We start from the raw sequence: 144,179 nt of genomic DNA, 5'->3' as shown, positions 1-144,179 counted from the left end.
CAAACCATTTAGATATTGCAAGGAGCAAAACAGACCCAGAGCTCTTTCAGAGGCTCAATTCCAAAGAGGAGTCATTATTTGATGTCTCATTGTTCCTGGTAAGGCCCTACTGGAAAGGCTTGTCATTATCAACAATCAAGAGGGAAATGACCCATCACATACAAGGATTCTCAGTAACATTAATTGCTAATTCCCTATCAGAAACCATGGAGGCCAGAAGGCAGTGGGATAATGTATTCAAAGTGCTGTAAAATTAAACCATCTCAACAAAGAATTCTATATCCAGCAAAACTAACCCTCAAAAAATGAAGGAGTACTTAAGATACTCCCAGATATTATAAAAACTAAGATAGCTCTTCTCTAGCAGATCTGCCCTACAATTAATACTAATGGAAGGTTTTCAAACTGAAATAAAAGGATACTAGGCAATAATAAAATAAAGAACACCAATAAATATAATTACATAGGTAAATGTAAAAGGTAGTATAAATATATTTTTTGTTTATAACTTATTTTCTATCTAATTTAAATGACAAATGCATAATTCAATAATTATACATCTTAATTGGTGGGCAAATTAAATTACAAAAATGTAATCTGTGACAATAACAGCATAAGAGGATTAGGGGATTGGATCTATTAGGAGTAGAGTTTTTGTATACTACTGAATTAAGTTGGTATTAACTGAAATCAAATTGCTATAAATTAAGATGTTAATGGTAACCCCAAAACAACCAATAATGAAAATACTTTAAGACATATAGTAAAAGAACTGACAACTGGTATTTTTTGTAATAGAAAATATCTATTTAAGGGCAGCCCCGGTGGCAGCAGCAGTTTAGTACCGCCTGCAGCCTGGGGTGTGATCCTGGAGACCCTGGATCGAGTCCCACGTCAGGCTCTCTGCATGAAGCCTGCTTCTCCCTCTGCCTGTGTCTTTCCCTCTCATTCTCTCTGTGTGTCTCTATGAATAAATAAATAAAATCTTTAAAAAAAAAAAAAGAAAATATCTATTTAACACAATAGAAAGTAGTAGGGAGGATTGGATGAACAAAAAAAAAAGATATAAGATATATTTAAAAAGCAAAATGGAATGTGTAATTCCTAACTTATTAGTAATTATATTAAATGCGAAGAAATTAAACTCTCCAATTAAAAGGCAAAAATTGCTAAAATGAACAAAGAAACATGATCCAGTTATATGCTTTATACAATCGACATACTTCAGATTCAAAAACACAAATAGGTTGAAAGAGAATGGAAAAAGATACACCAGGAGATCCCTGGGTGGCTCAGCAGTTTAGCACCTTCCACCCAGGGCATGATCCTGGAGTCCTGGGATCGAGTCCCACATCAGGCTCCCTGCATGGAGTCTGCTTCTCCTTCTGCCTGTGTCTCTGCCTCTCTGCCTCTCTGTGTCTCTCATGAATAAATAAATTAAAAAAAAAAAAAGAAAAAAAGAAAAAGATACACCATGCAAAAGTAATGAAAAGAGCTAGAATAACCATAGTAACATCAGACAAAATAGAATTTAAGACAAAAACTGTTACTAGATGGGGGATCCCTGGGTGGCTCAGCAGTTTAGCGCCTGCCTTCCACCCAGGGTGGATCCTGGAGTCCCGGGATAGAGTCCCACATTGGGCTCCCTGCATGGAGCCTGCTTCTCCCTCTGCCTGTGTCTCTGCCTCTCTCTCTCTCTCTCTCTCTCTGTCTCTCATGAATAAATAAATAAAATCTTTTAAAAAAAAAAAACTGTTACTAGAGACAAAGAATGACATTTTATAATGATAAAAAGTGTCAACCAAGAAGATATAACATTTATATATACATAGGCATCTAACAACAGAGCCCACAAATGCAAGAATAAAAAACGGAAATAATTAAAGAAAGAAACAGATAATTCAACAGCAATAGTTGGAAATTTCAATACCTTCATTTTCAATAATGGACAGAACAACTAGACAGAAAATCGGTAAGGAAATAGAAGCCTTAAACAACACTATAAGCCAACTAGACCTAATGGGCATCTATAGAATGCTCCACTCTATAACAGAAAAATACATATTACATTCAAGTACACATGGAATATTCTCTAAAATAGACCATATGTTAGGCCATAAAACAATTCTCATTAATTTAAGGAATTGAAATCATACAAAGTATATTCTCTGATGACAACAGAATGAAACTAAAATCAATAAAAGAAGGAAATTGGGGAAATTAAATAACACACTCCAAGATAACCAATGGGTTAAAAAAAATCAGAAAGGAAATTAGAAAATACTGTGAGATTAATAATAAAAACAAAAGTACAACTTATAAAACTGTGGAACTGAGTCAAAGCAAGACTTCAGAGGGAAATTTATAGCTGAAGATGCCTACCTTAAAAAAGAAGGTTGGCATATTTCTACACACACACCCCCTTCAATAACTACACTCTGATAATATTAAAATAGCATTTGAAACATTGAAAAGCCTTCTATAATACATGGCCATTTTCTGACTACTGTATTTCCATGTAAAGAGTATATATTTTCATCATTTACATATAAGACAGGCCTGGAAATCCTGTCTCTTTCCTACTTTTGTTCCACCTCATCTTCACCAGAAGGGTGGAAGAGGATTCTCTCTCCCCTTTATCTCTTTCATCCAACCCCCTGCTCACACCAAGTGAAAAGGAAATAATTTACCATAATAATTAACTACACCTGGAAGGTTTGTTTGTTTGCTAGGTCTCCATGAACATCCGGGACAAGCCAGGAGCCTGGTAGGGGGAAGAGTAGAATGGGAAGAAGACAGGAGAACAAGGGGAAAACAGACTTCCTAGTCCCCCAGGTAGTGAATTCTCAATTGTCTGAAGGTGACCTGAGAAAAGAAGAAAGAGAAGTTCACAGAAATCATTCAATTCCAAATTTATCCTTGATTCTGTCTAATGAATGCTTTCTGGTATCTGAGACTGAGCCCTTTTGTTTTTCTAACTATGGCAGTTAATGTATTATAAAATACATTGCAGTCTGTGGAGAATGAATGATTCTGTTCTTAATTCCATTTTTCTTTTCATTTCTTTAACCCTCACTAAGCCCTCACTCACAAGCTAATCCTACTCTGCCACCTGGCCAACTCCTCTTAGTGGCATCACTGTTTCACTGTTCTTTATGTGCCTTTTACAAAGCCCTTCAACTCTGAATGATCCAATAAGCATCTCAACTCAGGAATAGGTCAAGAATAAAGAAATACAAACATAAGTTAACTATTTAAAATAAAAATTTTTTACAGTTTATACAGTATCACTATTTTTAACAATATCCTTGTTCTGAGAGTATTGATCTCAACTCTGGGCTAATGACTGCCAAATTTAATTTTTCCATGCTATTCTAACTCACACTCCATAACGTAATTCCAGTTGCCTATTGAACTTTCATTTTGATGTCTCATTGTCACAGCACCAAACTACATAAATAGCACTTGATTCCCACAGAGTTCCCAGTGCCAAACCCTCTCATGGGCATTCTGTGTCTCACTTGTCGCTGAGAATTAGAACAGCTTTGCTGGTGCCTTTATTTCAATAAGCCCATCATTAAAGCAACAACTTCAGCCTCTGCCTGAAGTTCCTCTCTTCACAGGGCTCGGCCTCAAATCCAAAGTGTCACACTCTCCTCCCCACTTTCAGGCACATATGACCACAATCCTTATGCAATTAAACTCCCAGACAGTTTATCCCACAGGCCTACATATAAACCTATTTAGGCTTGTAGTAATATCCCAAGGAAAATCATATCCATGAAGTCAGAAATCCCTCACTACCATTCAACTGTGTTCCTCCTCATTGCAAGTAAATGGGATAACTACCATTTGTGATATCAAGCAAGGTCTGCAAGATTTTCTATGTCCATTCTCAGAAGACAAGCAATATTTTTGCAACAAAGGAAAAAAAACCTGTAATTTCTTCTATGCCTTGTTAAAGCCTTTATTTGTTTATAATCAGATCTTGCTAGTTTTTTATATTGCTATAAGGAACAGGGAGACTTTGGATTTCAGTGATGGTGGCCAAAGTAATTCAGATCATCCTACCTACAAAGGAAAACTGGAAAGAAGAGATAAGAGATAACATACATACATCATTCACCTAGATGGGTCAGGAGAATTAAGAAGATTAAAGAATAACTTATCTGAGATATTGGAGAAGTCAGAGATTCAGAGAAGTTAGCCAAACATTGGCCTCTTTTGCCTGTAGAGCATTTATCAATTTTAAGTGAGGTGACTGAGACACTAAACAACACTTTTTAACAAGCTTAGCAACAAGCATGGCAAAATTGATTCCAGGCTTCCCAATGATATGAGCCCCAGTAAGCCATCCATCTTTGTTTTGGCACTCCCAAAGAGCTGTACCCTGTGATTTAGGAAAACCACAATAAAACCCCAGCTTCAAGTCATCTGAGTGGTTCAGAAAATATAAATTGGATTAAGGTAATCCCAAAGGTAGGTGTTTGTAGATACTTGGAAGAAGGGAGGGAAATCCCCTATGGAAGACAATAACATCTCTTAAGTTCCAAGTAATTTCTACAGATAATTTTTCAAACAAAATATCCAGCAGATAATCAAGTATAAGCAAACATGAGAAGTCAAGACAACACAAACAAGAGTAAGTATAATCAACAAATAGCTCCAGATTTGAATTGATCAGCTATAAAGTTAAAATAGCTATGCTTTTGTTTCATTGAAAAGACTAAAAATTTTGTCAGTGAACTAGAAACTATATCCAGTGACCAGAAAGTTTATACTGTGCCAAATAGAAATTCTAGAATTGAAAAAGAACCAAACTTCAGAATTCATTTGATATGTTTCACTGCATATTAAACTCAGCTAATAAGAGAATCTGTAAACTGAAAGCTCAGAAAAAAATACTTAAGAATAAAACACAGAGGGATCCCTGGGTGGCGCAGCGGTTTAGCGCCTGCCTTTGGCCCAGGGCGTGATCCTGGAGACCCGGGATTGAATCCCACGTCAGGCTCCCGGTGCATGGAGCCTGCTTCTCCCTCTGCCTATGTCTCTGCCTCTCTCTCTCTCTCTCTCTCTCTATCATAAATAAATAAAAATTAAAAAAAAAAAAAGAATAAAACACAGAAATAGAAAAGAATGGACAAAATAGAATTCAGGGTTTGGTGAGGGGTTTTTTGTTTGTTTTTTCTTTCAAGATGTACTTTATTTTTTTTTATTTTTTTATTGGAGTCCAATTTGCCAATATATAGCATAACACCCAGTGCTCATCCCACCAAGCGCCCCCCTCAGTGCCCATCACCCAGTCACCCCAACCCCCTACCCACCTTCCCTTCCACTACCCCTTGTTCATTTCCCAGAGTTAGGTGTCTCTCATGTTTTGTCATGAGACAAAACTGATATTTTCTTTTTTTTTTTTTTTTTTAATTTTTATGTACTTATGATAGTCACACAGAGAGAGAGAGAGGCAGAGACACAGGCAGAGGGAGAAGCAGGCTCCATGCACTGGGAGCCCGACGTGGGATTCGATCCCGGGTCTCCAGGATCGCGCCCTGGGCCAAAGGCAGGCGCCAAACCGCTGCGCCACCCAGGGATCCCCAAAACTGATATTTTCACTCATCCTCTCTCCTTTCCCTTTATTCCCTTTCATTAATTTTTATATTCCCCAAATGAATGAGACCATATAATGTTTGTCCTTCTCCGATTGACTTATTTCACTCAGCAAAATACCTTCCAGGTCTCTCCACGTCGAAGCAAATAGTGGGTATTTGTCATTTCTAATGGCTGAGTAATATTCCATTGTATACATAGACCATATCTTCTTTATCCATTCATCTTTCTTTTTAAAAAAAAAGATTTATTTATTTATGACAGACATAGAGAGAAAAAGAGGCAGAGACACAGGCAGAGGGAGAAGCAGGCTCCATGCCAGGAGCCCGACGCGGGACTCCATCCCGGGACTCCAGGATCGCGCCCTGGGCCAAAGGCAGGTGCTAAACTGCTGAGCCACCCAGGGATCCCCTCCATTCATCTTTCAATGGACACCGAGGCTCTTTCCACAGTTTGGCTATTGTGGACATTGCTGCTATAAGCATCGGGGTACAGCATCCCGGCGTTTCACTGCATCTGTATCTTTGGGGTAAACCCCCGGCAGTTAAATTGCTGGGTCGTAGGGCAGATCTATTTTTAACTCTTTGAGGAACCTCCACACAGTTTTCCAGAATGGCTGTACCAGTTCACATTCCCACCAACAGTGCAAGAGGGTTCCCCTTTCTCCACATCCTCTCCAACATTTGTTGTTTCCTGTCTTGTTGATTTTCCCCATTCTCACTGGTGCGAGATGGTATCTCATTGTGGTTTTGATTTGTATTTCCTTGATGGCCAGTGATGCAGTGCATTTTCTCACGTGCTTCTTGGCCATGTCTATGTCTTCCTCTGTGAAATTTCTGTTCATATCTTTTGCCCATTTCATGATTGGATTGTTTCTTTGCTGTTGAATTTAATAAGTTCTTTATAGATCTTGGATACTAGCCCTTTATCTGATATGTCATTTGCAAATCTCTTCTCCCATTCTGTAGGTTGTCTTTTAGTTCTGTTGACTGTTTCTTTTGCTGTGCAGAAGCTTTTTATCTTGATGAGGTCCCAATAATTCATTTTTGCTTTTGTTTCTCTTGACTTCATGGATGTATCTTGCAAGAAGTTGCTGACGCCAAGTTCAAAAAGGGTGTTGCCTGTGTTCTCCTCTAGGATTTTGATGGAATCTTGTCTCACATTTAGATCTTTCATCCATTTTGAGTTTATCTTTGGGTATGGTGTAAGGGTCTAGTTTCATTCCTTTGCATGTGGATGTCCAATTTTCCCAGCACCATTCATTGAAGAGACTGTCTTTTTTCCAGTGGATAGTCTTTCCTGCTTTGTCAAATATTAGTTGACCATAAAGTTGAGGGTCCACTTTGGATTCTCTATTCTGTTCCATTGATCTATATGTCTGTTTTTGTGCCAGTACCACGCTGTCTTGATGACCACAGCTTTGTAGTACAACCTGAAATTGTTCCCCCCCGCCTTTTTTTTTCTTTTTTTTCTCTCTTTTTCTCCCTTTTCCAGTACAACTTGTTTTTGGCCACTCTGCACTGAGCAAAATGACTAGAAGGAAAAACTCACCACAAAAGAAAGAATCAGAAACAGTCCTATCTCCCACAGAGTTACAAAATTTGGATTACAATTCCTTGTCAGAAAGCCAATTCAGAAGCAAATTATAAAGCTACTGGTGGCTCTAGAAAAAAGCATAAAGGATTCAAGAGACTTCATGACTGCAGAATTTATATCTAATCAGGCTGAAATTAAAAATCAGTTAAATGAGATGCAATCCAAACTAGAAGTCCTAACGATGAGGGTTAACAAGGTAGAAGAACGAGTGAGTGACAAAGAAGATAAGTTGATGGCAAGGAAGGAAACTGAGGAAAAAGAGAAAAGCAATTAAAAGATCATGAGGATAGGTTAAGGGAAATAAATGACAGCCTCAGAAGGAAAAATCTATGTTTAATTGGGGTTCCCAAGGGCGTCGAAAGGGACAGAGGTCCAGAAACTGTATTTGAACAAATCATAGCTGAGAACTTCCCTAACTTGGGAAGGGAAACAGGCATTCAGATCCGAGAGAGAGAGAGAGAGAGAGAGAGAGAGAGAGACACCCCTAAAATCAATAAAAAACACTCAACACCTTGACATTTAATAGTGAAACTTGCAAATTCCAAAGATAAAGAGAAGATCCTTAAAACAGCAAGAGACAAGAAATCCATAACCTTATGGGGAGAAGTATCAGAATAACAGCAGACCTCTCCACAGAGACCTGGCAGGCCAGAAAGGGCTGATAAGATATATTCAGGGTCCTAAATGAGAAGAACATGCAGCCAAGAATACTTTATCCAGCAAGGCTCTCATTCAGAATATAAGGAGAGATAAAGAGTTTCCAAGATAGGCAGAAACTGAAAGAATATGTGACTACCAAACCGGCTCTGCAAGAAATATTAAGGGGGACCCTGTAAAAGAAAGAGGAAGTCCAAGGAAACAATCCACAAAAACAGGGACTGAATAGGTATCATGATGACACTAAATTCATATCTTTCAATAGTAACTCTGAACGTGAATGGGCTTAATGACCCCATCAAAAGGCGCAGGGTTTCAGACTGGATAAAAAAGCAAGACCCATCTATTTGCTGTCTACAAGAGACTCATTTTAGACATAAGGACACCTACAGCCTGAAAATAAAAGGTTGGAGAACCATTTATCATTCAAATGGTCCTCAAAAGAAAGCAGGGGTAGCCATCCTTATATCAGATAAACTAAAGTTTATCCCAAAGACTGTAGTAAGAGATAAAGAGGGAAACTACATCATACTTAAAGGATCTATCCAACAAGAAGACCTAACAATCATGAATATTTATGCCCTGAATGTGGGAGTTGCCAAGTATATCAATCAATTAATAACCAAAGTTAAGACATACTTAGATAATAATACACTTATTCTTGGTGACTTGAATATAGCACTTTCTACAATCAACAGGTCTTCTAAGCACAACATCTTCAAAGAAACAAGAGCTTTAAATGATACACTGGACCAGATGGATTTCACAGATATTTACAGAACTTTACATCCAAACGCAACTGAATACACATTCTTCTCAAGTGCACATGGAACTTTCTCCAGAATAGACCACATATTGGGTCACAAATCAGGTCTTAACTGATACCAAAAAATTGGGATCATCCCCTGCATATTTTCAGACCATAATGCTTTGAAACTAGAACTAAATCAGAAGAAGAAGTCTGGAAGGATTTCAAACACATGGAGGTTAAGGACCATCCTGCTAAAAGATGAAAGGGTCAACCAGGAAATTAGGGAAAAATTAAAAAGATTCATGGAAACTAATGAGAATGAAGGTACAACCATTCAAAATCTTTGGGATACACCAAAAGCAGTCCTGAGGGGGAAATACATCACAATACAAGCATCCATCCAAAAACTGGAAAGAACCCAAATACAAAAGCTAACCTTGCACCTAAAGGAGCTGGAGAAAAAACAGCAAATAGATCCTACACCCAGCAGAAGAAGAGAATTAATCAAGATGTACTTTAAATTTACGTTAGTTAATATGTAGTGTAGTATTAGTATCAGGGGTGGAATTTAGTGATTCATCACTTGCATTTAACACCCAGTGCTCATTACAAGTGCCCTCCTTACAGAATGTGGTGGTTTTAAAATATATCCAAAAATTATTTGGCATTTCTCCTCTCAAAAGGTAGAATCTAATTCCTCTCCTCTTGGTCGTGGGCTGAATTTAATAATTCATTTCTAACAAATGGAATGTGGTGGAAGTAACAGTGTGGAACTTCCAAAATTAGGTCACAGAAGGCATTACAGTCTCTTCCTTGCATTCTCTATCTTGTTTCACTTAATCTGGGGATAGCCAGATGTCATATCAAAGACACTCAAGCAGTCTTATGAAATATATCATCCATGTGTAAGGAAATGAGACCTCCTTTCAAGAGCCATCTGAGTAAGCATCTTGAAAGAGTTCCCTTTAGCCACATAAAACCTTTAGATGACTAGGGCTCTGGCCAACAACTCAATTGCAATCTCATGACAGAGCTTGAACCAGAATGATGGTTGTTCTGTAATTTCTGATCTAAGGAAACTGTGTAGTAACTAATGTTTGTTGCTTTAAGCTATAAATTTTGGGATGATTTAATTAGTCATAGATAACAAATTCACGGAGTAAAAAAAAGCAGATACAGTAAGAAGTCTTTACATGCATCTTACTAAGGTTTCAGAAAAACATTAAACAGAGTAAAAATAATACCTAAAAAAATATGATTGAGAAATTTTCAAACTGAAAACAAAAATCCATAGGTTCATGAAGAAAAACTATCCCCAAGAAATACAGATTTTAAAAAATCCATATCGAGGTATGTTATAAATTGCTGGGAAAAAGATTAAAACTTAAAAAGCACATCCCCTCCCAAAATGACAGAAGTACAAAATTATACTGAGACCTTTCTTCTCACCAGAATACAATGAGAGCCAGAGACAATGAAATGGTCTATTTAAAGTGATAGAAGAAATGAACTATTCTACAATTATATAGTGAATATATCCTTTAATAAATAAAACAAAATATATTTCCAACCAAACAAAAACTGGAGGTCACCAACAGGCCAGCAATAAAGAAATACTAAAAGTATTTTTTTAGGTGAAGGAATATGATCATAGGAAGAGGCATGGAAATGAAGAAAAGAAAAACAGAAAAATAAAGAATATAGATGATAATTATATGGGTAAATCTTAGTGTATGTTAACTGTATAAAATAAAAATAAAGTTTTCAGTATTTAAAATACATGTATAATTAAAATAACAACAAAAACACAAAAGACAGGAAGGGAAAATCTCTTAGGAGATGGCATAAGTATTAATGTATATTAGATTCTAGTAAGTTGAAGATCCATGCTGTACTATTAAGAGTAGCCACCACAAGAATTGTAAAAGAGTATAACCAACAAGTAAAGGAGGAGCAGAAATGGAATTTTTAAAAAAGATTTTATTTATTTGAGAGACAGACAGCATGGGCACAAGTGGGGAGGAGGGGATGGGTAGAGGGAGAAGGAGAAGCAGACCCCCCACTGAGCAGTGAGCCAGATGCAGGGCATAATCCCAAGACTCTGAGATCATGACCTTAGCCGAAGGCAGATGCTTAACTGACTGAGCTACCCAGGTACTCCATAAATGGAATTAAAAAAAAAAAAAAAAAAAAAAAACACTTAACTAACCAAAAAGAAGATGATAAAGGAACACTGTAGCTAAATTCTCTACTCAGGGTCCACAAGGCTGAAACCAAGGTATTAACCCTGGCTGCAATCTCATCAGAGGCTTGGGGGCCACTTCCCAACTCAGTAAAGTTGTTGGCAGAATTGAGTTCTTGGAGGTGAAGTACGAAAGCCCCATTTTCTTACTGGCTGTCAGCTCCTATAGGTTGTTCTCAGCTCCCAAAAACCACCTTCAGGTCCTAACCACAGGGCTTTTGAAACGTGACAACTTACTTTATCAAAGCAAGCATGAGAATCTCACTCTGGTCCACTATGACAGTTTCTTACATAAAGTAACATAACCACAGGAACGACTAATCACCTTTGCCATATTACCTAATCTAATTCAGGGGCAATGAGCCCACCGTGTCCACAGGTTGAGCCCACACCCATGGGGATAAAATCACAGAGCAGGTGAACACCAGTGCCTGGGCATCTTGGGAACTTAGAATTTGACTTACCACAGTGTGGACTGCAGGGAGACAGAGATTATAAATGAACAGGAACACCCTGAATGGACAGATAGTAACTGGAAAAGAGGAATAAAGTAGAATCCCCAGAATGGTAGCAAGAGGAAAAAGAGCTCAGCAAACAGCACTGGGGGGAACTGGGAGAGCTAAGAGCTTTGTCTGGCAATGGATTTTGTGTGAGGCAGACAGTAAGGAAAAGCTACTATAAAAAAAAAAAGAACTTAAGGAAAATCTTAATAGAAGAAGGGAAGTTCTTAATATTAAGAACTTAGTCCCTCTTCAAATATTTTCTTCCAGAGATTGCCATAAATGTCTTCATTTCTTTCAACAAATTGTATGTGTAGCTATTTTTGTTTCTTATTTTTATGTTTTGCTCCACTATTGTTCATATCAGTACAACGGACTCAAGATAAAACCACATGCGCCAACATAACTTTGATTACACTGGAAAGATCAGGCTTAGGACTCAAATAGACCTTAAATCAAATCTTTAGTCCTTCACTTACTGGCTAAGTTAGCTTTTTAACCACCACTTATTACTCACTATGTGTCTATGCTAATTGATGTTGCTTATTTAGTGGGTGATCAAGATACTGCCTCTGGTAGACTGGTTTATCTCCTATAATCTGGTTAAGTGACAGCTGTGATCACCAGCCAATCCAAATTGACAATAAAATAACTAAACACAGTTTATTTCTTCATTAAATTCCTAAAGGATAAATTTCCCACTGTCCCTATGGTTGTACATATTAAAGAGGATATCTATAACTGCCTAAAGTATATATTAAATGTCAGCTTCAAGTATTATAATTTTTATTATTTCTTCCACCATAGGAAACCAAGTAGCAAATATCAACTCATAATCTGAAAAACAGAAAAGTACAGTTGAGAAATGTTAGAAGGGGAGCTCATATTAAGATCATGCTTCCCAGCAGAGACTGCAAAAGCACCTCTGGGGCTGAGGCTGCCATTTATCTTGTCCACAGATGTTTTCTCAGAGCTCTGCATATAATAAGTGCTCAATGAATACAATATTTAATAAATGAAAACAATATGCTATGTCTAAATATCAGTTGTATTTTGGTGTACAATGGCCTTATTAAGGGGTCCAGCTTCAGAGTAGAGGTGGGAAACCTACCTGTCAGGAAGTCAAGGGCTGGAAGAGCTTGGAAAGGTTGAGAAATAAATTACGTTCCTGCTGGAAGATACTGTAACTGATTCATTCATTTCATAAACATCCTTTAGCTACTTCCTATGTTCAGATATTATAATTGATAGATGTTAAGTATAGGAGACATGATTACAACTGTCAAGAATCTTCAGTTCAGTAGAAAAAATACTTGTATACCAATAATTTCTATACAAGGCTAGATGTGGTAAGTGGCATGTGTAACACAAAATTGTACAGGAGTTCAGAGAAAGGAGAAATCGCTTTAGACTGTGGATTAGCTAACTAAGGCCCATGAGCCAAATTCATCCTGTGACTTGTTTTTGTCAAGGTCCATGAGCTAAAGATAGTTTTCACATTTTGATAAAACAAAGAATAAATAGACTATATGTGTCCTACAGAGCCTAATTTTAATATCTGTTCCTTTACATAAAGTTGTGGACACCTGTTCACAATGAACAAAGAAGAATAAACAAAGATGGCTTTACAGAAGGCACATTTGATCTGGGCCTTTAACTAAAGGACAGAGATGGGATGGGAAAAGGGCACTTGGAATAGAGAGAATGAGTGAAAGCCTTGAGTGAAAGCCCAGGGCAGTGAGCTTCAGGGACATCTGGAGAATGATGGTGACAAATCCTATTTGGCAGGACTATGAAGCTTACAAAGGGAGAAGTAGAAGAGTCTAGAATGGCTGCCTGTGTTGGGTGGGCTAAGGAAGTTGACTTTGCAGTAACCAAGGATATCACACTCCATATCATGGAGTTTTTGCAATCGTCTCTATTCAAGGACTCTAATGATAAGAGTGAAGATGATTTTTCACAAAAAGAGCACCACAGTAATGAGATTTTTATGACAATTAGCCAAGAACGAACTCTGTGTTTCATTCTGGCCACCAAATAATTTATGATGACAACATGTATTCTCTTAACTGCAGCCTAAGTCAAACTGAAACTCCCAAACGGGTGCCTAAAGATACCTTGTTTTATTACATCGCATCTCCTCCATCATCTACCTCCCTGAAAATGTGATTTAAAATGGGACTTCAGACAGACCCTCCAGTGTAGCTTTGTTTCACATGACACTATGTTATTAATGCATGACACTATATTATTAATAATATTCACCAACAAGTCTCAGACCCACTATTTCACCCTCATTTAGTGGCAATCTTCTGCAATCAAATAATTGTGCTTGTCTGTCTGGCCCAAGCACAAGGTGCACTTTCACAGACTGTTCTGCTGGTCAGTTCCATTTGCTGACAGCTCAGCAGGGAGGGCTTGATTTAGTCAGTGCATAAAGCTGCTATATACAAGTGGAACCCTGGCTAGAGAAGGGGGAAAAAGAACTGAGAAACACAACAGAAAAAGACATGCAAAGATGAAATAAAACGGAGGGTTGACTGGAAAATCTCCATTGGAAAAAAGGCGCTAGAAGCTACCCCAACTTCCAAGTCCCCCGAATCCCAAGCACCTCAATTTTCCTTCCTTACAGACTGAAAGCAGAGCCTTCTCCACAAAGACATGCCTCCTAAATGCTGTCCCTCTTGTCAGACATACTTCAGTTCTCTGACTGGCCCTCTACTCATACTCCAGACTAATAAGGACAAGGGTTCTTGTAATTAAAAATCCAAGTGGGAAGTCAGATTACAACAGATACAGTGAGGAAAAAAATGAAACAACTTGAGAAAAGGGGAGAGAAAAATCACAGAAGAAATAGTTATAAACTAAAAAAAAAAAAAAAAAAAGAAAAGAAAAGAAAGAAAGGAAAGAAATAGTTGTAAATTATTTTATAATAGCCCGAGGCAGGGTGGGCTCAGCTGAGGTTGACTGCAGCCTTCCCTCTACTTCCTCACTGTCCTAGGTCTTCATAGGATTCCTGCCTGGGCCTGTCCTTGGTCCCTCTTGCTCCAAATCTCTTTTTTCTGTACCCCATTAAAGTATTCCTTTTATTACTTATAACCCCAAAAGAATCTGTTAAAACACTTCACAGAGAAGCTGTTCAGTATGATCATCTACCAAGAACATTCATATCCAAACAGGGGACAACAGTATGAATTCCCAATGGTAGACTGTAAGGTCATGGCAGGATCACTGGAGGAAAGGAGGGAAGGAATAGGATAAACAGAGGTGGAATGAAGGAGGAAAGGAAGAAAATATTTACTGAGTGCCATTTAGTTTTACATATTTCATTATGTGAGCTGCCCACACAAGACCCCTTAGACTAAATGGTTGCTAGTCGGGAAGTTCAACTCCATTAATCCAGATCTGAGACAATTCCTAAAAGCAATGGTCAGGAACTACAGAGAAAGGCAATTCTGTGACCCTCTCATCACTCATCTTATTGCCCTAACATTATACACATCCGGAAAGCAGACAAGAAGTGTGGGCAGGTACTGACTCTGTCAGGGCTTTAGAAGTCAGTCAACCAACCACTCTGAGGCCCTGTGTTTTCACTAATAAAGCAAAGCTATTGGGGAAAAAAATGGTCTCTACACTTTCTTCTCATTCTTAAGTTATATACTGTATTAATAGTATTTAATTAATATTAAAAATTATTAATTTAAATCATTAATATTAACTATACGATTAAAGATTAAATTATGTGATTCAATGAATTTTGTCAAATTTTCCCCTCTATAAGGTCATTCATTTAGCAGATAAACATGCTTTTATTTCTTCCATTTAAAAAGAAAGAGGGACAAAAAAAAAAAAAAAAAAAAAAGAAAGAGGGGCACCTGGGTGGCTCAGTGGTTGGGTGTCTGCCTTTGGCTCAGGTCATGATCCTATGGGGGTTCTGGGATCGAGTCCCACAGCAGGCTCCCTAAGGAAAGCTTCTCCCTCTGTCTGTGTCTCTGCCTCTCTCTCTGTGTGTCTCTCATGAATAAATAAATAAAATCTTTAAAAACAAACAAACAAACAAAAAACAAAACAGAATCATAGCCACTCAAAGAAACCCAGAACTTCTCTAGCTCAGGGTAAAATCCACAGAGGATATGACAGGAAATTGATGGAATAAAGATTTCTGTTAATGGCTCCTTTTTCTCCTCTTCGCCCTGGAATACCTTTTTTCCATCTTTTGCTATCTCTGCTGCTAGCTGCTTCCTCCTTTCCTTCTTTTCCTTCTCCTTTGACTTTCTTTGTTTCTTTCTCTTTTTTTTTTTTTTTAATTTTTATTTATTTATGATAGTCACACAGAGAGAGAGAGAGAGAGAGAGGCAGAGACATAGGCAGAGGGAGAAGCAGGCTCCATGCACCGGGAGCCCGACGTGGGATTCGATCCCGGGTCTCCAGGATCACGCCCTGGGCCAAAGGCAGGCGCCAAACCGCTGCGCCACGCAGGGATCCCTGTTTCTTTCTCTTTTATATCAATCTCAGAATCTTAGATTTGACACTTGAGAAATGGAAACATTTTATGTACATGTCTTTGATTTCATAGGAAGCTACATCATGATCTTCTTACTTTTTTTTTCTCTTCTTTTTAAAAAATATTTTATTTATTTATTAGAGTGAGCATGAGCAAGGGGGAGGGGTAGAGGGAGAAGGAGAAGCAGACTCCCCACTAAACAGGAAGCCCTAGTTCTGCTCTATATCCCAGAGGAACATATAAGGTTAGGAGGCTCTCTAATCTTCTGGCTTGGGGTTGATTTATGTCCATGATCAGAAGATCAGAAGGTAGAACAGTGAGTTAAATCTGTTCATTTCTCCATCTTCATTCCTGGAGGTTGCCACAGGCAGATTGAGTTTGTACACTGAAAAATACAGGTTCTGTTTCATGTGTGTGTTCAGGTAATTAGTCCCATTCCTTGCTCCTTCAGGTCTAAGAAAAGTAATGACTCCTTTGGCCCCAGCGGCCTTACTATACTCAGGACATGTGGCCATCATTTGTGAATTTCTCTTAATCTTGTGTGTACCTTTGTAAACAGTTCCTTTATTAAATTCTCCTCAGTTACTCCATTTGGGTATAGTTTCCATTGGTTTCCAGCATGGATAATGACTATTATAAGAAGCTACTGCTATAATTCAACTAGGAGTTGATGATAACAGTGGAAATGGAAAGAAGTGCTGGACTCCTGCTATATGTTGAAGGAAGAATTGATAGAATTTGCTGATGGAGGAAATGTAATGTGTGAGTAAAAGAAAGGATTCAAAAGTGACTCACTCCAAAGCTATAGGCTTGAGCAGCTGGAAGGATGGAGTTGCCACTTGCTGGGACTGGAAAGACTTCAGGAAGAACAAGCCAGGGAACATTCATCATGTTAAATTTGAACTTAGATATCATCTAGGTATCTAAGGAGTGTTTCAGATAGGCATTTGGAAGTACAAGTCTAACGTCAAGAGAGAGGTCTGGGAATCATCAGTCTAAAGATAGTCTTCAAGGCTATGGAACAAATGAAATCATCCATTGCCTGAGTGGAGGTGGGCGGGGAATAAGGAATGTCTTAGGGTGAGAGAGATCACAGTGGGAGAAGGAGAAGCAGATTCCTCAATCCTCAGACTCCTGATGCTAGGCTCCAACCCAAGACCTCAAGATCATGACTAGAGCTGAAGGCAGACACGTAACTGACTGAGCCACACAGGTGCCACTGTTTTTGTTTCTTTTTATTTTTTTAAAAGATTTGATTTACTTATTCATGAGAGACACAGAGAAAGACGCAGAGACATAGGCAGAGGGAGAAGCAGGCTGCATGCAGGGAGCCCGACATGGGACTCTATCCCGGGTCTCCATGATCACGCCCTGGACTGAAGGCGGCGCTAAACCGCTGAGCCACCGGGGCTGCCTGATTCTGGTTTTTTGTATCATTGTGAGTTCCCCACATATGACAAGAGCAGTGATATCACAGAGAAGAAAGATGAACATTCTGATTCTCTTCTTGAAGATACAGAGGATAATCTCATCCAAACTATCACATTTGGCATTAACCAATATTGATGTTTGGTGGAATGCAAAATGGAAAATTTTGAGTCTATATCAAAAGTCAGAATAATCCTTCATTGACAAATATAGTAGACTACTGGCACTTAAATATGCTTGACAATAATTATGGATAGATTAAACACAACTATCCTAGCTTTGATGACCATTTCTTGGTGACTACTGGAATAGGCATTAATATTTTTGTTTTCACTACTTTTTCTGAATTTGAACCAAATTGAAGCCATCAACGTTAAAGTGCTGTCTTCCAGGTTGGGAACTGAAGCCAATTCCAGAAAATATGGAAGATCCCAAAGCCTAAAGTACTGAGAATGTCAGAAGAAAAAGACAACATGACAAGTTAATGAAAGAAGTGAAGGAATAAAGGCTGGGAAGAGAGAACAGCTCAAAGCTTTAAGGAATAAATTTTGGAAACTCCTACAAATGAATGACAAATTGCCAAAGCATATGCAGTTTAAACAAACAGATCTTGATCTAGATTCCCAAATTCAAGCTGAGATTATCAGAAAAACAGCTTAGAAAATTCAACAAGTGGAAAAGGAATGAGTTTGGAAAGAAGAAAATATCAACTTGGCCTCATGAAGCTACAGAGTGATTTGTTAGAAAATGATATTGTTGTGGTTCATGCCATCCAAACTAACCACAAGATATCAAGTTTGTAAAGTAACCAAAGTAACCACAAGATATCCTCAAGTTTGTGAAGCCCTCTAAGTGCTCCAAGTCAAAATGAGCAAGTTAGAGAGAAGAACAAGCAATTTGGAGAGATTTGAAAAAGAGACAGGAGTAGCAGTATGCCAGAAGAATCAATTACAGAAAAAGGGAAAAATTTTCTACCTAAAACCCTGAGTGAAATTATGGTGGAAAATCAAATTAAGAAAAGGAAGAAACAGGGCAGCCCCAGTGGCACAGCGGATTAGTGCCGCCTGCAGCCTAGGGTGTGATCCTGGAGACCCTGGATCAAGTCCCACGTCGGGCTCTCTGCATGGTGCCTGCTCCTCCCTGCCTGTGCTTCTGCCTCTCTCTCTGTGTGTCTCTATGAATAAATAAATAATCTTTTAAAAAAAAAAAAGGAAGAAACATATTAAAAGCTGAAATGGGCCCAATTTAAGATTCAACAGTGAAAAAAATAAAGGAAGAAACTGTGTAAGAATAAGTCTGAGGGGATCCCTGGGTGGCGCAGCGGTTTGGCGCCTGCCTTTGGCCCAGGGCGCGATCCTGGAGACCCGGAATTGAATCCCACATTGGGCTCCCGGTGCATGGAGTCTGCTTCTCTCTCTGCCTCTCTCTCTCTCTCTCTCTGTGACTATCATAAATAAATAAAAATTAAAAAAAAAAGAATAAGTCTGATGATGACTATGACGATCTCAAAGATAGCTGGAGCCATCAAAGAGGCCCAGTTGTATATAGGAGACTTCAATATGAGTACAGCCTCAGACTATAAGATACCTCAACATATGAGAATAAATACCACCAAGAAGAAAGAGAAACTGGGACACCTAGACTCCATAGCCCATTCAAAGGAAATGCACACAAACAGGTGCATCCTCTCTCTTCAAGACCCAACAGTGGCTGGTAATACATCAAGGTAATATAATCAAGGTAATACAGTGACTGGTACAAGAACTGAAGAGCATTCAGTCAATTCTTAACATGTCCAGGCATACGCCTATTACCCAAATCTCCCTGATATACCCAGGAGAAGTTCCAGAAAAGAGATCTCAGTATGATGAGGAAACTCTCCTTGTTTTAAGCAACAGCAGATAGAGTCAGGATGAAAAGGCAGGGTCTTGTAGGCTCAGATGCAGGAGTCCTCAGACTCTCTTCTGGAAAGAACACTGATCTGACAACATGAGATTCATTGTCAGGTCATCAAAGACATTAACACTCAGCCTAGATCTCCAAAGTTAATGGAATTTGCAAAAGCAAATCCAACTGATGTGAACCTGGAGATCACAAAAAGGGATGAGATTAAATACTTATACGTTCAACAGTATTTGACCAGCAGGATCAAAGAACTAACTGTCACTTTTGATGCAGAACTCTATCTCCCAAGGAATCAGAAAATGAATCTAGATACTCAGATAAAATTATCTTACCTGCACCATGTCACATTATTTCAAGAAATGCTTCTCCTCAAGAATTTTGAAAAACAGGAGAACATACTTCAAAAGTATGTTAATTCATTAGACAGAAAGGAATTAGACATGCAATGGAAAATGAATGAAACTCTTAAAGAGAAGGAAGATAAAAAGAATGAAATTGCCAAACTCCAGGACCCCCCCCCCCCCAAAGGCACCCTATACGGGCTTCCAAGCTGCCACTGGAGAAAACAATACATTTGGTAATTTCCTCAAGAAGGTCTTATAGAGGATTAAGTGGAGGAAGAACAAAGGAGGTTGAAGGAGATACTGATGAAGTTGTGGAAAGTGATGAATCACATGAAGATCCAGCTAGGAGAGTGATAAGGAAGAATATGAATCTCATGATGAGGTTTTTGATGATTCTATTTGCCCAACAAATTGTGATATGGGTCTTTCAGAACTGGCCCTTCAACTTTGAGAGAAAAGACTGGACATAGAGAAGGGCTTAGTTGAAGAAAATAAAATTATAATAACCTCAAAAAAGAATACGATACACTATCCAAAAAAGTAAAAATTAAAAAAAATAAAAATTTAAAAAAGTAAAAATTGTGGCAACTATCCTGAACACAGTGAAGGAGGCCCTAGGCTTTTACAATGAGAGATGCACCAGTGGTTAAATGACCTGCTGGTTGTGAATCCACTCAAGCTCCACTTGAGAGAGCACATAGAATTAGGAGAAATACTCAATGATCTTCCTGGAACCTTGTTTTTTTCTAACCATTCCTTGGGTTGGATGCAAGAACAAATCGTATGACTCCATGAGGAAAATTCCAAGCAACAAAAATTTAACAAAGAATGTTGGAAGAGATGCAAACAGCTTATCAAAGAAGAGAGATGGTAAAAAAGGTAAGCAAAATGGAAGAAACAGTTTGTCAACTAATGATCAGTAAGTCTGGCTGTGTGATGGACTTAGAAGCCTTTCAGACATGAATACAACCTTGAAGAGCTAAAGATCAAGAAACTATGAAAGAAATTATTGAACGCAAAGGAAGATATGGTAGGAAAAGTTTGTTGAGGTGCAATGGGAGCTGACAACAAAGATAAAGGAACACACCAAAAAGCTTCATCGATGAATGATTTATGTATCAAAAGGAGGTAATTGATTGTGTTGGATACACTACAAAACTACCAGGGCAATGGCTTCCAGGGGCCTAGGAAAGCAGATATTGTGGCAAGAGAGAAGGTCATAGAACTGATCCAAGTCCAGGCAGAAAAGATGAAGAGGGTGCACTTATGTATTAGAAAGGTGGTCTTATCCTCTCCACCCATTCAGCCTCTGCAAGAGAAAAAGATGAAATCCATGCATGGGCCTTTAAGTTTGCTTTTTTCTCAAATCCATCCAAGATTTCTGACATATATACAAGAAAATCTGTTTCCTTGCCACCTACAACAATCCTGTTACTTTAAAGTGAACTTACCTAAAAGTCTAAGACCAGATTCAGTTAAATAGTTTTAATAGGGATCCCTGGGTGGCGCAGCGGTTTGGCACCTGCCTTTGGCCCAGGGCGCGATCCTAGAGACTCGGGATTGAATCCCACGTCGGGCTCCTGGTGCTTGGAGCCTGCTTCTCCCTCTGCCTGTGTGTGTCTCTGCCTCTCTCTCTCTCTCTCTCTCTCTGTGTGTGACTATCATAAATAAATAAAAAATTAAAAAAAAAAAGAAAAAAATAGTTTTAATAATTTTTCTCCAATTGGGTTATCTTGGAACTGACTGTAGTACCCAACATCTATTTCTTATTGAACTGAACCATTTTAGATCCGTTTGGAACCCACTGGATTGAATGTGGAGTCTTAGAAGGATGTCTATCAAAACTGCAAGAAAGCATCTGTAATAGATCATATTTTAGGAAATTTGTCCCTTGGTTATCTGACTGTTTAGCCACTGGCAAGACAAACTAAATTGCTAAATCATTTAGCAATCTGTGAGAAAACTTGCATTTTTTTAATCCTTGGAAAATAAACTCTGATGTTAAGTATTCTCTGAAAGGACAAAAAAGGAAAGCACAATCCCAAGGGAGAGGAAGTAAGTAAAAACTCAAACAAATCAGCCATCAAAAGAGAAAGGGACAAACCAGGGGTGGAGGCCAAGCAGCCCTAATCCTTGGAGTTGGTTATTTGTGGCTGAAGATGGATTTAGGTCCATTAGAGAGATATATTGAATACCTACAAAACAATGCAACAGAACTCATCTTTGTGAGAAGTAAGACACAGAGGAATACATTTTCTTTGTATCTGTTGGGTTGACAGAATAATTTATATAATAATAATAATAATAATAATAATAATAAATTTTAGGCTCCTCTCATTGGAGCCTAAAAATTGAAATCAATAATGAGACTCTGGAATTGTGGGGACTGGTTTGAGAATTATAACCTGAGCTAGAAAGGGCTAAATTAGAGAAGATGGGGTTGAAGAGATAAGCTGAAATAAAAATAATACGCTCTCTGGGCAGTTATGCAGTTATGTTATTTATATACTATCTGCTTCCCATATATTATCTAATTTAATTCTTAAAACAATGCAATGAAGTACTAGTATTATGTTGACTTTACAGAGGAGGAAACAAATTATGTAAACTATTCTTTTATTGAACATTTATTTCCTGTTTCTTTCTATGCTGAATTAAACATTCATTTCATATTCTTGAAAAACACAAATTATTCTATCAACAATATCTTAGAACAAGAAACGCAAATTAGAATCCTGACATTGTTAATTTTGTGCAGAGTAGTTATTTGAGAGTTAAGGATGCAGGACATGCACACAGCAGAGTGGTTTGCTTTGGACTGGCAGATAGGAGGAGACTACCCAGTTTCCTACTCTGGTTTCAGCAAACTCCTCAGCTCTGAATGGAGCAGAGGAGTGTGTTTCAACAAATTGGCTAATAAGGAGGCTTTTCTCTGAAGATGTTTGCACCTCTACCAGTATTCTAAGTATTCCCTAGTTTCTCATGTCCTACATCACTTTTTTTTCAGGTTCTCGTCAAGTCATTTGTTGTTTTTAATATAGATCTATGGGATGCCTGGGTAGCTCAGGGGTTGAGCATTTGCCTTCAGCTCAGGGCATGATCCTGGAATCCTGGTATCGAGTCCCACATTGGGCTCCCTGCATGGAGCCTGCTTCTCCTTCTGCCTGTGTCTCTGCCTCTCTCTCTCTGTCTCTCATGAATAAATAAACAAAATCTTAAAAAAAATAATAATATAGATCTAGAAGTAAAAGTAGGTTACATCACTCTGAGAGATCATCTCTAACAATCATTTTTGATTGTGCATAACATTTTAAACTAGTTTGAAAGTGTCGTTTTCATTTGGGGGTAAGTGGTCATGGGAATTCATGGCTATATCCACCTAAGAATGATATCACTGATACTTGGATTCCTATTAGTAATAGAACATAGCACATTAGATTGAGAGCTCTATGGGTCCATATTAACAAGCTACTCCACTGAGCTGCCCCAGAATATAAGTTGTCCCAGAAGGAAAGGTGAAGACAGGCAATAGAACATCAATGTAGAAAGTGACTCAGCAATGTCAAGTCTTCCTAACCTGATGAGGTTGCTGATCTGTCCCCCAAATTATATAAGACTTGTTTCCTTCAAAGATTCTTGTATATTCCTATTAACAGGTCTGAACAGTTTGTACCTATTACTGTAAACCTCTGGTATAGTAACTTCTCTATTGGAGAGTCTTTGCCACTTTTTCTGCTACATGCCCTAAAGCCCTACCTAAACTATGTTTACCCTTCAGGGCACCTGAGTGGCTCAGTGGGGTTGAGCATCTGCCTTTGGCTCAGGTTGTGATCCCACGCTCCTGGGATTGAGTCTCACATCGGGTTCCTGCAGGGAGCCTGCTTCTCTCTCTGCCTGTGTCTCTGCCTCTCTGTGTCTCTCATGAATAAATAAATAAATACATCTTAAAAAGAAACAACAACAACTATGTTTGGCTTTTAAGCACTTAAAAAATGTGCTAATCATAAAAAATAATAATAAATTAAAAATACACATTAAATTCAATGTGTATTTGTGTGTGCATGTACGGGTACTTCTGTGTGTTAAGTATGTATTTGTTCTCAGGGTCACAATGTAAAATGTATTTTTTACGAATAGTTATGTTCAAAATGTATTTGAAAGGCACAGTGCAAGAACACTTGTCTCTACTCTCACTCTCAAGAAGTGACTTACCTTCTGGCAAATTTGGGAGAAGAAATTGAGCAGAGTCCTTTCTCATTCTCTTGTCCCTATTGTCTTCTCTTACTCTCTATAATAAATAATGGCCCCCAAGGATATCAGGTCCTAAAGCCAGGAACCTGTAAATAATAATTTATGTGGCAAAGTCTTTGCAGATATGATTAAGCTAAGGATTTTGAGATGGGGAGATTATCCCAGATTATAGGATTGGGCCCTAAATACAATCATATAAAAGGGAGGAAAAAGAGATTCTACACACAAAGAAAGCCAATGTGAAGACAGAGTAGAAAGTGATTTCAAGATACTGACCTTCCTTGAAGATTGAAGTGATGCAGTCACAAGTCAAGGAATGCTAGCAGTCATCAGAAGCTAGAAGAAGCAAGGAATAATTATCCATTCATCACTGGATAGAAATTTCAAAAACTTACTTTTAAAGGTTCTTTCCATGTCCTTAGCGGGAATGGAAAAGATTACCAGGCTTACATCCATGAGTGAGATATCATGAGAATCGGGAAGGCCTCTGCACACCAATTTGTACTTCAACATGCCTCATTATGATAATGGCCAACACATTAAGTGATAATTACATGCAGAGCATATTATGTACATAATTCTTTACCCTCACAAAAATTTGGTGAGGTAGTCATCATTACCCTTGTTTTACAAATGAGAAGACTCAGAAACAACTTATCCAAAGTCATACAACTAGTGACAGAACTGGGTTGTACATCTATTTTGATTTGCCTCCAAAAACAAGAGCCCTGTCCACTTCAAGTGTCTCTGTGTTACTTATCCTTGGCTTCCTGAGGCTGGGCTACCTCATGTTAACCTGCTCCTCAAGCAAGCTGTATGGTGTAGTTTGTATATACCAAAAAATATACAGAATAAAAGAATCTTTATGTGACACGTAATTCTTTACAGAATACATTTATTGGTTGACAATAGATTACATCACAAAAATCGCAGGGCTAGAAGAATTCTTAAAGATCCAAATGCAGAACCTTTTTAAAGATGGGGAAAACAAGACCAACAAATTTGCATACATCTCTAACATGCAACCAATTCATCGAAGCAGAATTTCATTGCTACGTAAACTGATTTCTAATACTTCAGTAAGTTCTAACTGGAAAGTAACTCCAAATTTACTTGATCATCCAAACACTGTAAAACTTCCTTTCTTTCCTCTTCTCAAGCATTGATTATTACTTAGGGGATCTATGAGACTGATGCTAGTTTTCGAGGAAAGGGAGAGAAATTTGAAATAGCCCTTTTCGGTTGTGCGGATTTGGGGACCCCGTGTTCAGAATATTAACTGTCTCTGAAGTGAACATTTCCGTTCTACAAAACAAAACCCCAGATATTTATTTACACGAGGTCAAGTCACAAATTAAAAATCCTTTTTAAATAAGAAAACGCTACTGAGCAGCCCTGAAACACAATGTGGTTTGTTGTTTTGGTTTTGGGGCGGGGGGACATATTCTCGTTTGCTATCCCGGCTTGCCACATATTTATTTGGCTTCGAGGTGGAACTGTCACGGCATATTTGAGGATGTTCATTACCCTTGACAATTAAAAACAAAATGAAAGGCGAATGCACGTGCTGCAAAGGGGGGTGGGGGAGCGTTCTGAGTGAGGCTACTCGGTAGTCGTCGTCGCCCTTCGGCATCAATACCTTCCCCGACAGGAGTTTCCAAATACCTTCCGCCTGGTAGCCAAGGGCAAAACGGAGAAGCCCCAGCTCCGAGCCCGAGGAAGGAGGCGGCCCGCCCGCCGCCAGCCAATCTCCAGGTGCCTTCTGCACCTGCCCACTGCTCCAGCGACCTTTCCCCTCTGGCCCTCCGCGGGCCCCGTTTACGACAGTTTTCCGGCCCGTTGGCCGCCCGGCTGCCGTGTTTCCTGACGCGCCGCTGGCGGGGCGGTTTGCGTCCGCCGCCGGCGGGGGCCGCTTGGCCGTCGGGTAGAAGCGTGCGAGCTGGCTGCGGCCTTTGGGCTGGGATGAGCCGCGCTCTCGGTGGAGGCCGCGGAGCCGAGCCGGAGCCATGGTGAGTGCGGCCTGCCGGTCTCCCGAGCCGTCTCGGGCCCAGGCCTCGCGACCTCGGAGGAAAAGAGCCGAGGTTTTCTTCCCCCTTGCGACTCTAGGCTGGAGACGTAGGGCCCCGGACAGCCACACCTTCTGGGACACAACCCCTCTAGGGCCTTTATGGTCTTCCATGGCCCTTCCGCCAGGGGCTCCGGTCTCTGGCCCATCGGCCCCGAGATTAGTGGAAACGCGTTTGATTGTCGCTGCTCTTCGCCCGGTGCAGCCTCGCGACCTTCCTTAGTGTGTCCTTCCCCTGGACTCCGGCCGACGCGTCTCTTCTCGGGCCCAGAACACATGGGGGATTCTGCGCGGGGACCGGGAGACGCCACAGGGTGGAAGGCGCTTCGGCCCACGTTTTGACGTGGAAGCGTGTTGTCCGAATTCTGCGGGGACCTCACATCGTGCTTTCTCCAGCAGAAATGTTACTTCCTTCGTTCTTGATTGAACATCAGTGTGGTTTCGTTTGCCCAGAGATGAGAGGTGTTCAGTTCCACTGTCGTAAAAGTAAATAAGCAAATCCACTCGCCCTTCCCTTTCACAGTTGAAAATCCCACAGCTTTACAATGAATTAGAGTCAAAAAGCTGCAGTCCTCCTGAGAGATCATGGGCAGGCGATTTTCTTCCTCAAAGTTGTTTTCCCCTTTGAAGTAAAACTTGTAATGAGTTTAGGATGGGACGATAGGTACGCATAGGGAAAGGTGAGAATTCCAGAAGTAAATGATTCACTCTGCTTCCCCTTACCAGGCCAGTACCGTGGTAGCTGTTGGACTGACCATTGCTGCTGCGGGATTTGCAGGTTTGTTTATGGTTTGGGAGTCGAAGTGAAGTGTAGGGGAGGTTGGAGATTTTTTTAATTATTCTGTTGCTTTTGTTTGTAGGCCGTTATGTTTTGCAAGCCATGAAACATGTGGAACCTCAAGTAAAACAAGTTTTTCAGAGTCTACCAAAATCTGTAAGACATGCTAAACATTTTTGCTAATTCTTTGCTGCCTATGTAGGAAGCTTAGAGTCACACTTGGAGAGGGTAAATTTCCAAACATCCATGAGGTTCTTAGTGCTTTGGGCCCCTTCTCTTGTCTCCCACAAACAGGGTTTAGAAGTTCTGAGGCTTGTGACAGAATTGTGGCTAAGGTATTGAAATTCTAGTATCGTGAAAGTTAATAATCACTATTGTTTAGAGAACTTCAGTACCATTTGTCCAGATTCTTGCCTTCCCTCATTTGCTCTGCATGACCAACACAGGGATCTAAGGATCTGCAGTGTCTAGGGATCCTGTGTTGTGTGGCCCTGGCACTCCCCAAGATACTTGGGTAGCACCAGAGTGAAGTAGGCTAAAGAGTATGACTGGATGTGATGTTTGGCTGTGACAGCTTGTTAGTATTTTTATTGCTGTAATTGAATGTGACAATATGGTGATTGATGGTAGGCTTTACTCATATGATCTGGTAGCCTGGTTTTCTCAATAGATATCTTTTTTTTTTTTTTTTAAGATTTTACTTATTCATGAGAGACACAGAGAGAGGCAGAGACACAGGCAAAGGGAGAAGCAGGATCCTCTCAGGGAGCCCCATGTGGGACTCCATCCCAGGACCCTTGAATCATACCCTGGGCCGAAGGCAGAGGCTCAACCCCTGAGCCACCCTGGCGTCCCTCCATACATACCTTAAAAGTCTTGTTTTAGTAGTTACCTTGACTCTCAGAATACCCTTGAACCACTCATCATAAAAGATCTCCAAATCCTTTTCTTGAAGCCCTTGTTTTTCTTTTTTTTTTTTTTTAATTTTTATTTATTTATGATAGTCACCGAGAGAGAAAGAGAGAGAGGCAGAGACATAGGCAGAGGGAGAAGCAGGCTCCATGCACCGGAAGCCCGACGTGGGACTCGATCCTGGGTCTCCAGGATCGCGCCCTGGGCCAATGGCAGGCGCCAAACCGCTGCGCCACCCAGGGATCCCAGCCCTTGTTTTTCTAACACATAATCATATTCTTAAGGTCAAATTTTCACCTGTAACACAGCTAACTTGGAATAAGCTTCCCTTTATTCCCAGAAGAACTGGCTATGAGGCACCTCTTCTGTCTTACATTTTTTAGAATTTTTCTGGAGGAAAAAATTGATGTTTAATATCATTAAAATACTGGTTGCTTCCTATAAAGCTAAAATGCTGTAGTAGTTTTAAAGTTCTCTGAATTGTCTTAATTTTTCTGCTGTGAACATTTTCAACATTTTTTAGCAACTTTCAGTTTATTATCTATTTTTATGAATGCATTTCCTCTCTCAGGCCTTCAGTGGTGGCTATTATAGAGGTGGATTTGAACCCAAAATGACAAAAAGAGAAGCAGCACTAATACTAGGCGTAAGGTAAATAATTTCTAATATTTGTAATATTTTTCTACAACTCTGAGAATATGAGCAAATATCCTTTTACTAAGAGTTATAATAGGGTTACATACATTGTAATATCTAAACACTCCCTGTAAAAGTCCAGTGAGAAGGCACACTAGCACATAAGGACTTTTTAATTCACTGAAAGATTATTGTTCTTTATAACATTTTTTTTAAGATTTTATTTATTCATGACTGACACAGAGAGGCAGGGACACCGGCAGAGGGCTCAATCCCAGGTCCCCAGGATCACACCCTGGGCTGAAGGCAGTGCCAAACCACTGGGCCACCAGGGCTGCCCTATAACATTTTTTGTAGTGAAATTCTGCCTTCATTTTCAGATACAACATGCTTTCCCTTTCAATAAAAGGACTTATATAATGATTAGAAAGTTCAAATAATTTTAAGATTTTATTTGAGAGAGAGCACGAGTTGGGGGAGAAGCAGAGGGAGAGAGACAAGCAGACACTGTGCTGAGTTCAGAGCCCAATGCAGGGCTGGATCCCAGCCTAACCCCAAGATCATGACTTGAACCAAATCAAAGGCAGACATTTAACCAACTAAGCCATCCAGGTGCCCCTCAACTAATTATAAGAATGCATTATTTTCCTAAGGAGCTATTTAGTTCTGTGATTCAGAATATTCATCATCCGTGTATGTTAGGGAAGAGGTTCCTAAACCACTTTTCATGTTGACTTGATTTCAGTTTCACAGTATCTTTAATTGGCCTTTATTTTTTTGATTTGATCCAGAAGTAGTCTGAAGTAAACTATACCTTTTTCTTTTTAAATTTAAATTAGCCCTACTGCCAATAAAGGAAAAATAAGAGATGCTCATCGACGAATTATGCTTTTAAATCACCCAGACAAGGGTAAGTAGTCATTAAATTCTTGTTTTACATGTTTTTTTTTTAGTGACCAATTGTTACTAGTGGAATAATTTCATAAATTTAATTCTCGGCTGTTTCAAGGAAATGCTTAAATCTATGTGTGAGCACCGTTGCCCAGGCTAGATCCACTTGTTTACCAGCTTCAAAATCAATGAAGCTGAAGATTTACTAGACGGTCAAGCTCAAAAATGAAGTAAACGTGTGATGAATTTTAAGTTCTTGTTCTTTTATTAACTATTCTTTTATAACTATTATTTTTATAACTTAACTATTGTTAGTTCTTATATTTTTTTATTCTTAAAAGAATAAATTCTTAGTGAAAAATTTATAGAATAGTCTTATACTTAGTAATTACTGTAATTTGAAAGTAATGATAAGCATTACCATTTTCTCATCTCCAATAGTGATAAAATGTGACTTTTACTAGTCTAAATACTATTAATACTGTTTTGGGGTTGGGAGGTCTATATGAAAGGAAATGTTAAGTTTCAGTTAATGAAATGTCATTTTTTTCTATCCATTTAGATCTTGGAATTAGGGGTTACCTAGTTAGAAACCTGTATAATTTGTTTGATACATTTCTAAGCAGACGTAGCTGTGTTGAAAGCAAATAATTACTAGGAACACCAAAATACAAACCCCCAAATCCATATTCTACTGCTCAAAAAAGGATAGGCCTTTCATTAAGAGTGTTTTGAGTTTAAACGGGTTTGTGATTGTTTGGTACTAGACTGTCGTAGCCTACTTTACAAAATTTAGCTTGTTTTATTGGTGGGCTTCTGATAAAGTGTAGTTTGGAGCCTATAAAATTCCGTTTCTCCAAGCTGCTTCTTGGGATGTTGATGCTTCCTGCTCTGAGAACTGCATTTTGAGAATCACTGCTCCAGTACAAAAGCACTGGTAAGGAACATCATGAAGGCACAATAACAGGAAAAGAAAAAAACTGAAGGACAGAGAAAGTACAAAGTATACTGGGGTCTTTCCAGCAAAGCTCACAAACCTCTGAGAACATCATGTTTTCAAAGTAACATAGTACAATAAATTCATGTTCATTTATAGGCTTGTAATCATAAATAGGTAACTTATATTATTTCAAGGTCACATACGTTGGGGGCAGCTCTTATTTGTCACTTTAGTTTTTGAAGGTGCCATTTTTGTGGAATTCTTCCTCACATGAATTACTTCATTTCCCTTTGGTCAAATATATTGGACCATATACATTTGGTGATCTGGTTGCAGTGTCATAATCATTTTAAAAAGTCAAAATACGATTTCTGCTAGTTCCACCTCCCAGATAAGTAGTAGGGATCCTTGAAACAAGAGAATAGGTCTTCACCAAGCAGAAATTGAAAAGTCATATTATAACTATTCCTTTTTTCTTTCTTCCTATAGGAGGATCTCCTTATATAGCAGCCAAAATCAATGAAGCTAAAGATTTACTAGAAGGTCAAGCTAAAAAATGAAGTAAATGTGTGATGAATTTTAAGTTCTTGTTAGTTCATGTGTATGAGTGCTAGCTTTTTATAATAAAATGCCTCAAAGCTACAATCTTAAAAATGATTTAACACAATCTAAACCAAAGCTTTGATAGAAGTTTCTTCTTAGAATTTGGAGATTTAACACTCAGTGATTATGGATAAATACATTCCATTTGAATAGAAATAGACCTTCTCTGGCTTTGAAGGAGCCCCCAATTTAATGGGATACTGAAAAACTGGAAATTAAAACACAATGTGATAAATTCTGCAGTGGAACTCGCACAGGTTGTTATAGGAGGGATTTATCTTATTGGGAGAAAACACACAGGTTTTAATAGGATGGGTTTATCTTATTGGGAGAAAAGGCTGCTCAAAGTTGAGAAACCAACCTCACTGCTTAGATAAACCTTAAATCTTAAGAGTGAGTTTAGCCACAACTTTGACCCTTTAAGAAATACATCTAACTCTACACACATATATGAATTAGAATTTAGATTTCATACCTTAAAAACTGTAAGATTTGACAGTAGAGGTCTTGTTTTTAATCAAGAAGTATTTCATTGTATTGAACTAGCCACTTAAAGAAACTGACAGTTTATAAATTGGGTTTTTTTTTTTTTTAAGTTTTTCCATTTGTTATGACCAAGCTTAAATACAATTAGCAAAACTAAAAACTGAAATGCGCTCAATTATGAAAATATTCAGCTTGGACTATTGGAAAATTTGTAAGCTCCTATTTAAATGACATTTGAGGGTAAATGGCTATTTGTCTAACAAACTTATCGTAGGATTTTTTTTTATTTTAATGGTAGGATCTTAACCAGAGGACCTGTATAAGAACACCTGAGGTAAAATGGTCTGTTGCCACCAGCAGGAATATTTTCTTTAGCTCTAAGATGCTAATTTATACTATCATGTGAACTTCACGTCATGTTAAAAATTCTCATAAATGGAGAACACAAAACGTTCAAGGTCAGATCAAAATGGTGGTAATCCTATTTAGTATTGGAATGTGTTTACCTGCACTTCAGATTAGGGTTATATCCGCCTTCTCCGTTTCCTTAAAATCTGATCAAGTCCACTTATGATTTAGAGTAGGAGAAAACATCAGCTTAAGGCAGCCATGGCTTTTATAAAGTTGGATAAATCTTTTTAGTTATTTCTAGAGATAAGGGCTATGAAGGTTAATTGTTACTCAAAGTAGTTTTGTTCTGTGAAGTTACTGGAACACTGAAATTAGCAAATACTGAACCATGTGTTCATAGGGGAATTAAGGTTCCTCTGAACCTCTGGGCCATGTTTTTATCAACCAGTTAATATATAGCTTTGTTTTAGCTGTGTTTCATATATAAAGACATTTATGTTGTTGATTCATTAACGTTAAACTTGCAGCCAACCCTAACACCTGTCATTACGTCACAACCTCCTTCTTCTTGTTTAGGACTTCACTAGGCTTGAGGGCCATCTTAAAGTCCCGAGTAAGCACAAAAATGTGAAAGATTTGCCATTAAATGGACCATAGAAGGGATGCTTCTTTACAGTGTGGTAACGGAAACAAGGCAAGCATCACTTTGGGCATTGGGTGATATAAATTCTTCACCACTCTGCATGTCCCTGAGCAGGAAATTAACTTGGGTGTTAAGTCTGGGGTTACAAATAAATTTTGACAAGTAGGTGAATTTGCAAACAAGGACTCTAACAACAGGATCAACTAAATTGGCTTACTAGCCTTTTCTTCCTTTTTTTTTTTTTTTTTTTTTTACTAAATCAAGTTTTAAGAAAAGATACCAATTAAAACTTTTAAATTAGGGGCGCCCAAGTGGCTCAGGGCATGATCCCCGATCCAGTCCATCAGGCTCCCCATGAGGATTCTGCTCTGCCTTTCTCATGAATATAGTGAAATCTTAAAAAATTTAAGTTACAATAAAGCAGATTTTTGAAAAACACATGGGAAGTGAGAGAACATGCCCACAGGCGATCAAGCATTAACTCTAAAAGGGCAAACTTCTATACTGGGTATGCTTATAGGTGTTTAATGCAAATAGCATGCCTGTTTTAAGGCAAGTATTAAAACAATGAAAAATGCTTTTAAAATAACACTAATAAGCACAAAAGCACGTTTTTCTTTCATAGTCATCAGTTTTATTTCTTCTAGGTTTACCTTTTCTTTTTTAAGTAGAAGAATCTACATCTCATTGTAGAGTATGAAGCAAACCTACCATATTTTTCTTGAGAAAAAGTCACCTGTGTGAGGGTTCCTGATCATAGTGGGTAACTGATGCAAGTATGATCTGTATTAAGAGAGCCTCCATCTTTTTTTAACAAAATATGTATGTATAATGTTAACATTTATTGACTCTACTTACAGTGTACTAGGATTGTGCAGGTTTGGCAAGCAAGGAAACAATAGTGAGGTTAACTAAGGCCCAAAACAGTATCTGGGTGACAAGGCTGGTCTTTCTCAAATCTAAAGTCCATTCTGTTAAGCTGTACTGTGATATCTGTCACTAATTTGATAACCAGGGATGGCTTGGTGGTGTTTTGTTTTGTTTTTGGTGGTAATGAAATTTGAATCTGGGAGCTGTCATTACTTTGCTTTGGGGCCATTTTTTCAGTAGGCACTCAAGACTTTTTTTTTTTTTTTAAGGGGGAGGGAGGTATGAACACAATAAGACACAGGAAGTGCAGGTTTCAAGTCAACTTAGGCAGTAATATCCAGGCAACTTTGAGTATACTACCTACATCCTTAGGCCTCTGCCTCTCCACCTGTTAATAAGGACCAACTCAAAAAAAAAAAAAAAGGTTCCTCCACATTTTATAGGTAGGGAAACAAAAAGAGCAAAGTATTGTGGAGGTTACACAGCTAATGAAACTACAAGCAACCCCGGGGGGTGTCTGATCCAATTTACTATGTTCATTTGTAACAGTTCTCTCTATATTGGTTGAATGGGTTACAGGGGAATTCCTACCCACAGTCTTAAATGTTAGATCTGGCATACTAGAGATTAGTTCCCCTACTTTGTCCCTTCCATTTTGCCTTCACTGCCTCTGGATTGACATTACTAGAGGACACATGGGGCTTTGTAAAATCTCCTTTGCTGGTGATCAAAGTGGACTATGAGTGGTCCTGAAAAGTTAAATCCTTTCCTACTTAGAATTTTAGAAAAATTCTCTTAACATACTTCCCAAATGATGAGAATACCTATGGAAGCATTAAAAAAAAAAAAAAAAGTCCAATTATACATACAAATCAATATCCCAGAACACACACACAAAAAAAAATATCCCAGAACACCCAAACCATTCAAGAAACAAGAACTTGTATGAAACAGGTGGCATACTCATGCCTATATATTCTAATTCTAGATATTGATAAGATTTTCTCTGCTAACCTTAATTTAACAGAAGCTTTGAAAAGGGTCTCAAAGGCAGGTAGAAAACCACTAATTGGAAAAAATCAGGTAACAAGCATCTTAACACAAAGGTAAAACCCTAAAAGCATGCTGAACTGTGCCACACTAAAAAGCTATATTCAGCCTATTGAAAATGTATGCCTACCTTAAAACCTTGCATCAGAAATAATTCTTTAAAAAATTCACTCAGGCAGAATGCTTCATTTAAAGAGTTGACAAGTGAGGTTTTAAGTTTCCACACTGGCTGAATACAGAATTGTTTCAATGGGAGAACAAATATGATAGAAAAAATTTAAATTTGAAGTATAAAAACGTTATCTAAAATGCTTGAATGGGTTTTTGGTTATAAAAAGAATCCTGAACTGTGAGTAACCTTGAGTACCAGGAAACTTAAATGACCTAAGCTCTGCTTTTTGTCATTGGCACTGTTGTTCAGAGTACAGTGTGTCTGCTTATAGCCAAATGTTGCCTTAGCAACAGGTCTAGGAAGAGCTTCTATCCAGTGTTACAGATTATTCCTTACCCAATGAAAAGGTCCATGGTCTAGTGTTAAGGTATAATCTGAAATGTTAACATTTGCTGTTACTTTAGTACAGCTGCAATTAATGGAATTTCTACAGTAATGTTTACATTTTTCTTTACAACCTGAAAAGGGCAGGTACAAAAGTGAAACTCAACCAGGTCGAAGCAGCATAAGCTCCAGGCAACAATGTAAACTGGTTTATCTACAAAAACTATGGGAAATATTTTCTAATACCAAAAAAAATTATCTACTTTTGACAACTCAAGTTAAAAAAAAGGTACAAAACATTTGGAAAATATTCCTGTTAATTTCACCCCAGGAAAAACATACCAATCACTGAAACACAAATTTGAGCTCTTCACTAGTATACTTAGTAGCAGGACTTTGCATACAGTTTAGTTGTGAATGTCTGGTTTAGGTACATAGAAACTCCCAATTCTGTACACCAATACCTACAATTCCGAAATTATCAAAGAAATAGGCAAGTCAAATGGACTAGTGGAAAAATCCTCTTACGAAGATTATAGCCTGCATTATAGTCCATACCTTATTTCAGTACTTGAAGTAGTGAATATAGAAGGTACAGACGAATGTCAATTTAAGCAATCCACTGATAATAAACCCTTCTTTAAAAATGATCATACTTAGAAATGTTTTGAGCAACACTGAGCCATAGGAAATTGCCACTGGGTCTAAAATTGCCAACTATTGACAATTTTGTATGGTTCAACATAATTTACTTATTTTCAACCAACAGTTGAGTTCAACTTCAAATTACTACCATTTGCCAAATTTTATAGCAGACTGATTGTTGCTTTATTACAGATCCTGAAAACGCAAACGTTATTAAAAGTTGTAACTACTACTAATTCAAGAACACTTAAGAACTAAAAGTTTTAAAAAGGAGTCACCAAATTCACTATACCAGATATCCTTATAAAAGTTAACAGGGAGCCAAACCATAACACCAAAGATAAACTAAGTGAGGCTTCAACCAAACATCCTTTTGCATTTTGAAATTTTGTCAAACACTTATATCCAGTTCAAATCCAAGTTCTTTAAGGTCTTTCTAGAAAATCCAAGTGTAGGGCAGCCCATGTGGCTTAGTGGTTTAGCGGTTTAGCACCGCCTTCAGCCCAGGGCATGATCCTGGAGGCCCGGGAACAAGTCCCACATCGGGCTCCCTGCATGGAGCCTGCTTCTCCCTCTGCCTGTGTCTCTGCCTCTGTCTCATGAATGAATAAATAAATAAAATCTTTAAAAAAAAAAAAAAAAAAAGGAAATCCAAATGTAAAAGTTTCCTTTATCCTCATTCCATTATCAATCTCCACCATCTGCCATAGGACTTACTGCATTATAGCTAGTTTTCCATTCATCTGCCCTCAGTAGACCAAGTTTATTGTAATAACCTAGGAAAAAACTAACTAGGTTGGTTTCAACCTCAAAAAAGTAGAAATCTGTGAAGACAAATGGTACTATTTCCCAACCTAATTGCAACATTCAGTTAATATACCAACTCCGTAGTGACCTTTCTCAAGTTACTCATTAGACTCACAGCAAATACAAAAATACCTGTGACTTAGCATAAAGGTAATGGATTGAGCTACAGAAGAATGGCTGCCATGGAGAACCGGAATACAAAAAAATGCCAGCTACTTTTGCCTCTTCTTTACTAGCTTAGTGTATGTCCTTAGGTTATTTTACTTGCCTACATGTACCACTGCGTGTGGGTTTTTGGTTTTGTTTTTTTGCAAAATCATTTAAGCAATCTCCCATAACCTGGTTCTAAGGAATGCCAGTAAGGTTTTCATGAACTTATCAGTTTGATGTGCTGCTTCTCTTAACCTAGGACTACTTAAAATCTGATCTACCCCTATTATAATTTTACCAACAGTAACTGAGCTATCAACAAAGACCCCTTTATACCATTTTGCAAAAGTTTTAAGCCCAATGAAGTCTTTAAAAAGGTGATGCCAGGGAGTGCCTGGCTGGCTGTCAGGAGAGCAGGTGACTCCATCTGAGTTAAGTTTGAGTCCCACATTGGGAACTGACATTACTTAAAAATAAAATCTATAAAAAGATGATGCCAAACCCAAGAATACTAGGTTTCCCAAGGCTCCACCTGTGGTTTCATGTAAGTATGCTGAAACAATGTAAGGACTACATAAGACCTTTATACATATAAATTTGAGTGTCTTCTAGCATGTCCTAACTTACTAGTAAGTTTTCCCATAGCAACATCTAACTGGTGTAGTAGCCAAAAAAGATGCACTCCTCTCAAAATAAATCAGAACATATTACTTCTGTTGGGGAGTAGTAGGCTTTTCACTTCTTGATCAGAGTATATGGTATTTACCCCCCCCCCCCCAAAAAAAAGCCTATCTTGGGAGTGCCTGGGTGACTCAGTCGGTTAAGCATCCAATCAATTTTGGCTCAGGGAAGCATCTCAAGAGGAGATCAAGCCCCAGGCATCAGTCTCTGTGTTAGGCGTGTGGAGCTGGATTCTCTCCCATTCTCTCTCTGCCCCTCCTTCCCCTCTACTTGGGGGACTGGGGGAGGCCTATATGGTTCTGCAGTACACAAGACAATAGGTTTAGTTATTAAATAATAAAATCTTGGTTCTGATTTCCTAGAATATGGTTATTCTAAAGAACTGCTTGCACTATTCTAGGATGGTTTTATGTTACTTTCTCAATAAAATATGAAAGGAACTTAATGTATCTATTCCATATGAAAGGAAATGAGAACTCATTTTTTCTTTTTACCATATTTACCAATTTGGGAATTAATGAAAATTCTCATACCTTATAATTAATCTGTAACCCTGTTACTGAAAAGAACAAGAGTTTTACTTCTAACCTTTGATGGTTAAAAATGTGTGTGGGTAAGATTTTAAAATGAGAGTATGAAATTATTTGGTGCCATTATTTTAAAAATGCAAGGATTATGCTATTCATACCACATCTGAACTTATAGTTACCAGGGTTTTTTAGGAAAATGCATTTAATACTATCACATCTTAACTTCGGTGATAATAAATTTGAGGTGTCGGGTTATATGTACACTCACATGGCAAATAATACATTTTTAGCAATACTTTGAATTGTCTGTTATTATAAATTAACTAAAACCAATTAAAAGTTTTATGCACATAACAAATTAAGACAAATTATGCACATAAAAAATACTTTTCAACACCAAGGGTTGTCTTTCTTGCTCAGTTGCCTATGCGTTATTATTGGGGGGACCCCTCCAGTAAACCCACTTTGGTATGACCTCACAATTATCTGCGTAATTACTCTATCATTGTTATTCTGAACACACTTTATGTGAAGTCTTTATCTTCTAAAATTAAGCCATGTGGCTAAAATAAATACAAAAAAACCTACAATCATTAGTATGACAGCCTTCAAAATTATTTCCTTATAGAATCAAAAACCAAGTTAATGGTCTATTTCTTATTTTAAAATTGCTCACCATTCTTCTTCATAAAAATAATTTTTAATAAATTATCAAAGACCAAATTCTGGATTTTACCCCATAGCCTTCCCAAAAGTTGCCTTTGTAAGTTTATAAAGACATTCCTAATAAATATATGATCAATTCCCTAAGCCAATCTACCCCAAAAGACTAAATTTTAAGTGCTAAGATTTCAGAGGATTCATAACAAAATGATTAACTGACCAATTAATATTTTAGTACTATTTATGAGCAAGTATAAATGCTTTTGAAAAAGCAATCAAGATGACTATTCTAGGCCTATTACTAGCTCCAGCTACTTTGCTACAATTGTTATAAAAAGTAGAAAGTTAAAAATCAGCAAATGGAAGATCAAAGTTTATTTACTACCTGCATACAAAAACATATTGCACATCAAACAACCAAAATCAAAAAAAAGGGGGGTGGGGAGAAAAAGGAAAAAAAAAAAGAAAAAGGAAAAAGGAAAAGATACTCTACTGAAGACTAACATGTACTTTTATACAGAATAAACCTCCTGGAAATTGATCTTTTCAGTAGTTCAGGTTATGTCTGAAATGGACAGGACTAATTCAGCTTAGTGTTTTAACTAAAGCTATGTTTGATTTTTAAATACTGTACACTTTAATAAATAAACCAAACAAAGCCTCAATGTAGAACAGTCACTGCCAATATCACCCAGTGTCCCTGCAGATGAGAGTTTAACAAATGAATTCCAGTGGTCTGCAGATTTTCCCCTACATACAGCATTTAAAAAAAACACATTAAAACAGACCAGTTTCCAGACTAAACTAATGGAGAAATTACAATTCAGTGCAAAATATTTTAGACTGCATTTCATTCTAGTTTTCCTCAGGTGAAGAAGTGGTTGCATATTATTAAAAATGTAACAAAAGCAGCTAATGCTTTCATAAAGATATTAGGGATCCCACCCCACCCACCTCCCCCCATCTCTGCCATATTTTGAAAACAAAATAACATTTCCTATAGCCAGCAACTTTTTTTAATGTTACATATACTATTCTCAAGGCACATCTGATGATATATTTTATAACACAGTAGGTGTCAAAGTATGTTTAACATATGATTTCTTCAGGATCCCTCCCCTTTCTGAATTCCAAATGGAGGAACTGAAAGTGCGATGTAAAGACTGGCGATCCATATTCTATCTTTGGCAAGCTTGTACAAGCACTATTGTAAAATGTAATGTAAAAGAACTGTAAACTAGGAACTTCTTCAGTTTATGAAACACCATTCAGGACTGCTGCTTCTTGAGTGTTTTCTTCTTTTAAGGTATTAATCTTTTCTTCTCCTGGAGTACGCTGTAGCTTAGAAATTTCATCGCCAGAAGCACTAGTTGGGCCATTTATTGCCTTTTCTGAAGGACCATGCTCTTCAATCACATCTTTTGCCTGCCAAAGGGAGACAACTTTTTCAACTTCTTTATAAATGAAATCTACAGCTGAGGAGGAAAACAGCTATATAAACATTAATTAGCTAATAAATCATTTTAGTTTCATAACCACTGGATCAAAGAATTAAAATGTTCTTAAATTTTCAAAGCATATACCAATGTACTCCACTTTTTTCATCTCTACCTAATTTAGTACCTAGCAGTACTAAATCAAAGGAAGAATCTATACTTGTTTACTGAAAACTTGAACCTAATTTAAACCACTGGAAAACTCATCATGTAAAAGACACAAAGTTAACACCCTAAGCACATAAACACCTATTTTACTCACCTTTTTTTTTTTGAAATTCACATTTACATTTCAAATCCCTTAAAGCATTTAAAGAATTGAAACTTAAAAGGTCTATATCCATCAATGAGAAGAGGTATATAGCCTATTGCTCCCCCAAAATTAAGCCAACAGTCTCTGTGCCCAATATGTTTGGGTAGACTGAATTTTACAAATGCTATTTGGAATTCTAAATGAAAAGTATTCCAGGCTCAAGCATGCATATCTTCAGTTACCTGGGGCCAAGAACAAAATCAAGAGTAGTCTTTAAAATATTGTCTAGTTCGGGAACAAGTGATCGATCATACAGTAAGTAAAAATAAAGCTAAACCATACAAAAAACAAAACAAAACAAAACAAAAAACAACAAAACCTACAGGTTAAATTCTCCTTACCATTTCTTTCTTGTTTTTAGCCAAAGTTTCCCTTGGGAGGTTTCTTTGTCTGCTCTGAGACTCAGCTCTAGAAATATAATCTGCAACTGTGACTGTTGAAGATGAGAAAAAAATTACAGGTGTTGAAAAAATATTTCTAAAGTTTATTTATGGATAAAGAGTAATTTTACTTTTAAAATAAACTGATGGTGGGTAACCCAATTTCAAAGTTTTAAGCAGGGTACCACCTCCAACCAAAAACAAAACTTGAAAAATGTGCCTGTGATTTAATGGTGACAAGAGAAAATTCCAAGCTGGAGATCCAAGGAAGCCCAGATTAAATCTGCTTTCACAAGAATCCAGCCATTTCTTCTGGTTGACTCTACAGTTGTGGGATATAAAGTTTGATATAGAAATCCACAACCAAGAATAGGAAATGCAGCATTCTAAGCCCAGTGTTTGCAACTCTCAGTGGGAAAAAAAATGGGGCATATTTGGTGCAATCATGGTGTGCTATATATATATATTTAAATTTGAAAAGTTCATCAAAGATATAAAAGACTTAAATATTAGTCGGGTTAAAAAAAAAGCACAAGATATCCAAATGTGGTATTTTTTGGTTCCTTTTTCACATTTCACACTAGAAACCATTCTGAGTGATCTAAAATAAAAAACTACAAGCAAACTAAAACCACCCTAAAAATGTGAACAATGATCCTGGTGGGGAAAGGGCCACCATTAATTCAGTAATCACCTCTTCCCCACTTCACGATCTTTCAAGAGACTGACTGAAGCGTATGTGTGTTTGCAAGGAAAGTGGATGGCAACACTGATAGAAGACTAAAAGCAAGCTAACACCCTTGGGCCAACCCAAGTGCAACAAATGATCTCTGTTCTACAGGTACTCTGGCCTTTATACCTCAATCCTTTCTCTTTAGGACTTACAACTTAGAATGATTTGGAGAAGTAGCAAAATAGTCGCTCTCTTTCAAGGAATTATTTTCTCCCAGAAACTGGTGAGGAAAATCTCTGATTATATGAAATATGGTATATTTTAATTTATAGGAGAGCAAGTTAATACAAAGAATGAAAACTCAAGAAAATTTTAAAGTATTTATTAAAAGTCACTAGGGGAGAAGTGGCCAATCAAGTTCAAATTATATGAAAATAAATCACTTTGATAAAGAAGCTGGATAGTATTTACAATTCATTTTTTGTGAACATGGATTACCATAAAACTTTTATTAAGATCCAAGAATTTTCTGAAACTATCAAGTGAATCTTAATCTCAAAGAAACCACTGAATTCAGAATATAAACAATTTATAAGAAACAGCACTAAAGAGGTTTCCTGTCTAATAAAACTGCCTCTTCCAAATTTTAAGAAACCTGGTGCGCTCATTTTTGGAGCTTTAAAAAAAATCATTTAAATCCACTCTCAATTTATAAATACAGTTAATAATAGTTTCCAAAATTGAGAAGAGGCATACTATCATATCCATTTCATTATGATATCTACATACATGGTGGCAAAACCATTAGATCTGATTCTAGTTTGGGGAGCACCTTAATGAATTCATCCGGTTTCCATAGTTCCACCCTCAGTGACACCTGAACAACCCAGCTACTTGTACACACATATTGCTAAATTTGAATATTTGATGGTTCTTAGAATCGTCATCCACTTCTTCCACTATCTACACACACAGAAGAAAAAACAAACCCTGCTGACTCAAAGCCTGTCTACAGCCAATCCTTAAAATACTAGCCATTTAAAAGGACAATAAAGATTAATAAATATTTAGTATCTAGGAAAAAATATAGGGATTTGTGCAGCATAATTTGGACTGCAGAATTTCTAAGGGTCCCAGGTAAATCAACTGGACACAAGTGCAGAGTCCCATTCCAAGTATACTAAGGAATATTCATTCACTTAATTTATACTAAAGAGGACAAGAAATTTTGAGCAAACGAGAGCAAAATGATTGTGTGTATAAGGGAATGTTGATATTTTTAGATGAGGCAACTTTTCTAGAAGTACTGCCAGGGGCAAGAAGAAAATGATGTACCTGTTCCACTAATGCTATCTTAAGGGGCTTTTAAAAGTTGGGGGGAGGGGAGAAGGCAGGACAAGAATTTCTAAACAGGAAAAGCAGCAATTCCAAAGAACAGTAAAATAGGAATAAATGCAGTATGGAACACAAATCATCAAATCACTGGACACCCCAAATTACTCAGGTTTCACTTAATATCATGCAGAAATGTCTCTACCTCTTCAACACCACTATGTCTTTTATGTCCACTGACTTGGTAATAAACCACCATTCACAGAGTTAACAAATTATGTTATCTACCCTATGTTAACACCCCACAATGATAGCGTGAATTTTCTTATGTATAAAGTATGGTAGAAATTGCATTCACTGCCATGACAACTTTAAACAATGTAAATATGATCTCTCGATCTAAAGAATATTTCTTTCTAACACTACAAAGAAAGTGAAAAGAAAGGAAAACAAACACTTTCTGGAAACCTTCTATTTTGGACAATATTTAATTCCTTTTAAATTTACAACTATCTTTAAAACATGAACTTTTCTTCAAGAGTGGGAACACCTTTAACCAGTTTTCCCAAATGTCTCTACCACCACTAAACTTAAAATATTAAAGATACTTGAATTTACATTCTTTATTTGGGGAAAACACACCCAAGAATTTGCTTTGGAAAGAATGCAGAAATTGATTAGTTTAAAAGGGGTTTATTTTTGGTGCACAATTTCTTCATTGTGAATATACACGTGATTCTCTGTATACAGGAAATGGAATTATGTTCAAAATAATATAGACACAGCAAACAAGTTTCTTTGAAGTTACTAAAAATTATGACTACTTAAACATTCTAAAACTAATAAATAAGTATTATTAATTTGAATAGTTAGTAGGTGTAAGGGAAAAGGCATCACACTACAAAAAACAAACAAAACATAACATGCATTCCTCTTATTAGAAAAAGACACTTTCAAGTTTTTTTCTCATTTATACTTTTTTTTTAAAACTGTGGGTACTAAAGTTCCCACAAAAATGAGGTGCTGAATCCAAATATAGTAAGCAGCACCATGCAAAAGTTGCCCAGTTTTGCCAATCGACCTCAATCACAATCTACAACATAGTCCCTGGGGTGGCAGGCCCAAACTCAAGTATAAAGAATCTGCCAAGTGGACAAAATAATGGTTTTCTCAACAGTATTTCCATGGAAAAAAAGTAAGACACAACATTAGTTCAATTAGACAGGTTACTAAACATTTACGGAGTGAAGGAAGAATGCATTTTCTTAAGAGTAGTAGTCTTATTAGTTGAGTAAACAATTTATGCAATGCACATCTTTGAATGTATATGCACACATGTGTACATGTAAGTATAATATATTTAGAAAGCAGACACATGACATTTTTTCATGCTGGTGACCTGGCGTTGTCCACAGGTCCACTCAAGTTACCTGGCTGTCTATCTTCTGCCTGACCCCTGAAACGACGCCTGCGGCTACGATTGCGTCGCTGGGGTTTTTTTTCACTATCATCTGTAATTGCAAAGTTTACCATGAACTATACTGACAAAAACAAAAACAAAACAAAAAAATTTCTTTCCTTCAAAGATTTAAGAAAGGGTAAGAGAATCGTTTAATTAAGCAGGGAAGATAAAACAACATACATTACTGACAAGAAAATAATTTTGTAGTTTTAAGCATTTCAAAGAGATTAAAAATGGAATCATCATCATCTGGAAATTAAGAGGGTTTTAACTCTTAATTGAACAAACTCCACAACTTAATTATCATCATTCAGGAATAAAGTCTTCCTTTCCAATACAATTCAGGTTTCTAAGCAAAGTTAACATTTTAGCCCTTTGGAAGTTAATCCTTACTCAATATACATACCTTCACTAGTGTCGTTTATAATAAATTTTAAAGAGGCAGCTGAAAGCCCAATTTTGGTTTATGAACAATAAGCTGCCTTGCAGTTTGACTATCTGTATTGATTTAATGACATCAAAGGGCACTTTAAATAAACCCTTCCGGTTGCAAATAATTTGGCTATACGAATCTGAGAAGTAGACACTTCAGACAGACACAAAGCTATCTACCTTGTTTGAAGTAAACACTAAGAAAAAAATCAATATGCGAATTGCATTACGTTTGGGATTTTTTTTTTGAAAAAAGCATCATACATTAATATTATACAATAATGTATCTTTTCCCTAAGTGCTTACATACCTAGCCCATTTTCATTAACTGAAGCTGTATCAGATTCAGTCATCCCATCCATCAGAACAGCATCTTCATCAGTCCTTCGTCTACGAGACCGCCTACGACGGTTAGTACTGTGATGAGATTCGCTGGCATCAGTGTCTGCAGTCTGATCAGATTCTGTATTATCAAGTAAGCTGTATGGATTGCTGTCTGGATCTTTGAGCACTATATGCATGTCAGAGGCAAGAAATAGTCATTTAAGAGAGCTGCAGTCATTAGTAATGTTTTGATCTATATTGAACTATATCTATTAATGATAAAGAAACTTCAATTCTCCCCCCTATATTCTGTATTCAAATGTTTTCTGTATCACTATTTTTCCTGGAAAACAAACATGAAGAACTCCAAATGGCAATGAAAAATTAAAGATGAGCTTATACCCTCAGTTTCCTACCATTTGACTTCTTTTGAAAATTTATTAGAAAATAGTATATTGTTACATGGTATTTTTGACACTCACAATTTTAGCTAATCCTGCCCAGAGGCTAGAGAAATGAAAATGAAGAGAAATAAATATTCAATTTTGTCCCCTTTATGGAGTTCAAGGTGTTGGCTGCTTCTTTGTACTAATAATGGATTATTCCCAGATAACTCTCAACACCTGCACTCCATGGCATAACAGAAATGTTACTGAACTGAAGCAATCAAAACAAGTCTACACAAAAAAAGCAAACTAAAAAAAAACTTCAAATTCTAATTGGTTACAGGAAAATACAGAAATGAATGTTGACTAGTACTCCCATCTCCAGAAAGAGAAGGCAGGGTAAGGTGGGGTGAGGGTGGGAAAGGGAAAGTTTTAAGATATAATTTATAAGAAAAAAAATACCCATCTTACCTATGTGCATTTATTGCCTCCACCAAATTATAGTAGAAATTCACCTAATCACGATTTTTCCTTTCTAAGTTTCCTTTGGTAACAGCTAGCAAGCTAGCATCTTTGCAAAAGACACTAAGTTTATCCATTAATCATAAGCACTAGGTTAAAGTACATTTATTGTGCAATTCAGCATACTACAACTTTATAAACCTTGGTAATAGCATTGTAGTAAAATATAAAAAAAAAAGTACTTCCCTAAATATCTATAAACTAACCTTAGGGCTCAAAGAATATCACTGGAACTAGAGTACCTTTTAAAAAGCCCTAAAATTTTATGATTTGTTCCAGATTTTTATAGGTTGTGAGCACGTGTGGTATACATTTAATTATATATATGTTCTATAACATTTAAAATACTATATAAACTTTCAAGTGGTATACAGTAAAGATATGTAAAGGTCATATTCTGATATAATCTGGTCACATTTGGCTGACAATTCTTTCCCCAGCCCATTATGCTAAACAAAAACATTCTGGCAACTTCTACAAAAAGACACGAGTAAGAAGTTGCTTATGCACCTCAGTTCTCAGTCCTCTAAATAGCCTTTACAGCTCAATTTCACAAAAAATTAAAAAAATTTTAATTTCACAAATTTTGTTCCCAAAATAGTACATAGTACAGCAAAAAGTCTTCCCAGTTAATTTTCAATGTTAAGTATATAAAGTTATTTAGATTTCTCTGTGCATTAGAATTTTCTGGGTCTGTCTAGCAAAAAGAAATAAATAACCCAAATATTCTGGAGAAAAATATACAATCTAATTTATTATATAAGCCCTCCCCCCAAGAAACTAGAGAGAAATCTTTGACCATCAAAACAGAATCAGCCAACCAAAATTTCTCTGACCTTAATATTCTAGCTAAACTTTCACTGAGAAACACCCTAGAGAGTTTCTCCTTATCTTGCCATATGCTCCACTACTTTCCTCATGGAAAAGACACTTCCCAAAACAGGTGGCCTTGGGAAATGGGTTAACTTGTATAAAGTTACACTGTTTACAAAGTAAGGATGCTGACATAGTATATAAAAGACTACCAGAACTGATGGAGGATTTGCCACCACGTGGTCCACCACGACCGCGACCCCCTGAAACACTTCTCCCTCTTCCTCCTGGGCGTCTCCTGCTGTCACGCTGATGTCGGCTCTCTCGATCATCTTCTCCTGCCAATGACCAATCACTCAGCTCATCTTTACGCTCAGATTCTGTTTCAGAGGGGTTAGACAGCTCAGAGTTTGTACCTTGGGAAAGAGAACATAAGCCAATTGGATTCCTATTTTTTTAAAGGTGAAAAAAAGGAGTGAAATTTTCCAAAATTATTTCCTACAAACCATTATTTAATAATCCTAATTGGCTGATTAAAAGAAAGCTAAAAATTTTTTAATCAATTTAAAATTTACTAAGTAATAATCACACACTAATATTACACTAGTAATACAGGATCTACTAGTGGGAGATTAAAAATTGGTCCAGATGTATGAAATAGAGCCAATATAATATTAAAGACAACACAAAACATTAATATCCAAATGCAGTTAAAATGGGGAAATAATCAAAAAACTTTGCCCTTTTGGTTTTAAAAACAAATTACTATAATAAAAATAACTGCTACCCAATATTTAAAAACAAATTCAATCATATTTAGAAAAAGGAGTAGTCTTATTATGTAAGTGTACTCTCTTCCATTATTTCAGTGATTTCCAGGGAGCATTTTTTTCCCATATTTTAACATTTCTGAAATCACAGTTTCTTGTAATTGATGGTCTCTCATAAATTAGAAGTGTATTTCTAGTGGCTATACAAAAACTAATTGTTTTATGAACAATAGTGGCTTAAATTAGAATACACTTTTTGAAATCACAGAACAAATTTTAAGAATATTGCTGAGAAGACAACTTTACCTTGACAAGAAGAATTTGTGACTAACGGTTTACAAGACCATTCTTAAGTTTCCAATGACCTATTTTAATATTGACCTTTTAAAAATTTAAACACTGCAAATATTCTATAACAGTTTGCAATATTATTACTATTATATCACAATTAAAGTGTCAGATTTAGATGACTCAATCACTATAATACTCCCACTTCTATTCTTTAATTCTGGAATGCCACTTCTACCTCCCCTCTCCTTTTTATCATGTATCCAAACTTATCTCCTCCAGAGGCCTGTTCAATTTCTAGTTTTAGATCAGTTTACTGAAAACAGACCTCTTCTCTCCTTTTATTTCCTTAAAGCAATATGTATCTATCATGCAATGTTGTCATGTGTTGTTTTCCATTTTTTTGCCCTTTGGATTTACGTCCCACATGGTCTGTATTTAAATGGTAGAGCTTTTTTTCTATCACTAAATATCCCAGACATCTAACAATATGCTTAACAATTCTCTCTTGATAAATGCTGCATGATTTTGAAGGTCTCTTGCTTATCTATTCCCAAATAAAAGTGATTCCATGATAAACTACAAGTTCCTTACATTAAACTCTAGTCATCTGATGATGAAAGTAAAACATAAGAACTCTTCAGATGCACAAAAGAGTATTAAGGTACCCAGAATAAAATTTAAGTTTAACAAATGATAGAGCCTAACAACTTCCTATCTCCTTTACAGATAATTCTTTTTTCCTTCACATGACCTTAAATATGGATGTAACCATTCAATTATATAAGAATGGTTTAATTAGTTGCAACTAATTTTAGAAAAAATTTAACAAGTTTCTAGTATTCATTAGGATTGAGAATCTTGGGACTGCATCTCCCAAATATTTACTTCTCCAAATGACAAAAAAAATTCACTAAATAATGTCATGGTTTGTTAGAATAAGGGCAATTTATCATTTCAGGAGTACTGAAAACATCTTTTGGAATGTATAAGAATTTTTTAATGACAAGCCTATACACTGCCTAAAAACACTGCCAAAATCTGAAGTACCTCATTTTTCAAATTTTTACAAAAGTCCATGTTGAATTTTCTCTAGAAATATAGTGGATTATTTAACTCAGTGTCACAAGCAAGGAAATTATTCTGAATTTTAACCTTAATCTAGTATTCTAAATGGTTAAAAGGGGTGGTCCAAAACATAAATAGATCTCCATAGATAAGATGCTAAAGTCAAAAACAAACAAAAAAAAAAGGGCTAATGAATTGGCTAGTGCTCTTGATTTATTCCTATTAAATAAAGTACTTTTAAATGTTTCTGGGATGGTAAAAGGGACTTTGCAGATGTGATAAGGTTAAGAATATTGAGGTGGGGAGATTATCATGGATTATCCTGGTGAGCCAAAACTAATCATATGGAATCTCAGCTGCAGAGAACCAAAGAGACAGCAGAACTCTGCAGTCACTGGCTTTACAAGACAGAGGAAGATGGTGTCATATGCAAAGGAACGGAGGTTCTCCCAGAAGCTGGAAATGTTACAGGATCAGATTCTATTCTAGAACTTCAAGAAAGGTCACACAGCCTTGCTGACACTTAATTTTAGCCCAAATGAGACTCATGTTTGACCTAGAGAACTGTAAGATAATAAATCTTAAGCTTTTAAGTTTGAAATTTGTTAAAGCATCGGGCAGCGCTGGTGGCTCAGCGGTTTAACACCGCCTTTGGCCCAGGGTGTAATCCTGGAGACCTGGGATTGAGTCCCTGCAAGGAGCCTGCTTCTCCCTCTGCCTCTATCTCTTGTGAATAAATAAATAAAATCTTTAAAAAAAAAAAAAAAGAAGAAGAAGAAGAAGAAGAAGAAATTTGTTAAAGCATCAAAAGAAAACACTGCTGGAATCACTGCAACCACTCTTTTAATTTTGCAAAATATCAAGTGCATTAATCCAAAAAATTTTTTAATGGCTCTAAAAATTATTCATGAAACTAATCCAATTTTTAGGGACTCCAACAAATAAAACCTGTTTTTAACAGAATTCTGAATCACATTTTCCCCTCTAAAACTTCTAAAATCACTTATGAAGATGCTTCACATCCTTTTGAGTGTTCATGTATGCTAAACTTAATTTAATAGCTAAAGTACATTTTATCAACTTCAATAAGCCTTCCATCACTCATTTTAAGACAGTTTGTGTGCCATTAAAGAAAATGTTGCCAATTAGCTTTAAAATCTCATCCATTCCAAGGACATACCAACTTCAGAGACGTTATGAGCAAATATTTCTTATACAACTTATCACCTAAATATCCTGATATTAAGTAGAGAACATCTATAACCAAATTCAAATGGTTTTTCTCTCAAGCTCACTTAAATTCAATAGCTATTTCAAGAAATGCAATTCTACCACCAATCTGCAAAGTTTCAGAGGTAAGAGTGCCATCTACTGAACAACTTGCATAACTTACTTCAATCCAGATGATATGCCTCTACCACTCAAAACCTTTACTAACTCGTAAAAATTTTATCTACTGTCAACAAAAGCATTTTGCAAGAGACTGGTCCCATCAGTAAAGCTGACTTTCCAGAGAAGCTTAGAAAAGTCTTCAATGAATTCATTATCCTATCATCCAAAAAGCCAATCTGATTATCTGTACTAGTAATTTGCATCTCTAGAATCATTCAGTATTTCTCTTTAATTACAGGTTAACTGTCTTTTTTATTAAATGTATTTTCAGGAATACAGTTAATACTTTGCAATTTTCTGCCCTTCAAAGCTTTACTAAAATTTTTCAAGTTTCAATACAGAGTTAACTTTAAATAAAAACTACAAAACTACCAAGAAATAAGAACATGGAAATATATGAAAAAAAGGGATAATTAACCTTTCAGCTCTACAATAAATGAAAGGGCAAATTTTTAATATAATTCTGGCATCATTAGATGATCCTTCAAACATGAAATCTGGATGTGCAATCTGCATACTCTAAGCTTTTATGTTTATCCATTTTCCCTAAAATGTCTTCAATTTTGGAAAAAGCTTAGGAATTATTTCTCTAAAGCAGTTAGGATAAGCATTGAGGAGTGGAGAAAAGAAAAGGAAAAAGAAAGGGAAGAAAATGAGGTAAGACAAAAGTCAGGTCACTGCTAAGATCCAAGTCCAAATGCAGAAAAATGGAACAACTCCAAAGCTGAAGAAGAATAAGTGAAAATTTAGGATTAGAAAATTGTTGACCACCACCATCCACTAGCTTCCTATATGGGTTACAGCCCCATCCTCACACTGAAATACATTTGAGAAAAATATATACTCATTTATAAAATGTTAATTTGGTTCTGGATTTTTAAAAAGCCCTCGTAGTGAAATGTTATTTCATAAAACAATTCCAAATGTAAAATTATTTATATTCAAAACTGCCAAGTGAGTCAACAGAGTACATTTTATAAAGGTAGTACAGATGTGCTATACACAACCTTAGCACACTGACTAGAATATTTTTCATTTTTATTTTCCATGGAGGGTAGGCAAAAGAGAATTCCTAGAGGGACCATCACTAGGTTTTCATATGTATACGTTTTTGTATACAAATATGTATATATAAGCTCCATCTATATTTATTCTAAATATTTAGAATATGATCATAAACTGCCAATGTAACAAAAACGTCTGATCTAATTACACAGCTGCTTGAACAATATACACCTTTTACTATATGCCTTCACTACCATACACATAGCTCAAACCCAGCTCCTGCCCCCAAAGCCAAGGGAGAAAAACGAACTAACTAATATTTAGCAATAATTTTTGAAGATCCTAAACTAGAACGACTAACAAAAAAAAATTGGTTACCATAACCGGAGGTGTAATTAGGGCCCCGACGACCTCTGCCTCTTCCACTATAAGACCTAGAACCTTGTACAGAAGAGACGGTACTTTCATCAGTGGCATATCCTTTTTCTTTTTCAGGCCCTCTGGTGGAAGAAGGTCTGAAACCCATACCAATCTGTCGTAGCTGTTCATCAATCTGTAGGCGTTCCATTCTTAGCTGTTCTACTTCCTATAAGCAAAACAAAAAAGGGTAAATATTCTATGTTGCACCATTTTTACCTTCTTTAAAGCCTACAGATAAAGCTATATTCTCTATCAATGAAAGAAGCTGTGATTTTGGCCAATTATTTGGTAAAATACAAATGGGTGCCTAGTAAATACAATTCACAAGGTCATTGCTGACTCAATTCACTAAACATTTACTAAATACCTTAGCAAGCTCCAAGTATACTAAGTGCCACAAGCATACAATAGAGAAAAAGACAAGGACTTTCCACCTTTACAGCTATGTTTAACAGACAAGCATTGAAATAAACTATTCGTTGGTGCTTATGGGGCAGAATAAATGTTTCTTATGCTAGAGCAGTATTCACAGTGTGAGTTTAGTTCCTACCACTAAATATGAATGAATGAACGAACAAATGGTGATAGGCCTAATAATGACACAATATTACCAGATTCAGCCCCTCAAGAAGTTAAAACTTTGCTGAGATACAAGTACCATGTATGAGAGGGACTATTAACCTACTTTTCCATCAAAATGTTGACATCTGAGTTGTGGCCTAGGAGACTTGGTCATTCAGAAATTGAGGTCATTACAGAATGTGAAGGTAAGGTGACCAGACAAAGCTCCTGGCTAAAAGGTAGCAGAACACTGGAAGATAAAGCATGAGCTTTAAAATGCCAGACCGAATGGAGATTTTAAACATGAGTTTCCAAAAAAAAAAAAAAAAAAAAAAAAATGACATCATAAGGTGTGCTTTCAAAATATTAACATAGCAGCAATGATATGAGTGACTAACAAAGTAAAACCTACCAGAGATAGAGCTGTTAGGGTATTACAAAACTTGGTAATAATAGATAAAGTAGAATATGACAATTCCAACTTTTAATACATTATAGGCCATTTCTTTTTTTAAATCTTTGCTCTTTATCAATTCAAATAAATTATGTTAGAAACAATGGTTAAGAATTATCAAATGATGTCTGTGAGATAGGCACATCTGATTCAAATACCAGTTACCAAGAAAGCCTATCTTATTCCCTGTCCTCTACCCTATTTGCATGTAAAACAACGACATAAAAACAAAGTGATTTCAGTACAACACATGTATACATGTAAGGTGGTAACAGTCAAATTACAGCAACACAAGCGTGACCCTTGAACAGAAAGGAAAGAATATAAAACTTCAGAGAAAAAGAGGAACAATGTGCATAAGAGGCCATTCATTTTATTATGGCAACAGACCTTTTAACTTCTCATGTAGGAAAACAGGGTAAATTTGAAGCTGAATTAACAAAAAAATATTTAATGACTTGAAATTTAATACAAATACAAAACTGATTTAATTTTAACATGTGAAGCAACAGTGATACAAATGTGAACAGTATACAAACCTTTAGGTAAGCAATATGATATTCTAAAAGAACTTGCACATTTCCAATGCTTTCTTTAGTGCCAACGAATACAAATGGAACCATACCCTGTAAGAAAACGAAACATCCTCAGTATTTTGTATTTTAACAGAGTTCCAGCCTAAATCTGACATACTAATATATAATACAGAAAACTTTCCTAAAATAGTGATTTACATCTACTAAAATACAAGATTTATAAATAAACTAAGAATAAGATCAATATAATTTCAAATACTGAGGTTTTCAAGAACTCATTGTATTTGCCCTACAACTTAAGTATGCTAAAAATTTAAATTGCTTTTAAAATATCAGTTTATATCAGATTTTCTAATTTCTAATTCAATCTTTCTCCACATATAAATTACCTTTTAAAGAAATTTTCCTTCAAACTGGTATAAATTTACAGACTTAGACTGCCCTGCTAGTTATGGCTTTAAAAAGATAAAGCACACTAGAGCTAGGCTATCCCTAATATGTGCTCACATAACAAAACTGTCAATGTCAGTATACTGGAAGGAGTGCCTCCTGGCCATTTACAGAAGTGTCACATACAGAGTACAAACATTTACAAACAAATATACTTCCAGCTTTCTAATGGCTAAGGAAAATGAGTAAAAACCTAAATAAACTCTCCTAATCAGTTTCAGTGTCTCACTTGATTCTACAGGTGAGTTCCTAACAGCTATTTAAACAGACTGGCTTAAGAGGGCATGAAAAAAAGGACTATAAGTTTAGGAAGAAGTCTTGACCCTATCCTCAGGAATTCATGGGCAGATAAGAAACAATGCCAAATGAAAGAAAGATGGAGGAGGGGTAAAAAAAGATCTATTATATTTTAAGCACATATCATGTTTCTAGTAGTATATTATTATCCTATATCTATATCTTATTTAATATTAAAGAGTTAACTTTAAAAAATACTCCACTTAAAAAAAATTCTCCAATTTTACCGTTGACAAAACAATTTGCCCAGTCATACCATTAGCAAGTGGGCCAGCCAATTTCATACCTAGTTACCTAATCCCAACAAACCACATGTTACTTGCCAGAATCTCCACAATGAAAAAGGATCAAGTCCCTATTCTAAAGGCATTCGCAATTTACAGAAAAGATACTAAACATTCGTGCAATAATCTTACTGTATAGCATTAGTGGTATCAATGAAAAACATAGAAATATTAAGTAGAATGTGGATTACGCCACTCCCAGATGTGGAAATTTAGGGGAATTCCCAAATTATTAAAGTAAATGTTAAAAACAAATAGAATTTTGCCACCAAGTAGGTAAAGAAGTCATTCCAGACAGATGATCTGCGAGGAATAAGAGAAATACAATGCCTTGAACCTGAATTTGAGATGCTACCACCAACAGTTACCACCAAAGAAAAGGACAGGTGGGAACACAACCTTAAAGACACATTTTACAAAATATTTTAATCGCTGCTATAAAGCCATAATAAAAGATTTCAGGAAAAAATTATTACTGAATATACAAATGCGTTTCTAACAGTTATTTCAGTGAAATTCCCAGATTTTTAAAAAATGCCAATACCTGATTACTTAATATTTAATAGATTACACTGACACTACCAACTAGCACTTGGGAAAAATAAAGCAGCATCCCTGGTTCCTCATACTTTATACCCTGCCCCCGCCAAAGAAAATATATATATCACACTGAGGTGAAAAATTTACATAAAAAAAACTAGAGAATGACATATTAAAGGATTTCTAAATGATCTACATGTAGATAAGACCTTACCAACCAGGACACAAAGTGCAAAAGTATTAAGTCATAAAGCAAAAGTCTTAAAAAAATACAATATAAAAAATTTATATTGGAGGTGAAAATCAAGGAAAAAGAGTATTTGCTACGAATAGGAAAAGACAAAAGACTAGCTTTCTTAAAATGTAAAAGCTCTAACAACTTAATAATAAAGGCAAAAAATATGCAAAAGACAAGATGCTTAACAGAAAACTTAAAATGTCTTAAGCATTTGGAGAGAAAACATGTACACCTTCTGGAATAGCACTAATTAAAAGTTTGATGAAACTCTATACTGGCAAGTATGTGAAAATAGACCCATTTCCGACACTGACGGAAGGAATGTGTGGGAAAAATAATATTTAAATATTGAAATGCCTTTTACCCTTTGATCTAAAAAACCCACTTCCAGGAATTTACTCTGCAGTGGTAAGGGATATTTGCTGCAGCAGTTTTTAGTAGCAAAACAAAGACATGAAAAGGCAACCGACAACAGTCTAAAATCTATTAGACACAATAGAGAGAGGAGAAATATGGACAGCACATAGATACACATTTATTTTTCACGCTATACTCTTCTGTGCTGTTCTAACCTTTATAGAACTATATTTCTCTAACAGTGAAAAACTCAAAACCAATCTTAAAAACTGGGTGGAAATATTGATTAAGCACCTAACTCTATCCACTTCATATGGCTAGAGAAAAGTAGAGAATATGAGAATTCAGACTTTGATTTCAGAGTTCATAATGTGGTTGATGAGACAATAAACATATGTTGAGAAAATCATCAAATACACAATTATACAGATAATAATTGCTATGATACACAGGTGGGAAAGGTCATTTCAGGCTAAAGATGGGTCACCAAAGACTTCAGAGTAAATAAATTATAAACAGAGTCTATCAGCACATTAAAACAGCTTAAATTATGAAACGGTGGCTTCCAACAACCTTCAGGTTTGTTTTAACTTGCATTGTTCTGAATATTTTTAAATCCTCCATATTATAGGTTTCCAGTTTCTCTTATCATCAAAAGATACAGCAACATGCATGCGTTCTCACATGGCAACCACATTAAAGCTAATAAGCAGCACAAGCTTCTTTTATAGAAAGGGACCATGTACCCTCCTATCCCTATCTTGTGTATCCCAACTTCCTATTTAATAAACTACTTGGTTTCTATAAGCATTTCAGTTTCTTAACCCTGGCACAGAAATGGGAGGTAACAATAACCAAAACTGCAAACAGTAAAATACAATAAACTTATTTATCAAGAAAGTCTTAAAAGAATCAGCTTTATAACAAAATGTTAAATACTGGAAAGCAACAAGAGATTAAGACAAGGTAAAAGAAGAATAGATACTTCTACCAAGCTAAGAAATTTAGAGTTGACTAATATAATGGCCCTGATCAGTAAACATTTTGATATTCAGATCAATTTTAGGAGTGGTCGTATGTCAAATGGATCATCATTATTTTATACATTAAAAAGGGGGAGTGTATAAAAGGGGAAAGTGCTAATTTTAATGACACTTTGATTTTAATCCTCCTCTCAGAGGAAATGGGAAGGAGGGCTGCTTAAAGAGTAAAGGTTGAGATTTACAGCAATTCTGGAAGCAGTATAAAAGATGAAACCAATCTGAGCCACAAGTACTCATTTCTGTAATACTAAGTCATGTGTTTTCCTCATTTGTTTTTTTTTGCTTCTATATTGGAATTAAAAGAATAAAGGAAGTGGTCCTTTAATAGGCATCTTTACAAATTCAATACTTGATGTGAGGTTATCTAGGCTAACATGACTAGTTTTTTTCTTTCTTTTAAAGAAGACAAATTCTTTCCAATAGGCTAACAAGCTCTCCATGCTGTAATCTATTGTGCAGAACTGAAGCTGCTTCCTGGGAGATAATTTAGGAGAAAATCCTTGCCTTGAGAAAATCCTTGCCTTATATTCATAGGCATATAAGCTTTAAGCCACCGTAGCCACCAAAGTAAGAGATCCTTAAAATGATGAGGAGTAAAGAACAGCATTGTAGACAAAACATTAACATGCGAGACAGAAAAAGAAATTTCAGAATGTTGGTGTCATAATTAAGAGCAACACAAAAGCTTAAAAGATTTCAATTAAAAAAATGATTGTTTTCAGGGAATCCCTGGGTGGCTCAGCGGTTTAGCGCCTGCCTTTGGCCCAGGGCAGGATCCTGGAATCCCAGGATCAAATCCCGTGTCAGGCTCCCTGCATGGAGCCTGCTTCTTCCTCTGCCTGTGTCTCTGCCTCTCTCTCTGTCTCTCATGAATAAATAAATAAAAATTAAAAATAAAAATTAAAAAAAAATTACATGTTAAATACTCACATCTTCTCTAGGTAGTTTATTTTCATTGTCTCCTTCAATCCTCACCCGAACCACACCAGATTTGTCCACTATTTCCTGAATAACTTTGCCATTTTTTCCAATTACTTTTCCTTTAATAAAAGAAAAAAATGTAACAATAAGTTAAAACCAATACTGCTATTCTTCCAACACCAGCCCAAATAATTTGACTTGCTATCAAATTTAAAAAACCAAGCAAAACTCCATTTTTTTACTCTCAATATATTCACCCTGAACACTAGAGGAATTTTATCCTTGCCTCAAACTTCCTTCTCTTTAGAACGCCTAAGGTTATTATTAACTAAGATTGACACGCTGCTCACACGTAAGACATTTTCCAAGTCTAAACATTTTTTAATGTGCTCTACATCATTTCAATATTTTAGAATACCAATGCAACCCATTCCAAAACTATGGACATACAAAGGCAAAAGAAACACTTTATTTCGGTATTAATCCTATCAATTTGTTTATATTAACAAATTCAATCTTACTTTCATATTCAAGTTGCTATTCGAACAAAACACTTCTATAACTTGAAGATACTTTTAAAATGAATACTCTCTTCAATGAAATGTTTGCACCTAACATTTTTCACCAAGTACTTCATAGCTATACAAATACATATATTATGTATATAGTATGCTATCTTCCTAAGTATGAAATACTATATATTGACATAAAATCCAAATAATTTACCTTCTACCACACTTAACGTGTATCAAACAGCAGTTACAGAGTATCCAATAACTAAAAGAGAAACTAAAAGGGGGGTAGGAAATTCTCTCCCTCTTAGGAACTTACTCTTCTTACAAAGAGAGCAAATTTGTAAAATAGTAAAGCAATACTGGATAAGGTTACCTGATAACAGAAGTAAATATTCAGATAACCTCCCCTGTATGAAACAGATGTATCCCTTATAAAAGTTATTAAGTCCAAATCACTCTTTTTTAACTAAATCAGCAATCTATTTCCAAAATAAGTTAATTTTGGTTGAAAAGGGTTAAAAATGGAAGTTTTTCCTATTGCATGCTTGAGAAGACAGTTTCCACTGACAAATAAGGGAAGAGTAAATGGGTCAATACAGCAAACACACCATTATAAGATTTTTTTTTTAAGATTTTCTAACCCTATTCTCAAACCTCCTTCCCCACTAATAACCCTAAATTTAAAAGCAGCAATTGAACAGGTAAAAAGAAAAATAGAGTAGGACAGGGAATTCACATGATGTAGGTAGGTCTTCTCTGAGCAGCCCTAGCAGCAGTATATAAAAGCAACCTTCATTGTTAACACAGTGAAGCTCAAGCAGCAACTCCATCCTTGACCCTGCTAAAAATAAGCAAATATCTTTCGAAAAATCAAAAATCAGATTGATATATAATAATCCCTCCCCCAGAATCTTTGCCCCTTCCTTCTATTAACTATACCAGTGGTGAGTGTACATCCATCACCCTTCTGGGGTCTGTGGCAGGGACCTACCTGAATGTTTTATTTAGTCCCACCAGAGACCGTCAATATTTTAACTGATCATTTCCAAAGTTTAAATTCCAAAGCATATTGACAAACTGAAGCAGACCTGTAGTATAAATTGAGCACTGAGCATAAATGCTGAAGGGACAGAGTAAAGAAGTGATTAAGGAAGGCTTCCAGGAGGTGAAACGTTTCATTTTTAAATCAATGTTCACATATTTTTCTTTTGACTTAGGAGGGGAGGAAATGGTCAGGGTCTAGAACTCTTAGAGCCTGAATATATAAGAGAATTCTCTTGAACTTACCCACCAAGTAGTCCTCATTCCCTTTTACTCCTCAGTCCACTTTCTTTTTCACTTGTACTAAGAATGTACTATTTTTCAAAAGACTGCTTCACCCATAAGATATTTTGGAGGGAAATGTAGTATTATTATATACAACAACCAAGAAATCTTCACACTACCTCAGAGTATTTCACCAATGTATACAATGGTTATACTAATGTATATTTTCTAAAGGGTCCCAAATAACCCAAATCACCAAAGCAAACCAAGAGAGTAGAGGAAAAAATAGACAGGATCGGTATTCACATCACTGCACAGATAAATGAATAAAGAGAAAAACCAGAGAACTACAAATAATTCCAATTTCCTTATTTCTGAAGTATCAGGAATTTTTACTCAAATTTAACACTATCACAAATTCTGTAAGACCAACTCTATCTTCTATAGAATCAGGTTGAAAAGAACTCTAATTTCCTTGCACACCCTCATCTCCCAATCATTTTTACAAGTAAAAAAAACCTAAGTTAAATTATGTTCTATAAAGCAGCAAGCACAATGTTAACTCCTAATAAGTATCAATAATTGTGATTTAAAGAAAATAGGGGATTCATTTTCCAAAGCAGCTTGTCAAAAGTAATTTCACTGGACAATGATAAACATTTGATAATACTTTGTATCTTAATGTCTGTTAGAATTATATAAAGCTTCTTCAAGCTTATTCAACATCTCAACTCATCACACCAGCAGTTCAATCTACAATGAACAAGAACAAATAAAATGGAGCTTACTTATTTGGTAGTACGTCATACCTATTCAAAAGCTTGGGTAAAGGTAAGAAGCAAACTAATAGTAAAAAAACAAGAAAACTGTCCAAGTTCTTGTGCTGTAGATTAACTGTCCCAGAGTATACAAACTTGTTACTGGTCAAAAACAAACATCTTTTGACAGTGGAAATTTGGGGCATTTTACCTACAGCTAAAAATTTTTTTTAAAAAAGATAAGATTTGACAAATAGAACACCTAAAACAGAAAATCATTCCCTAAAGGCAAAACAGGTATAATTATGTACAAATAGTCCAAAGGGCTCTGTTTCAGTAAGGTCAAGAAACTAATAGTGGACAAAAACTCAAGCCCCTCCTAGGAAATGTCTCTGCTGCTTTATGTTAATGCTTACTTTTATAATAAATGTTTAAGATAATTACGGAGTATTAATACATGACCAAAATTTTCCCATTTATCTCAAACAGCATTTAAAAGGATAACACACAGATGTAGAGGGTATAATAACAAAGCTATTAAACAACTCATCCCAAGCTATAAAGCTCCTTTAACTACAGCTTAAAACTCAAAACTTTGTCACTTAACTTACAACCCATGGGTTAATAATTTCCATTAATGGTGTCAGATACTTAATAATGAAACTTCCCCTATCATCATCACCATCCTTCTCTCCTGCCCATGACTTCTTATCATATTCTATGCCTTTGCAACAACCAAGTATTATTTATTCAGTGTAGAAGTTTATTTCCCTATTGTTAGTCCACTTACTTTCTCTTTTGCACTAAACAAAAAATAAATATCACAAACACCTTCTCAAAAAATACTATGACAATTTTGATGGACATATATGAGAGATAAAAAGATATTAAGTGAATGGAGTGTAAGTAGAGCAAGCCTAAGTGGTCAGATGGCTTTTAAAAAAATGTAGTGACACACTTATTAAAATCATGGTCTTATTAGTGAGTCATCCTGTACAGAAGAAAATTACTTTTTAATATGATAATGAGATACAAGTTATATATTACATTAAAAAGTGAAAACCATCAAATACTCCATATAACTACAAATAAAATACAACATCAAACAAAATTAAATTTCAATTAAATTACCATAGAGAATTAATAACATTTAACTTATTTAACATTTAGTAGAATACCTACCAACAAGATTCCTAGGAACCTGAATAAAATCCTCCACGAATTCCAAGAAACCTCTAGCCTTTTTTACAGCATCAGCACTCTGCAGGAACAATAAACATAAAATAAAATCCTAATCCAAAACAAAAACACAAAAAATGAAAAATTCTGAATTATGCTCTAGGACAAGATTCTGCTCAGCCCACTAACGTGACATTTCAGGTCAAGTAATTCATGAAGTACTTTAAAAAAAAATTATTAAAGCATTAAGGGGAAAAAAAAAGACTATGAGAACATCTTCAAGGGAAAGGGGGGGAAAACCATAAGCCCTTTTAAGTTCCTATGAAAACAGCAGAGTTTAGCTTACTTACAGTAGCCAAACTTTAACCCAATCCTTAAAATATTTGGTCCATACTTCAATGTTAAATTTCTCTAGATGAATGTTAAATACAAATTATTCATATTGTCTATACCGTCTGCACTGTTTTTTCATTCTCAACATAATTTTAAAAAGCAGGTTTTATGGAGATGCATATTTTTTAAGTACTTATTGATAAAATCATTGCAAGTCCTAACTTCTAATGGGTATAATTTAAAAAGACTAGAAGATTGGAGAAGGGAGCCTTTCTAAAGGGAATCGGTAGTTCTCAGGAAGTTACCTTCCACTTTTACTGTTTTGGGTTTTTTTTTAAGATTTTATTTATTTATTCATGAAAGTGGGAGGGTGGGCAGAGATATAGGCAGAGGGAGACACACAGGCTCCCTATGGGGAGCTGGATTGAGACTTGATCCCTGGACCCCAGGATAACGCCGAGCCAAAGGCAGACAGACGTTCAACCCCTGAGCCACCCAGGTGCCCAGTTTGTTCTTTAGTAATGACAAAGTGTACTGTGGGCTCATCATCATATATAACACAAATATCTTTTAAGTGTTTTTAATCCTCTCCAACTGTAATGTAAGCACTACTCATTTTATATTGAGGAAAATTATGCAGGGAAGTTAAGTAACTTTCAGCAAGTTCACTCCAAGTGATAGAAACAATTCCTATCCAGGCAGTGTGGCTCCAAAGCCTTTTAATTACTGTATACTGGCCATGTCTCAAGTTTCAGAAATGAAAAACAGAATTCTAGTCAGATTCACTGTATGACCCAGCTTTTCATGAGAAGAGCTTTGTATGAATAGTTAGGACTTCAGAGGTGCCTAGTGCCTCAGTCAGTTAAGTGTCTGCCTTCCACTCAGGTCATGATCCCATGGTCTTGGATCAAGCCCACGCTGGGCTCCCTGTTCAGAGTCTGACTCTCCCTCTCCATATCTGTCCCTCCTCATTTGTGCTCTTACGCTTGTGTGCACACACGTGCTACTAAATAAAAATAAAAAATAAAAAATAAATAAAAAAAGGACTTGAAATTATCACCCCCAAAACTCATCCATTTAAAGGATGGTCGTAATGAAAAGTCTGAATTATTTTTGAGATTATTATTTTCTAGTACACACAAATGTCACAATTAACCAATGACAAAACATTAAATTCAAGTTCTTCAAAAGCTCCATTATATGCTATTTCCAACTGACAGTGCCTGACACACAGTAAGCACTCCAAAAAAAAAAAAAAAAAAGGCGAATTATATGTAAAGCACATAAAATGGAGTTAAAATCAGAAGCAGGGAATGCCTGGGTGGCTCAGCGGTTTAGCACCTGCCTTTGGCTCAGAGCATGATTCTGGAGTCCCGGGATCAAGTCCCACATTGAGCTCCCTGCATAGAGCCTGCCTCTCTCTCTGTTTTTCTCATGAATAAATAAAATCTTTTTAAAAAATTTAAAAATAAAAAATAAAATCAGAAGCAGCTGGTTAAACGTCTGAGAACAGTACACATTACTCAGTAAACCTCTTATTGTCCATAATACAATATTACTTTCAATACATCTGTACGCATGTAATGATTACTACAGTTGACTGATTTTAAACTATTTCACTGGGAAATTAAAATTCCAAATAAAATATGATCAAACAATAGTTAAAATAAAGTTACCGAAGAAAAAAAATTTTTAAAATAATGTTACTATGGTGAGGAACAAATAATAGCTTACCTCTCCATAGATTCTAAATGTTCCAGTATCTTCATCTAGCTCAATAGCTGTAACTCCAGGAACCTTCCTAGCTTGCTGTATGTTACTACCATGTGTTCCAATTGCCAGGCCCATTAAATCTTCTCTCACAACAAATTCCTCATGAAAAGCTGCTGCAAGTTGCTTCGTGCACTAGTAAAAGAGGTATATTAGAAAATCTATATTACAAAAAGACCAAACTATTTTTTTATATACCCACATTTGTGGTATTCATAGTAATCAGGAAGAAGCAGCAAACCAAATGTGCCCTGACTGAACAGATAAACAAAATGAGATGTAAGCACACAAAATTATTCAGCCTTCAAAAGGAAACTCTGACACAGGCTACAATATGGATTGAAGACAATGAACTTAGTAAAATAAGTTGGGAACAACAACAACAAAACTAATACTGTATGATCCCACCTACATGAGGTTTCTAGAAGTAGACAGATTTATAGAAACAGAAAGTAGAATGCTGGTTGCCTGAGGTGCGGGGAAGGGGATATGGGAAATCGTCTAATGGATATAGTTTCAGTTTTGCAAAATGAAAAGTTGTGGAAATTGGTTAACAACATGAATAGTCTTAACACTACTCGAATGTACACTTAAAAATGGTTTAAGATAGTAAATTTTATGTTGCATTTTACCATAATTTTTAAAAAAACAAAAAGAACTAAGGAAAAATATAATATACTCATTTGGGATATAAATAGAAGGGGAAAAAGTTTGATAAAGTCTATCTAATCATGATCACAGAAAATAATAATTCTATAACAATTTTCTAGAATTACTGATGCAAGGAGTTCTCCAATTCAGATGATTCATTTTTCAAAACCCACTCACATATCCCTTGTTTGGAAATTTTAAATTAGTAGGGGTATTTAGAAATTTGTCCTAAAGACAAACATACCTCAATTTCTCTAAGATCTGAATGTGGTGCATTGGGAGAAGGGGTCTCCCTCTAACAGTGTGTCAATGAAGAATAAGGAGAAAACAGAGTACCTTAGGATGGGATAGAAAAGCAACAACAGGCTTCTTTTTTAAAACTTACATCTACATGCCCTCCTCTCTGCTTACATTAGCTATTATAGTGAACTAGTTACTAATGGAATGTGTTATAAATGACAGCTGACAGGGTAGTAAAAAAGGTAAAGGACAGAGTAAAGAAAAAGTAGTAATACAGTTCTACTAGATATTCCCACTGAATTTCTAAGTTCTGTGACACTTGTTATCTAAGTCCTAACAAAAAACTCAACAGGTATTTAGCAAATGAAGGCTACGTTTGGGGAAAGTAACAGAAAAAAATAATTGCTCTAAAGGTACAATGACTCCTATTAGCCACAAAATAGGTCCCAACTTCTTGGCTTACCTAACAATCAAGCAGTTTGAGCCAGGGAACTTGAATAATATACTTATGAAAATAAACAGGATACACAAAAAACCTTTTGAATAAACCCCACTTACTTCTAAATGCTTAGTGGCCTCTTCATTTCTGGACATAAGCATCAACTTCGTACGAATACTTCGCAAATGCATGTCACTTAAAATATTTACTCTCTTCACAGTTGCTTCGCTGGCAGACTATGAACAAAGAAATTAATCACTCAAAAATCGTATTTGTTAAGGTAATAACGAACAAGGACCTTCCACATAAAGTCTGCCTTGATTCTTATCTACTACACTTCTCTCCTCACCCACCATTCCTCCTCCCACAGGTAATTTACCCCCCTTTACTGAATTCTCATATTTAGTTCTGCTATTTAAATTATGATGGGGGAGAGGGATGGGAGCAGGGATCTAGATTCCCATACATTAAGAATTTCATATTGTTAAGAATATCATATTGATCTTTTTCCTTACTCCATGAAAGATAGAAATTTAACATTTTATAGCTCTAAAAAAATTTTTCTTCCATAAATTAATAAATTCACTGTATGCCAAGTTAGTTTTTAACTTTTCAAATATTTAATTATAATAAAATCTGTGAAATATCCATTGGCTACTTTAAAATATGGAGTTATCTTACCAGTATCATTAGCTGTGTGGTTTCTGGATGGTAAAAAATTCTGCATGCTCCTACTGCTTTCTTAAAATCTTTATGTGCATTCTCATTAGCACACCTAGGGAGAAATTAATTCATATTTAAGACCTAAATAATAGATTAAATTCAGAAGGCAATTATAATGCAAATGAAGTATTTCATTTTGACACTACCTATTAAAACTTTTGTTTACTAAAAAGATTTTCTATCATAAGTTTTTGATTGGATGTTTGGGAAAAAAAGATTTTTGTGGCACTAAAAAAATCCTCTTAATTCACAAGGCAATTCAATAGTAAACAAAATTACTCACGCCTCTCTCAAATCCTCAGGAACATCCACTGTGCATTTAAAGAAGGTATTTTTTTTGACAGTTTTATTTTGATTGACAGGCCGAAGTCGTTCAAATGTGACTATTTCATTGTAAGTGGCATCACAAGCAGCATATTCAATGACATAAAACTAAAAGACATCAAAATACTTTAAAAATCCCATCTGAACAAAAATAATGAGCTTAAATGAAGTTCTAATTGCCTTGCTCAGCTTAACCAGTAGACCCACCCCCTTGTGGCACAAATACTAAGCACAGCTTAGTAACATCAATCTGATTTGCCTAAACTAGATTATAGGCTCTTACAAGCATGAACCTTGGTGGTCCTCACATTCTTGGAAGTGCGTCCCTGAAGAAAAGCTTAGATGTTTCCAAAATCAGAAAACAAATAAAACTAAATGCTCTAATGAGTTTTTTAAATGTATGGTCAACTATTTCCAAAGGAGATATTTTGAAATAATACTAAGAATTAAAGTAATGTTTACAGGGATCCCTGGGTGGCGCAGCGGTTTGGCGCCTGCCTTTGGCCCAGGGCGCGATCCTGGAGACCCGGGATCGAATCCCACATCGGGCTCCCTGTGCATGGAGCCTGCTTCTCCCTCTGCCTGTGTCTCTGCGCCTCTCTCTCTCTCTGTGACTATCATAAATAAATAAAAATTAAAAAAAAAAAAAAAAAAAAAATTTAAAGTAATGTTTACAGAAACCAAGAGTTGAGGTATTTCCTTGGAAACTAGTCATAAAGCAAGGGTAAATATCACTTACTTCTCCTTTCATCATTCGAACTTTAGCCAACCACCATCCACATGGTTCTTGGTCATTTGCTCTTGAATATACCTGAGAAGAGAAAAAAAAAAAGGCCTTTATCCATTTATTCTGAAATATTTCAATATTATAATGACTTCTTATAAATGCAAAATCCCACTAAACTCTAGAATCAAAAATGCCACTGCACTAAAAGTGCACTAAAGCATAATTTAGGGAGTCACATGTGCTTAAATTTTACTACTGAAAAACAAAAAAATCCTTTTTGGGCAATTTGGCTCCTTGGAAATCTAATTCCAAATTCATGAGTGTTTCCAAACATAAATTATTAAAGAATGCCTCTCACAAAGCAGTTTAATATAGTATAAAACTGAGTTCTTTCAATTTGTCAATACTGTCCATCTTTAAGCACTATTCTGATGATTCAAGTATCAGACACAAGGATATGCTAAAACTAATTAAAGACATTTTAAATCTCATAATGATATTTTTAGAATGCTAAAATAAAGAGCTGTTTTCAAAAAGTAAGAAATCCAATTTTAAAACCTTCAAGGATAGGATTCCTTCCTGACAAAACTACATCAAATGCAGTAAAATTGTTCTGTTGAACAATAAATTTAAATTATACACATTTAGTACATCTAGCAAGGTACAAAAGTATCTTATAAACCTCTTTTGTGGGGAAGCCCCGGTGGCACAGTGGTTTAGCGCCGCCTGCGGCCCGGGGCATGATCCTAGACCCCTAGATCAAGTCCCATGTCAGGCTCTCTGCATGGAGACTGCTTGCCTGCTTCTCCCTCTGCCTGTGTCTCTGCCTCTCTCTCTCTGCATCTCTATGAATGAATAAATAAAAATCTTTTTATGAACAAAATCTTATATGCCCTGTATTCATAATTATCAGGTATTTTGTAAAGTAACACATTAAGAAAGTTTCCTTTCAAGGATTAGTTAATTTCTTATGGTACAGTATCTTGATCTATTTTTCAATACGTGGAAAACTAGGGGGATGGAAGAAAAGACAACCAAGAGGAACTCCATAAAAATCTTTATTATAAAAAAAAAAAACTTTATTATATGACTGAAGGAGGTCTCTGCAGAGGAAGACAAGAAATCTACCAACATATGTTAACACTTATCTTTGGTTAAATACAAACAACTACTGATAATAAGCAAAGTTTTGGAATGCTGGAACCTTCACTGAAGTGATCAGAAAATAATCTGGGAAGTGGAGGAATACTAGAAATGTAACTGGATATTCAAGCCAAAAGCTCATGATCAACTTCACTGTGCACCATAATCAGAAAGAAGACCAACATAACAGTCAGGCTCCACTGGACTCAATTTCAGCTTTGCATTTCTTTATGACCAAATCTATTTGTAACTCTTATCTTTTCTTATACGTCTCAAAAAAAAAACAGTAAATTTCACTTCTTTTTTAGATTAAAACAAAATTCATCCTATCTTGCAAATTATTTTATGTATCCAGTGGAACCTCTTATAAACCTACAAGGAAATCTAATGATCTTGTTTTCTTCTGTATCTTGAAACACTTTACTATTTCATCATCATTCATCAATTATTCCCAACTATGCTACAAAAAATGGCTAGAAAAGAGAAGAATGATGGTATCACCTGGAAGAACACAACAGTAAAATATAGTGTTACTACTGCATCATCCTGTAGTTTCTTTACTGCATAGTCTTTCAAGAAATAAAAGACTGGAGACATCATTCTTGCAGTCTGCTTTTGGTTTTCACTCAACAGTTAAGAATTCAGAATTTTTAATTTTCCACCCATAACTGCAAAGACAAAATTCACAGAGGAAGGGCTTTCACAATTATCAGAGGAATCGGGACTGATGAAGAGACAGATAATAGCACGCTAGATTCTAATGGTGAATGTGAAATTATAAGCAGAATCTCCCACCATGAAGCCTCCAAATGATGAATATTCCCAAACAATATACTTCTAAAGAGAAAAAGGAAATTTAGTATCCTCATCCAGCTAATCATTCAAACTGGGACAAAATCCTGCAACAAGACTCTGGACCATTCTGTTTTTCTAAAAGGACATGTGACCATATTCTCTCATCTTTTATGATTGTACACCAAAATGTACCTCATACAGTTCCTAAGTGGACAAATGCCAAAGGCAGCTGTGTATGCAAAGATGACTAGAAAGAAACAAATGATGGAGACATGCAAAAAACTCAATGGATTAGTCGATGCAATTGGTTAAATTTGAAAATGGTATAATTAAAGCACAAGAATGACTATGCTCTCTGTTCAATAAAATTAGAAGCCACTAAAATTAGTTCCAAAATATTCTTAAAGTACTGCATTATAATAATTCAAGTATAAGATGAATCAGAATGAAATGATCAACTAGAACTTACTGGATGTGTTTTAAATTTGGTATCAGTATTTGTAAGATGAATTTATTCTGGGTTTAGGCATAATAGCTTATGTGTAGTCAGTAATATTTTAGAGACCTGTACTCATTTTAGGTATATGCATTATCAAAACCAGGAAAATATGGAATAAAAAGTTCTTTTTGCCATGTCTTTTTAAAGATTTATTTATTTATTCCAGAAAGAGAGAGATGGGAATGTGGGGGGGAAGGGGTATAGAGGGAGGAGAGAGAAACTCAAGTGGACTCTGCTCTGAGCAGAGAGCCCCAACAGGGCAGACTTGATCTCCACCACCATGAGACCAGACCTGAGCAAAATCCAAGAGTCAAATGCTTAATTGTGCCACCTGTGCCAAGGCACCCCTGTATTTGCTAAATACTCATTAAGATACTTAATGTTGATCTTCAGCATCCTTTTATTAACGTCTGCAAAATTACATGTAAACATACTTAAATTTTTTTTAAACGGCTACTGGACCCAAGTGGTTAAGTGATGATGACCATTTTCCCAAGTGTGACACAGGTTAAAAGAAAACCCTGAGAACAAGAGAGAAAGTGCCCATTCCAAGTACTATTTCAGAAAGGCAGTTCATCTAAACGGACTGGAGTTATCTCTTGGTAACCTAGTGAATAGGTGCCTCAAAAGGTTTGGGGGGGGTGGGGTGGAAAAGTCTTTAAATTACCTAAATCCCTTTGTTCTAATTCCATTTTCACCAAAACACAAATTTCTAAGGAATGTGGCTTCCTATGTGAGCTTACCACCAAAAAAGAGAATAAACCATTCTGGACTGCCTTGAGGCAGCAGCTCTCATTGAACCTTACAATGCTAGATTCCATTTTATACTTATTCTACCTCCATAAGCTACACTAGTAACTTTACTCCTGAAAGACAAAGCCACTCTCATTAAGTCAACTAAATCCAAGTTCCTGAACTTGAATCAAAAACTTTGAATTTGGTTCCACTTGAGTGTAGTGGGCCCAACTACATTCTTTCCAAAATGAACAGTATTATCTCACACAATAAAAAATCACTTTAATGACCCAGCATTAAAACTGTGCCCTAGTATACTGTGTCCCAGACATTGATTACTATATTTATTACTGCATCAATGAAGTAGGAGTAGCTCATAGAAACTCTTTATTCAGACTTTAAATTTCCAAACTATTCCCAAGGAGCAAATCACACTCTAAAGCAATAGCCCTCATTATTTTAACATTCTAAGTTTCTACAAATCCAAAGAAGAGCTTTTTAAAAAGACCAGAAAGTACCCATGAGAGACCTAAAAACAAAACAGTACTCAGGCTGAGTAAGTCCAATTTATGGAGTGGAGGATGGAACATGAAGAATCAAATTCCAAAATTCTACTTCAGGGTTCTTTCTGCCAAATAACTCTAAGTCAAACCTTATTAAAAATGGCCTCTAAATTTTAGCACACAACCAAACTATTACTTTAATGGAACTCCAGTCTGGATCCTAATGTTATCAACCTTTCTTTCAGGTTAATAATGTTCAATATGGGGACGCCTGGGTGGCTCAGTGGTGGAGCATCGTCTGCCTTTGGCTCAGGGCGTGATCCTAGGAGTCCTGGGACTGAATTCCACATCGGGCAGGGAGCCCAGTTCTCCCTCTGCCTGTGTCTCTGCCTCTCTCTCTGTGTCTCTCATGAATAAATAAAATCTTTAAAAAAAATAAGTAAATAAAATTTAAATTTTTTTTAAAAATCATGTTCAGCTATACTTTTCAAAATCACAACAAATATGTTCAAATATGAACACCAAAAATCAAGAAATTTTACCAGTTTTCACCAAATTCCTTATAAAGAAAATTTCTAAGTAATATTAACCATTAAACTGAACACTTAATCATAACAGCTGATTTTATAACTATGAGATACATTTATTGAGTACTGTTCCTCTATATCCACTATTTCATCTCATTACAATCATAAAGCATTATGAAGAAATGGAAAATGTACATCAGGAAAGCAAGTTTAACATCTAGAACACACTAATGTGATTTATCTACCTATACAGCAGTATTTTCTCATTTATATACTTTGCTGATACTTTTAACAAATGGGTTTAAGTCTTAAAAAATAGCCATTTTCCATATAATAATGTTTACCACTTCTTTAACATATGCAAATCTCCCAAGCACTAAGACTAACAATAGGCTTGGCATTATAAGACTAATTACAGATAAGTAAATTTCAGATGAGTAGCAAGAATCAATTTGAGACTTTTTTTAAGGTAAAATGGAAGCTACATGTATTAAAAAATACTGAATTTAAAATTTTTTAGGGTGCGCACCTGAGTGGCCCAGTGGGTTATAAGCATCTGACTCTTGATTTCAGCTCAGGTCATGATCTCAAGATTGTGAGACTGAGCCCTGCACTGGGCTCCATGGACAGCATGGGGTCCACTTCAGATTCATTCTCTCTCTCCTCTTCTCTCCACTCACATGGGCTCAGGTGACCCCCCCCCCCCAACAACCGATAAATATTTTTTTTTTTTACTTTAAGGTAAAGGAGCATCTTATCCCAAATTATTATTACCCTTATTTCTCAAGACATCTATCCCAACATTATAATTAAAATATAAAGACACATAATGTGGGCAGCCAGGGTGTTTCAGCGGTTTAGCACCGCCTTCAGCCCAGGGCGTGATCCTGGAGACTCGGGATAGAGTCCCATGACAGGCTCCCTGCATGGATCAATGTCCTGCTTGAGATTTTTCTCTTTCCCCCTCTCCTTCTGCTCCTCCCCAACATGAGCTCACATGTGCACCCTCTCTTTCTAAAGTAAATCTTAAAAAAAAAAAAAAAAAAAAAAAACTGAATATTCCTTAAAACAAAAAGATACAAGCTACAGAAATACTGAAAAGAGTATCTTGGATGCCACACCAAAAAAATTCAGCAGATTGGAATAAAATATTACTTCTTCATGGGTAAAGCCATTAAATACACTTTTTTATTGCCTGGGAGAAAGCATAACAGGAAAAAAAAAAAAAAAAAAAAACTATTCACAAAGCCCAAAACTTTCCTACATTAAAATCTGCATAGACAAAAAAAACCCCACAAAATTCACAGAAATGGCTAATAGCTGAAAAACTAATTTAAAAGATGCTCTCAAAAAATAAAATAAAAGATGCTCCATATCTCTAGTGATCAAAGAAATAAACACTCAAAAGACATCAGCTTCCTCCTATCAGGTTTATGAAACTTTATAGATTAATAATAACCCAGCCAGTCGATCTAGGAGGATACAAAGTATGAAGTAGTAAATCAAATATATTTTTGGAGGGTAAAATTGGTACATTTTGGCACCATCAGAAATTTAAATATACGTGGCTTCCAATTTCGCAAGTGAACCATTTAGATTCCACAGTATCAGAAAATGGTTTACATAAGGACATTAACTCTCGGTGTTTTGTTTTGTTTTGTTTTTTTGGCAATAGTAAATCTGCCAATAATTTCAATTTCTTCTAATTATGATACGTCTATTAAAAAATATTATGAGGTGGTTAGAAAAAAATCAGGCAAATCTAAATCACAAATATATACCATATTCCCAATTTCTGTGATACACAGACACACACACAACTGTGGTAAATGACATTTAAGCTAAGGTTCACACACAAGCATACCTACACTGAGAAGGAAAGTTCACTTTTACTTAATATAATTCTGTATCATTTCATTTTTTTACATTAAACTTTATTTGAATTTAAAGGGGGAGGAAATTTAAAAGAGAACTACCCCAAGACCCAGTAATCACACCACTCTGTATTTCCTCAAAGAATACAAAAACATTAATTCAAAGGGATATATATGCACCCCTATTGTTTACTGCAGGATTATTTATAATAGCCAAACCATGGAAACAAGCCCAAGTGTGTACCGACTGATGAATGGACAAAGAAGATGTGGTATACACACACACACACACACACACACACACACACACACACACGAGTATTATTCAGCCACAAAAAGAATGAAATCTTGCCAATTGCAATGACATGGATGGAGCTAGAGAGTAATGTTAAGCAAAATAAACTAGTAAGAGAAAGGTAAATGCCACATGATTTCACTCCTAGGTGAAATTTAAGGAATAAAATAAAGGAAAAACTAACTACAGAGAATAATCAGATGGTTACCATAGGGAAGTGGGGTGGGGGAATGGGTAAAAGAGGTGAAGGGGATTTTGGATACACTTATCTTGAGGAGCATTGAGTAATATACATGGACCTACTGAATCACTACATTGTACCCTAGAAACTAATGTAACACTGTATGTTAACTACACCAGAAATAAAAATTTTTTTAATTTAAAAATTTCGAAAAAGGGGTAAGGAATTTTCACGAATTTTTTTGATTCAAAATGTAAAGCACTAACAACCATAATTCCTAAACATTCCAAATCAAACAAACAGGTTCCTAAAACTAACGGTGGCCAAAAAAAGAAAGCAAAAAGTACAAAGGAAAAGCCAATAAATCAGTGGGTGGCAAGATCGATTTTAGACTTCTTTATGTGAAGTTTCAAATTTTTCAAAAGTGGAGAAAAGTGACATCATCTTACTTTCAGATAATGATTCTTACAATTTAAGGAGCAAATTTCACTAAGACTGAACCATAAAACACAATGTGAAATAAGACACTCTGCAATCATCAATTTTCAAATCATGCCATCTCTTACATCAGTATTTTGTTACACAGCTGGGGAGGCAGGCCAAAAAGATGGTCCAGAAACTGGACAGGAACTTCTTAGTCTAAGACACGCAAAAAGCACAACAAAACACCATCATGAGCATACCATCAAGTTTTTACTTTAATCTGAGTAAATATGTAAATGAATATGTAAACAACAATTTAAAAAGTATGAAAAGGGATGCCTGGGTGGTTCCATGGTTGAGCATCTGCCTTCCACCCAGGGCATGATCATGGAGTCACGGGATCAAGTCCCACATCGGGCTCCTTGCATGGAGCCTGCTTCTCCCTCTGCCTGTGTCTCTGCCTCTCTCTCTCTCTCATGAATAAATGAATAAAATCTTTAAAAAAATAAAATAAATAAAAAGTATGAAAAGCACTAGTCTCAGAATTGACCACCACACATTTCTAATTCTAGAACATTTCCAAAATGAAGTCATTTCTTGCTTGACCTGACTCATCACCAGAATTCCAGAAGAAAAAACTTCTAAAATTAGAAATAAATTTTGAAAAATGAAAACAAATCAAGCCTTTTATCCATCCCCACAAAAGATGGGGATTAGAGAAGGATACAATATTGAGAAAACCATTTTCCCTGGAGTCTAAAAGTCCAAGTGAACAAGCACAGTAGTGATCAGCAGCATCACCACTACAGTTCATAGTACCCACTAGCACTATATTTCACACTTAATTTTCAGCACTGGCCACTTTGTTTCCCTTTGTCTTCCCATACCATCCAAAGACACAAATACACACCACAACTAAGCTACAGTTACAGGGCTCCTTAGGAAAAAAGCTGTTAGTTCCCACTTTTGGTGGAAATGAACTACAAAAGAAAAAAGTAAAGTGAAGGCTATATATACCGTTAGGGAGTGAGGCTCATGGTGCCCTGATACAAGTTATAATATGTTTTGATTTAGCATAAGCCACAGAGTGCCCAGTGAACTTAGAGCAGGTAAATAAAATCTAGGCCAAATATTAGAATGGAAAGTAGGGAAAGTAGGGAAAGGCTGCCAGGGATTAAAAATGCCACAATTCTTTGGTTCCTAGCGTGTAACATCTACAATTAATGGGAATTCAAAATTTACCATAAAAATTACAAAATATAAAAAAGGCAGATAACTGAATTCATGTGCCAAGTGCTCAGAACATTACCTCGCACAGAGTATGTACTGGTAAGTGCTTATAAAAATATTTAGATATTTCATCTGTTATCGGTTCTCCTCTACCTCCAGTTCCCCTAACACTACCCTACATAAGCTAAGTACAAATGAGATTTGAAATATCTTCCAATATTATCAAATCAACTCCCTGTGAGAAATATATTTAGTCTAGTAGAGAACCTTGAAAGAATTACATCAATCTCTTAAAAACTACAAATCAAATTTTCTATCTCCAACAAACTCACACCTCTAATAATTATTTCCACATTTCACATAACATCAGGAATATTTAACGTTAACATATTGAAAATAGACATCCATACTCTAGTAAGCATGAAAAAAATCAATATACAAAGAAGTGGCAGCATATGATCCCACCTTTATTTTTAAAAATAGGGGAGGGAGAGCCTGGGAATGACAAAAATGGAGAACAGTGTTTTTTCTTCCTCTCAGCAGTAATTCCTGTTTAGTCATTTTTGTTTTTCTGTACTTTTTAAATTTTCTGGACATTCCTAAACTATTCAACAAGACAGTAGGGTAATTATAACATTTCACAGTTTTACATATCAACTATATTAATAATTACCATAATAAAGGGTATTAATATGCTATAGATATACTAAGAAAAAAACACAAAAAAAAATTTAAATTAGCAAAAAGGAAAACAGCAATTAACACTACAGAGCTCTCTGTGCCAGATTTTATACAAAACAATTCAGTACTATACTATCATTCTTAACTCCCAAATTATTTTCATTTTAGTGGCAAAGAAACTTGACTAAGCCACAAAGCTAAAAATGGTATAAAGCTGAGACACGAATCCTAGCTCTGACTCAAAAACTCAAGCCCTGCTATATTACACAGCCAATAACAGACTCAAGAAAAGGAATTAGATTTATTCTCTATCAGCTAAACAGATTTTCCTATAAGAATACTTATTTAAAAAGGGGGGGGGGGGGGGATCCCTGGGTGGCGCAGCGGTTTGGCGCCTGCCTTTGGCCCAGGGCGTGATCCTGGAGACCCGGGATCGAATCCCACATCAGGCTCCCGGTGCATGGAGCCTGCTTCTCCCTCTGCCTGTGTCTCTGCCTCTCTCTCTCTCTCTCTCTCTGTGTGACTATCATAAATAAATAAAAATTAAAAAAAAAAAAAAAAAAAAGGGGGGGGGGGGGCAGGCACACAAGAAAATAAGCTTAAAATACATACCTCTACTTCATCTCCTTCACTAATTTCTTTTTTTATGTCAGGTGGTGGTGGTAATCTAACTTCATTAAATGGAACCTGGCGTTCTGGCTGCCAGCTGAAAGATGAGAAAAGGAATTCATAATTTTGAAATAACTATTGTAAAAGCCTCTATATGAAAGCTATACAGTCTATGCTTAGTGGTGCGTATTTTTTGAGTTAATCATTTAGCTTTCCCTAATTAAAAGCTTCATTCGTAGTATATATTTTTCCAAGTAATTAGTTTGTTGAGGTAAAACGTTTTGCATGACTCTTGATGAAGTTTATAAATTAACATCAACCATAATTATGTATTACCATCCAAATTACTCATCCTAAGGAAATGGTACATTTTTCTAAAAATGAAATAGGCTAAGTACATAATGTCACATCTACATTATCAATAAAGAATTGTGCAACCAACTTATTTCAAACCATTTTACAATCTTATGACCTATCAGAGAAACAGAATTTCAGAGCTTATAAAATGTTAACTGCGTTCTTTGTGTACATGTCCATAGAAATGCAGAAAATCAGTTATTTTGCATAACTGCGATATTTAATTTTCTTACAAAGAATTTACTTTTCTGCAATGGATACACATATTAATATTAAAACTTGGGAAGAGCTGACTTTCATCTTTGAAGCAATTATGACCATATTAAAACAAATTTGGCTGTTGCTTAACCTTTTTTGTGTCATATTGTATAAACTGGATTGATAAAGTTAAAAATTCTTCCCTAGTCTAAGTTCTAATAGGTCATTCATATGCCTGGGAGTTATATAGCACATAAAAATGCACATAAATTCCTATAGCTTCCAACTGCAAATGCTGGGCAAAACATCAGGAGACAAGATTCGTGGGTGCTTTCGTTTCACCATTACTATCTAAATGGCAGTTGCTCAAAGACAGGAATCATCCCAACACTTGTTTCTACATGAAACAGCTGCTGGGCAGATATCTTTTCAGGTCGTTCCAGAAGCAGCTTAAAAGTGAAAGCTGAAGACTTCTTTTCTGACCTTCAATTATACAGTGCTCCTTTATAACTCTTCCAAACCAAACACAATATACGTATGGTCTTTCACATTTTTAAAACAAGACCTAGACCCTACAACAACTGTAAAACTCATACTATTCCTAATATCAAGTTTAAATTAAAGGCGGCCCCAATACATACTCTGACTACTAGCAGCCATTTGGAAGACCTATATCATTTCATCATTCTGGCATTTTAAGAATTAAGCATAGTATAATCCCATTTGTGCCATCTACTTCTGCCAAAAAAAAAAACTAATTCATGTTTACACATGTTTTGGCAAAAGGAAGGAAGCAAAGAAAGATGAAAAAAGTGACAGTATATTGTGGGGAGAAAAACAGGTGGAAAGTTATCAAAACTAGGACTACCTGAACTGAAGAGATGATCTAACAACCAAAGACGTCTACCCAAAAGCAAAATCATTTTCCACTGGCTTTCCACTGGCAATAGGAACACCCAAAAGCAAACATGAATTTACACAACCAATCTTTAAAATTAAGATCTCTATCGATAAAAAATGACATACTTGTTCTCAAAAACAACTGTGAGGGAGTCTTCATGAACATCTTTGATAAATCCCTGCAAAAAAACAAAAACATTATCAAAAGCATGTCAATATCCAATTAAACATTACATCAGGGGTGCCTCGCTGGCTTGATCAGTAGGGCATACAACTTCTGATCCCAGGGTTGTGAGTCCAAGCCCCACTTTGGGTGTTGACTGCACATCAAAGAATTACGTTAACTCTAAAAGCCTGTAATCAGACATACAAATATGGAATACCAAAAAGAACGGAATTAGGCATACATGAGTTTGATTTCCATCTCCATCATTTATCAGCTATACAACCTCAGAATTTACTTAGTCTCTCTCAATCTGTTTTTACATATGTAGTGTCACCTAGCTCGGGATTAGAAAAAAATGATGTGGGGATGGATCCCTGGGTGGCTCAGTGGTTTAGCACCTGCCTTTGACCCGGGGCGCGATCCTGGAGTCCCGGGATCAAGTCCCGCGTCAGGCTCCAGGAATGGAGCCTGCTTCTCCCTCCTCCTGTGTCTCTGCCTCCATCATGAATAAATAAATAAATATTTTTTAAAAAAGAAAGAAAATGATGTACAGCCCTAAAACACCATAGGCATTAGTTGATATTCAAACTGAGCAAGGTTGTCTTTAAGTGTTACTTAAAGAGTAACTCTGAATACTTAAAGAATACTCTGTGAATAAGAGTTCAGACTCTTAAAATCAGGCTGCCAGGGTTCAAATCCCAAGCTCTAGCACTTACACATTCTCGGACACAGTTTTAACCTAATGATTCATTACAGCATCATTCCTCATGGAATTACGAGAATTAAGAAATGTCATGTTCACCATAGTACTTGGTGAATTTACAAATATCCTAAGTATTATACTGCACCATTAGTAAAAAGCATAACTACGTTTTGAATACTAACGTTCTTTTAATTTAATCTTATTTTTCCTACCAATTTCCCCTCCCTCCTTCACTTAAAAATTAAAGAAACTGAACTATAGTAAGTATATTCTCTCAAAATCATTTTAGAATAAAGATAAAGATTCACAATAAAAATCAGTGGTCATTTTCTAGTCTTAAAATTAATTTTGAAACTAGTTATTTTTGAGGTGCCTAGGTGGCTCAGTTGGGCATCTCTGCCTTCAGCTCAAGTCATGGTCTCAGGGTCCTGAGCTTCGGCCCCTCATCAGGCTCCCTGCTCGGCGGGAGGTCTACTTCTCCTCCCTCTGCTGTTCCCACTGCTTTGTTCTCTTTCTCTTGCTGTGTCAAATGAATGAATAAAATCTTTTAAAAAGTGAAATTAGTATTTTTAATCTATCTTCCATTGATTGATACAGCTGAAAGAAATCTTAAGATCGGTCATTCAAGAAAGAGCAAAGGAGGGATCCCTGGGTGGCGCAGCGGTTTGGCGCCTGCCTTTGGCCCAGGGCGCGATCCTGGAGACCCAGGATCGAATCCCACGGGGATCGAATCCCACGTCGGGCTCCCGGTGCATGGAGCCTGCTTCTCCCTCTGCCTATGGCTTTGCCCCTCTCTCTCTCTCTCTCTCTCTCTCTCTGTGACTATCATAAATTTAAAAAAAAAAAAAAAGAAAGAAAGAAAGAGCAAAGGACTTCAGTGTAGAATAAATGTTCAAATACTTGCTCAGCCACTATGTAACCTTCCACTGCAGTCCACTTGGCAGTTCTATGATTACAATTGACATTAAGCAACACTTTATATTACTGTGGAGAAGGACTGCAAAGTTCTCAACCTTAGTCAAATGCTTACACACACACTCTGAGACACAGAGTACTCACTAAATAATTTTCCAAAACATTTTTATCACACCACACTTCATAATATCCACTAAATACTAGCTAAATAAACACACTTGCAGTACCTGGTTAAAACAAGGCAGAAATGAACATTTCCAGTTTCCTTCATCTTCCTCCCCCAAAAGTCTACTGAGTAATACACTAAAAACTTTAAAGCATAAAACCAAGAATAAAGAGGACAAAGAGAAAAGAAAAAATTGCAACAAAATTCTGGAAATTTACAAAATAGATGGAAGAGGAGTATCAGTAATTTAAAAACAAAGCTACCATTACTAATATTGAAATGCTTATTATATATCAGACATTATTCTAAGCAAATAGCAAACCAAGAACTAAAACAAACTGGTAATGGAAAAACTGAAAAGCAAGCAGATTACTACCAAACCAGAAAAATCCTTGGAAATGAAGACAGAAACTCTTGGAAAAGAGAGGGTAACAGATGTGACTAAATATAAAAATCATCTTTCTTAATAACATAAGACTCACCAATCACAGAACATAGGTAACCAATATATCTAAATCAGTGCCCTACTCTCACGTTAGTCAATTGCATGACTGTATATTGGCTCTGATCTCACACTCCAGCTTCAAATGTCTATTATCTGCTTTATTTGTGTGCTATAGGACATTTCAATGCAAATTTCCTCATATGAAGCATAAACTCTGAATATATTCCTTTCAAGAATGCTATACCAGCTCCTGCCATGTAATTCCAGAGCCATATTTTTTATTCCTTTCTTCCCTAAAGCTAAAAATTAAGAGCTGCCATTCCAGTTCTGATTACTGATCCTGCTCTAATAATGAGAGTCTGGCCAGTTTCTTTATTTCTAGTAGGGTCAGCCTCATCACCTTCTGCAATCATTTTGGTCAGCACTTTCATAGTTAGGTTACCAGCAAATCTATCTCTATTAATACCCTTAACATTTGTAAGAAGTATTTCAGGAACAGAATTTCGTAGTTCATGAATATGAAAGTAAAGCACACCTTTAGAGGTCAGTCCTTTTAAACTTTCACTGAAGTTTTCTACTTCTTCACAACTTTCAGAATCTACAGTGTTTCACCGAGAAATCTTTGCCATTTCTGTTTAATTTATACAATGAGTTCCTTGAAGTCAGAGGTCCAAGCCACTGGGAAATTCTACCCTTTATTACAATAAAAACCTATCTTTCTACCTGAAAATCAACACTTATTCAACTCTTCCCAATCCATCCCTTTACTTCCACCACCATCATCAGCTTTATTTGGGTGCACATTTTCCACAAACTTTAAGAAAAAAAATACAACCCTTGTAAAACAACCTACACTAATTACTAACGTCCTCCAAACATAAAATTAAACAGATTGAGAATGAACAGTTAAGCAAACATGTTTTAATCCCCAAACCCTAGATTCTAGGGTTAAGTTGCTTTTCTAATGACCAGATCTCTAAGAAATTGTGTCTATCTAATGCAGGACTCAGTCATCACTTCTCAGGGTTTTTCTGTATGCTCAAAGTCACTAGAATGACGATGCTAGGTCCCTAATACTTAAAACCCAAAATGGCAGGGTTAGGTCTTTGCCAAAATCTTGGAGCGAGGGGACACTAAATAACAATGGTAACAGTGGTCTGCACAGGATAAGAACGGTCTCCACAACTTCTGTCCCTTCTGTGTTCTAGTCCAGCCTTTGGGGACTTTGTGTCTCTTCCTAGTCATCATTCATCTGTCCCAGGACCTGTATTTCTCAGAACAAAATCTTTTACATTTCCTTCTCTTCTTCCCAAATACGCAAATATGAAGATTCCAAAGCATCGTTATAAACTGGTCCCCTTATATGTTTATAAATGAAACTCTTAAGTATCACCAGTAAGCAACAAAGCAGTATAACACATCAAAAATGTAATTAAAGTATCTTTAGAATGTTGTCCCCAACAAAGAAATAAATATTACATAGTAAAAACCCAGGAATGCCACAAACTATGTGTAAAATGCAGGTAAGGGACAGGGCGAAGAAAACAGCAAGAATCCCTGAGCTATAGAAGTATTATTTGAAGAACCAATTTTTTCAAAAGCAATATAGCCTTAAAAAGAAAGGGGAGGGGGGGGAGTGAAGAGACACGTGGGTGGCTCAGCCGTTGAGCATATGCCTTCTGCTCAGGGCGTGATCTCGGAGTTCCCTGCATGGAACCTGCTTCTCCCTCTTCCCAGGTCTCTGCCCCTCTCTCCCTGTCTCTCTCATGAATAAAGAAAACCTTAAAAAAAAAAAAAAAAAAAAAAAACTTCAATTCAATAAGGTGGCAAGTTAACCAATAATCAGTTTGCTCTCTAGATAAAACAATAAGCAGGTGGAAAATAAAACAGACAAAAAATAATCTAACAATAGCAATGAAAAAAAAATCTTAGGAACACCCTCAACAACTACAACAAAAATGTACAGGACCTATGCACAGAAACCTTTGAAATTCAACAATTGAATAAAAATAAAATAGTCAGGAAAACATAAATCATCACATCCTTAGATCTTGATGTAAAAATTTTATTTTTTTTGATGTAAAAATTGTAAATGCCTCTAAAGGAGACTCCACTAAAATACTAAAGAGTGCATGATTGTGTTGAGGGTAAAGAGGTTAATCTTAATAAAATTACATCAAAATCTATTTTTAAAACAAGTTAAAACACTCAAAAAGGAAACTTTTAAATGGGAGTAGAGAGTAAAGAAGATATGCTAACCTACGAATATTAAAGCTTATTTTAAAGCTACAACCATCAAGACCAAAGAAATACATTTTAAGAGAACAAAACAGATTCCAAAAACAGGTCTAAGTCATTTAGGAAATTACAAATAGAGGGAAGAATTGATTGTTTTATATAGTATCGGGACATCTGAATAATTATTGGATAAAAGAGTCAAAAAAATTTTAGGTCAATAAAGATTTCAAGAGAAACCATAAATTACCAATAACTTCAGACTAAGGGACTTTTTCTAACCAAAAAAAAAAAAAACCTGTAAAACAAAAACCAAAAGCCACGAAGCGCCTAGGTGGCTCAGTTGGTTAAGTATCTGACTCTTGATTTACTTACACTCAAGTCATGATCTCAGGATTGTGAGATTGAGTCCCACAGAGCCCTCACGTTAGGCTCTGCTCGCTCAGTGGGGAGTGTGTTGGAGGGCATGCATGCATCTGAGGGCTCTAAAATAAATCTTTAAAATATTTTTTTAAAAGTGAAAAGCCACAAAAAGTTTGATATGTTATACTACCTGAAAGCTAAAAATTAATAATCATTACATATAAAGGAAGGAGTAGAATGCAAAATACAGCAGACAAATTCCTAATTTATAATAGTCTCAAGTGAGCTAACAGTTGAACAAACTAAAAAACGAAACTAACAATGGGTATGAACTATGTGAATGGGTAGTCAGACAAAAAATAAGTTGTAGTTTGAATTATACAAATCCTCTTTAAAATCTTAGGTTTAGGGATCCCTGGGTGGCGCAGCGGTTTGGCGCCTGCCTTTGGCCCAGGGCGCGATCCTGGAGACCCGGGATCGAATCCCACATCAGGCTCCCGGTGCATGGAGCCTGCTTCTCCCTCTGCCTGTGTCTCTGCCTCTCTCTCTCTCTGTGACTATCATAAATAAATAAATAAAAAATTAAAAAAAAAAATCTTAGGTTTAGGGCAGCCCCAGTGGCACAGCGGTTTAGCGCTGCCTGCAGCCCAGGGTGTGATCCTGGAGTCCCACATCAGGCTTCCCACATGGAGCCTGCTTCTCTCTCTCTCGGTCTCTTTCTCTCTCTCTGTGTAATGCTCATGAATAAATAAAATCTTAAAAAAAAAAAATCTTAGGTTTACTACTATGTATTCTAATTTTCGCTTTTCTCCTCCCACTTTGTTGCAGACTCTTCTTATCAGAATATAGAATAACTTCATTTTTTTTTTTTACCAGTCACATTTAAGGTGAGCAATTTTGAGGTGGGAGCTTAAATTGCTTATGAAAAGAAAAAGGTGAAGAGTACCTACCCAACTTAAGGATACATTTTTTAAAAGATTTTATTTATTCATTAGAGAGAGACATAGACAGAGGGAGAAGCAGGCTCCCTGCAAGGAGCTCAGTGCCGTACTTGATCCCCCCGACCCTGGGATCACACCCTGAGCAGAAGGCAGAAGACGCTCAACCACTGAGCCACCCAGGCACCCTTAAGGATACATTTCTGATGACAGCTAAATACCAGGTTTTGAGCTTGATGAGAGCAGTCATGGGGGGGGGCGGGGGGAGGGGGTTCCTATTGGTTAAGCAGAAAGAAACATGACAGAAATTATTTTAGGAATTGAAAGACCAAGATTATAGTAAAAATCAGGATATAAATCAGAGACCCTGTCTATGGGAAAGTTACCTGATTCTGAAGATAAAATTTCTATTAAGGGGGGAAGCCTGGGTGGCTCAGCAGTTAAGAGTATGCCTTTGGCTCAGGCCGTGATCTTGGGAGTCCTGGGATCAAGTCCCACATCGGGCTCCCTGCATGGAGTCTGCTTCTCTTTTTACCTGTGTCTCTGCCTCTCTCGCTCTCTCTCTCTCTCTGTGAGTTGTCTCTCATGAATAAATAAAATCTTTAAAAAAGAAAAAAATTTTCTATTGGGGCACCTGGTTTGTTCAGTCAACTGAGCATGAGACTGGGATCTCACAATTTTGAGTTCAAGCCCCATATAGGGTGTAAAGCTTACTTGAAAACATTTCTCTTTTGTAGACCTTCCAGATCTCTCACTTTAGTAAAAGGGAAGCTAAAACCGCATACATCACATCTACCGAACCCCAAAATTCACTAAGTTATAAAAGGTGAATTTAAATACTCATCTGGAGCTCTTTTCATTAACTCATTATTAAATGATAAAATGCTTTTCATGACTTGTACTTTTAAGTTCCAAAAGGTTAAGTTTGGTAGCAATGGGATCCCTGGGTGGCTCAGTGGTTTAGCGCCTGCCTTTGGCCCAGGACGTGATTCTGGAGTCCTGGGACCGGGTCCCACATCAGGCTCCCTGCATGAAGCCTGCTTCTCCCTCTGCCTATATCTCTGCCTCTCGCTCTGTCTCTCATGAATAAATAAAATCTTAAAAAAAAAAAAAAAGTTTGGTAGCAATACTAATTTAAAGAAATAAAGCACCTTTCCTAAAAAGCCTCTTTAAGGCAAAGTTCCAGAAAGAAAACTTCAGTATATTCTTCACAACTGGAAAGACAAGCTATCTTACCCAAAACAGGCTCGAAATAAAACAAGATTTTAGTGTTTAAAATCAATTTATCGGGATCCCTGGGTGGCGCAGCGGTTTGGCGCCTGCCTTTGGCCCAGGGCGCGATCCTGGAGACCCGGGATCGAGTCCCACGTCGGGCTCCCGGTGCATGGAGCCTGCTTCTCCCTCTGCCTGTGTCTCTGCCTCTCTCTATCATAAATAAATAAAAATGTAAAAAAAAATAAAATAAATAAAATAAAATAAAATAAAATAAAATAAAATAAAATAAAATAAAATAAAATAAAATAAAATAAAATAAATAAATAAAATAAAATAAAATAAAATAAAATAAAATCAACTTATCAGGGCAGCCCCAGCGGCTCAGCACTGCCTTCAGTCCAGGGCATGATCCTGGAGACCCAGGATGGAGTCCCATATCAGGCTCCATGCATGGAGCCTGCTTCTCTCTCTGCCTCCCTCTGCCTCTCTGTGTCTATCATGAATAAATAAGTAAAATATTTTTTTAAAAATAAAATACAATAAACTTATCAAATGCCTTGCTTCACTGAACTGTGGCTTATAACTACGGAGATGCATGAATCCCTTTGAGAACGTTCTCACTAAATCACTAAGAACATATCTTTGTCCAGAAAATTCCTTTGACTGCAAAGTATTTTAAATTCACCCATTTCTTTAGATTTCCGAAAAATCCATTAGTAATCTCCTATAATTTCAACTCATTACATCACAAAATTTGCATTCTTATCAAAAGGAAAACAAACTCCAAAACCTTAATGCTCAGCAAACTACTCAGAAACCAGACAGCTTGAATCTTCAATTTAAAAGTAAGGTTTTAGGGTGGAAACCCAGATCCAAAAACCTAAGACTTATTCCCTAAAGCTGTAACTCTTAAACCTCAGAATTCTCATTAGCAGAGTTTACTGACTGCCAACAGACCAAGCCAAAAACCCCCTGCCACAAACAGCACCATCTTCCTAAATGGAGAGTAGGTTTTTGAGACTCCAGTCTCAAGCAGTAAAAGGGATCCATCAAAAATTTCTAGTTCACATTTACTCTAAGCAAAAGGTAAAAAGTTCTTACACATCACTGCCTCCTTCAAAATATTCTTATACGATTTAAGATTCACTCTACCTTTAATACTTCTATCAAAATGTTTCTAAGTCTTTCTCAGGGGGTGCCTGGCTGGCTCAGTTAAGGGGCTGCCTTCCGCTCAGGTGGTGATCTCAGGTGGATCAATGCCCACATTAGACTCGCTGCTCAGTGGGAATCTGTTTCTCCCTCTCCATCTGCCTCCCTCCTGTTTATACACAAGCTCTCAAATAAAAAAAATACATTTTTTTTTATTTTTTAAAAATAAAGTCTCAGGATCACTTTCACGAAATTTTAGAATCTTTTTTTTTTATTTGGCCACCACAGTCAAACAACATTTTTGATGCCTTTTCCAACGTGTTAAAACATCACAAGTAGATGACTTAATTACTGAAACAAGCTTGTGACAAAATTTGGTAATGCTAAAATTAAGAGAATCAGAATAAATTCTCTCTATATTAAAGGCATTGGGCTCAGTTTGGTTGTGTTTCTTCTAAATGGGCTAACTCCATTTTCACCAGCAGCATTAGTTAGTTACTACTGTGGATACATAGGATTATGAAAACATAACCCATAAGAAAGGAAAAATTAATAGCATAATTTATACAAAATTCACCTCAGGGTAGCCTTGGTGGCGCAGCGGTATAGCGCCACCTGCAGCCCAGGGTGTGATCCTGGAGACCCGGGATCGAATCCCACATCGGGCTTCCTGCATGGAGCCTGCTTCTCCCTCTGTGTCTCTGCCTCTCTCGCTCTCACTGAATGAATAATTAAATAAATCTTTAAAAAAAAAAAATTTCACCTCAGATTCTCCTCCCCAAGAACTGCCACTGCAGATTTATCACTTCTTATCCTTTTATCCATTTATTTACTGATATCATTGTCTGGCCCCAGTCTACCTTCCCAGCCCATCACTCCTAAACAATTTATTAACTCTGAAATCAGGATCTTACAACTGATGGCAAATCTTAGAAAACAGCAGATAACCACATGGCAATCAGGATATAAATTTCAGCATTTGAGCATGCTCAAACTTGGGTCAGCTTGCGATTTTCTGTAGCACTTGACTTCAACCTCCTGACATTTCATTCAGCAAACCATTAAAGGCCAATTTTAGCAAGGATTAAGTTTTCTTACCAGAAGGTTGTTCTGTTGACACCTTCTGATAAAATCAAGAAAGCACCAGCACCAAAACTTGCAGAGTGGATGAAAATTCTTGCAAGAAAATCCTGGAGATAATAGAGGAGAGCTCATTTAAAGTATGCTTGCAACATCAATGCTCTCCATGACACTGAGGAAGATATTGTAAGAAAAAACACAATCACCTGAATGTGAAGATGTTTTAACCAGTTTATTTTGTTTACATCTTCCATTTTATGCATGCAAGTGTTTAAAGATATCTTTCAGGGGCTCCTGGCTGGCTCAGTTAGTTGGTGGAGCATGCAACTCCTGACCTTGAGGTTGTAAGTTTGAGCCCCACGCTGAGTGTAGAGATTACTTTAAAAATCTTAAAAATAACGATACCTTTCAGTAAGTATGAACCACCACAAACAGATTAACTGGCAACACTTCTTAGTGTCTCTCAAAACTAATGCCACTTTAGATGAAATTGTAGTACTTACACTAACTTCCCAAATCTGCATATAGAAAAGTAACCTATTCCTTGGATTCTAAATCCTATTGAAACTGTGTAGACACCTCTGCCATTGGCTCACTTTCATACCTCAAATCAACAGGTCTACAATCAATCCACCTCTTGTCCTGCTCTGCACTCTACATGTTATGACCCATTCTACAAGAGTAAAAATAAGACAAAATACAGTACACTATTTCTTAACCAGGGTTCTAAGAGACTACAGCCCAATCACTACGGCATTCACAGTGTGTAATGAATTAACTTCTCTCCCATGCATTAGGATGGTACTAGCTATGTACTAACCTGGGAAAAACTGTGAAAATAGTGCCCAATCACTACGGCATTCACAGTGTGTAATGAATTAACTTCTCTCCCATGCATTAGGATGGTACTAGCTATGTACTAACCTGGGAAAAACTGTGAAAATAGTGTTAATTTGGATGATAGACTGGATTATGTTGAGAAACTGACTAGCACAGGTGACCATCATTGCCTAAGTAATTTTGTGTATGTCTCAATTTGCAAATGGAAGGTATTGAAGCTTCCTAAACTAAGGTATTCCCAGGTACTCAGGTACACAAAGTACTTAAAGCTACTCTTCTCCCCCAAAATACCGCGAGAAATTGTCCTCCTGGTGCTTCTATATCAAGTAATGTAAATAACTTACAATTAAACATTTTATGTTTCTGGACTGTGTACTCAAGTAACAGATACAGAAATTGGGGAAGGGAAAAAATCTCACCAGAGACTAGAGTACAATGGTTTCACTGTTAAGATCCACTACGTACTATGTGATAGGTAAGACAAGAGGGCCCAGGGCAGTAAGGTAAGGGTAATAAGACCCCTAACTGGCAGTATTTTTGCTACAAAGCAAGTCACAATGTCCTCCTTCAGTGAGTCTTTATATTCTACTGACAGCACTTCAGAGACTTTCTGGAGCAATTCTCAGGAGGTTCTATCAACCCTGAATGAGATGGAGCTCTCTAAGACGCTGGGCATCCTCCTCCTAATTCCTCCACATGCAAAAACAAAACACCCTAAAACAAATGATTTTTAAATACACGGTACTAGCACATTTGCCTATGAATATTCAAAATAAAGTCCTGTTGTAGTGAAGATAAATGGAAAAAAACAACTAGGAGATTTAAGAAATTTTATGTATAAACATGACCCAGACTGTTTAACCAAGCCTGGAAACCCTGGAGCCCTGATATGGAAAAAATAGTTCAGTATGTAAAAAATAAAACTTCTCTATAACCAGAGATACCAAAAAGTCAACAGGTATTTTAAATGAGAAGGGGGCATTCTTAAGTGAGTTCTAAGAAATCTCAAAAAGTGACAAAAGACATCCAATAAGAAAAGAGGCAAACATAAATTTATGGAAAAGCAAATCCAAATAGCCAACAAACATTAAAATTCACAAGTGGGACTCAGCGAATGAAATTTCCATCGAGGTATAACCGTTTATATCCAACAGACTGGCCAAAATTAAAGATTATAGAACTCATTTTCTGCCAAGGATGTACAGAAAAGCCTTCACATTTACTGAGAAAGCAGAATTAAGCCTTTTGGAAGGTAATGTTAACATTTATTAAAGTTAAAAAAGAAAGTTCCCTTACACCAAGCTTCCCATTATTTAAAACCCCTCCAATGGAAACAGATATGTGGAGTGGGAAAGAAACTGAAAACAAAGTGAGTGTCTATTAACAGGGGAATGGCTGGAGTTTATCATTCTTGCCATTAGATATTATGTAACCATTTAAACTATACTCCAAGGGAAAACAGTCAAAATACAGACTACCATATTTTTATAGAGCAATACTGAAAAAAAAAAAAACCCCACATGTGTATATGACTATACATCTATGTACCATTCTATTGAGTATAGAGAAAAATCTAGAGAAAAATCTAGTATGATGTACACCTGGCTATAAACACTAAGTGAAATGGAGTGGGGATGGGAGGAGATTAAGTGCAAAGAGGACCAAAGAAAAAAAGGGAAAAAAATTTAAAAGTTCGTGAATATTTAACATCTACATATAAAATTATACATATACATATGTATGCGTAAATATTCTTTAAAGAGGGGCACCTGGGTGGCTCAGTGGTTGAACGTTTGCCTTTGGCTCAGGTCATGATCCCGGGGTCCTGGGATCCAGTCCCACATCCAGCTTCCTACAGGGAACCTGCTTCTCCCTCTGCCTAAGTCTCTGTGTCTCTCATGAATAAATAAATAAAATCTTCAAAAAATAATACTCTTTAAAGAAGAGACACATACCCTTTTTTTTTTTTAATTTTTATTTATTTATGATAGTCACAGAGAGAGAGAGAGGCAGAGACACAGGCAGAGGGAGAAGCAGGCTCCATGCACCGGGAGCCTGATGTGGGATTCGATCCCGGGTCTTCAGGATCGCGCCCTGGGTCAAAGGCAGGCTCCAAACCGCTGCACCACCCAGGGATCCCTACCCTTTTTTTTTTTAAGATTTTATTTATTCATGAGAGAGAGAGAGAGAGAGAGAGAGAGACGCAGACACATAGGCAGAAGGAGAAGCAGGCTCTCCTGCAAGAAGCCCGATGTGGGACTCGATCCTAGACCCCAGGATCATGCCCTGAGCCAACGGCAGAAGGCAGATGCTTAACCGCTGAGCCACACAGGCGTCCCATGGAGACATATCCTAAAGCACTTTCTCAACCAGCACTTTTTCCATAGAGCATATATATATGTATATATATATATATCTATATATCTATATACACACACACACAAGCACTACTCCCTCAATCTTTTTAATTTTTCCATCCCTAGGGATCTCAAATCTACATTCTAATTAACAAACTAGTGTGATGCTTGTAACACCTAAAAGATTTAAACTGTAATTTGATTCCAGTAACAAGCACAAACATTTAAGACTAATAATTGTGATCAAATTTCTTAACTTTAAGCAGCACTTTTTTTTTTTTTGAAGATCTACATAACTAAATCTACAAGTGGAAGTCATTTTAAGTCAATGGACACAATAATAATCCAAATCCAGTTCTTCTTGAAATGGGATTACTTAGTGGTTTCACAGGGCCATCTGAAATTATTATAACTTTCCAGTTGCAAAGAGTTGAAGTTCCCTATAGTTCTATGTATCCCTAAAGTTCTGTAACAACATCAGAACTAGACCAGGATCAACATACAACTGCTAAAAGAAAATTTTCAAGTGAATGAATCAAAATTAGAAATGATGAAGTTAATTTTGCATATATTACCTAAAATTAAAAACAAATCAGTGTCCCAAAGTCAAAAATGAGATCCACTTGATCATTTGACAAACACATACAGAAGGCCTACTATGTACTAAATACATATAACCAGTCACCAGAAAATTTAAGGCTTGAAAATATTCTATGATCTGAAACACTATAAAAGCAAAAATGGGAAAAATAAGTTTTACTATAATTAACCAGCCAGTGTAAGAAACAGAGATACAGAAAGCCTGAGTCTTGACCCTGAACAAATCAACAGGGAATGCATGCATGTTCATCTGCCAAAAATAACTACAAACTTCATCAGTTATTAATGAAGACCTCCACTCATTTTCCCAAAAAAAAGCAAAGCAAAAAAACGCTGAGGCCAGGGTAAAAGACAAAGTAAAACAACTGATATTTAATTGAGTTTCAATATGGAATCCGCTTTGCCACTCTTTTCAGCATCTTTTAACATGAGGACAAATAAACTAAAAGGATTGTATGAATAATTAGAAATGTTTGAAACAACAAAGCAATCCTTTGTATTACTTCATTTTGTTTTGCTCAAGGTACTTATGAAGACTTGGTATTAGAAAATTTAACAGAGCTATCAAAGTCTCTTACTACTGACTAAACGTGCAATGAATATTCTAAAGCCTTTTAATACTCAATACTACATGGCAAGAAAACGCAGAGGTGCCCCATGATAAGAAAATTTGAAAAGTTTCATGTACAGTTGACTCCTGGAACAATACAAGGAAATAGGGGTACCCACCCCAACACAACTGAAAGTCCACATATAACATCTGATTCCCTCCCCCCAAAACTGCTGACCAGAAGTATTGCCGATTACATAAAACAATCAACATGTATTTTTTATATATCATACAGTATTCTAATATATAGCAAAGCTAGAAAAAAAATGGTAAAATCCTGACAAAAATACATTTACACATGTAAGTGGATGCATGCAGTTCAAACCTCTGTTAAAGGGTCAACTGTATATGCATATATATATAAAGCATTTCAAATATTTTGAGAAATACTTCATATAACAAGCAATATTAAGATAGTAACTGAGGAGGGATGCCTGGGTGGCTCAGCGGTAAATGTCCGACTTCGGCTCAAGTCGTGATCCCAGAGTACCGGGATTGAGTCCCACATCGGGCATCGGGCTCCCTGTACGGAGCCAACTTCTCTCTCTGCTTATGTCTCTGCCTCCTCTCTCTCTGTGTCTCTAATGAATAAACAAAATCTTTAAAAAATAAACAAATCGGGATCCCTGGGTGGTACAGCGGTTTAGCGCCTGCCTTTGGCCCAGGGCGCGATCCTGGAGACCTGGGATCGAATCCCACGTCGGGCTCCCTGCATGGAGCCTGCTTCTCCCTCTGCCTATGTCTCTGCCTCTCTCTCACTCTCTGTGACTATCATGAATAAATAAAATCTTTTAAAAATAAAAAATAAATAAATAAATCATAACCATCTAGCACACCATTTGAAGCATATTCGTAGTTTTAAATTTTCTAGTAACCATATTTAAATAAATTTTTAAAAAGTACATTAGCTTCCATAATACTTTTACTTAATCCAACATATCCAAAAGACTATTTTAACATGTAATCACATTTTAAAATTATGATGTATTTTTTTATACTAACTCTTTGAAATCTGGTATAGGGACACCTGGATGGCTCAGTGGTTAAGCATCTGACTTTGGCTCAGGTCGTGATCCTGGGGTTGGTTCCCACATCAGGCTCCCTAAAGGGAGCCTGCTTCTCTCTGTCTCTCATGAATAAATAAATAAAATCTTAAAATAAATGAATAAATCTGACATAGATTTTACAACTAAAGCACATCTCAATTCACGTTAGCACATTTCACCTGTGGCTAGTGGCCACCATATTGGAAAGAGCAGATTTTTATCAAGACACAGAGCAAATCATTTCTCCAGGAATCCTCCCAATTAGTTCTCTGGACTCCCACTGTATTAACAGCTTGTTAATAATAATAATATATAATCAGTAATTTAATGTCATATATTTGAACTTTAAAAAAAAATTACACTTTAAGAGGAGGATAGGGGGATCCCTGGGTGGCACAGCGGTTTGGCGCCTGCCTTTGGCCCAGGGCGCGATCCTGGAGACCTGGGATCGAATCCCACGTCGGGCTCCTGGTGCATGGAGCCTGCTTCTCCCTCTGCCTGCGTCTCTGCCTCTCTCTCCTCTCTGTGCATTCTCATGAATAAATAAATAAAACCTTTAAAAAAAAAAAAAAAAAGAGGAGGATAGGGCCCTGGAAGGCCGACGGGCTCAAAGAAGAATGAGGAGGAAGTGGAAGAAGATAAGGAGGAAGAAAGATGAAGAATGGCTTTCCTGTAATAATGTTTAAGAAGCGTGCATGTGTACTAGACAGCTATTCTGCTAAGAATGTGAATTCAAGTGCAGTTCAGTATTAGCATCAGTATAAAACTGTTCAGATTTCTATATAGCTGATAGTATTCTTTTCAGAGAAAATACTCTTAAAAATATAGGTTGTAGGGACGCCTGGGTGGCTCAGTGATTGTCTTTGGCTCAGGTCCCGATCCCAGGGTTCTGGGATAGAGTCCCACACTGGGCTCCCTGCTTCTCCCTCTCCCTGCCACATCCCCTGCTTGTGCTGGCACACTCTGTCACCTGATTCTTAAAAAAAAATATATATATATATATATATATCAGTTGTAGAGGTCCCTGTATGGCACAGTTAAGTGTCTAACTCTTGGGTTTCTGCTCAGTTCATGATCTCAGGGTCCTGGGATCCAGCCCCAAGTACTCCTGCTCAGCAAGGAGTCCGCTTGCAATTCTCTCCCCCCTCCCTCTGCCCCTCTTCCCACTTGTGCGTAATTGCTCGCTCACAATCTAAAATAAATCAATCTTCAAAAACATAAAAGAGGGATGCCTGGGTGGCTCAGTGGTTAAGCATCCACCTTTGGCTCGCTCAGGACATGGTCCCAGAGACCCAGGATCGAGTTCCACATCAGGTTCCCCTAAAGGAGCCCGCCTCTGCCTGAGTCTCTGCCTCTCTCTCTCTCTCATGAATAAATAAAACCTTTAAAAGAAAAAAAAAAAGACATAAAAGAATAAAAATGCAGACTGTAAGCTTTCTGAGAAGCTCCAACAGTTAGACTTTAAAGTTGAATGTTTGGGCAACCCTGGGTGGCCCAGCGGTTTAGCGCCACCTTCAGCCTAGGGTGTGATCCTGGAGACCTGGGATCGAGTCCCATGTCGGGCTCCCTGCAGGGAGCATGCTTCTCCCTCTGCCTGTGTCTCTGCCTCTCGGAAGGAAATGAAGGAAGGAAGTTGAATGTTTCTGGGACACCTGGGTGGCTCAGCGGTTGGGCATATGCCTTTGGCCCAGGGCGTGATCCTGGAGTCCCGATTAAATCCCACATCGAGCTTCCTGCATGGAGCCTGCTTCTCCCTCTGCCTATGTCTCTGCCCCTCTCTCTGTGTCTTTCATGAGTAAATAAAATTTTTAAAATAAAGCTGAATGTTTCTAAATACTTTAAGATTTAATTTCTTGACTAGTGTAGCACAGTAGACTTGTAAGAATTAGTGTAATTTCTTAACTTGTGTAGCACAGTAGACTTGTAGAATCAGTATCAACGATAAATTTTCAGTTTTTGGAATGTTGCATTGTTTCTTAGAAAAATGATGTAATAAAAAAATTTTTAAATCACACCACTCAAATCTGAAAAACCAATCTGAACCTCGAATCAGCCTATTAATTCTTTGGACCTAGATTCATTTGGCCTCAGTTTCCACAGTTGTTGGTAACATTATTGTCCCCTTCACTGTGACTGAGAAGACTAAATGAGATAAATTCATGTAAAGTACCTGCACAGTCCAACAGATAGCCTGAGTGCTCAATATATAGTAGCTCTGTTAGTGCAAGACAGGATCTTAATGAACAGAACCAAGCAGAAAGCACCACTTGATAAATTGTTAAAAAGCAATCTAACTGCAAAACACTGCAGATGAAAAGGAAAAAAGGATCTTACGACTGTCTAGTACAAGAATCGGGATCACTCATGGAACACCATATTGCTCTTCCCACTATTTAAAAAAAAAAAAAAAAAAGCTAGTGTGGGGTACCTGGCTGGCTCATTTGGAAGAACATGCAACGCCTAATCTCAGGGTCATGAGTTGGAGCCCCATAGGAATGCAGACATTACTAAAAATAAATAAAACTTAAAAAAAAAAAAAAAAACTAGTTTGCTACAACCTTAACATTGTGGTAGAGAAATTGCTTCTTTAATTATTATCAAGTGTTTGCCTTGTCTTTTTTTTTTTTTTTTTTTCTTTTTAAGACGTTATTCAATGACAGCACAAGCAGGGAAAGTCAGAGAGAGAGAAGCAAACTCTCCACTAACCAGGGAGCCCAATAGCAGGTTGGATCCCAAGGTGCTAAGATTATAACCTGAGGGGAAGGCAACACTTAACCGGTTGAGCCACGCAGGTGCCCTGCCTTGTCTTTCTAACTAAAATACTTAAATATAAGCTCACTATTGGAAGATTTCCTTTGAAGAACTTCTAATACTATGTTAAATTAAGTATTGGAAATGAGAAGCCCTAGAGTTAAATCTCATTTCAGCATGGACAAGTTACTTATTATTATCAACCTCCTAGTATGTAAAATGGGAATAAAAACACATTTACCTCAGGGAGTCTTCGAAAGAACAGAATCAGAAAATACTAGTATAAGCTGCATACACTAGCTAGTAAGTAACAGACACAATAACCTATCTTAGAGAATGCACACAAATATGATATGAAACATATAGGTGTGTGAAAATATGGAAATAGAGTTTGTTTTCTGTACATAAAGCCAAGGCCTTGATAATCTCTCTAGGTGGATAAAGTTTTCCCTTTTTTTTGGTTTTGTTTTCAGATTTTTCATATTTACATATTGCTTTTACAATTTAAAAAAATAGACTTCCTTACAGAGGAAGTCTAATTTTCAAAAATTAAGTGGCTTTTTCAGTTACATCTTAGTTCTGTTTTTTTTTTAATTTTTTTTTTATTTATTTACTTATGATAGTCACAGAGAGAGAGAGAGAGAGAGAGGCAGAGACATAGGCAGAGGGAGAAGCAGGCTCCATGCACCGGGAGCCCGACGTGGGATTCGATCCCGGGTCTCCGGGATCGCGCCCTGGGCCAAAGGCAGGCGCTAAACCACTGCACCACCCAGGGATCCCATAGTTCTGTTTTTATAAAGTTCTGTATATAACATATACAGTTAGGGCAATCTTTGGAATTTCCATGTCTGTGTAGATTCCCATATTTTTACAGTATTAAGTTAAATCTTTTGCTTAAAAAAATTTCAATAATAAAAAAATGCATAGCTATTCTTTTATATTTATAAATATTCTTATATTTAAGATATCTGGAAATATGATTTTAACAGTGTCCCTAATATTAAGACAGCCACCATCTAGCTTTTCAATTACTAACCTGCACAAAGAAATAAATATTCTATACTAATTTTGAAGTCAGTACTCTCTCAAGAAACTCCTCTAAAACTCTAGGTTATGATCTTTAACGCTAATAAACCTACTACATAATTTAATTACCGTCGAATTTCATTTTTAATATTAAATCAAGGTAAAGTAATGGGAAGTTTTGGAAATACTGTAGTGCTTTGAAATTTGTAGTCAATTAGTCAAAGGAGAAATTGCAGAGCTGTAAAAATAACTGTTTTCTACAGAAGACCTGAAATTTCATTCAGCCATCTTAAGAGATTACACATTTCCTTGGAATAACATGGAAACTTTCCTTAATATCAGCAGAAACTGAGGCACTTCTTTCCAACTTTTATTTAAATTACATTCTGAAAAAAATAAATAAATAAAATAAATAAAAAACAAATTACATTCTGCCCACAGCTATGCAATTTGTAATGCTATTGCAAAGCTCAGTATCATATACATCAATTGTTAAGCATTTTAATGACTCCAAGGAGGCACAGGGTTTTTTGGGAGCTAACTGAAATGTTCTAAAGCAAGCTTATGATAATGGTTACACAACTCTATAAATACACTAACAATCATAAAACTTAAATTCTTTCTTAAATATTTTTTTAGAGAAGCACCTTCAATAGCCAGTAGTATAAACCCTAAAATGCCTCACTCTAGGTAGAAACGGCTGTAAATACAAATTTTTATCTAGAATTATATCTCCTCAGGTACTTAAAATATATCCCACTCTTTCCAACCCCATAGATTCATAAAGCTGCAAACAGAAGCAAATCAAGTTTTTATCTAACAAACTACAAATCCACTCAAAAAAAAAATACAAAACACAGTATGCTTTATTTAAAAAAAAATCCTAATTTTAGGTAACATCTTCTTTTAGCTTTTCACTGGTTCCAATTAATTTGGAAGATGAAGTTTCAGTTCCACCAGAAAACCTTTAATAAATGTCTACAGGGTACTGCCCTCAAGGCAGGACGACACTGGTAACTAAACCCATGACTTTTTTTTATTTTATTTTATTTATTTATTCATGAGAGACAGAGAGAGAGAGAGAGAGAGAGAGGCAGACATAGGCAGAGGGAGAAGCAGGCTCCATGTGGGTAACCCGATGTGGGACTTGGTCCTGGGACTCCAGGATCATGCCCTGGGCGGAAGACAGACAGACACTAAACCGCTGACCTACCCAGGGATCCCCTAAACTCATGACTTTGAAATTCTACTGCGATTAGTGTTTACAACTGTGTGTAAATGGGAGGGGGGGAGGAAGAAAAAGAGGAAAATCAGAATCACCTGCACACTGAAAAACGGAAAGAATAAACCAAAATGTCAACAGCTGTTATCCCAGACAACTTTTGTTTCCAAAATGCCCTCACTGACCACTATTACTGTTTAAATTAGAAAATTTTACTTAAAATTAAATTGCTATGCTAAATGAAAGAAGCACAGATTCAAAACACTAATACGTATACTGTATGAAACTACATATAGAAGAACATTCTGGAAAAGGGGAAACTATGGAAATACTGAGGGGTGAAGCGAGGTGACTGCAAAGGTGCCTGAGAGAAATCTGGGAAATAATGGAAATCTCCATCATGTTGTCAGTTAACAACCTTTACCAAAGCTCACGTAACTATGTACCAGAAAAGGTGAATTTTACCACATGCAAATTAATCTAAAAAATTCATGTATTAAAAAATAAATTGCTTGGGATCCCTGGGTGGCGCAGCGGTTTAGCGCCTGCCTTTGGTACAGGGCGCGATCCTGGAGACCCGGGATCGAATCCCACGTCGGGCTCCCAGTGCATGGAGCCTGCTTCTCCCTCTGCCTAGGTCTCTGCCTCTCTCTCTCTCTCTCTCTCTCTGTGACTATCATAAATAAATAAAAATTTAAAAAAATAAATAAATAAATAATTGCTTGCGCAGTAAACCATTTTTTTTTTCCAAGTGAGCAGTTCTGTGGGATTAAAAAATAAAAACAGGAACTGAACTACACTTCAAATCCTTCATTTTACAGCAAAGATATGCTCAAGGGTACATGGAGAACAAAATGGGAATTCTAGGTCTGTACTTCAGTTTGCCATTATCTAACTTCAAGTTCAGGGCGCCTTCTGCGTCTCCATTCTCGCTCTCCCAGAGTTCTCAAGACCTGTTTCCACAATGTACAAGTGGGTTATGGTAGGACATAAAATTCCAAACGTTCAAGTGCAATTTTAGTACACACAATGTACTTCCCAACCTTCGCCAAATTACCACCTTTCTTTGTCAAATAAAAACAAGCAATGCACTCTAAGATGTGTAGAGTGAGGATAAGGATCAACAGTATTTCAAAGTTCCAAAAAGGGAATATTCACTGTGAATTTGATTTTTAAAAACTATGAAAAACTAAACACCATAAAAGCATCTGGGTGGCTCAGAAGATTAAGTACCTGCCTTCAGCTCAGGTCAAGATCCTAGGGTCCTGTGATCCAGCCCCTCCTTGGGCTTTCCGGAATGCTCTGCCAGGAGTGGGCTTCTCCCTCTCCCGCCCCTTCCCAGGCTCATGCTCTCAAAATCTTTAAGACAAAATACCCAAAAAACAAACACTGTAAACAATCTTTACTAAAACTTTCAGACGGGGCAGCCCCGGTGGCTCAGCGGTTTAGCGCCGCCTGCAGCTCAGGGCGTGATCCTGGGGACCCGGGATCGAGTCCCACGTCGGGCTCCCTGCATGGAGCCTGCTTCTCCCTCTGCTTGTGTCTCTGCCTCTCTCTCTCCTGTGTATTCTCATGAATAAATAAATAAAATCTTTAAAAAAAAAAAACAAAAAAACTTTCAGACGGATGACCTTAAATCTTTTAAAAGAAAACAAATATCTTCTATAGCATCAACACAAAAACTCAGCAAAAAATGGGATGTTCTGGGATGCCTGGGTGGCTCTGTGGTTGAGCGTCTGCCTTCAGCTCAGGGTGTCATCCCTGGGTACCCGAATCGAGTCCCTCATCTGGCTCCCCAGAGGGAGCCGGCTTCTCCCTCCGCCTATGCCTCTGCTTCTCTCTCTCTCATGAGTAAATTAATAAAATCTTTAAAATTCTTAAAAAATTAAAAAAAAAAAAAAAAGGACGTTCAATCTACCATCCACAAGCTGCAAAATAAAGGCAAAAAAAATTTATTTTTCCGGGCACCTGGGTGGCTCAGGGCGTGATCCTGGGGTCCTGGGATCAAGTCCCGCATCAGGCTCCCGTGAAGAGCCTACTTCTTCCTCTGCCTAGGTCTCTGCCCCTCTCTGTCTCTCTCATGAGTAAAATCTTTAAAAATTTTACTTCTCAACTTGCCAGAAAAAAAAAAAAAAGTCCATTACACAATTGTATCACAACAGTGGGAATATGAAACTTTTCCATGGGAGGCAGTGTGCAAGAATGATGAATCCTACCTACCCTTGACAGAAAAAGTATAGCAAGCCCATTCTTTGTGCTTTGTGCCACAACTGTATCTGGGGTCAGAGACGGCAACCACTAGGTTTTCAATAACAGAAGTCAATGAAATATCTACTCAAATTTCACTTAGGTCTTTTGTCTGACACCAAATGTTAAAAAACTAGACCGCTAATACATCTACTCAAGCAAAAAGACTCCTTTCCACCAAGAAGTCACTGTTTTTATTTTCTGTTGACCACCTAAGGCGACTTGAAACTCGTAAAAAGCTTAGGGAGATCCTTTAGACACCAACTGTGATTCCCCACCAGGCCATTACCACGTGACAGTTAAACCAAAGCCACACAGCTTATCAGTAAACTACAAAAGGAAAAACAAACGCTAAAATGAGGAAACTACGACCACCAAGTAAAACAAAATCCCGTGGGACAAAAGGTACGCTGAAGTGAAACCCAGGGAGACCACATTCTGCGTACACACAATACTCCTGTATTAAGAGGCGGCCCTTCATAAAAATAGCCAGGACTCTCAAACATTTGAGATCCTGGCTTAGTAAGATTGACTGACAGACAACAGCTGGGGGAGATTTTGTATTGATCTCGTTAACACCGTCGTATACTTCTGGAGAAAGAGAATCGAGACCGTCTTAAGGACAAAACTAAACCGTAAGGATTTCATTTTCAGTTAGGTGACCCCTACACCCTGGAAGCCCCCACCAAATTCCTCTGCTCTCGAATTCCCCTTCGGTGTTCCAGTCCCCATCCCATAAGAACGTATCTCCCGGTGCAAACAAACAAACAAAAAAACCTCGTGGGGAAGAAACCAGAAAAAGAAAATTCAACAGTTCTTTACAAAAACACTGAATAACATGAAGAAACTAGTCACCTCCCCACCGGTCTCCCTTATCGATTTCCTCCCCCCCCCCCCCCCCATCTTACTTTAAAGGCTGTAACTCTAGCCTTTTCTTCCGTAAGAGAGGGGCTAAGGCGCCGCCCAATTACCCAGGCCGCAAAAATATCTCAAACCCGCCACCTTACAAGGGTTTCTAGTTTTCTCTCCGATCCTAACCCTCCACTCGGCACCCGCTTCCCCGTCAGACACTGAAGTTTATTAGCCCCAAACCCTAATACAAAGGTGAATTCTTAAGATTCCGCGACGCACGCCCCAGGGGCGGGGAGGGGTCGGAGAGCGGGCCGCGGCGCCGGGCTCGGCCCAGGCCGAGGGGCGGGGGAGCGGCGGTGACCGCACAATCCCACCACCTCCTTCCACGACTCCGCAGCCTCCCGGCGCTCAGGCCTGCGCCCGGGGAGCTCCCCGCCGCCCCAGCAGCGACTCGGCTCCTCCTCCCCGGCCCGAGCACGGCCGCCCCAGCATCCAGAGGGAAGGCTCCCGAGTAGGAAAACGCAAGAGGTGTCCGACGTGCTGTTTCAAAACATAACGGAGCCCTGGCCCCCGAGACCGTTAAACCGCGGGCGGAGGGGGGAGAAGCGAGGAACCCAGCAGCCCCGGGCTTCGGCCGGCGCGCCCTTTCGACCCCAAACCTCACTCCCCGGGACCACCGGCCTTGCCCCAAAGCTGCCTTAGCCCCCCAGAACACCCGACAAAGCGGCAAGAGGGTCGGTACCTTGTAGAAAGCCCCGTTGGAGCCGCGAACCTCCACCGTCAGCTCCGCCATGTTGGAACCGCAAAGGCCGCTGGGAAGAGATTCTAGAAACTTTCCAACCAGAGGGGAGGAGGGGGGAGGGGCGTGCGGGAGGCGGGGGGAGGGGCGGGGAAACAGGGCGGGGACTGGGATCCCCCGCCCCACAGCCCCGGGGTCTCGCCGCGCCGCCCCGACTCTCGCAGGGGGATGCCTCCGCGCCTTACATCACTGGTCCGGGGCTCCGCCCGCCGCTGCCAGAGCCTCGCTCACCTCCCGACACAATTGCCAGCCCTTTGCTGACCCGGCGCCACGTCCCCGCCCTCCAGGGCCGGCGGCTTCGCGGCGCGCGCGGGTGGGTCCCTGCGGCCGCCCAGGCCTCTGCTCTCCGCCCGGCTGCGGCGTTGCGCCCCGAAACTCCTCCAAGTGCCGGGAGCCCTGCGGGAGCTGCCTCGCCCGGGAAGGAGCAACTCCGAGGGCTCCGGTTGTCCACTGGTTCCGCCTTCAGACGAGGGAGGGAGCCTGAGGATGCACGTGCCAGGCGTCCCCCCCAATTCCTCCACCTCGCTCTCTTTTATCTAAGCCGGTGGCCTTCTCGTGACCCGGGGGGGGGGGGGGTCAGTTCACAGTCCCACAGATTCTCACGCAGTTCGCGGCAGCCCTCCCCGCACCTGTTCACATTTACACTGGTTCAAAGTCAGGCTGTGAAGTTAGTTTGTGAGTCACAAGTATTTGACAACTTGCTTGAGACTTTGAGGTTAAGACTCAGATTGTTGGGAGGTGGTCAGGGAAACTGGCTACTGAGCCCGAGACCACGTCTTCCCCTTCGGCAATGCCTGCAAACGTCCACAAAAAGGATCAACGCAGAATCATCTTGTATGGCTTTCCACCAAGCTCTATGTCTGAATAGTTTGAATATCTATTTGAACAATGTTAAGGCTTTTTCCCAAAGCAAGGTCTTTAGAAAAAACACTAGGACTCTTTTATGTGTGTGTTTTATTACCATTTTGACAAACTCTTTAAAAAAAAAAAAAGATCCTTTGCAGGTGCTCTGTACCCTCAGAAATGCCCGTGGGCCCAGCCCTTCTGAGGACAGGGCGGGGTCCTAAAAACATGTTCACGACTCAGTACATCTACGTCTCCAAAGGTTCAGAAGGAAAACAGTTTGCAACAGTGTTCAGTATTTTGCCAAATACAAAGTGATATATTTAAAATGTTGATTATGGTGAGGAAAATGTAAACAAAGTAAATTACTTCAATGAGTAACAGCCACCATCTATGAAGAGCTTCATCTGTCCAACACTGTATACCACCTTCTAATGATCCTTCGGAATTACAATGCCCTAGTTTGCTTTTTATTACAACCTTATTAATATATAATCCACATACCATATATTTCATCCATTTAAAGCGTCCGACAGGGATCCCTGGGTGGCGCAGCGGTTTGGGGCCTGCCTTTGGCCCAGGGCGCGATCCTGGAGACCCGGGATCGAATCCCACGTCGGGCTCCCGGTGCATGGAGCCTGCTTGTGTCTCTGCCTCTCTGTCTCTCTCTGTGTGACTGTCATAAATAAATAAAAATAAAGTGTCCGACAGGTTTTAGTACATTCACAGAGTTGTGTAATTGCCACCATAGTTGATTTAGAATATTTTCATCAGGCCAAAAGGAATTACTGTACCCATAGGGAGTCACCCCTCATTTCATCAAAGCCCTGGGCGCTATGCAATCACTAACCCACTTTTTGTCTATAGCTTTGCTTAGTCCAGACATTTCACATAAATAAAATAAATCATACAATATGTGGTTTTTTTATATAAATTTATTTTTTATTGGTGTTCAATTTGCCAACATATAGAATAACACCCAGTGCTCATCCCATCAAGTGCCCCCCTCAGTGCCCCGTCCCACCCCCGCCCACCTCCCTTTCTTATGTGGTCTTTTTTTTTTTTTTTTTTAAGATTTTATTTATTCATGAGAGACACAGAGAGAGAGAGGCAGAGACACAGGCAGAGGGAGAAGCAGGTTCCATGCAGGAAGCCTGAAATGGGACTCGATCCTGGGTCTCCAGGATCAGGCCCTGGGCTGAAGAAGCACTAAACTACTGAGCCACCAGAGCTGCCCCTTATGTGGTCTTTTTTTACAGTTCTTTCACTTAGCATACCATTTTCAAGATTCACCCATGTTGTATCATGTATCACACTACTCATTCCATTTTATTGTCAAATACACCACTGTATGGATATTTTTTTATCCATCATTTTATTAATTCATTCATGCTTTTTTTTTCACTCATGCTTTGATAGACATTTGAGTTGTTTACACTTTTTTGACTGTTAGGAATAATGGCTTTTATTAGGAATAATGCTAATAATGTTAATTATTATTATGCTAATAATGCTGCGATGAAGATTCCTGTACAACTTATTGTATAAGAAGAGGTATGTTGTTTTTTTTTTAATTTTTATTTATTTATGACAGTCACAGAGAGAGAAAGAGAGAGAGGCAGAGAGACACAGGCAGAGGGAGAAGCAGGCTCCATGCACCAGGAGCCCGATGTGGGATTCGATCCTGGGTCTCCAGGATCGCGCCCTGGGCCAAAGGCAGGCGCCAAACCGCTGTGCCACCCAGGGATCCCGAAGAGGTATGTTTTCATTTCTCTTGGGTACATACCTAGAATTGATATTGCTGACTCATATGGATGCCAGCAGGCTGGGTTCCAGGACCGGGGGTGTTCAGCAGGACCAGCCAAGAGGGCCCTTGGCTTCACACAGGATGGTAATCAAACATGAGCCAGCAGGAGGTGAAAGCAGAGTTTATTGAAGACACAGAGCAATTAGCAGAGTGAGTGTCCAACACACTTAGGAAAGGAGGGAGTTTCATCTTTGTTTGAGGTCTGGGGGTTTTTATTGAGGGAGGAATTCTGGTGTATGGTCCTCTCAGGCTTTCAGGAACCAGTCAGAACAAAGACAAGGGCCTAGGTGTCATTCCTTGGAGCCAGGGGATCTTGCTTTCAGATGTCTAGCTCCAGTGGTCTGGAATGTGCATTAGGATAGCTTTCCTGAGGATCCCTGGGTGGCTCAGCAGTTTAGCACCTGCCTTTGGTCCCAGGTGTGATCCTGGAGTCCCAGGATTGAGTCCCGCGTCTGGCCTCTGGCATGGAGCTTGCTTCTCCCTCTGCCTGTGTCTCTGCCTCTCTCTCTCTCTCTCTCTCTCTCTCTTTTCTATCATGAATAAATAAATAAAAATCTTAAAAAAAAAAAAAAAGAAAAAGAAAAAAGGATAGCTTTCCTGGTCATTCTCACCTGGTCCTTCTTAGATGTTTTTTGTTTTTGTTTTTAAGATTTTATTTGTTAAGAAAAAAAAGATCTTATTTATCTATGAAAGACACACAGAGAGAGGCAGATAGATACTGTGTATCTACAGGCAGAGAGAGAAGCAGGCTCAATGCAGGGAGCCCGATGTGAGACTTGATCCTGGAACTCCAGGGTCATGCCTTGGGCCAAAGACAGGCCCTCAACCGCTGAGCCACCCAGGCATCCCCTTAAATGTTAACTATTCTAGAGAACCATTAACTCCTTGTCCCTAACAAGGAGGATATATATTTATTTACAAGGTATGTGTAAAGTAGGGTGGAGGTGCAAGTTCTAGTAAGAAAAGGAGCAAAAAGCAGATTTTTATATAGAGTCCTTCAGTTTCCCTGTCTCAATATGGTAACTCCATTTAACCTTTTGAGGAGTTGGTTGACTCTTTTCAAAGTGGCTACACCATTTGCATTTCCATCAACAATGGATGAGGGGTCTAGTTTGCTTCCTGAGTTTTTTTTTTTTTTTCTCTCTCTCTCTCTCTCTCTTCCTTTCCTTCTCTCTCTCTGTTTCTTCCTTCCTCCCTTCCTTTCTTCCCTTCTTTCTTGTCGTTTTGGCCTGTGGTGTATTGTTTTCTCTTCTTCGTAATGTGAGTGACTTTGGGTAGGGCTGCAATAATTCCATTTGGACACAAAATAAAGCATTCCATATTATCTGAACTTTGAAGAATTAAAGTTGGTCCTCTTCAGGACTTGCATGCTGAAAACGTTTGATTTTGCCCCCAGCTGCACCGGTTCCCACTAACACTTCACTACTCCTGCTAGGTACACCTCATGTTTACCATTAAGCAATTGATAATGTTCACAGCAACCAGTCATTTATCTAAGATCACAGAAGTTCTAGGATTTAAGTCTTTCTTTTTCTTTCTTTCTTTCTTTCTTTCTTTCTTTCTTTCTTTCTTTCTTTCTTTCTTTTCTTCTTTTTCTTTTCTTTTCTTTTCCTTTCCTTTCTTTCCTTTCCTTTTCTTTCTTTTCTTTTCTTTCTTTTTTTTCTTTTCTTTATTTCCTTGCATTATTTGGGAGAGAAAAAGCACATGCCAGCAGGCAGAGGGACTGAGGGAGTGGGAGAGATAGGATCTCCAGTAGACTCCCCACTGAGTGGACCCTTCTGCCCCAATAAGGCTCCATATCACAACCTGGAGATCATGACCCGAGCCAAAACTAAGAGTGGGACATTTAACCAACTGAACCACATAGGTACTCCCTTCCCTTTCCATTTCTAAAACCCCCATCAATAATCCTGTTTGTTATATTTATAATTAAATATTACAAAAAGTTTAAAATGTTGACATAGATCTATTTTTGTCATTTTGAAAAGATATTTGTTATTAAAAGGAAAGAATGTCGATTATATCAATAAAACTGGAAAAAAGTGAAAGTAAAAAAAGTGTTGGGATCCCTGGGTGGCGCAGCGGTTTGGCGCCTGCCTTTGGCCCAGGGCGCGATCCTGGAGACCCAGGATCGAATCCCACATCGGGCTCCTGGTGCATGGAGCCTGCTTCTCCCTCTGCCTGTGTCTCTGCCTCTCTCTCTCTCTGTGACTATCATAAATAAATAAAAATTAAAAAAAAAAAAGTGTTAAAGGAAAAGAAAGGTACAAAACAGCATGTATAATCCCATTTAAAATACAGTGTGCATATTAATAGTATATATTTCCAGAAGGCGGACTTATGGTTGACATAAATTTTATAATTGTTATATTTGTTGCACTCTTTGGATTTTTTGGAATGAGGAAATCACTTTATTCTCACATAAAAATGTATTTTCATCTTCTAAACATTATATGATGAAGATGAACTAATTCTACAGCCATTAGAGATGAAGTTTTAAAGTAGTATTTATTGATATGAGAAAATGTTTATGATATACCTATAAAAAGATTGTTAAATACTGTATGTTGAATCAGTTTTGTACAGAAAATATATACGTATATTACATGAAAATACATTGTAAAGACTTCTACCAAAATATTAACAATGGTTATATTAAGGCAGTGACATTATGAATGATCAATTTTCTCCCAGTTTCTGTTTTCCAATTTTCTGCTTTGATATGCAGTACCATTTCTAATTTTAAAAAATTATAAATTAAATGAGAAAGTGTTCTTGGGGTGCCTGGCTAGCTTAGTTGGTTAGGTGTCTGACTCTTGATTTGATTTCGGCTGGGTCATGATTTCAGGATCATGAAATTGAACCCCATGTTGGGCTCGGTGCTTAGGGGAGAGTCTGGTTGAGATTCTCTTTCTGCCTCTGCCTCTGCCCCTCCTCCCTTCTAAAATAAATAAATCTTTAAAAAAAAGGTATTCTTTATTTTTTTTTGAAAGATTTTATTTATTCATTTGAGACACACAGAGAGAGAGCATGAGAAGGGGGAGAGGGAGAGGGAGAAGAAGAGGGAGAAGTAGACTCCCCACTGAGCTGGAAAGGATGGAGCTCAATCCCAGAACCTAGAGATCATGACCTGAGCCAAAGGCAAGTGCTTAACCTTCTGAGCCACCCAGGCACCTCAAAAAAGTGTTCTTTAAAAATAGAAGTAAATGTGTGCATAATGAAACTTTGTATACACAGCTACTGAAACACTAAGAATTCAAGATTTTTAACAACTTTGTGGGACCATATTTAGTTTGAGTTTTATTAATGAAATGTGATATGGAAACATGCTATCATTTTAAATCTTCTCAAAGTACTGCACTGGAAAATAATTTTAACTTGACTAAATTGAGACTATGAGTTTTCTTTCCTGAAGAAACAAAAATTTAGGGCAGCCTGGGGCAGGGGCGGGGGGGAGTGGGGGGGCTCAGCGGTTTAGCGCCACCTTTGGCCCAGGGTGTGAGCCTGAAGACCAGGGATTGAGTCCCACATCCGGCTCCCTGCATGGAGCCTGCTTCTCCCTCTGCCTGTGTCTCTGCCTCTCTCTCTCTCTCTCTCTCTCTCTGTGTGTGTCTTTCATGAATAAATAAATAAAAATCTTTAAAAAATTATATATATATACATATATACATATATATATATATATATATATATATATATATATGAAACAAAGATTTATAAAGTGTTAAATATGGGTGCCTGGCTGGTTCAGTTGGAAGAGTGTGTAACTCTTGATTTCAGGTTGTGAGTGTGAACCCCATGTTAAGTGTAGAGATTACTAAAAGGAATAAGTAAACCTAAAAAAAAGTGTGAAATTAACTTTTACTATTTCAACTAACAATTTCTAAAACAAATTGTGCCCTATTTCATAAATAATGAAAAATTCAGAAGTCATAGTTAAAAAATATTTCAGCTTTTGGGATACTTGGGTGACTCTGGTTGAGCAGCTGGCTGCCTTTGGCTCAGGTCATGATCCCAGGGTCCTGAGATGGAGACCTGCATCAGGCTCCCTGCAGAAGTCTGCTTCTCCCTCTGCCTACGTCTCTGCCTCTCTGTCTGTGTCTCGTGAATAAATAAATAAAATATTTTAAAAAATAAAAATAAATAAAGAAAACTGTATTGGGGCGGCCCAGCTGGCTCAGCGGTTTAGCTCCGCCTACAGCCCAGGGCCTGATGCTGGAGATCTGGGATCGTCCCAAGTCCGGCTCCCTGCATGGAGCCTGCTTCTCCCTCTGCCTGTGTCTCTGACTCTCTCTCTCTCTTTCCCTGTCTCTCATGAATAAATAAATAAAATATTTTAAAAGAAAAAAATTAAGAAAACTGCATTAAAATTAACTATTGAGTTCAGTTGTCTTCATATTGTAATAAGTCCCTCAATCTATTTCTTATGACATTGGAAACTCAGGGTGAAAGAAGAAAGAAACTATATCAGTTTTATTTTGCGGTCAGAAATTGAATGTCTTTCCTCCCCAAGGCCCTAACCTAATATGAAGTTGAATTTAAAGCAAAAAGGCCTAGATCACATGTCCACTTGAAGAATAATTAATAGAATCAAGAGCATGGGCTCTGAATGTGGATTTCCCCTTTGAAGTCCAACTCTGTCATTTTCTAGTTTGAATTATGTATAAATAAGAAAGAAATTTTTATTAATGTTAAGGTACAATGATTTTAGGCTACTAACATTTTTACTCTACTACCTGCTTTAAAATAAATTCCCACTGAAACAAAAACTTAAGTGTAAAAATAACCACAAAAATACTATAGGTAAGTAAGTACCTTTTAATTTATTGTTTAATTTATTCTGTTGAAACGAATTACCCAGAAGCCAATGGGGAAAGACATGTAAATTTGAATACATGAACAAATTTAAGACTTTCAGAGGAAAAAAAAAATACCATAAGGGCTGGGGGGGGGGTGTGACTAAATTCCTTACTACACAAAGAAGTCTTGCAAATCATAAGGAAACACAAATAGTCTCAAAAATGGGAAAGAACACTTGATATAAAATTAAATATAAATGGTCAATAAACATTAAAAACACAAAACTCTCAACAAAAGAAATATATCTAGATGTCACTTTTTCCTCTCTTTGAAAAAAGATTTATAAACAATATATTTATACACAAATATGAATAATACATAGAAATATATAAAGATTGATGAAAAAAGTGTTAAAAATTTTTGGAAAAAGGTCATATTGGCACAAATGTGTAAATTGGTTCAACCTCTCTGGATGCCTGGGGGGCTCAGCTGTTTAGCATCTGCCTTGGAATCCAGGATCGGGGCCCCCTCCTCCCCCAACATTGGGCTCCCTGCACGGAGCCTGCTTCTCCCTCTGCCTGTATCTCTGCCTCTCTCTCATCTCTCATGAATAAATAGATAAATCCTAAAAAAAAAAAAAAATGGCTCAACCTCCTTGGAGACATTTTTCAATGGTATCAGCGTTTAAATTTAATATTGTTTAAGGCAGAAGTTCAATTTATAAGACTTTATTTTACAGATCAACTCAATAAGGTTGCAAGACTGTTTATAAGGATTTTTCAGGGCACCCTGGGTGGCTGAGCGGTTTGGTGCCTGCCTTCAGTCCAGGGTGTGATCCTGGAGACCCAGGATCAAGTCCCACGTTGGGCTCCCTTTCAGACTTGCCAGCCCTCACAGTCGTTTGAAACAATTCCTTATCTGTCTCAGTCTCTCTCACCCTCGGAATTTCCTAAATGATGGAAGTGTCTTTTGTCATTCATTTAGGGGCTTTTTGAACACTCTGGAGTTTATGCTAATGAGGTGTTTTAGGGTGGGGCCCCCAGATAGCCTCAGGATGGAGCTGGTCACCACAAAGACCAAGGGATTAGAGGGTTGGAACTTTCAGCCCCACCCCTGACCTCTGGTAACCAGAAGGAGTGAGTGGCTGGAAATTAAAGCTCTATAAAAACTCTTGAACAAGGAGATAAAATGACACATCCACATATTGGGAGGGTGGTGCATCCTAGTTCCCTAGGAACAGAAATTCCTATGATCATGACTTTTCCTGACCTCACACTATGTACCACTTCATTTTTATCATTTATAATTTCCTTTATAGGGGAGCCCGGGTGGCTCAGCAGTTTAGCACCGCCTTCAGCCCAGGGCCTGATCCTGGAGACCTGGGATTGAATCCCACGTGGGGCTCCTGCTGGGAATCTGCTCCTCCCTCAGCCTGTGTCTCTGCCTTTCTCTGTGTATCTCATGAATAAATGAATAAATTATTTAAAAATAATAATAATTTCCTTTATAATATTTCTGTGAACTGCTCTAGCAAAGTAATTGAACCCCAGGAAGAGGTCATGGAAAACTCCACAATCTGTAGGCTGCTCAGAAGCACAGGACAACCTGGATTTGGCTATTGGCCTCTGCAGTAGGTGAAGTCTTATGGGACTGTTCCCTTAAATTGTGATATCTGATGCTATCTCTAGGTAGATAATGTGAAAATTGAGTTAAATTTGTAGAACACACAGTGTCTGCTGAGAATTGTTTGGTGATATCTTAAAAAACACAAAAGGGGGCAGCCCCGGTGGCGCAGCGGTTTAGCGCCGCCTGCAGCCCAGGGTGTGATCCTGGAGATCCAGGATCGAGTCCCACATCGAACTCCTTGCATGGAGCCTGCTTCTCCCTCTGCCTATGTCTCTGCCTCTCTTTCTGTGTGTGTCTCTCATGAATAAATAAATAAAATCTTTAAAAGAATAAAAAAATAAAAAATAAATAAAAAACACAAAAGGGTGAACAAGCTATTTGAGTCACAATAAGTGCTGCTGATACAATAGTTAATCACATGTTTAAAATACCTTCACAGCAACATCTACACTAGTGTCTGACCAAACAACTGGGCACCATAGCCTAGCCAGGCTGACAAATAAAATTAACCACCATTGTCTCTTGACTTCTAGACTCTCTTTAAAGGGCTCACCTGAAAAAAACAAATAAATAAATAAAATAAAGGACTCACTTGATTAGGTCATTTCCACTTTTTTAAAAAAAGTCTCCTTTTTAAGTAACTTGAAATCAATTTATTAGGAACTTTAACAACATCTGCAAAAATCCTTCACTTTGCCCTCTTCTATTGGTTGCAGGCAAGTTACAGATTCTGCCCACACAAAACCATGGGTTCCCAGGGAGCAAGCATCAGGAGACCCATCTTAGAATTCTACCACAAAATATGGGGACGCCTGGGTGACTCAGTGGTAGTGTCTGTCTTTGGCCCAGGGCATGATCCTGGAGACCTGGAATCAAGTCCCACATCCAGCTCCCTGCATGGAGCCTGCTTCTCTCTCCTCCTGTGTCTCTGCCTCTCTCTTTCTGTCTCTCATGAACAAATAAATAAATAAAATCTTAAAAAAAAAAAAAAAAGTAAAGAGAGCAGGATATACCAGTGACTCTGAGAATCTGTGAAGCACAGCCTTAACCAGCCAACTTTTCTCTAGACTATTTCTTTTATTTATTCATTCATTCATCCATCTATTTCTTCTTCTGATTTATCTAAAGCACTTAAAGCCAGATACAAAATATACAGTAAAGTGGTGACTGCCTTCATTTTTATTTTTTATGTTTTTTGTTTTTAATATTTTACTTTTTTATTTGAGAGAGAGAGAGAGAGAGAGATTGAGCATGAACCAAGGGTAGAGGCAGAGAGAGAAGCAGGCTCCTCACTGAGCAGGGAGCTCGATGTGGGACTCGATTCCAGGACCACAAGATCATGACCCGAGCCAAAGGCAGATGCTCAACCAACTGAGCCACCCAGGCTCCCCTATTTTTTATGCTTAAGCAATTATCGATAGTGTATGCCTCATACTAGATGTGATAGAAGGGAATATAAAGAAAAATCAAATTGATATCTGTTTATAGTTTGAGGCTAGGTAGAGGATAGCTCCATAAAATAAGGGTAAAATATAGGAAAGATGTGACTCTCACAAGGCCAGAAGCTCATGCAAGAAAGTATAGGATTTCATCAAAAAGTGGAGCTTAGAGCAGAGACTATCACAAAATAACTGTTCACATGACTTGCATAGCCAAATGACCTTAGGAAAATTCTCAAAACTCTCTAAGTATAAAATACTGAAAAGAGGTGATCTCAAATTCTTATTATCCGAGGGCTGTGATCAGCCTTCTAAAATCTTGCTCACCTCCACATAGTTTCCAGAACTTGCATGGAAGATTGTGGGCCTCTTCATACTAGAGTTCCTTGCTTTCAGTTCTTTTTTTTTTTTTTTTTTTTTTTTTTTAATAGAGGCCCTTCTTCTTTTCTTTTTTTTTTTTTTTTTTAAGATTTATTTATTTATGATAGACATAGAGAGAGAGAGAGAGAGAGAGGCAGAGCCACAGGAGGAGAGAGAAGCAGGCTCCATGCAGGGAGCCTGATGTGGGACTCGATCCCGGGACTCTAGGATCGCACCCTGGGCCAAAGGCAGGCACTAAACCGCTGAGCCACCCGGGGATCCCCGCTTTCAGTTCTTTATCAACATTTGTTATTGTATTTGCTTCTTTTTTTTTTTAAAGATTTTATTTATTTATTCGTGAGATACACACAGAGAGAGGCAGAGACACAGGCAGAGGGAGAAGCAGGCTCTCTGCAGGGACCCTGATGTGGGACTTGATCCCAGGACTCTGGGATCACGACCTGAGCCAAAGGCAGATGCTTGGGCATCCCATTTGCTTCTGTTTTTTTTGTTTGTTTGTTTTGTTTGTTTTATATATATATATTATTTTTTTAATTTTAATTTATTTATGATAGTCACACACAGACAGAGAGCGTGAGAGGCAGAGACACAGGCAGAGGGAGAAGCAGGCTCCATGCACCGGGAGCCCGACGTGGGATTCGATCCCGAGTCTCCAGGATCACGCCCTGGGCGGAAGGCAGTGCTAAACCGCTGAGTCACCGGGGCTGCCTAACATGACTTGTTACTAATGATATTAACCTTGATCACTTGGTTAAGCTAGTGTATTCCAGATTTTTCCACTGCAATTGCTCCTTATCTATACTGTATTCTTTGGAAGTCAATAAATCCAAACCAGGACACCTGGATGGTTCAGTTGGTTAAGCATCCAACCCTTGATTTTGGCTCAGGTCATGAGGGTTGTGAAATTGAGCCCCACATTGGGCTCCACACACTGGGCATGGAGCCTGCTTAAGATTATCTCTCTCCCTCACCCTCTGCCCACAACCTGCCACCCCTCCGTGTGTGCATGTAAGTGTACTTACTAGCTCTCTCTCAAAAAAAAAAAAAAAAAAAAAAAAATTCCAAACCACGTTCAAGGCAAGGGGTAGTGGGGAATGGAGAGGGGGATTAAACTTTATTTCTGGGAGGGAAGAGTATCTACACGTTTTTTGAAATCCTTCAGTACAGGAAATTTGTCCCTTCACTCTCATTTATTTATTTATTCAATCATTTAGTTATATAAGTATAGACTCATGATTATTTATTTTATACTCTGGATATAATCCAACACTACTTTATTTATTTTGTTTAAATTATTCCAGCTTTGACCATTAGAAGCTCTTTAGGTTGGTTCCTATATCTTGATAAACTCCCATTGTTTCATTTTTTATGTGTATTTGTTTTCTGTTTCTGATGATTCAGGTTCATTTTGCATTTTCCCTACCTCAGCCCAATATTTTTCTAAATATTTCTTTTGATTCACAATTTGTCACAGGTTTGGGCAGCAGGAGTCTCTTCAAACTGGTCAGCAATTTTTTTTTAACATGACTTATCACTATTTGAGCAATATGTATTTTCTTGCACAACAACACGTTCCAGGTTCATTTTATATTTTTCCACCCTCTATTATGGAAATAGTCATTTCTTTAGATAGCCCCGATTCCTTTTATTGTGGAATTGGATCTAGAAACCAAAGTCTGGATTTTATTTTTATTTTTTTATTTTTTTATTTTTTTAAATGGGGACATGACCCTTTTTTTTTTTTTAAATTTTTATTTATTTATGATAGTCACAGAGAGAGAGAGAGAGGCAGAGACACAGGCAGAGGGAGAAGCAGGCTCCATGCACCAGGAGCCCGATGTGGGATTCGATCCCGGGTCTCCAGGATCACGCCCTGAGCCAAAGGCAGGCGCCAAACCGCTGCGCCACCCAGGGATCCCAAAGTCTGGATTTTAAACAAATACCTGCTTCTTTTAAAACATATTTATCACACGTTTGTATAAACTAAATTTATTTATAAGACTTCAGAATTTTATTCTTGGACATACAAGATGAGCTAGAATACAATGGACTCCAAAAAGCACCTTTTTGGACTTTGGTAGTTTTGAAAATTAGGAGTTATCTTATTGGACTCAACTTTATTTTTTTTTTTATTTTTATTTTTTTAAGATTTATTTATTTATTCATGATAGACATAGAGAGAGAGAAAGAGGCAGAGACACAGGAGGAGGGAGAAGCAGGCTCCATGCACCGGGAGCCCGACGTGGGATTCGATCCCGGGTCTCCAGGATCGTGCCCTGGGCCAAAGGCAGGCGCCAAACCGCTGCGCCACCCAGGGATCCCTGGACTCAACTTTAGATTTTATTATAACTTGCTATTGTAGCAAAAAGTTTGAAAAACACAATTATTTATATCATTTTGAACCTATTTTTCTTTTTTTTTTTTTAAAGACTTTATTCATTCATGAGACACAGGGAGAGAGAGACAGGCAGAGACACAGGCAGAGGGAGAAGCAGGCTGTATGCAGGGAGCCTGACATGGGACTCAATTCCGGGTCTCCAAGATCAGGCCCTGGACTGAAGGTGGCGCTAAACCGCTGAGCCCCCCGGGCTGCCCTGAATCCATTTTTCTATGACTGTGCATTTACTTAAAAAGAGAAAACTACCACTAAGAACTACCACTACCAAATAGCATGCTTCACCTCCATCAACACCTGGGACAATGTTTCTCAAACATTTAAATAAACCCTTATTAGTGCAAAGTACTCTGGTATATTAATTTCTACTTTGTTTTCATTTTTAAATGTTTTTTTTTTTTAAGGATTTTATTTATTTATTCATGAGAGACACAGAGAGAGAGAGAGAGAGAGAGAGACGCAGAGACACAGGCAGAGGGAGGAGAAGCAGGCTCCACGCAGGGAGCCCAATGAGGGACTCAATCCCGGGACTCCAGGATCAGGCCCTGAGCCAAAGGCAGACGTTCAAATGCTGAGCCACCCAGGTGTCCCAATTTTTAAATGTTGGTAATGGTCCACTGAATTGATTCCATGATCCAATAGTGAGTCAGTTTTAAAAAGTACAAAGAACCCATAGTGATTTCATATAAATTAGTCACATGCTTAAATTAAAATACTGATTCTAGGGGTGCCTGGGTGGTACAGTCATTTGAGTAACCAACTCTTAGTTTCAGCTCTGGTTGTGATCTTAGGGTCTTTTTTTTTTTTTTTTTAAAGATGTTATTTATTTATTTATTTATTTGAGAGAGAGATGAGAAAGAGAAAGAAGAATGTGCATGAGTGAGGGGGAAGGGCAGAGGGAGAAGCAGACTCTTGTGCTGAGCAGGGAGCCCAACTGGGGGCTTGATTCCCAGGCCCTGGGATCATGATCTGAGCCCAAGGCAGATGCTTACTGACTGGGCCTCGCAGACACCTCCTTGAAATGACGTTAGGCAATTAGTGAGGAGTTTGGGATATAATATATATATATTATATATAATATATTTATCCAATTTAAATTCCAGTAAGACTAAATAAGAGGAAGAACAACAGAACAGTAATAGAAAGTGTGCATGTGTAGTAGAGGCAGTAAAAAGAAGAGAGCTGAGGCCTCCTCTTCCACAATGGGAAGTCAGTAGATAATACCCACATATTATTTAGAGGTATAAAAGATAGAAAAATAATAAGCTAAAAAGTTAAAAGGGTTGTCTCTGGGAAAGAGGAAATGATTATAGATTGGAGTGGGGCACTGAAGTTTCTAAAATTCCTTGAGAACCAACTGATTCGGGATCCCTGGGTGGCGCAGCGGTTTGGCGCCTGCCTTTGGCCCAGGGCGCGATCCCGGAGACCCGGAATCGAGTCCCACGTCGGGCTCCCGGTGCATGGAGCCTGCTTCTCCCTCTGCCTGTCTCTCTCTCTCTCTCTGTGTGACTATCATAAAAAAAAAAAAAAAAAAAAAAAGAGAGAGAGAGAACCAACTGATTCTTTAAGTTAGGTATAATTTTTGACAGAAAGAAAAACTTAAGAGGGGATATGTAATTTCTCAAAAGAGGAAGAGTATCCTATATACTCCACAGAGAATCCAAGACTGAAAAGATTTTTTTTTCTTAATTATTTATGATAGTCACACACACAGAGAGAGAGAGAGAGGCAGAGACACAGGCAGAGGGAGAAGCAGGCTCCATGCACCGGGAGCCCGACGTGGGATTCGATTCTGGGTCTCCGGGATCGCGCCCTGGGCCAAAGGCAGGCGCCAAACCGCTGCGCCACCCAGGGATCCCAAGACTGAAAATTTTGAAGTCTGCTAACACCAGTGGTAATTAAGAAAAGTGAAAGCATGTTCAGAAGGTCAGTAGGCAAGATTTGGTTCTCAAATTCAGATTCCCATTCTGGCTCACATTATCGCATCATTTGTCCTTTTTTTTAAAAAAAAGATTTTATTTTTAAGTAATCTCCAAACCCAATGTGAGGCTTTACCCCACACCCTGAGGTCAAGAACCACATATTCTACTGACTAATCCAGCCATGTGCTCCATTTGTTCATTGGTAAGCTGACTTCCTTTACCATCCTTTGAGGAAACTCCTATCATCTAACCTTTGTGCCCATTTCACCTTAATTAGCTTAGTGGTGGTAGTAAGATGTTGTAATATAGCACTTCAGTACATGAACTTTAGTTAGAAAGACTGACTTTGAATTCTGACCTGGATTTTTATTTGTTATATGATATTTGGCTAGTTAACACCTCTGAGCTTTGGTTTTCTCTTCTGTGAAATAAAGAATAATAATGGCCACCCTTAAGGGATAATGGGAGAATTAAGTGAAGCAATATATGTAAAGGTGCTGAGTGCAGTGTCTGGCATGTAATAAATGCTTAGTTGTTATTACTAAACTCCAGAAGCACTGATTAGACTGTTAGGATTATTATTACTTTTAGAATGAGTATTTTTTATTTTTATTTTTTTAAAGATTTTATTTATTTATTTATTTATTTATTTATTTATTTATTTATTTATTTATGAGAGACACCAAGAGAGAGAGAGAGGGAGAGACATAGGCAGAGAGAGAACCAGGCTCCATGCAGGGTGCTGGATGTGGGACTCTATCTCAGGACCCAGGGATCATACCCTGAACTGAAGGCAGTCGCTCAACCACTGAGCCACCCAGTCGTCCCTCTTTCTAATTTTCTAAAATAAATAAATATATAATTGTCATTTGGGCTGCTATAACAAAATACCACAGATTGGGTGGTTTATTTTATTTTTTTTTAAAGATTTTATTTATTTATTCATAGAGACACACACAGAGAGAGGGGGATAGGCCCAGGCAGAGGGAGAACAGGGAGCCCGAAGTGAGACTTAATCCAGGGTCCCCAGGATCAAACCCCAGGCTGCAGGCGGTGCTAAACCGCTGCGCCCCCGGGGCTGCCAGATTGGGTGGTTTATAACAACAGAAATTTATTTCTCATAGTTCTGGAGGGTAGGAAGTCCAAGATCATGGTGCTGACAATTTTGGTGTCTGGTGAGGGCCATTTCCTCAGAGATAGTTTTCTTTTCAATATAATCTCACATGGTGGAAGAGGCACAGGATCTAACTGGGGTCTCGGTTATAAGGGTACTAATCCCATTCATGAGGGCTCCACTCTCAGGAACTAATCACTTCCCAAAGGTCCCAATACCTTTACTTAATACCATTATTTTGGGGGTTAGGATTTCAACAGGAGTTTAGAAGGACATAATTGTTCAGTCCATAGCATGCATGCTATTTATGCGTGATATAGTTTTTTTGTTTTTGTTTTTGTTTTTTTAACGTTTCATGGGGAATCTTCTTGCCTTATACCAGACTTGGTGCAATGCCTAAGAAGAGTTGCAAAGACTCAGGCCTCTTTGTCCAGTCACACTTTTTTTTTTTTTTAAGATTTTTATTTATTTATTCATGAGAGACATACACAGAGAGAGACAGAGGCAGAGACACAGGCAGACGGAGAAGCAGGTGCCATGTAGGGAGCCTGACATGGGACTCGATGCCGGGTCTCCAGGATCAGGCCCTAGACTGAAGGTGGCACTAAACCGCTGAGCCACCTGGGCTGCCCGGATATAGTTTTTATACATGTGATTTATATACTTCAGAGAAATATATATATATATATATTTAGATACACACATATAAACACATATGTATATATGTATACATTCCTATCATATATTTTGGCTATATTAATGATATTATTGAGTAATGATTCTATGTAACTTTGTCCTCCTTTTGTTGTCTCTGTTTTTTTCAGATTGACCCAATGACTGTCCTGACTGCTGTTGCAGCTACTCACTTATGGCCTTGCTCAGTGAATTCCTAAAAAGGGGCTCATTTAGATTCTCAGGGAAGGCTGAAACAAGAGTATAACATACAAACTCTGTTCAGTTTCCATTGTCCTTGGAAGGTATGTATAACAGTACCAATATAGCTCTTTCCATATACATCTAGATTTGGGTTTGTTGCTCAGGTTTTTAAAGTTAAGCAATACACAGGAAATTGCTTAGGGAAAAGTGGTATAAGCTATTAAGAAATATTAGGGACTGATTAACAGAGAAATCAGGATAGCAGTTACCTCTTGAACTGGGCGTGGAGCCCAAGGTGGGCCTTGAACTCATGACCCTGAGATCAAGACCTGAGCTGAGATCAAGAATCAGACACTCAATGTACTGAGCCACCCAGGCATCCCAAAGGAAAGATTTTTCAATCTGAGTGTGACATCAAAAGAGTTGTTGTTGTTGTTTTTTTTAAGATTTTATTTATTTATGAGAGACCGAGAGAGAGAGGCAGAGAGAGAAGCAGGCTCCATTCAGGGAGCCTGATGCGGGACTCCATCCCAGGACCCCAGGATCACGTCCTGGGCTAAAGGCAGGTGCTCAATCACTGAGGCACCCAGGTGTCCCATCAAAAGAGTTTCTAATATATAAGTAATGTTTTATCTATTAGGCTACTAGGTTCATGGGTGTTCATTCTGATGTTATTTTATTCTCTAGATGGTCTGCTTTTTATATGCTTTTATGAATGTATGATATATCTAAACATTTTTAAAAGATGACTTACAAACTAAAAAAAATAATGGGCATTTCCAATTTTACTATACAGTTCCTTATATTTTGGACTTAACTTCTTTGACTAATTTTGACTATGCCATTTCTAGGACACATTTTGAAAGGTAACTGCAGATAACATTTACTTCATACCACTTTCAAAATATATTTGGAGGGGTGCCTGGCTGTCTGTCAATAGAGTATGTGCCTCTTGATCTCAGGGCTGTAAATTCAAGCCCCATACTGGGCCAAGAGCTTACTTTAAAATGTGTGTATATGCATATATACACACACATATACATATTTATAACATTTATTTATGTATTTTAATATATATAAATAAGTATATATATATATTTGGGATCAGTAAAGTTATACAGTTGAAATTTAATAGTGTTTTCTTCAATTTCCAATATGAAGGAAATTTCTAAATCAAGAAGATGGAAATAAATAATTTACAAAATATTTATTGTTTAGTACCCTCAAGAGTTAATAAGACAGGAGAAGGAAACAATTTTATAAGACATATCTTTAAACAGGCCATATCATTCATAATGATAGGAAATGTGCATCAAAGAAAATTATTCTAAAACTCTATAAAGCACGGCAGTACCACAGTTCTGGTCAATTATGATAAGAGGAATTGGCTGGAGCCCATATAATCTGCATGTGAATTTGATTAAAATTGTTTTGCTTTAAATCTATACTTGGTGATGTTGAGAGGAAGATACTTCTATTTTAAAGCACATTAAATCAGGTAGATTCAGTTAGGCAAAATGGGAAAGAAGACATCTGCTGTAATTGAGGGTAGACAGAAAATTTTTTGGTTGTCTTAGATTTGATGAATCTTTTGACCTGGTTTGATTATTTTGTTTGTTTTTCTTTTGTGAGTTTTTCATTTTGCTCCCTGTGAATACGCTAATGACTTAAGAAAAAGGAGATGCGGTAATTCTAATGACACACTGCTTTTAAGAAACCATAAAATCAGGGGATGTAGAAGTTGTATTGGATTCAGTCCACTAAATAAAGCTAGGTTCTTATTCCATAAATAAGGTTTTTTTCCTCTGCCAAGTATTATTAGATGTATTAGTTAACATAAACAATATAAGCAAATCCACATTTGTACAGAGATTAAAATTTTTGAAAATTCTAATGTGATCTTAAGAATAATTCTTACAAAAACTGTTTTTGATTCATCCATCCATTAAACACTTCTGTGATATATACTATATATTAAGTGTTTGCTAAGTGCTAAGTATAAAAAGAGCAAATATATATGTGTATATATGTACATTTTTTAAAAAACTTTTATCTATTTATGATAGTCACACACAGAGAGAAAGAGAGAGGCAGAGACACAGGCAGAGGGAGAAGCAGGCTCCATGCACCGGGAGCCCAATGTGGGACTCGATCCCGGATCTCCAGGATCGCGCCCTGGGCCAAAAGCAGGCGCCAAAACGCTGCGCCACCCAGGGATCCCTATATGTACATTTATATATATATATATATATATATATATATATATATATATATATATATATTTATGTATGGTCAATTTCTTTGACTCTCATTTTCTTTTGATGGGTATATGTTGAGTAAAATTTTTTATATTATGTGGGATCCCTGGATGGCTCAGCGGTTTAGCGCCTACCTTTGGCCCAGGGCGTGATCCTGTAGTCCCAGGATCGAGTCCCACGTCAGGCTCCCGGCATGGAGCCTGCACTCTGCCTCTCTCTCTCTCTCTCTCTCTCTCTCTCTCTGTCTATCATAAATAAATAAATCTTAAAGAAAAATTTTTTTTATATTATGTGAATTACCCATCACCTCTCCAGGGAGTACACAGTGGGAGACAAGAGGAAAAAAAGGAGATAATGCTTGGATCTCCAATTTCCTTTGAAGTTTCCAATTTACTGATTACATTATATAAGCTTTAATATCAAACTAGAAACCATCATACTCTTATTCATAGATCATATTGTATTTTTAGACTAAGATAGGCTTGGTATTCATCATGAGGAAGACCAGAAAATGTCACATTACTTAAGAAATGACTTGAGAACTTAAAAAATTGTTAATGTACCAATGTAGTCTTGATATTTTATTATAATTTTGTTTTCTGAAAGTTGCTTATAGATTTATTTCTTTTTGTGATCTTGCTTTGTAAATTCTTTTTCTACATGGCTAGAAAACAGAAACATTTTTCTTCTCTAATAAGTATTATCTTCTTAGGGAAAATGATGTCCTTGGTTAAATGACATTTTTGGAGAAAAATATGTAATTAACTCATAGCAACTCAATAAGTCTGATAACTCTGAATTTCACCTTAATGACTCCTCATTCAAAGACACCAGTTTTCTAAATATGTTTTGAAGGCATTTTAATATTATTTAGTTATTATGATTATATTTTCCATGCAAAAATGTACATATTAATGGATTAGAGGAAGAGTAAAGTGATCAAAACCTTAGGAAATTGCAAGACTAATACAATTATTTTTTAAAATAATAATCTTTAATAATGAAAATAAAGTTCTATGAAAAGAAGAAAGAGCTCCAATTTTGATTTTTCATTCACCTTGCAAGTATTTATTAGACTTCTACTGTGTCGTATGTTGTGCTAGATACACATAGGATATAACGGTGAGAAAGATGGATAGAAAAAAATTGAAGTGAAAAAAATAAAAAAAAAATAAAATCCACACACATACACACACAAAAAAGATGGATAGAGTCCTTATTTCCGAAGAGCTTTCAGTTTATCAGGTGAATGGACAAGGAATCACAATAAAATGAGACAGGTTCCAGATGGGGAAAGAACTGGGTTCTATTAGACCGAATGGCAGGGTATCATAACATAATCATGGGGAGAAGCAGTGCATTATTTCCTGGAGGAAGTGAGATTTACCTTAAGAAATTAAGGTAAGAAATTACACAATATATCTATAATTGGAATATATGGGAATTATAGTTGACCTTTCAACAAAGAGGGGAATTGGGAGTGCCAACCCCCTTGTACATTGGATAATCCACATGTAACTTTTGACTTTCCAAAACTTAACTATAAACATCAATTAACACACATTTTGTATATGTGTTATATACTATATTCTTACAATAAAGTAAGCTAGAGAAAATAAAATTTTATTTAGAAAATCATAAGAAAGATAAAATATAGTACTGTGCTATATTTATTGAAAAAAATTCACATATAAGTTAACCTGTGCAGTTCAAACCCATGTCATTTAAGGTTAAGCTGTATAGTGAAAATACTTAAAGACACATCCATGAACCTTCACAAACTTGGTATCTGACAGATAATTAATTTTTACAAATAAATGATCCTTAGGTGAGCAACTTTATCCCCCCCCTTTTTCTAAAGATTCTATTTATTTATTCATGAGAGACAACAGAGAAAGAGAAGCAGAGACATAGACAGAAGGAGAAGCAGGTTCCATGCAGGGAGTCGGATGTGAGACTTGATCCCAGGACTCCAGGATCATGACCTGAACCAAAGGTAGATGCTCAACAGCTGAGCCACCCGGGTATTCCAACTTTATCCCCATTTTAAAGAATGGGAAACATGTTAAGAATGCCAAGGTATAATTAGGATTCTAACTGCTTGAATTGATGTATATGGAACTTAGGTATATTTCAAAAACGGTATGAATATATAAAGTTGACATAAAAAGTTTAAGCCTCTTGCATGGTAATTTAAAATCAAAAGAACCAAGAATGTAAAATGTCCAGTTATTCAGTAAGTCAAAGCATACTGAATAAGACAATGAAAAAGTTTAGACTTATTTCACTATTACTAATCAACAATACATTATTATTCTCAGATAGAATGCAAAGGATTTTTGGTATTACCAAGTAATCCTGTATTTCAAAATATTTTCTTGATTTCAGCATTACTTTAAGAACATATTTATGTGACTCCTGAGTGGCTCAGCAGTTGAGCATCTGCCTTTGGCTCAGGGCATGATACTAGAGTCCCCGGATTGAGTCCCACATCAGGCTCTCTGCATTGACCCTGCTTTTCCTCCCTCTTCCTGTCTCTGCCTCTCTCTCATGAAGATATAAATAAAATCTTTTTTAAAAAAAAAAAAAAGAGAGAGAACATATTTATAAAGCTATTTATATGAATACTCCTGAAGGAAAAACCAATTAAAAAAAAAGTCACACTTTTCACCAAAATTGTCTAAAATCTCTGCCAGAACCTATCATACAGGATTGTTTTGAAGATTATGCATTTATTTATTCAAGAGAGAGCTAGCAAGAGAGACCACATGAGCAGAATGGAGAGGGAGTCATAACCTGACCTGACCCTGCAGAGCGGGGTCACAGGGCTCCATCTCAGGACTCGGGTCATGACCTGAGACGAAGGCAGATGCTTAACCCACTGAGCCAACCCAGAGCCCCCATACAGGATTATTTTGAGAAAACAAAGTATAGTAATGTATTTTAAAAACTCCCAAAGGCTGTTTAAACTTATTCTCCTCCAATTTCCTCTTGTACGCTAAGGGCTGGCACCAATACCAGTAAGTAAAAAAGTAAACAAGGAATATCTGTTCCATGGAATTGTTTCTAATCATATAACAATTGCACAATGTTTGCTAGGGAACGATGTTGCTCTGTGTGACCATTCGTCTTCACATTATTAGCTCTGCTTTTATTTCACCATTTTATTTTTAAAATTTTTTTTAATTTTTAAATTTTTTTCCTTCACCATTTTATTTTTTTTTCTTCACCATTTTAGACTTCATTCTAAGTTTGCCATACAGAAAACTGTTGTTTTTGTAAAATCATAGAAAACTACTGCAATAAACTATAGTTACTTGATGCTGGTATTCTCAGCTATGTTAATCCAGATTTACACATTTTAGACTGAATGGGTTTGAGGAAGGCGTATGAGCAATGTTTCTTAGGGCCATTCCAATTTTGTGATATGGAAGTTATGACTTTGAGATGCTTTGCAATGTTGTATGGAACCAGACCTAACTTGAATTATTTGACTTCTATAGCAGTTTTCTATAATTTGGCTTTGTAGCAGTTGTCATAAAGGCTATCCCCTTGGCAATTTGACTTCGTCCATCTTGTGGGATTCCTTAAATTCAGTAGTTAATTTCTATCCTAAGTTTTCACGTTTGTCTTCTTTCTAGAACATGAACATATAGTAGGCACTCAAATTTTTTTTTGATTAGTTAATAAATGTGAATGTTACAGTTTTACACCTCTCCATATTCTGGGATTTGGCAAAGTAAGTCACAAAAAAATCTTAGGCCTAATATAGTGGATATAGTAGAAAGTTGTGAGTTTTGAATTTAGAGGGATTAAAATCTCTATAATGTTTTAACATTTCTAAACATGTTTCCACTTCTTTAAGTGGAATATATGATACCCACTTTAGTAGAATGTTGTGAGAGGAAAACACCAAATACCTAATGCTTGTAATTCAATTCTGTTTCATCAAAGCACATATCTTTTGTAGATAATGAATTCATTCGGAGCAGTGACATATATTAATCACATCTCTACCTTAAACACCTAGCAAAATGCCCAGTCTGGCACATATATTTAGAGAATTTAGATATGGTTTCTGCCCTGATGTTTCTTTATGAAGTCTCAAAGTCACTTGGAGTTGCTTTTAGAATTGTAATTTATATTAATCTATCTTTACTCTTGCATATAGACTCCTTTTAATCAGCCAATTTGTGTCAGACCAGAACATTTATTTTTGAGAAAATAAAGCTACCATTTGTTCAATGCTTACACTGTGTCAAGCATTGTTGTAATCCTTCTGCACATGCTAATTCATCAAACTTTGGGTTGACCTTTTGAGGTTGATGGTATCATTACTCCCCATTTTTAAAAATTTTTTTTTATTAATTTGAGAGAGAGAGAACACAAGCAGGGAGGAGAGTCAGAGGGAGAGGGAGAAGCAGACTCCCCACTGAGTAGGGAGTCCAATGTGGAGCTTGATCCCAGGACCCTGAGATCATGACCTGAGCTGAAGGCAGATGCTTAACTGACTGAGCCACCCAGATACCTTACTACCCATTTTATGAATAGGTGGCATAGGCAGAAATAATTTTCCCAACATCATATAGCTAGCAGGTAGCAGAGTCTGGCTTCAGAGACCTTATTCTTTTTTTTTTTTTTAAGATTTATTTATTCATTAGAGAGACCACTGGAGTGCAGGTGGAGGGGCAGAGGAAGAGGGAGAGAGCATCTCAAACACTCTGCACTGAGATCAGAGACCACTGTGGGGCCTGATCTCATGACTCTGAGATCACAAAATGAGCTGAAACCAAGAGATGGACACCTGACTGACTGCACCATCCAGGTACCCCTAGAGAACTTATTCTTTAAAAAAAAAAATTATTTTGAGGGGGAGGGAGGGAAAAGGGTAGAGGTAGAGGAAGAAAGAGAATCCTAAGCAGGAACCACACTGGGTATGGAGCCCAACCTGGAGCTCGATCTCACAACCCCCGAGATCACAACCTGAGCCAAAACCATGAGTCAGCTGCTTAACCAACTGAGCCACCCAGGCACCCCTCAGAGCCCTTATTCTTAAGCATTGTGCTGTATAGGCTGCCAGTGGCTGCTATTGGGGGACCAAGGCAGTTCTCAACATTGTCCAGGGCCTAGCCATCTGACCTAGGAGGTCCCAGGCCTGCTCCTTTCTATGATTCAGCAGTAGCATATAAAAAATATATGCATTGCAAAATATATACATTGCAAAAACTTAGGAACAATGATATGCATGAAAGAAGTGATAAATTAATCAGGCATAGATAAAATATTTAATGTCATTGCAATTTGTACAAAGAAATTACATGAATTTGATGGGATTTTTTTATTTTTTATTTTTATTTTTTTAAATTTTGATGGGATTAATCAGAAAAAGCTATTTCTGATGTTAGCAAAAATGAAAGGTTTTGATAGACAAGGAATTATCCCTAGCTAGAGAAGCTGAACTGCCTCTTTTCACCACAATTTAGACCTTGTGCTGGATAGCTTCTGTTTGCTTCGCTAGGCCCTCTCTCCACTTTCCTTCAGCCTGCTCTGTGAGCTGGGAGGCTGACCTGCGTAGACTGCCTCGGTGGGCTTTTTTGCCTTCTAGCTTTGAGTGGTCGCTTGCAGGAGATGGTAGGAAGGCAGTGAATCATCGGGAACTGTTTCCACCATCTCATACCTGTTAGATGACTGAAGGTTAGGGTATCTGTCAGATGGCCCTCTCCACAGAGAATCCTGAGGTTCTAGTTCTGGAAGCCACAAAGCCCCTCTCTGTATAGGCCTACCAGTGGCAAGGGACCCCAGTTCCTACTGCACTATATCCTATGGTAGTTTCCCTACATCTTGAGGACACTTGTAAAATAGTCTTTTTTTCAAGCTGTCTTGGAATGATTCAATTCGAGAATGTTTTCAATTTCCTACCAGTCCCTCACTGATTAAATCCTGTAGGACTCTGTGGCTTTTGACCTTTACCTTAAAGAATTTGAAAATAAATCAAGTAAAATATCTAGGATATTCATAATGTATTTTTCCCAATAGAATGAAGCTATACTTGTTCTCTTATGTTTCTCCATTTATATTTGAAAAGGAAAGAAAGAGGAGGTGGGGGAAGAGAAAGAAATAAAATTTAAAAAAAGAAGTTAACAGTAAACCAGGAAACAAAAAGAAATTAAGACCAATCAGATGCACACCAGGATGTAGTCCTGAGGGCTGAGTTTCTGAAGTCACCAATCTGGGGTTCAAATACACAGCTACTTAATTGTGTGACATTGAAAAACTTACTTTTCTTCAAATTAAAACTGTTTTTCTGACCTCATAATACTGTTGTCGGTATTGAAAAAAAAGTTTGCGTCAATTCCTGGCAAATTTAGTTCTTCAACAATTGTTACTTATTTCTTTTTTTCTTTCCCCTGGCCTTTATTGAAGGTTACTAAAACAATATGAAAATATTTTGTGTGTATTTTCATTGACATTAAATTAAATATGAATTTGAAAGAAAATCTAAACCTATTCTTTCTAATTCCTAACACCATAGCAAAATTAATCATTCCAACCTGCTCCAATTAACTTATATTTCATAAATTCAGAGTTTTAGGCATGAATTCAAGATTTTCAGGATCAATTTAGTTCATATTCCATAAAATAGAACTTCTGGTTTGAGAAGATAAAGCCAAAAGTGGAACTTAACAATAAAATATCATAAAGAATTCCAAAATCATGCCTATCAGTTCTGGGATGACTATTTGATTTTACCAAGAAACTTTTAAAAGAATCATGTGTCAAAGAATCAAGAGTGGACAGCCCAGTGCGGGGGGGGGGGGGGGGGGCGGGTGCTCAGCGGTTGAGCATCTGCCTTCTGCCCAGGGTGTAGTGATCCTGGAGTCCTGGGATCAGTCCCACATCAGGCTCCCTGCAGGGAGCCTACTTCTCCCTCTGCCTGTGTCTCTGCCTCTCTTTCTACTGCTAGTGGTTCATATCCTTGACCTAACCCATATGCAACATTGAACAAGTTATTCCCTTTCTCTAGGTCTCCATTTCCTTCTCCATGAGATGAAAGTGCAAGCCTATCAGAAGCATGCATGGAAGATGTCATGAGTTGAACACCAAACACTTTCCCAATGAACCTGGATATGGTTAGAAGATCCTCAATATGGGCAACCCAGGTGGCTCAACGGTTTAGCGCTGCCTTCAGCCCAGGGCTGATCCTGGAGACCAGGGATCCGGTCCCACGTCGGGCTCCCTGCATGGAGCCTGCTTCTCCCTCTGCCTGTGTCTCTGCCTCTCTCTCTCTGTCTCTCATGAGTAAATAAATACATCTTAAAAAAGAAAAAAACACAAGTGTAATCTAACTCCAATTCTTGGTTTATTTTTAAGTTTTGTGATTCATGTTTCAGAAAATTTTTGGAAATCATGAAACATAGCTAGTATTGAAGATAAAGACAGTTTACGTATTATAATATTATCCCTAAATCCTGTTTTCAATTTGTTTGTTTTGTCCCTTCTCCTGGCTTTTCCCCCACTCATTGAAAACAAACACACAAATATACCTTGATGTAATTTATGTTACTTGAGAAAGCAATTCCCTCTGTTAATTTTTTCTGCTGCAGTTTAAATTAAACTTGCAGTAAAGGGTCTCAGCTGTTTTTTGAACTTCAATAAAATAGAAGCTGAATGTAAGCTTCATGGCAAAGGAAGTTTTGTTCACTGATGGAGTCCAAATACAGTGCTGTAAAAGTTGAATAAATATTTGTTGACTATCATACTTTTTGATTATAACATATAAATAATACAAAAATGTTTAAATTTTAAAATAAAAGATTTGTCTTCTACAATTATAATTCCCCAAAATAGCTGGTATTAAGTAGTATGTATTGTATTCTTTCAGGTTTTGTTCTATCTATACCTACTCCTTTTTTTTTTAAGATTTATTTATTTACTTTAGAGAGATAAGAGGGAGAGGGAGAGAGAGAGACTCCCAAGCAGACTCCCCACTGAGTGCAGAGCCTGATATGGGGCTGGAACCCAAGACCCTGAGATCACAATCCAAGCCCAAACCAAGAGCCAGAAGCCTAACTGACTGAGCCACCCAGGTACCCCTATGTATACCTACTTTTTTTAGTTCTTAGTGAGAATACATATTTTTATATGCTAATTGGTTATTTATATTTCCTTTTCTGTTTATACACTTTGCCCTTCTTTTCCTCTTAGGAAAAGTTTAAATATAACAAGCTTCTGTTCGATGGCATCAGCAACAATTCATTCCTATGTCCAGTCATTGCATTAGTATTTTAAGATCATTTTATAGGTTAAGTCACATCGTAAAATTTCCAGAAAGACTATTCTGATTTGTGACTAACATGTTATGTGAACTTGGAAAAGTTATTCAACATCTCCATACCTTATATTCCTTGTCTATAAAATGGAAGAACCAAGAGGATAGTGGTGAATATTTGGCAAACTTTGGACATAGAAAATGAATAATGCATAGAACTTTCACCTCTCGTGATCTAACCCCATGCCACCACTGAGCAGGAATCAAATAAATTGCACATGCTACAAAAGTAAAAGCTGACAGTAGTCACTTTCTTCCCCTATGTGATTAATAACATCATTTAAAATACAAGCTTCAAAAATTTGAATCATATTGGAATACTATGTCATCATACAATCAAAACTTGAGAAAGCATTTATGATTTATAAATCACAAATGATATGAAATAGTTGTGACTGTTACCTAAAGTTATTTGGAGTGAATCAAAATTAGAATGAAAACCTCTTGTGGGGGATCCCTGGATGGTCAGTGGTTTAGTGCCTGCCTTCAGCCCAGGGCATGGTCCTGGAGTCCGGGGATCAAGTCCCACATCCGGGCTTCCTGAATGGATCCGGCTTCTCCCTCTGCCTGTCTCTCTGCCTCTCTCTCTCTCTATGTCTCTTATGAATAAATAAATAAAATCTTAAAAAAAAAAAAAAGAAAACCTCTTGTGGATTTACTAGTGCATTTTAAAACTTCTTCCTAATTTTGTAAGCACCTTGGCAGATACAAATGAAAACTTGATTCTACTTCATTACATCTTAAAACAATCTTTGGTCAAAGTACAAAGAGATTGCTCTGGATGTCAGTATGAAAATGCTGAGAGAGTATAATTAAGATTTTTTAAAAGACTCAAATGAGAGATCAAAGCCAGTTTTATAGCCTTCTAAGAAGTCTATTTACAAAGTCTCTAGAAGTTTTCTTTATTTAGTATGTTTAAATTAAATCAACCTGGCAAGAAATCTTGTTTAACAAAAATGCCTTACACATACAAGGAATGTTATCTGTTGCTGTACTTTACTGCTATCTAACCTGGCATTTGTGCTAATTGGAAATAACTAAGTGTCCATTCTTTTATGGCTCTAATACTGCCAAATCACAGAACTCTTTTACCACTGGCTGCCTAGGAAGATCTAGGGCATAGCAATAAACAAGTTGAATAATTACTGAAAACAATACTGGAAATAAAATTAAAATGTATCCCTTGTTACTGTTTTGGGATCCCACAGAATTTTTCATTATGCATTTTGCCTTAAGGGTTTTATGAGTTTAGGAAAGCTAGTCACTGAATTTTAATATATGAAATCCACACCTAAAAAGAGCAGATCATGATCCCACTGAAGTCTAAAAATACCCTCTGATGCCTTCAGACCTTGATTCTGTTACAATATTCTTCTTAGGTTGCTAAACTAAGAAGGACTGCTAATGCAGACTGTAGTATGAGGGAGATTTGGCGTAGTTGTTCAGTTTGTTGACCCGTGAACCATAGGTATATTTGGTATCTTATGTAAAAGTGATGAAATTTCTGTTTCTTTTCTGCTAAATGAGAAAATCTATTTATAGATTACACGAGACCATGAAAAGCATGGCAGGGTTTTCTTCCAGGCAATAAAAACATAATGCAAGTCTTCCCTTGTAATGAAATACTGCTTGACAAGTGTAATCTTGTAATAGCTTGAAAGAGGGCCACTTTTTAAAAACTGATCTTTTAGTCTTCTAAAAGTTGTGAAAATTAGAAACACCTCTTGGTAGCTGTACATACATCATAACTCCTTCACTGATATGTCTTGGTGGTTAATATAAATACCAAGACTTGAAAGGTGTATTCTAACATTTAATAAATGGTTACTGATTTGCACAAGGGTTAGGAAAAGGAAAGAAGGAGGGAAGTAGGAAAAAAAGGAAAGAAGGAAGGAAGGGGGGAGGGAAGGGAAAACGGAAGAGAGAAAGGGAAGGAAGAAGGAAGGAAAGAAATTTGGTCTAATAAACCATGCCTAAAGTCAGCTTGCATTCCCAATTGGATTAGTCAGCTCATGTACTTGTCTGTTGCAGTTCCATTTTAAGACATGAGACTTTTATTAAGCATACTATTTTAGGTAACATCCACACAAGCAGTGATCCATTTGTTCAATTAATGTGTTATTATAACCTGTTAGATAAATCTCTATATGTAATGAAGGGAAGACCTTAAAGTAAGCATATGGGAGTGGTTCTGGGGATATTTTGTTGTTCTAGGTTTACACTGTCTGAACTGACTTCTCAAAATGCTACAGAAAAATATGAAGAAAGGCATGTTTATGGTTTGTTGTAGCATTGTTTGTAATAACTAAAAATTGGAAGGAACCTAAATATCCATTAATAGATATGGTTGAATGAATTATATGCATTCCACTGTTGAATATCATGCAGTCGTTAAAATGAGCTCTGTACAACTAGAAAATTTTCAAAACAAATTATTAACTAAAAATGTAAGCCACAGAACAATAATACATTTACAATGACTCCATTTATGTAAAATATTTAAAGTTATATGTATGTATGTATGTAAATACTTATAAAAAGGAATGGAACTTTGGAATGGTTTGAATCTTTCATAATAGAACATATTCATGGGTTACTTAAGAAATTAAACAGACATCTGAAAATAGCAGTTATATTTGGGTTCAAATTGATTCACTGTGTGTTTAGCATGCAGCTGGGTACAAAATTAGTGCTCTTTGTTCTAGGTCTTTTGGTTTCTTGTCAGTTTTTAAAGCAAATATATTACAGTTACTGTTTACAACATATGGGCATTCCATCTGATTCCCAAAATACAGTGAAAATAAAATCTGTCAATCTTAGAAAAAACTCACTTAGGGAGGTTTAAGGAGAAAAGTCTGGGAACCTGCCCTTAGTTTATTTGGAGATAAGGCTTTCAGGACTTTAAAATATAATTCCCCATTATAATTTTTATGTAAAATCATAATCAATTCACTAGTCTTCTCAACAATTAGCAACTACCCTCCCATAAAATAAGCAGGATATCAGGAAGACAAAAATAAAATTTGATGTGCCACTATTATCAGCAATTTGCCTTGGTTGCAGATAACCTCAAACTGTGACTTAAACAATTGGAAAAAGAATAATTTCACACAGCAAGAAGTTTTTCCAAGAAGATTGCCTGGGAGGGTAGTGGGTTACCAACAGAGAATCTGAGAGGTGGGCTACTGTTTTCAGCAGTGACTACAGAGCATCAATAGCTTTAAGCACAGAAAGAATGACTCATGTCATGGGAAGGTTGGAAGTTGGAAAGGTTTAGCAGGATAGTCTCCAAAGAGTAAAACCATTTGATCTTAGCCAAAAGGCCGGGAAGCGATTCCAGGGAATAAAACCAAATTTAAGAATGATTCGGTTTTAAACATCTGCCAAACCAGAGAGTGCAAAGCCATTTTAAGATAGTACCTATCATGGAAGAACTCTTCTGCCTTCTTTTCCTCCCCTCCCTCTTAGTACTGTAACTTAGGTCAGCAGTGGTTGCTGAGAATGTGGGAAGGGGTAAACAAACAAGAAAGAAGTCTAACATGTCCACATTTTGCAAAGGCCTGCCTGCAATTATGCCCTTGCTAAATAAGAGGATGAATGAAGGGAATCCTATTATTAATGAAGATTGAATTACTGGTTAACGTAATGGTCTGGGAATTGGAATTTTGGATTCCAATGGCTGTATAGACCGTATAATGTGATTTATTTTTTTAAAAGGTTTTATTTATTTATTTGAGAGAGAGAAAGAGAGGAGCAGGAGGAGGGGGAGAAGCAGACTCCCTGCTGAGCAGGGAGCCTGACATGGGGCTCAATCCCAGGACTGGGATCATGATCTGAGCTGAAGGCAGAAGTTTAACCAACTGAGTTACCCAGGTGCTCCTAGACTTTATAAGGTGATTTACAGTTGTGGTTCAACTTTGTATGCCCTAAGCCTGAAGAGGAAAGTTAAGGGAGAATCTGGGTTATCTCCCAAATTCCCTGGAAGAAATTCCTTTGTTGACTATATTTTTCTGACAGAGATTTGGAAATAATAATCTATTTAGATTCATTGACTATCTTCTATTTCTCTTGTATTTTTTTCTTTTTTTTAAGTAGGCTCCACACCCAGCCTGGAGCTCAACATGGGGCTTGAACTCACAACCCTGAGATCAAGACCTGACCTGAGATCAAGAATTGGATGCTTAAGTGACTAAGCCACCCAAGTATCTCTCTTTTGTATTTTCAACTGCTCACTTCATATTGCCTATTATGCACAAGCACTTAAATGTACTCAAGTCACTTCTAACAAAACTCCTCATTTCCACATTCCCCTTTAGCTATACCAACCTCTCTCTCTGCTACCTTTCAAGGTCAAACTTCCAGAAAAAAAATGTTTATGTTTGATATAGTTGACATCTGTTATTTGTATCCCCCCATTTGGGGGATGTGAGTGGGAACTGTTCCTTACCCATTCCATGTGGGTGGATGTCAGAGGTGTCTAACCCAGGACCTTGAATTCTTGACCTCAGCAGTGGGCACTTGATACTGACTCCAAAAATCTTAGTGGTCCAACTCTTTGGAAACAGTGATGGGTCTAAGAATAGATTACTCTTACCCTTTGAATGATCTTGGCAACCTAATCAAAATCAACCAACTGTAAATGTAAGTAGTTATTTCTGTACTTTCAATTATATTGCATTAATTTATTTGTCTAATCTTGTTCCAGTACCACACTGTTTTATTACTGTAGCTTTATAGTAAGTTTCAAAATTGGTTAGTCCTTCAACTTTGTTATTTTTTTTCCAAGTTTTGGTTATTTGGCTCACTTGAATATCCACATTAATTTTAAATAAAGTTTGTCAATTTCTTCAAAAATTCCAGTTGAGATTTTGATATCAGTTGTCTTGATCTATAGACCAATTTGGGGAATATTGACATCTTAATTATATTTTCTTCCAGTCTATGAACATGGAATGTATGTAAATATATTTAGATCTTCTTTAATCTCTTTCAGTAATGTTTTGTAGGGCTCCTGGGTGGCTCAGTTGGTTGAGCACTGACTCCTGGTTTTGGCTCAGGTTATGGTCTTGGGATCATGAGATTGAGCCTCACATCAGGCACATGCTCAGCACCAAGTCTGCTTGGGATTCTCTCCCTCTTCTCCTTGCCCCTCCCTCTGCTCATGCTCTCTCTTTCTCTGTCAAATAAATAAATAAATAAAATAATTTTTTAAAAGTGATTGTTTTGAAATTTTCAGTGTACAAATCTTGGACTTTTCTGTTAAATTTGTTCTTTGGGGACGCCTGGGTGGCTCAGCGGTTGAGCATCTGCCTTTGTCTCAGGTCGTGATCCGGGAGTTCCAGGATCGAGTCCCACACTGGGCTCCCTGCAAGGAGCCTGCTTCTCCCTCTGCCTATGTCTCTCCTTCTCCCTCTGCCTATGTCTCTGCCTCTCTCTCTCTCTGTCTCTCATGAATAAATAAATGAATAAATCTTAAAAAAATTATTCTTTGGATTTTCTTTTTTATGCTGTTCTAAATGGTATTGTTTTATTCATTTTGCTTCAGATTGTTCATTGCTAGTATATATAATTGATTTTGTATATTGATCTTATATTGTACAAACTTGCTTATTAGTTCTTATAGTTTTTTAGTGGATTCCTTAGGATTTTTATCATCTTCAAGTCATAGTTTTGCTTCTTCCTTTCTAATCTGGATATCTATTATTCCTTTTTCTTGCCTGATTTCCCTGGCTAGAAACTCTAGTACAATATTGAATAGGAATAATGAGAACAGGCATACCATTTGTTTCTGATCTTAGGAGAAGTAATCTAGTTTTTCAACATTAAGTTGATATTAGCTGTAGATTTTTTTTTTTTGTAGATGCCCAACTTTATCTGGTTGAGGAAGTTTTCTTCTGTTTCTAGTTTTTTATCATGAAAGTGTGTTTGATTCTGTCTAATGGTTTTTCTGCATCTATTGAGGCTATCATGTGGGTTTTATCCATTCTTCATCTTATGTTCATTTTTTTTTTATGGGGGGGAGGCGCAGAAGGAGAGAAATAGTGAGAATCTTAAGCAGGCTCCACGCGAGCATCCAGCCCAATGAGGGGCTTGATTTCATGACTCTGAGATCATGACCTGAACTGAAATCAAAAGTCAGATGCTTAACCAACTGTGCAACCCAATGCCCTACACCCAATATGGGGCTTAGACTCAGGACCCTGAGATTAGGAGTTGCATGTTCCACCCACTGTGCCAGAGAGGCACCCCCATATGTGCGTTTTAAACTTTATTAGACAATGCTAAATTGTTCTTCTTAAGCTACAGCAATTTATATTCCTGAAAGAAGTTATGAAACTTCCCATTTCTCTCATTGTCAGCAATGATTATTAAGGGCTTTTACTTGTGGTTGATCTAATAGGTGGAAAATGCTATCTTATAGTTTTACTTTGCATGTTTCTGATTAATGATGTTGGAGATGTTTTATTATTTTTTTGTTTATGGACATTTGTAATTTCTTTTTGTGAACTGTCACAATATCAATATCCTTTGTTCACTTTCCTACAGCCTTATAGATCTTTCTTGTTAATTTGTGGGAGCTCCTTATATATTACAGACATTTATTTCATGTCCTTGTGAATAGAAATTTTATCCAAGTTCAAGAAAGATAATTTTGAAGAATACAAAAAAATCATTCACTTTGTCTTAATCACCACATTAAAATTACTTTTTAGTTAATATCCTACATTAAAAATGTATAAAACTCAGCGACTCCCTTTTTTTAGGCCTTAAAAAAGTCAAATGCTTTCCATCACATCTTTGACACATTTAAGATTATATTCTACTGATGCATTTTTGCTGACGAGCTGATCATAAAGGAACTAAAAATTTCCAGGTGTTAAAAACTATCATTATGACTATGCCCTGTAATTTTTCATGTTGCTTCTGTCCACTTTCAATTATATACTAATCTGTTTTTGCCTACTGAATAGAATTGGCATTTCCAAAGGAAGTGCTTTGGTTGTTCAAGTCTTTCAAGGAATTTTAATATTTTATCTATGTTGTTAAATTTTATGGCATAAAGTTGTTCATAGTATTTCCTTATTGTACTTTTAATATCCATAGAATCTGAAGTCAACTCACTTTTCTCATTCCTGATCTTGGTCATTTTTGTCTTCTCTCATTTTTTCTGATTAGTCTGACCATAGGTTTGTCAATATTATTGATCTTTTCATATAACCAGTTTTTGTTTTTATTGATTTCCAATGTTATTCTGTTTCCTATGATTTCTGCTGTGGTTTTATTATTTCATTTTATTCTGCTTATTTTTGGTTTCATTTGATCTTATTTTCCTAGTTTCTTATGACTGGAGCTAAGGTCATTGGTTTAAGACTTTCTTTCTTTCTTTCTTTCTTTCTTTCTTTCTTTCTTTCTTTCTTTCTTTCTTCTTTCTTTCTTTCCTTTCTTTCTTTCTCTTTCTTTCTTTTAGATTTTATTTATTTACTCATGAGAGACACAGAGAGAGGGAGAAGCAGGCTCCATGCAGGGAGCCGGACATGGGACCTGATCCCACATCTCCAGGATCATGCCCTGGGGGGAAGGTGGTGCTAAACCACTGAGCCACCTGGGCTGCCCTAGACTTTCTTTTCAAAGATAGGCATTTAATGCTTTAAGTTCCCATCTAAATGCTGTTTAGGGTGTATTCTAGACATTTTGATATATTTATATTATTTCAGTCACAAAGACTCTCTAATTTCCTTATTGATTTCATTGTTATCTAGAAATGGGTTCTTAGTTTCCAAATTTTAGAGGATTTCCCAGATTATATTTCTATTATTAATACCTGAGATAATTGTATATTATGATTTGCTTAACTTTTTTTTATTTTATTTTATTTTATTTTATTTTATTTTATTTTATTTTATTTTATTTATGATAAGCACACAGTGAGAGAGAGGGAGAGGCAGAGACATAGGCAGAGGGAGAAGCAGGCTCCATGCACCGGGAGCCCGACGTGGGATTCGATCCCGGGTCTCCAGGATTGCGCCCTGGGCCAAAGGCAGGCGCTAAACCGCTGCGCCACCCAGGGATCCCATTGCTTAACTTTTTAAGGTTTGTTTTATGATCAGGGTATATGGTCTAGTTTTGTTAGTGTTCCAGATACTTTGAAGAGAATGTTCTGTTGCTGTTGGCTGGCTTGTTCTATAAAAGTCAGTTAGATCAAGTTGGTTGATAGTATTGTTCAAGTCTTCTATACCCTTACTGATGTTCTGTCTACTTGTCAGTTGACCGAGGGGAATTAAAATCTCTGACTCTAATGTAAATTTGTTTATTTCACCTTCTAGTTCATAAATTTTTGCTTCTTGTATTTTAAAGCTCTGTTTTTAGATGTATAAATATTTAGGATTATTATCTTTTTTTTTTTTTTTTAAGTAGGCTCCATGTGTAGCACAGAAGCCAACATGAAGCTTAAAACCATGACCCTGAGATTAAGAACTGAGCTGAGATCAAGAGTAGGATGCCCAGGGATCCCTGGGTGGCGCAGTGGTTTAGCGCCTGCCTTTGGCCCAGGGCGCGATTCTGGAGACCCGGGATTGAATCCCACGTCGGGCTCCTGGTGCATGGAGCCTGCGTCTCCCTCTGTCTGTGTCTCTACCCACCCCTCTCTCTGTGTGACTCTCATAAAAAAAAAAAAAAAAATAGAGTAGAATGTCCAACTGACTAACTCAGGCACCCCCGGATTATTATGTATTTTTGATGAATTGGCCCCTTTATTATTATAAAATGGCCCTCTTTATTTCTGGAATAAATTTTTTGATTTGAAATATAGTTTGTCTGATACTAATATGGTCTCTATACCTTGATTTTTATTATTGTTAGCTTGGTGTATTTTTTCCATTCCTTAGTATTTAACCTATTTTCTTTTAAAGATTTTATTTATTTATTCATGAGAAACACAGAGAGAGAGAGGCAGAGACATAGGCAGAGGAAAAAGCAGGCCCTACAGGGAGCCTGCTGTAGGACTTGATCCCAGGACCCACCACTAAGCCACCTGGGTGTCCGTATTTAACCTATTTGTAACTATATTTGAAATGAGTTTTGGATACTGTTGAGTCTTGTTATTTTATTCCATCTGAAAATCTCTGCCTTTTAGTTGTGGTGCTTAAATCATATACATTTAATATGAGTATTGAAGTGTTTGGGTTTAGGTGTGCCTGGGTGGCTCAGTCAGTTAAGTGTCTGCCTTCAGCTCAGGTCATGATCCCAGGGTCCTGAGATCAAGCCCTGAGTTGGGCTCCCTGCTCAAGAGGGAGTGTGCTTGTCCCTCTCCCTCTGCCCCTTCCCCTCCTACTTGTGTGCTCTCTCTCTCTCTCAAATAAGTAAATTAAAAAATATATTTTTTAAAATAAATTTTTGGGCTTTATTTTTTATTTTATTTTTTAAAGATTCTATTTATTTATTCATTAAAGATACAGAGAAAGAGAGGAAGAGACACAACACAGGCAGAGGGAGAAGCAGGCTCCATGCAGGGAGCTCAATGTGGAACTTGATTCCAGGACTCCAGGATCATGCCCTGAGCTGAATGAAGGCAGATGCTCAACTACTGAGCCACCCAGGCGTCCCAAATTTTTAGGTTTAAATCTATCTTCTTGTTACTTGTTTTCTATTTGTGTCAATTGTTCTTTACTTTCCACTCTTTTTCTGCTTTATTTTGGACTAATTGAACATTTTTATTATTCCATTTTATCTCTATTGTTGGCTTATTAGCTATAACTCTTTGATGGTTATTTTATCTATTGCTTTAGAGTTTACAATATATGTCTTCAAGTCATCACAGTTTATCTTCCAGGGATATTAAATTAGTTATCATATGGTATAACAACCTTATAACAGTATGTTGCCATTTTTTCCTCACAGTCTTTGTACTATTGTTGTCATACATTTTACTTCTACATATTCTGTAAACCCCATAACTTTATTATTTTTCTTTAATTATCTTTTTAAAAGATTTAAATAATAAAATATTTTTATGATTACGTATGTAGTTACCGTTTCTGGTGTTCTTCCTTCCTTTGCATAGATCTAGATTTCCATCTGCTATCATTTCCTTCTGCTTAAAGGATTTCCTTTAACTTTTTCAAAGTGCAGTTCTGCATGCTGATGATGAATTCTTTGAGCTTTTGTATATCTGAATGAGTTTCTCTTTTGCCTTGTTTTTGGCAGATATTTTTGCTGAATATAGAATTCTAGGTTAGTAGTTTATTCCTTTTCGTATTTTAAAGATGATACCCCACAATCTTTCACCCTCCATTGTTGCCAATGAGAAATCTGTAGTCTTTGTTCCTTTGGTATATAATGTGTCTTTTTTCCTCTGTTTTTAAGATTTCCTCTTTCTTAGGGTCACCCTGAGAATATGAGCAGCTGTGCTATGATATTTGGATGGTATCTGTTGTCTGGGCCCTGACTTGTAGGCGGGTAAAATGGTCACAGTTTACCAGTCACTAAGAACAAGTTTTCTTTAACTTACAGATGTTCTCTTTCTCTTTTTCAGTCTTCCTCTTGCTTTTGTATTTTTCATTTGGATAGTTTTTATTTCCACATTCCTTTATTCACTAAGCTTTTCTTCTGCAATGTCTTCCTCTAGTTATTTTTAACCAGTGTATTTTTCATCTCAGATATTGTAGTTTTCATCCCTAGATGTTCAATTTGCGTCCTTTTATTTATCTTTTTAAAGATTTTATTTTTAAGTAATCTCTACACTAAACGTGGGGCTTGAACTCACAACGCTGAGATCAAGAGTCATGTGCTCTACTAACTGAGCCAGCCAGGCACCCATGATTTGTATCTTTTTAAAAATATCTTTTATGTCTCTACATTTTCAATTTTTCCTTTAACTTACTGAACTGTATGGTACATAGTTATAATGTGTGGAATACGTGTTTTAATGTCCTTATTGAATAATTGTATCATCTGTGTCATTTCTACATCAGTTTCTGTTGATTTTTTTTTCTTGCCTTGCTTATCTGCACACTCAGTAATTTTTTACTGTATTATGACTTCGTAATTTTACCCTATGGGGTAAAATGGACATTTTTTTCCTATCCCTAAGAAGAATATATATATTTTAAAGATTTTATTTATTTATTCATGAGAGATACAGAAAGAGAAAGGCAGAGACACAGGCAGAGAGAAGCAGGCTCCTCGTAGGGAGCTCCGTGTGGAACTCGATCCTGGGACCAGGATCACGCCCTGAGCCAAAGGCAGACGCCCAACCCCTGAGCCACCCAAGCGTCCCCCCTAAGAAGACTCTTGAATTTTGTTCTGGGATATAGTTAGGTTGCATAGGCACTATTGATCCTTCTGGATCAAATTTTGATAGGGCAATATCAGCAAAGCATTTAATCTTCGGGTAATTTTGCCCCATTTTTGAGGCAAAACTCTTCGGTATAGTTGACTTTATATTGCATTAATTATGAAGTTGCCCTTCCAGGTGTTGGGAACTGGAACTATTTCCAGTCCTGTATGGGGCCTGAAGATTATACCTCTTATCTTTTGAATGCTTTCCCCCTGGTCTATAGTAGTTTCCTTACATGTATACATTGATCAGTACACACCTCCGTACTCCAGGAGTAACCTGTGCAGGTATCTGGAGTTCTCTCTCAGTGTAGATTTTGTCTCTCTGGGACTCTACTTTGTGAACTCTAGCTGCTTTAGACTCTCAAATGTCCAGCTCCAGTTCCTCAAATGAGGAAGGATACTTCTCCCAGGTCACAGGCTGGACATTCTCTTGAGGCAGTTCAGTGGGCAATTACTTAATTTACTTGTTTCCTGTCTCAGAGATCATTTTTCTTTCTTGTCTAATGCTCAATGTCTTTAAAAACCATCATTTTATGTTTTGTCTGGTTTTGTGGTTGTTTCAGGAGGGAGTGTATATCTTGTCCTAGTTACTCCATCTTGGCCAAAAACAGAAATCCCTCATATTATTTACTTAACTATAATCTTGCCCAATCAAGTTAAAGCCCCGGCTATTTCCTCATTGGTAATTCAGACTACTCAAAATAATCTCAGCTCCAGGAATTCCTGGTATCTTCCCTCCTACCACTTTTACTTACTCATTCTTTCATTGTGTTGTATATTAGTTGATTTATTAAAGGACCAGTGCTAATTAGCTAATGTATCTTTTATTGTAAGCAACTTAATTTTTTAAATGTTTTTTATTTTTATTTGTTTATATTTTAAAAAATATTTTATATATTTATTTGAGAGAGAGTGTGCGCGCACGAGTTGGAGGAAAGGCAGAGGGAGAAGCAGACTTCCCGCTAAGCAGGGAACCCTACGGGGGGGTTAGATTCCAGGAATCCAGGACCAGGACCAGAGCCAAAAGCAGGCATTTAACCAACTAAGCCACCCAGTTTCTTAGTTTAAAAAACTAAAATGTTTTTTAAAATAACACTTTTTTCCTGTTTTTTTTTTTTAAATATTTATTTATTTATTTATGATAGACAGAGAGAGAGAGAGAGAGAGAGAGGCAGAGACACAGGAGGAGGGAGAAGCAGGCTCCATGCCAGGAGCCCGATACGGAACTTGATCCCGGGACTCCAGGATCACACCCTGGGCCAAAGGCAGGAGCCAAACCGCTGAGCCACCCAGGGATCCCCACTGCATCTCTGATTATTTCTTTTTAAAGAAGATTTTCTTTATTTTGAGAGGGAGAGGGAGAAGCAGACTCCCCGTTGACCAGGGAACTCAACTCAAGGCTCAACATGACCTGAGCTGAAGACAAACACAACTGACTAGCCAACCAGGCGCACTGTCTCTGATTATTTCTAAAGTAAAGTCTCAATGGAATTACTAGACCAAAAGATATAAGCCTGTTTAAGGCTCTTGATGAATATTACCCTTTTTCTTTCCAGAGAAATATCAATTTATACTCTCACCAGTAGTGTGTGTAATTAAACATCTGATCATATTATTTTTATTAAGTATCTAAATAGCAGGGGTTTTCTGGAGGGTGCAAAAAAACCTTATTCACAAGGAATTATTTAAATGATGGAAATTTCAGGTGCTATAGTTGACAGCAGCTCCTAAGATCTCTGAGTACAGTTTTGCAGTCCGTACACCGAGCAGAAGCACCTAGCTAATGTAGCTAGGGAAAGCTAAAATCCAGCTCATGCTTTGTTTTCCAAGTTGAATACCCACAGGGCTTTTTCTAATCCAAAAGAAGTATAAAGCCCATGGTGGCCCTGATAGCTGCCACTTATCCATGTAATCACTACGTGTCTGACACTGCTAAGTGTTTTAAAGGTATTTTCACATTTAATCATAACAATCTTGTATTGAAAGTATTTTTTTCATTAAAAAAAAAAAAAAAAAAAGCTAGGGGCTCCCTGGGTGGCTCAGCGGTTTGGCGCCTGCCTTTGGCCCAGCGCACGATCCTGGAGTCCAGGGATCGGGTCCCGCGTCGGGCTCCCGGCATTGGGCCTGCTTCTCCCTCTGCCTGTGTCTCTGCTTCTCTCTCTCTGTCTATCATGAATAAATAAATAAATAAATAGATAAATAGATAAATAAATAAATAAGTCTTAAAAAAAAAAAAGAATCCATTTATAAAAAAAGAAGTTAATGTGGGATCCCTGGGTGGCGCAGCGGTTTGGCGCCTGCCTTTGGCCCAGGGCGCGATCCTGGAGACCCGGGATCGAATCCCACGTCGGGCTCCCGGTGCATGGAGCCTGCTTCTCCCTCTGCCTGTGTCTCTGCCTCTCTCTCTCTCTCTGTGACTATCATAAATAAATAAATAAATAAATAAATTAAAAAAAAAAAAAGAAGCTAATGATTAGGAACTTATATAACCTGACCTAAGTTGCAGAACTGATACATGTTGTGTTTGAACTCAAATTAGATTTGTCTGATTCTGAACCCACTATATTAAAGTAACAGTGAGTGATTTTTAGTTAAGTGGACCATCAAACGTTCCTCAAATATCTCACATAGGTCTTTTAGGTAGGTAAAATGATCACAGTTTATCAGTAATTAAAGAAAAATAAAACAACAACAACATGATAGTTTGAAAACCTTCGTACTCTGACTAGAGATGAAGATTTTTCTGCTTTGATTACCCAGTGTACATACAGATTGATTGTGTAATAGTAAGTGGTGTACATTTATGAAAGTAGATAATCAAGGAAAAGCATAGTCTCAATACAGATTTATACCTACCTTTGTATTTTGTGATGAAACCACCTAAAGAATAGTGATTGCTCTCATCCCTCAAAAAATATCATGGCCAAATTAATTTTAATAGAGGGTTATGGGAAAAAGTATTATGAGCAAAATAATGACTTGGTAGTACAATGATTCATTTAATGTCCTGTTAATTTTTTTTTCAATGATAGCCACGGTGGATTATGAATCATTAATTAAATTAGCAATGACCTAAGTTATTCATTATAAAGAATTACCTATCTTGTAATCTCCATTAAATCTTGGTTCTGGCTCTTGCTCAGTGCACGACACCACTCAGGGGGGAGTAAGGTCCAGAGTGGAATATCATGATCTTTCATGTGTCATTTGTCTTTCATTAGTTCCATTCTACCTAGTGGATTGTGATTCAAGAGGTCATGTTGCTTCTACTTAAACACTATATTCATTGATATTTGACCCTTGAGAAAGAGGTTATTCGTAGAAGCTCTCCCACATCTAATAAGCTCTAGTTATAAATATCCTCTCTGTTCTCCTAGGCAATAATAATGCCCACATTTGGGGACTCCAATTGATTCTGAAGTAATCATTTTATGAAAGGTAGAAATCACTGAAATTTCACCAGTTGGTAGAAGGGTAAATATAGAAGAGGTACTGGTTATGGATATGAAAGAAAAAAAAAGTATAGTTATTCTATTTGCTTTAAATAGTTTAAGATATTTGTAAATGTGTTGATTTCTGGGTTCAAACTGCTCATGAATGTTATGTTTTAGAAAAATATGTTAATCAAATATCCAGTCAATATTTTGTGTTGATTCCTGGGGGAAAAGAGAACCTGGATGTAATGTAAACTCAGCATTTTTTTTTAACATTTGTTGTATGGCTTGATGAAAAGATCGATATACATAAAAGTTTGAGGCATCCAGTTTTGAGTAAATGAAAGTTGGCTTGAAGTGCAGTACTTTTAAAGGATATTCATCCTCTGACCATCATCTAGGTAGGGCTTATATTTTCATTGATTTGTATTCTAGATAATTTATTTATAAAATTGGACAAGATTTGGGACTCTGAAAAAGGGATTAGTCTTATCAGTTGGCTATATCTTGACAATATTTCTGACATTTTAGGGTCATTATTTATTGACATTATAATATCTGGGGTTTTCTTTTGGTATTTAGCTTGAAGAATAGGGTAAAGAGGCTGTGATTAAGTTCAGGAATGGCTTCTGCCTAAAGGACCAATGCCATGACTGCCCTTTACACATAACCTGCAATCAGGAACAATATGAGATATAAGGATCCAAGAATTTAAATCATAAGTGCAGAAGGGTTGCATCCTAATATACCTGAAACATATTCCATACTACCTTGGCTTTAAATCTGTCTAATTTTTTTTATTAGATTAGAAGTTATTCATTTGGGAGCAATAAAGAAATTCCAACTTGGACTGCCTCACATCTTTTAATCGGAATTTTCCCAAAGCACAAAAGTAAAAATGTAAAAGTTGCTGTATTTCATTAGTTTTATTCTTTTGAATGTTGCTACGCTGAAAGCTCTGTGTGAAATTATTAGAAGACAAGTTTTCAAATGGTTGTAAAAGAAGATGCATATATGTGGACTCACTCAAAGGGCATTATTTAAAAAAGAAATTTTCCAGCCACCCAGATCTCAGGGTGGCTAGGCCCATTCAAGGATAGAGAATCCACCATCTGTATGATTATTTTTACATCTGAACTTTTTTTATACACCAGAGAGACTCAAAACTTTCAGGGTCATTTGCCCAGCATGTAGTGGAATGTCCTGTGCAATAGATTCCAATTAATATGAGCATGTTCAATGGCCCCGTACCACCAATGATGTATAACTGCTTTCCACT

General features: G+C 37.2%; 2 protein-coding genes, 1 long non-coding RNA gene and 1 pseudogene across 10 annotated transcripts; 2 read left to right on the top strand and 2 right to left on the bottom strand.

Annotated features, from left to right (window-relative positions):
- Nucleotides 1-17,270: 17,270 nt before the first annotated feature.
- On the top strand, nt 17,271-18,490 carry LOC112662693 (cilia- and flagella-associated protein 44-like; annotated as a pseudogene).
- A 5,311-nt stretch (nt 18,491-23,801) lies between these two features.
- Nucleotides 23,802-24,622, bottom strand: LOC125754302 (uncharacterized). The gene is made up of 3 exons (XR_007408199.1): nt 24,571-24,622; nt 24,062-24,121; nt 23,802-23,871 (listed from the first exon to the last, which is right to left on the bottom strand). It is a non-coding gene; the product is annotated as an uncharacterized LOC125754302 (long non-coding RNA).
- Nucleotides 24,623-24,801: 179 nt separating this feature from the next.
- On the top strand, nt 24,802-30,652 carry DNAJC19 (DnaJ heat shock protein family (Hsp40) member C19). 3 transcript variants are annotated; one of them, XM_049105733.1, is made up of 6 exons: nt 24,802-24,864; nt 26,577-26,628; nt 26,711-26,784; nt 28,112-28,191; nt 29,016-29,086; nt 30,497-30,652. In XM_049105733.1, the coding sequence occupies exons 1-6, from the start codon at nt 24,805-24,807 to the stop codon at nt 30,565-30,567; spliced, it is 408 nt and encodes a 135-aa protein (XP_048961690.1). In that variant the 5' UTR covers nt 24,802-24,804; the 3' UTR covers nt 30,568-30,652. The 3 variants fall into 3 exon arrangements, with proteins under 3 accessions (XP_048961690.1, XP_025307372.1, XP_048961691.1); XM_025451587.3 differs by lacking the exon at nt 24,802-24,864 and adding an exon at nt 25,454-25,794; XM_049105734.1 differs by lacking the exon at nt 24,802-24,864 and adding an exon at nt 25,613-25,794 and having other exon boundaries at nt 26,582-26,628.
- Nucleotides 30,653-38,342: 7,690 nt separating this feature from the next.
- Nucleotides 38,343-100,500, bottom strand: FXR1 (FMR1 autosomal homolog 1). Of its 6 annotated transcripts, XM_025451582.3 has the most exons (18): nt 100,283-100,500; nt 76,741-76,793; nt 75,163-75,256; nt 65,677-65,748; nt 64,897-65,045; nt 64,572-64,665; nt 64,010-64,126; nt 62,525-62,695; nt 60,461-60,539; nt 56,749-56,858; nt 52,613-52,699; nt 51,167-51,224; nt 51,017-51,079; nt 46,328-46,531; nt 44,381-44,581; nt 43,607-43,687; nt 40,133-40,224; nt 38,343-39,407 (listed from the first exon to the last, which is right to left on the bottom strand). In XM_025451582.3, exons 1-18 carry the CDS (start codon nt 100,331-100,333, stop codon nt 39,237-39,239), a joined length of 1,947 nt encoding a protein of 648 aa, XP_025307367.1. In that variant the 5' UTR covers nt 100,334-100,500; the 3' UTR covers nt 38,343-39,236. The 6 variants fall into 6 exon arrangements, with proteins under 6 accessions (XP_025307367.1, XP_025307365.1, XP_025307368.1 ...); XM_025451580.3 differs by having other exon boundaries at nt 51,017-51,224; XM_025451583.3 differs by lacking the exon at nt 43,607-43,687.
- Between the last annotated feature and the right edge of the window lie 43,679 nt (nt 100,501-144,179).

Source organism: Canis lupus, chromosome 34, assembly GCF_003254725.2.
Source record: "Canis lupus dingo isolate Sandy chromosome 34, ASM325472v2, whole genome shotgun sequence".
In the NCBI taxonomy this organism is placed as follows: Eukaryota; Metazoa; Chordata; class Mammalia; order Carnivora; family Canidae; genus Canis; species Canis lupus.
The sequence above is the reverse complement of the archived record's forward strand: the minus strand, read 5'-3'. Positions and strand labels throughout refer to the sequence as shown.

Coding starts and splice junctions, on each gene's coding strand:
- DNAJC19 (XM_049105733.1), top strand. CDS start 24,805: ATGCAACCAATTCATCGAAGCAGAATTTCATTGCTACGTAAACTGATT. Junction 26,629..26,710: donor TGCTGCTGCGGGATTTGCAG/GTTTGTTTATGG, acceptor TTTTGTTTGTAG/GCCGTTATGTTTTGCAAGCC. Junction 26,785..28,111: donor TTCAGAGTCTACCAAAATCT/GTAAGACATGCT, acceptor TTCCTCTCTCAG/GCCTTCAGTGGTGGCTATTA.
- FXR1 (XM_025451580.3), bottom strand. CDS start 100,333: ATGGCGGAGCTGACGGTGGAGGTTCGCGGCTCCAACGGGGCTTTCTAC. Junction 76,794..100,282: donor CCAACGGGGCTTTCTACAAG/GTACCGACCCTC, acceptor GTTTTTTTGCAG/GGATTTATCAAAGATGTTCA. Junction 62,696..64,009: donor AGGCCACTAAGCATTTAGAA/GTAAGTGGGGTT, acceptor CTCTTTTACTAG/TGCACGAAGCAACTTGCAGC.